The sequence below is a fragment of the Ochlerotatus camptorhynchus genome, unplaced genomic scaffold, assembly GCF_037179485.1.
Source record: "Ochlerotatus camptorhynchus isolate MF236.1 unplaced genomic scaffold, CSIRO-AGI_Acam_v1.1 ptg000101l, whole genome shotgun sequence".
NCBI classification, from domain to species: domain Eukaryota; kingdom Metazoa; phylum Arthropoda; class Insecta; order Diptera; family Culicidae; genus Ochlerotatus; species Ochlerotatus camptorhynchus.
Window position 1 is genome coordinate 1,256,276 of NW_027040591.1, and position 142,339 is coordinate 1,398,614.

Sequence of the window (142,339 nt, forward strand, 5' to 3'; positions counted from 1 at the left end):
TTGAACAACGAAATTGCCGACTTTGTCCGGTTATTTATTGATTCCCGAACGGGTGGCCACCCTGCACTATTGTATGGGAAAAATATAAATTTAAATAAATTCGCAATTTACTGCACATTTTTTGCCGAAATGTAGGGGAAATGGCTCTAATGTTGGCCTATGGATCTAAGATTGGGCACATCGCTAAAAATTTGCTATTTATCAATTGTATCTAGATGGCGTCATTGGACGGTAGTGTACTAATGGATATTTTTGGTTGCTATTGAAAATTTAGTCGATTGCTGAATTTATGTATGGACCCAAATTAGGGACACCTAGGCCGACATTACATACATTTCCCCTACTTCGCAGAATTATGGCTTTTTACGCAATGTTTTTACAGTAACAGTTTGTTTTTTTCAAAGACCGACCTCTTTGGTTCTAGTAAATAAGTATTGAGAATATGCAGATTTCTCATACAACCTAATTGATTACCCCTCTAATGTTGGGTGATGGCACCTCTTTGATAACTTTCCATTGAATAGGTACGATGCAAATGGTCAATGTGATACAACTCAGCAAAACAGTTTTCCATGTGACTATTGGTATGTGTTTAGTTGTTATTTTTTCATAATTGATATCCATCATTTTACTTCACATTTTACATTGTGAGTTTTGTTCTTTTTTTTTATAGATATTTCAATTGTTTAAGGTTAGCATTAAGTGTAACTTATGTACAGTGAAAGACGGCCTTATCTGCCTGTTTCTCATTACTTTTTTTCATGTAACTTACAATTTCCTACTGAATCAATCGCTTTAATTTTCCAAATATTTTACTTTATTTTACCAGCTGTTGGGTATTTGCTTTGTTCGATTAACATTTTTACTTGTATGTTTGTAAACTGCATCGCTTGCTACTTTAAATCTACCGTAAGAAATTAGTGTTGCTCGGTTCCGCCTTTCGACGGACCTCGCTCAAATTCAATATCTTTAATTTATCTAAAAACTTGTCTCCTCTTTTGTAGCAAATTTTGTTTGGATTTACTTTTCTACTCAAGAAAACAGCTACAATTACAAATTACATACGATTTCCGGTTTTGTTTTGCTAGAAGAATATGCTTTTATAGGTTTACTGCTACTTTTACAATGGTTTTCTGTAAGAATTCGAGTCATGAGAGCGCACCGAATAACAAAAGTCGTACAATAGTCGTAAGAAAAATTAATCAAAGGATTAGAGAATAAAACAAACAGTAGATAACATTGTGGGAGGGATCTTTTTTAACAGAAATGGGTATATTTTAAACGAGAAATTTGAAATGAAAATAAACTAAAGCTGAAACAAACAAAAAAGAAAGCGAATGCGGCTTGCTAATAGAGGTAGCAAAATAAGTGCAATTACGTCACAGAGAGTAAAACCTTCTACTATAATTAATTGGACACAGTTTCAACAATACTATTCTTGATAATTTCGCTTAAATTTTCGCTTGTTTCGATAATCGGTCCACTGCTAGCGGGGTTGGAGCTGCCTGGTGGTTCCTCTTTTTCCGAACTGTCCCCATTTGGCAGCTGCTGTTGGCTTGTTTCGTCTTGAGTATCATCTTCGGTGGAACATGGTTCCGAGCTGTCGACCACACTGGACAGGGGCATTACCGGAGGATCCCGGAAGTCACTCAGTTCATCGTCTTCTTCGGCGATGATGGACCTCCGGGCTAAGGTCAACTGGTGACGGCTGCTCGCGAGGAGATCATTGATGGCCTCCAACCGGTCGCTATTCGAGGCAAGGGGGGTGTTGAGGTCGATGAAGTCAGCACTTGGCGGGCTGTGGTTCGGCGGAGCGGGATCCAGTGGATCTTCTGTCGGCTGAGGGACCGGATCGCTGGAGGAACATGAAGTTTGTGAATCCTGCTGCAGGTCCACGTGTGTCCTGGAGGTACTGGGTTGAGTTTCGGCCGAAGAACTATGTTCGTCGCAGCCAAAGTTAGGATTGATGGGGGTATTAAGCGTAGCGTCTTCGTCCAGGATTGCCGAACTGCTGCTGGGGGTGCTTTCCATCTGACTATGATAGGGGGAATGTGGGTCAGGTTGCCTTTGATCTAGGACCAGGTTCGAGTGGTGAGGTTGATGGTACTGTTGTTGGTCCATGCTCGTTGGGTAATTTCCGTAGTACGGGGCCATAAGCGAACTGGACATAGATAGCTGATCGTTGGCCTGCTGGGTAGTTCCGTAATAATCCCGGAAAGCGTAGTGCAGATCTAACGATTCAGTGCCTGCGGGGACTGCGGGGGAAACCGAATGATTGGCTAAATAGTTATGACTTACTGCATATGGATGCGGCTGGTGGGTAGTTGGAAGGTGGTGATGATGGTGGTGGTAACTGTCGACGGCATCGATACCATTGACTCCCACCATACCATACAGCCCGGGTAATCGCACTGGTCCACTGGACCAGTCCTTACTATTACCATAACCGCCCGCCGAATGCATTCCCATGCCAGCGTGTTCCTCGCTGTTCGCTTTGTTATCTAAATTTATCCTCATGATCGTATGAATGAAATGTGTCCGCACCCGGGCCGGATTGAACTCAACCCTTCCGACCACATTGGCGCACCCATCCTGCGTACAACCGCAGGGGAAGCTTGGCCTGTCCACCTGACATTTGATACCCGCCTGACTGCAGGAGCACGTATCCGGATCGCAGTACCCTCGACAGGTACAGCCGCACACTTCCCGCGAGGTTCGTATCACTCGGCATTCGTCCTTCTCCGTGGAATCGATTTTTCTCACACCGGCCGCTTTGAGCAGAGCTCGCCTCTGCCGGGTGGTGACCGGTTGCAGGAAGCCATAGGATTCACTTTCCGCCTCGGATCCACTTTCGCTGGGTTCCTCCTCGCTGTCGGTTTCCTCGCTCGAACTCGAACGGGGGTTCAGTTCCTGCAGCTGGGCCCGGTGCATCTTGCGCTGTTCGGCCGCATGCTCGGCCAGAGTGAAGCGTCTGAAAAAGGGTGTAAAAGGTTAGCTTAGCTTATGCCTAGCGCTTTATAAGTCATACTTACTTCGAGTGTACGTGCTGGAACTCCATTCCGAGCGTGCAACCGCCCTGTGACGGTACACACCCAAAGCCTTGCATCCGCGTGAAATAGTACACCGTGACGCCGTCGAACGTAATGCCCTTCTTTGGTCGCTTTTCCGCGCTCGCACCGGTGGTTTCCTCCGCCGAACGCCGCTTGAGATTACTTTTCACCGGTGGAAGCTCGGTCATTTCCTTCTCCAATGTCGATAGATTCCTCGATGGTTCCGAACCCAAGCCGGAATCAGACCCATCACTTGCTTCCTCTTCTTCGTTTTCCTGAGTTACCACAACGACGGCACTACCGTCGGTCACTTCCGTTGCCGATTCCGTCACCCCTACCACTCCCCCATTCACATGCCTTACATCGGCAAACGCTTCCGATTCTCCATCCACCATTTCAGCACTCTGACCAATGATCGACACATTCGGAGTGTCGCCACAGGAAGCCGTCGTGAAGCTTTCGTCCTCCAGGCTAGTAGACTTGGTCTCATCGTGATCCCCATTTTCCAGCGATAACGCACTCTCATCGTGTCCATTAACACTAGAATTCACAGGTTCAAGCCCTTCAGCACTGCATATTACATCACCAGCGCCACCGCCATCATCTTCATCGTCCTGCCGGGCGGCGGGGCTCTTTAGATTTGTCATATCAACCAGGATGATCTGACCGGTCGAACTGTCCAGCTCGCTGTTGGCCGTTCCAGTCGTCACAGCACTGGCATTGCTCACATTCAGCACGTCGTTATCACATTCGTCCAGGGCGAGCGGATCGTACAGGGGATCCTCGCAGTTTAGCTCCTCCGAAGTCATCATGTCGTGCGTTGCTTCCATCGTCGGTGGTTCCTCGTTAGGACCCATAGGAGCCATTCCGTTGGTTGTTAACCTGGGGGGAGGGAGATGGAGAAAGCGAGGGCCTGGTTAGCGATTTCGAAATATGTGCATGGCATGACTATTTAATGAAAGTTTATATCTTCTTAAAAAAGTTTTTTTTCCGTGCTGAGCACCAATGCTACGGACGCCAGGGAGGCAGCTCGCACACCTGGACCCTACCTATCGACCCATCAACTCATGAACCGGGGACCAACGGCTTTACTTCCCTTCTGAAGGAAGGCATGAGCAGAGATGTTATGCCTCAGAACATCCCGGCGGCGCCGACTGGGATTGATCCCAGGCCTGCTGGGGTGAGAGGTTATCACGGTTATCACTACACCACCGGCGCCACTAGTTAAAAAAAAGTTAACACGTTTGTTTTGAAATATTGTTTATTGCACCACCTATTATATAGTGAGCCAATTTAAAATCGTTAGTTGGTTGTACAGTGCTGATAAAAATCATTCCTACTACACTCAACTTAGATAATGGAGACAACCTTAACAGATAGACCAACTACCTGCATGAATTTGAATTTTGACATAAACACATTCTCTTGATCAAGGCAACCTCTGAGTATCGAAGTCAACATTTGTTTTTATTCATTCGTGGCTGGATGTTTATTATCGCCTGTGTTCTTGTCAATATCAATATTCATCTTCATCTTGGTGGGGATGATTTTGATGATCATGTAAAATTATTGCCTCATGCTGAATTGAGGTTTTAGGCTCTGGAGTCGACATTATTCTAAATAATTATTTTGCCCAAAATTAATTTGATTATTTTGCTTTTGAGGGTCGCTTCTGATTTTGACAATTTTGGGTTGGATAATCAAGCAGTGGTGAATATCAACAAACGCGTATTCGTTGATGTATAATGATCTCATTATACATAATTTGGAGAAATCAGTATGTGACTGCGAAAGACAAGTTCGATGTTTCAGAATCCATCAGGAAACAGCAAGTGTCGAAGTTCCCCTAGAAATTCATGATTTGGCAGGCGATTGGATCGTGCGGAAAACGGAGCAAGCCTTTTGTAACAACCTACAACCGCAAATAGCCTAGTCTACATGAACGAGTGCCTGAAGTAACAACTGCTTCCGTTTCTCAAATCACACAATGTTCCTACAATTTTTTTTGGACAGATCTAGCCTCTTATCACTACTCCAAGGACGTTCTGGAATGGTGCAAGACGAATGGGGTCAATTTCGTGCCGAAGGATCTAAATCCCCAAAACACACCGGAGTTGTGGCCGATCGAAAGATACTGGGGTATAATGAAGCACGAACTCCGTAAGCATCCTAAAGTTGTCACTACGGAGCAGGAGATTATGAAATCATGGTTGAAAGCAGAAAATAAAGTCGATTCAACCCTTTTTACCAGTGGCGTCCCGTAACCTCACTTTCACCAACTTTCAAAACCAGATTTAATTGCATATTCATACTCGAATCGGTTGAAAAATAAACTTAATCTCCTAGTTTACTCGATATCTATCAATTGCAAGCAATATTTTGATAATTGTTTATGTTTTGAGAGTTGGTGCACAGGTAGATTGAGGTTAAGGAAACGCCACTGCCTTTTACAAAACCTTATGGGTGGAATTAAGAGGAAAGTTAGGGCATTTGGATTTGGTGAAGAAATAGAGTGAGAAAAAGATACGTAACCCAAGCTTATATAGTATTATATTCTCAGAAAATGTCATAACAATCGGTTGAGAGACTTATTTTTGGCGAGTACTTCTAAGTAATGCAATTCAACTGTGGACACCCTTTAGAGAACAGCGAACACACTTTTTCCTTGTGTCAAGATCATCCTCGGTGGACAAAGCTTAGTCTACTATCAACAAGGCATACAAAGTGAAAAGACTGACATGTGTTCCTTTGATTAAAAAAAATCCTGTTCGCCTAGTTTGAAGCTGGGACGGGACTTGACAATCGAGCTTCTTACTTTTCTTAATGTGTTTGATGAATGCCCTTCGAAAATTTGTGCGTGGTGTTTAACGAAATTGACCAATATTTTAATTTGGAATCATCTCTGCTCAACACAATCAAAACAACAATAAACATACAGCAGCACTTTAAATACGCAGTGTTCTCAATTCGTCAACTTTACTATCACAAATATAAGCTACTAGCAACTCCATTGAAGTCAACATGGCTTCCGGCATCACTGTCAGTAAGATTGCTGTGATCCCTCTGTTCTTTTTATTGCACGATTGCTACTGTCAAATCGACCAATCAGCAACTGGCTTGGATTTGACATAGCTACCCGATTGTCAAGTCCCGTCCCAGGTTTGAAGTACACTCATAAATAATTCAAAACATTGTTAGATTAAAAAGTATTATTTTTTCGATAAATGCGATTTAAACATCGCTTAGTATAAAAAAAAAATCTATCTTAGATTTTAAATTAATCATAACATTGAGTCTGAAACGAAGATTCCTTAGTAGTATAAAAAGATAGGTGAAACGCGTACCATTCTGGATTATTTTTTTTTAAGTGGTAGCAATCATTCCATTCGACAAGGTCAGTAAGTTATTATAAATTAATTAAAACGTTCAGCTGGAGGCGAACCAGCCCAAGGTTGAATGCCTCCTTAAAGAAAACCTAACCTAACCTTAAACGATCTTCGACTTAATAAAATATTCCACACAAGAGTGCAAACAGCCTTGATTGGATCTTTCTTTACATCAGGAAGAAATTTATTTATTTATTTGTTTAATTAATCATCTGACTGTTGTCTACATAAAAAATCTTAAAAACTATACCATTCATGCGTTTCTAATACGAGTCAAAAAGCGAGCAGAAGGTTCCCCAAATTCAAACAATTCTTCAACAGCCGTGAACGTACGCATCATAGTTGTTAGTGGTTCGTTGTAACCGAATGCTGTTCGATGGTATCGTGGTTGGAGTAGGGTACCACTTCGTAATGTTCTCGGCGGCACTCGGATATCTAACAGCGAAAGAAGACTCACGCAGTCGACATCCCCATTCAATAACTTGGCAACTAATGCTGCCTGTTGATTCTTCCGTCGACGTTCCAGGGTTTCCAAACTCAGCAAATTGCAGCGATCAGAATACGGCGGGAGATTTTGCGGATCGCGCCACGGTAGGTTACGCAATGCCATTCTCATAAACTTTCGCTTAACACCTTTGATCCCCAAGTTCCAGGTCAACTGATGAGGAAACCAGACCAAGGAGGCGTTTTCCAGGATAGGTCGAACAAGGGAGTAATAAAGAGCTTTCAAGCAGTGTGGGTCAGAGAAGTCTTTTGATATTTTCGACACGAATTCTAACTGACGGTTAGCCTTGGTGATCACAGCAGTACGGTGGAGGTTAAACGATAATTTATTATCTAGTAGAACGCCTAGATCGCTGAACTGGTCGGTTCTTTGCAGTATAACACCGTTGATGGCATAATCGAAAAATAATCGGCTGCTTGATGCGGTAAAACGACATTACCATGCCTTTTGGTATGCTCACGGTAAGCCTATTCCGATTGCACCAACTAACGAATAGATCCAATAGCGATTGAAGACGAATACAATCCTCAGTACATCGCACCACGAAATACAGCTTTATGTCATCGGCATACGCAAGCCTGCAACCATCTCCAAGTACAAGCAATACGTCGTTGAAGAATAAAAGAAACAACAACGGGCCAAGATTGCTACCCTGTGGTACGCCCGACGAGTTCGTAAAATACTAGGAAGTACTGGAATCAAGTTTAACCCACAAAGACCTGCAAGTCAGATACGAGCAAAACCACGATGTCAACCGATTTGATGTGCCGAGTTTGGATAGCTTAGCCAACAGAGTATCATGGTTGATCGTATCAAACGCTGCTTTTAGGTCCGTATAGATGACGTCTACTTGCGCCCCAGTTGTTCGAAACACGTCGTGGTAAAAACCAGGAGATTTGTAGTAACCGAACGTCCTGGCATGAAGCCATGTTGGTCGCAGGAGATGTAACATTTGGTACGTTCAAGAATTACCCCACTCACAATTATCTCAAACAGTTTTGAGGCAGCTGAAAGGTTGGTGATACCTCTGTAGTTTTTAACATCACGTTTGTCTCCTTTCTTGTGTACTGGAACCATAAATGACTCCTTCCCGACAGCAGGAAATTTTGACTCCACAAACGATGCATTAAAGATTCTGCAAAGTGGCTCAACCAGAATATTGGAGTTCACGGCAATACACTACAGGAGGAATGCCGTCTGGTCCAGGCGTGACAAGACTCGCAGGAACATCCGAAATAGCAGAGGCAAGTTCAGCCGATTCGACAGATTCTGTGACAAATACTGACGAAAAATGAGCAGCAAAGAGCTCACATTTCTCGTCGCTTATCGATGTTTCACAACATCATTGAGAAAAATGGTTGCGGGTTTAGTAGAATTTTTCCTCTTCGAGTTTACGTACATCCAAAAGCTCTTGGGGTTTCGTCTTAGGTTAGTTTGCACACGCAAAACGTACGATTTGTAGAACGAAGAGTTAAGCTTACGGTACTCGTTGCACGCCAAGTGAAAGCTACGTTTATTAGCCAGAGAACGAAATCGCCGTAATCTACGTTGCGAAGCATTACGTTTGCGTTTTAGTTTTCGTAGCAATGCAGTGCTCCAGGCAGGAAAAACAGCAGGTCGACGAATCGGTACATTTGCATCCATCCAATCATTTAGCATAACGCACAACGTTTCACCCATTTCATCAGCATTCATTCCATCAAAAAGAATATCCCAGTCGATACTCGACAGGAAATCCAATAGAGCACCGAAATCAATCTTGTTGTAGTCTAACGAAATTCCATCACTGTCATTCTCATCATGCAGCTGTACACCATTGACAATTAGAGATGGTAAGTAGACAACAAGCGGTGGATGATGAAGGTCGACAGGCAAAAGTGGTGACACAGATCTTGAGATATGCATAATCCGTAGGGCAAAAGAGCAAATCGAGAATGCGTCCCAAGTGGTTGCGCTCGAGATTCATCTGATGCAAATTGAGGAAATCCATGCCATCAATCAGTAGGGAGCTAGCAATTGGTAATGGCACAGAGTTCACAGGTCGAATTTCGCCGTCAGACCAGTTCCAAAACACTCCAGGTTGATTATAGTCACCGCAGACCAGCATGCATTCGTTGTCAGAACCTCTGTTATGCAGCTCATGGATCGACTGAACACAACATCAAATTTAGATTTCAATTTGATCTCAGACTTTGCTCTGGAGTTTACCTACAACGCACGGTACCAAATATGGTCTTGGATACTCTACTAACCCTAACATCGAGAAAATCCTACTAAGGCACCACTAAAGCCCTACAGTAAAAGTATGGACGACTGTCACCACAAAACTGAAAAAAGCTGTTCCAATCGAGCAAAGCGGTGCATTTTGACGGTTCGGTTGGAACAACTTTTGACAGACGTCCATACTTTTACTGTAGGGCTTTAGGCACCACGACACAGTAGTTAATCCCCAGTTCAGAAGACTCCCAGCTTTATATTTGCAAGATTCTAAACTCTACTGGAAGGCACTGGTACCTGATGTCGGTTCAACGTTCAATTCAATAAAATCATAATTTCAGTCCGCATCGTGCTCTCTTGTCGTGTGGATCTATTTGCTTTTTGCTGAAGGAAGTGTTACTACTACCTAAAGCTACAACAAATTTAAACACCACTTTTCAGTGCTCAACCTGTAAAATTTCTACCTTTTTCAACTCTTATTCCTTTTCGATCCATGTTTGGACCCTACCCGAGATAATCCTTCTTGGATATCGAATTGGAAAATTCCTCTTCGATCCTTCAGATTCTTATAGTAATCTGCTTGGAAGTAGATTTTGATAAAAATTTACTGCCGCCGTGGCGCCTGAGCGCAAAAGAAAGGGGCAAACTCTTGATCCCCCTTCTGATGAAATAAATTTGAATGATCCATCATCCAGGAAAAAATCTAGTAAACTTTCCCGGCTTAATGCCAAGAAGGAAAAGATTCCCCCTATTGTGATAACCACTACCATGCTCTTGGCATGGAACTTTTGAACAAGTTTTCACTACAAATTGGACGTCGGGGTGAATGCCGTGTATTAGCTGTAACCTTGGACGGATTTAAATGCCTTCTCAAGTATCTTACTGAGAAGCAGCGCAATTTTTTTACTTACGACACCAAAACTGAACGTGTGTTCAAGGTTGTCATGAAAGGACTGCCCAGTGGTGAATCCCTGGATCAGATCAAAGATGAACTGGCAAAATTACTTGGAGTTGTGCCACTACAAGTAATCAAAATGAAAATGAAATCCCGTCCTGGCGATTCACGCAACGAGATTTCTAATGATTTTTATTTAGTTCACTTCAAATCTAGCGAACTAAACAACCTAAAGGCCTTGGAAAAAGCTATCCTCATGCTCCATGTCCGAACACTTCCGGAAGACTGGAGGAAATTTCCAAAACCACACCCAGTGCCGCAAGTGCCAGGGATGGGGTCACGGAACTAAAAATTGCTACATGCCAGCTAAATGCATGAATTGTGGTGATTCCTCTCACGACTGTCCTGTGAAGGAAAATTATATGTTCAAATTGTGGTGAAAGCCATAAATCCATTTTTTGGGAATGTAAGACTCGCAAAGCGATCCTACAATCTCGTTCTAAGCTCCCCTAGCTGGTAACTATGTTCAGCAAGTAAATGGAGCTACCTATGCTGCTATTGCAGTGGGTAGAAATCAAAATACTAACCAACGTAATTCTAACGGAAATTTTGACTTAGGGAGCATAACTGCTCCTAGTTAAAATGGAATTTTCACAGAAATCATTAATTGACATGATTACTGATATGCTTAAAACTAACTCCATGTTTGATGCTATTCAAACTGGAGTAAAATTTGCAAACAATATTGTCATGACTTTGAAATTCAGTAATGGATTTTAAAGCATGAAATATTTTAATGCTCGATCTCTTAAAGATAATGAGAGCTCATAACGTGCATATTGCGGTTAAAACCAAATCCTTGAACCTGGCAATAAGGTTAAAAGGGACGCAAATTATTTCATTTATTGAAATGATCGTCTTGATGGACCCTGTGGTGGCGTTGCCATCATTGTTCATAGACGAATCAAACATAAAATTTTTCCTTCATTTGAAACCAAAGTTTTTGAAACTTTGGAAGTTTCTGTTGAAACAAAATTTGGACAACTTACGTTTATAGCTGCCTATTTGCCATTCCAATGCGCAGGCCAGCAAAAGAATTTTCTCAAGGGCGACCTTCTGAAACTTACCCGTCATAGGTCTATTTGTGATTTTAATGCAAAACACCGCTCATGGAATAATGCTCAAAGCAATACCAATGTAATATTCTGTTTGATGATTGTTCTGCAGGTTATTACACTATTCAATATCCAAACAACCCAACATGCTTTTCTTCAGCAAGAAATTTCTCAACTATTGAATTGGTCTTAACTGATTCATGTCAACTTTGTAGCCAATTGGTTACTCATGCTGACTTCGGTTCTGATCACCTTCCAGTAACTTTTGAAATATCCCATGAAAGAATCTTTAATCCCTACAGCTCTATTTTCAATTACCATAGAGCTGATTGGGAGCAATATAGAACATTTATGGAATATAACTTCGATCCAAACATTCCTTTGCAAACCAAAGATGAAATTGATTATGCTCTTGAATCTCTGACTACTTCTATAGTTGAAGCAAGAGCTACCTCAGTACCAAAAATGCGAGGTTAAATTCGATTCAATTATAATAGACGACGATCTTCAGCTCTTGATCCGTCGGAAAAATGTCCGTAGGAGGCAATATCAAAGAAAAAGGGATCCTGCCATGAAATTTATCTGGCGAGGGTTGCAAAAACAAATTGAAAACTTTTGAAAATAATGTTTCCCAAGTTCCAAACCCTTTTGGAAACCCACAAAATTTTTGAAAAAAACTCAAAAGCCTATTCCAGCGGTAAAATTTTGATCACCAATTCGGTAAAAGCTCAGAAACTTGCTCAGCTATTCGGGGTTTGGGTCTTACTATTCCTATTGAGAATCAGGTTACTCGGGATTACCTGAATATTTTCTTTCGGGGAAATATTTTTGATGATTCCTGGGGGACTGATTTGGACGAAGTGAGATCTATAACTAAAAAGTTTCAAAATATGAAAGCTCCAGGTGATGATGGAATTTTCTATATCCTCATCAAAAAACAATCACTGTTACTTTGACTACCCCTATATTCATCAACTTTCCTTACTATGTATCGAAATTTTAGAGCAGGATTCATTTGACCACTGTGGTTTTTATCCTGTGATGACAAATCTATATCTCTACCCTGGTGCATTATGGACAGTGATTGTTCACTGGAGACCTGGTCCTACGACCCCCTTCTGTGCTTGAAAACGAAAAATGAAGTTGAGATCACACGATCAAAAATACGATTGTAGTTACTATTATTCGTATGGCCTGAAACTATATCTAACATCAGTCAAATTATATGGGTAAAAATGTGTGTCAGTTAAAAGGATTGGAAGGAAACGTTTAACAATTCAAAAGACTTACCCAAAAATTGTCGAACTATTAGCATTCTTCTGCAAATAGGTCAGGAGAGTTTTGATTGGCTTCAGCATAGTTTGAACGATGCCGTCCTGGAAGGTCGTGCTGTGCAGATCTTCGCTCACTGCAACTATCACTGCCGTTAGTTAATGTTTGATTCTGTCCCACAAAGTTTAAGCACTTCTGATCTATTCCAACAACACTCGATTTATCTTCATACACTACGGGATTTGTCCACAGGGTGAGATCGTCGAAGCTTTGTCTCAAGACCATGGTGTAGCACCACCACCGTCAGGGGGATGAATATCCGCTTAGGTGCCCGATTTAAAGGCCATTTCGCCGAATTCCACGGCAGAATCTGTGCGGAAAAAGAGAAAGAGAGGGGACATCGTGAGGACGGGAAACTAGATCGATAGTCACTCGCTAGGTGTTGATATGCTATTTCAATGATGGTCCATAAACCATCATCCCGCACCGGGGTCCGGCCGTACGCGACGGATCGATCGTTGCTAAAATTATTGTTTTCTACCGTGTCTCTATGTATGCTTATCACCTTTAACGAAATGCTTTCGGTGGGATTTTTGTTCGCCTTTCGCCAAAGCAATTTTTTGTTCTCTCGAATTTGAGTGCTGATTTACCGTGCTGTGATGTCGGTATGTTCGAGCGAACGGATTCCGATCCGAAAGAGAAGACACACACTCGATGGACAAAACCGGAGATTATCGCTCGGAAGACTCGGCTGTTATCAGAGGGGCCTCTGAGTGGAGTTGTCGCGACGCAGCAGCTGGCACGGGAAAATTGAAATGAAACCTTCACACCGACCACGACTTGCGAAGCAGCGCGCGAGTTTTCGAACCTCGGTCGATGTCGAGATTTACGTAGGTACCCCTATGTGTGCTGTGTGTCTTTCTTGTGTGTGGCGGAGCAGTTATAATGAACCATTCGCCGTAATGACGAAAGCGCGTTTTGTACATCTACCACCACCGAGAGGCACCGAAAGTCTCTACTGCTGTTGCTGTTGTTGTTTTTTGCTGTTGCTGCAGGAGAGCGAGAAGATCAAAGTTTTTTCCTTCCCCAATGTGCTGCTTTTGAATTTTTCAAACTGCCTGGGCCAAGTATTGTACTCTCGGAACAAAACAGATCTCGTTTGTGCGAAGTAGGTATATCTCGCAGTGCACACCCTACCCCATCATCATCGTCGTCGTCGTCGCCGTCGTTGGGCACCGTTGTTCGAACTTGCTTGACTGTGTGCGAGGGGAGCACCAATACACACCCGTTACAAGGGGAACGAAAACCTCGAACAGTTTCCAACTCGACGCAGTATGCCGCCGCCTATCTCGTGTGTCCGTCGTTCTCTAGCAGTGGAGCAGTACTACTAATCCACAGCAGCGAGCTTGGCCCGACTTCATGCATCTGTTGTCGTTTGGTTTCGCTATACGCTCCACGGCAGTGGTCTTCAACCTTTTTTTCCCGCTTGCAATCCCCCCTTCAATTAACCATTTAGTAAAGCTTATATGCATCACTGCTGTTGTTTGCATTGACATCTATAGGAAATTACGCATAATCTGTGTTCCGTTAGTTGTTCACAGAGGGCAGTGTAGTAAAAAAAGTTAAGGATTGTGTCCTAAGCACTGTTGACGTAGGACTATGAGATTGTTTTTTTTTGCTTAATAATTTAACTAATTAGCGGAAATGGATCTAATGTTACCCTGTGGATCTAAGATTGGGCCCATCGCTAAAAATCTGCTATTTAACAATTTTACCTAGATGAAAGCGTCATTGGGACGGTACTAATGGATATTTTTGGTCGCTATTCAAAATTTAGCCGATTGCTGAATTTATGTATGGGCCCAAATTAGGGGAATTTAGGCCGACATTACATCCATTTCCCCTATTACAAAATTATTTATTTATAAATTTTAATCTAAAATTAACAAACATTTAATCCAAAGTTTTGAAATTGGGTTGTTTAAGGGTATTGAGGTAAATGCATATTCATTCGTAATCTGCATTAAATATGAAACCCAAACCCAAAATTTCATCAATTTTGGTACACTGCACATTGGGCAAAAGTTGATAATACCGCGACTAAATTGAATATCTCGGCTGCCAAACGCTTTCAGTTAACATGTTATACATATTCTCAAAGGAAAAACTCTGTTGAATCGATTGGTGGTGGTCTCATTGGCCGGAGATTTTTGCGTACCAAGATAGAGGGCCAAGATCAACCCGAGTTCCCGGTAAAGTAGGAAATGCCACTATCTATCGACATAATTTTACACTTTACTTAACGTATATTACTGGAAATTGATAGCACTAAGTATATATGGTGTAAAGACATCATAAACGCCCTCAAAGAAACTCCACTGGCCTAAAGGAGGATCCGGAACGACCGATAAAGTGGCCACATTATAAAAAATGTCCTAGAACCTTGTGATTTAGTCTATGTTGTTCAGAATCAAGAGATCAAAGCGTATGTAATATGGAAACTATATTTTGAGGTAAAGTGGCCATATTCTGGTTCTCCGCATAATCTGGACTGACCGATAAAGTGGCCACATTATAAAAAGTTTCCTAGAACCTTGCGATTTTTTCTATGTTGTTCAGAATTATGAGATCAAAGCGAATTTAATAAAGAATTTAAATGTTGGTGTAAAGTGGCCATATCCTGGTTTTCCGGATAAACTAGATTGATCGATGAAGTAGCCAACGGCATGAGACTGGCACATACGAGCGTCAATTTCGACATAAAATTGAGTCAAAGTAAACGCAAAATTCAGCTCAATCAAACGTACTTTCGAGTTTGAGTCTTGGAGCACTTAATTTTACATAACATGTTTGTTTACGTCTCATCCTTTATGTCAAAGATGAATTCCGTCACGCGTAAGATTAGGTATTGATGAGAGTGTGTGGGTTCGAAAAAAATATCGCTGTGCTCAGAAAACGAAGCTCTTTCAGATGATATATAAAAATCGATATATTTTTTCAAATAAAGAACCAAATTAGGGGACATTCAATATCCTTAATTTTCATATTTCAAAATTCAGTTCCTATCCCATTCAAAATTAAGTTCCAAACATGTGCAACCAATTTTAGGGTACCTACTGAATAATGTTTATTTACAGTAACCGTAATGCATTTCATATAACAGCAAGTCAGTTCGTACACTGGTGAATAAATTTTTAACTAAACTGGCCACCATACAACAGGTCTTATAAGTCAAAAACAGCAACCATCTAGTTGAGCTTTCAAGTTAAAACAAGTAATTATAAGTCAAATCGTATACTCGCCGGGCCTGGTGTGAAAATTTAGAACTGAGCTGTCCACTATACAATATAGGTCGTGTTGACAGCAACCTTCTATCTAGTCGAAATGTCGACCTAAGCAAGCCATTAGTCATCAAATGGCACCAGTGGTTAGTGATTTTTTCGAGTGAAATACGATAGGTCTTGTCATTCAGAACTGAAGACAGCAAACTGCTATCTAGTCGCAAAGACCACCAAAAAGATCAGTAATTCGTGATTAAATAAGTTTAAAAAGTCCATTAACGGTTGCTTTACCGTACTTTTATTAGAACTTTAAAGTTACAGCATAAGATGGTTACATTTCTCCAGTTCGTACAGAATCTCGAACCATCCTCTTGATGGAGCCCATCAGCGCCCGCACAGTGGAAACGGACACGGAATCAGCGCATTTCTTCAATTTTACCCGCATTTGCTGGATGTCCTTGACTGCCCGCCGCTTCGTCAAAGTCGCTGCTTTGAAACTGCCCACTATTTTTCGATTGGTCGAAGTTCCGGGCAATTCGGAGAATTCATTAACTGGAGAAATGTAACCATCTTATGCTGTAACTCAGGTTTTATCCCCAAGCTAATGAGTTTGGGGATAAAACCTATCTTGTTGGCAGCATACCACTCCAGAACCACCTTGGAGTAGTAACAGCTGGCCAAATCGGGCCAAAAAGATGACTTTGCCCCTATGCCTGCGGATGAACGGCAATACACGCTATTTCAGGCATTCTTCGATAGCCAAATCATGACCTTCTTCGTGAGCTTGTAGGCCAACACCAACTCGAATCTTCCCGGCACATTCCCACGTCCAGTCGCACTACAAAACTTTTGAACGGGAAGCTGCTTAAAATCGAGTTTGTCGTATGTTTCATCATCGATCAAAGTGCAGCCCTTGTGTTTCGTCAAAACACAGTTTTACAAGAGCCTTGCACACTTTTTGGTCATGGAATTCTGCTTCGTGTGCTGGTTTGGATGTTTACTGGCTTTGTACGACTTGTATTCTTCCCTGGTAAGGATGTTCCGCACCGTTTGAAAGTTGACGTTGTACCTTCTGGCCACATCTCGGATCAAAAGACCGGGGTTGGCTTTAACGCACCTCAACACCTTACTGCGCAGCTGACGATCCCTGGTTCCAGTTTTTCGTAGATCCGCTGATTCTTTTCCACACTCAGGGTTTCCTTGTTGGTTTTGAGCACTCGACAAACTGTTGGTTTCGGCATCTTCAGCACTTTAGCCAGCTTCACCATCCAATAGGTCTTACTCATCAGAACAACTTTGTCCAAGACGGCTACCTTCTATATAGTTGAAGTCGCAAGTTGAAGCAATAAGAAGTGAAATGGTATAGGGAAATGATGGCTTCGGCATGACAGACTTTTTTCGTCAACCCAAATTGAAACGGTTATTTCACTGGATTTTCTTACCAAAACACTTCGCTGAATGAATTAAAACGATTATTCAGTCTTTCAACTACAATTTCATTACATTTTTACCACTGAGAAAAAGCAATCTAGCAGGGATTTCTTGAACTGAAACACACGCACTATAAAATGCTGCAGTTTTCGAGTTGCTGATGAAAGCATAGCTGTTTAACACGTAGCTCAAATAGAAAGGTTGCCGAATAAAAGGATGTTGCCCACAATAGTCACTCTCACTAGAGAAGATTGGAGCTTTTTAAAAGAGTTTCAAAACAGTTTTTGACAATTCTTTTGACTGAAATTGTTAGAGCAGCTGGCAGCAAAAGATCCTTTAAATTTGTCGAACCTCTTAATGGAATCCCTTTATGAAGAGCTTTGAGTGGGTTGGTTTACTTCCTTTAAATTCCGTTATAATTGCTTATCTTTTGACAGATACGCGTATTTCGCCTACTACTTGCAGACTACATCAGTGCCAAGTACTTAACACCACTGATGTAAATGAATGTGAATGATTTTCCATGCTTGGTCATAGCAAGCGAACACGTGATTGATTGATTGCGACCTAAAAGTTTGATCAATTTTCAATAGTGTACTAATTAAAAATTACTATAATCTTTATACCAAACAAGTCTTACATCAATTCTGAATCAAAAGGTGTGAAAAGAATTTAAATCCATCAATAAATGGCCATGTTATTAGCGTTCAAAACCTGACACTAGTTCGTCACACAATTTCAATATAGTCCAGAAAAGCGTAGTCCTACGTAAAAAGCTAGGAAATTTATTTCACAGAATACAAAATAGAGTACCAGACACTTCAAAACATCTCTTATCCAGGCATGGAAAATCATTTACATTCATTTGCCTCTAACTTTTTCCATCAACAGAATTCCGTTATAAAATGTATAAAGCTTTTGTAGGTTTTAATATTAGCTACAACATTTGTCAATAATTCAAATCTGTACTTCTTAGACATGACGAACTAGAACGGGTAGAACTTGTTTTTATTTTTCAGTGAATCTAATTTACATTCATTGAAAAAACAATGGTGGGTTTTGTTCGCTCTGGTTCATCATGCATATAAGATACAGATTTGAGTTATTCACAATAGTTGTAGTTAATGTTAAAACCTACAAAAGCTTTATACGTCGTTCCACTCAAATCTGTTTATGAAAAAAGTTAAAGGCAGATGATTGTAAATAAATGTAAATGATTTGCCATGCCTGCTGGTACCTCTATATATGCTTTTAGATTTGCATCCGTAGTCCCTCCCGCCTCTAACAGAATTTTCCGCCGTTGTTTATGGCTTAGATAAAAGTAGTAAAATTACGTTTTATTTTCCATTGATTATGATTTTACATTCTTCGTACATTGCAATTGATAAGCCCAAAAGGCTCGTCATCTTTGTTTAATTTGTAATTCTAATTTACGTGTTTCAAATAGTTGGAGAGCGTTTTGATTGAATTAAAAAAAAAATAAACTAACTAAAACTAGCAAGATCACGTATGATCTCAGACAGGCGTCTCTGAACCCAGTTGAGGATGAACGTACTCCGCTCCTCTAGTATCTGAAGACCAGCCAGGCAGGCGGTGGATCTCAGAATTTCGAGTCCACGGGGGACTCTTGAGGATCATCCTAAGGATCTTGTTCTGGATCCTTTGGAGTTTGAGGTGATGGCACTTAGCACAGCTTTCCCAGATTTGCGTTCCGTACTTAATGGCGGGGCGGATGATTTGCTTGTGGACGGCAAGCTTGTTTTTAATGGAAAGGGTGGACTATCTGAAGATAAGTGAATAGAGCGAGCTTATCAAGATGTTACACTTGGTGGATGTTTTGTCCACATGGGAACGGAACAGTAACTTGCTATCAAGGGTAGAAGACATCACTCGATCATTCAATGGGAGTATTAACAAGGTGGATTTTCAAGTTACCAGGCGTGACAAGCCGAGGTGAATTGGAGGGCGGAAATATTATGGTCTGTGATTTAGCTGCATTGATACAAATCTTCCACGCCCGAATCACTCGACCCTTGACGGCAGTGTCATCCGCAAATATTGACAAAATACCACCACCCGGAAGGGGAGGAACATATGACGTGAAGATGTTGATGAGGATAGGACCAAGGAGGCTACCCTGGGGAACCCCAGCATCAACGTTGAACGTATCAGAAGCCGAATTGTTTAAGAAGACCTGGAATGATCTGCCCGACATGTAGCTTTTGATAATCTTGACAAGGAAGATCGGGAAGTTGTATCGATGCAGTTTATATCATACCAGACATTGTCGAACGCCTTCTCAACGTCCAACAATGCCATGGCAGTTGTCTTGGAAACGGACTTGTTCCGCTTGATGATGTTAGTAGCCCGTGCGAGTTGGTGGATGATAGAGCGGCCTTTCCTAAACGCGCATTGCTCTTTGAGAAAGATGTTATTATCATTTGAAAACACCAGCAGACGGCTGAGTATCATCTCTACGAATAGTTTCGAGACGGAGGACAAGAGGCTGATGGGGCGATAGCTTTTGAGAATGGTTGGGTCTTTGCCAGGCTAGTGGATTGGAATGACTTAGGCTAACTTGCAGTATACAGGGAAGTAGCCAAACACCAAACACTTATTGAAGACCGCTGCAAGGTGCTCGAAGAAGTCAACACCCAAGTTTTTCAACTCAACGTTGATCGACACTAGCGGCCTTGGTTGATTTAATGGCTACTAACACCTCATCAGCCTCTATTCTACTTTCGTCAGTGACAACTATAAGCGACTCTAGACATTTCCTCCGATACTGCAGTTCCGCGGGGACTCGCCATGGCTTGGGCAAGGTTATGTGAATTCACAAAGTTTTGACCAAGAGCATTGGCCTTTTCAACTGGGGTTCGAATTCTGAGGGCCTCGGCTTATTTTTTAAAACGGCTTAGCACAATCTGGGAGAAAGTGAATCTTGTTTGCAAAATCGTTATTTCTGAGATCCACCATTCTGGCTTGGATGATTTTGTTTAAACGGCTGCAATTGGTTTTCAGGTGAGGCAGACCAGGACGCTGGTACTGCCTACGAATGGTGTTTGTGGAGTGAAATGTGGGCCCGTCAAGGTTCAAAGTATTGCTCACCTGTCTGGTCACCTTTCCGACTGTACGTTATAGTCGATGCTTGTTGTCAACGCATCGTTGAAACTGATAGTTGCGACGGGAAGCTTCGAATCGGTTCATGGAGGAACCCACTTCAGCCACCACCCGATAGTGGTCCGACCTGAGTGCTTGGTAAACCAAACGTTGCGAGATGTTATTGGCCAAGTTGGTAGCGTGGGCACCGGACCTACTCAACCAAGTGGGAGTGTCCGGACTGCACTTCCTGTAGATCGTTGTACAGGATGGTGCCATGTTGATTGCGCCGACTGTTGCCTCAAGCTTGATGTTTGGCGTTCAGGTCGCCAGCGATGATGAAGTTTTCCCGCTGCCGTGTTCGCTTTACAATATCTCTTCGCAGGTCTGCTGCCGATCCGTCCCTGATGTTGACTTTTTTGGGGCAGTAAGTCGCAACGATGGTGATGGGGCTGACAGGAGTAGACACGTCCACCCCTACGGCTTCGATTATCTTTAGCTGGAAGCTCGACAGCAGCCGACAGTAGAAGTTCCTCCTTAGAGCGATGGCCCCTCCCCTTCCCGCGGAGCTAGTTCGAGCTAGCCTCACAAACCGGAAATCGAGAAGGAAGGCGATATCGACGATTCGTTGGCTGAGGAATTCAACGAGCTCGATGCTCTTGTTCTTGAGCGAGCAAATGATCCAATCGGCAATTTTGATGGCTTCACGGTCCATACTTATTGATGAGGGATACGGCAGCATGAAGCTGTTCTGTTCGGGTTCTGCAGGTGCACGAGTGTAACAAGTTCCGCCGTTGAAAGCAGAGTGTCTGCGTCCTTGATCGTTGGTGAAGGGAGAGCACCTTCATACTGCCACAATAGCCCTGAAGGTGGAGAGGTGCTTCGAGATGCAGCGGTTGCCGCATATGACTGACGATTTAAGTTTGCCGGAGTGTTAGGTACCGGCATTTGGCACCATTGGGGGATGGCAGGAATCTGGGATTCCATGAGTTTCCATGTAAGAAATGGAAATCCCTGAGATTCTATGATTTTCCAGGTTCTTTTTAGGTAGTCGGCACCCTGTTATAAGGCTAAATAATCCTCCTCCTTATCAAGATCTTAGATCAAATATTTATATGTTCTGGGACCTCCCTTAGCTCAGTCGGTAAAGGCGCAGCTACAAAGCAAGACCATGCTGGAGGTGGCTGGGTTCGATTCCCGGTCCGGTCTAGGAATTTTTCGGGTTGGAAATTTTCTCGACTTCCCTGGGCATAGAAGTATGATTGGACTTGCCACACAATTATACCAATGCAAAAATGGTACAGGCATCGAAAGCTCTCAATTAATAACTGTGGAAGTGCATCTAGAACACTAAGTTGAGAGCACGCAATAAGCTAATATGCGATATGCATTAAGCTTGAAATGCGAAAAAGAAGAAGAAGCATTTGATCCAACCATGCTTACGTAATATATTGCTGGGACCCCCTTCTTCTCATGTGAGAAAACGTAAGCGAAATGGAATGTGGACAGGATTATTCAATTTAAATAAATCGAAGAAATGTTTTTGCAAAACGTTATGTCCATACCGAACAAGTTTGACACATGTTATATCAGTTTAGGTTGTCCCATAGATTTTCTAAATTCTAACTGCTTCGGGTTCCCCGAGTTGGAAACCACTGCTCAACCACGACCGAAGATGACGACATTGAGTATACCTACTCTACTGGTGTTGTGTTGGGAGCTTCGGGAGCTTGTGCAGTGCGCTCTTCTATTTCCAAGTTTTGGATCACGCTCTCGCACCGTCCGACTATGACAAGTGGGGCAACGAGTTGTGGGGAGGGAATGTGCTTGGGGGAGCTTCCGAGTCTATTATTATATGCTCTCCAAGAGAAGGTCTGTCTCTCTGGCTTTGGATGCTCTCGAAGTGAGTGAGAGACAATCGATCAGGGTTGTCGCTGAATGGGAGGAAAAGTTGGAAAAGATGTTTTGCATGAAATCTGGATGAACAATTCAAAATTCCTGCCTGATGTGATTGAATTTCACTTTCGTTATAAATGAGTTGCAAAAACCTCTGTGTGACGAAATAGCACGAAATATGTTTGCATAGCCGTGGTTGTCCAAAGAGAAAGTCGATGAAGAGAATCGATCAATGCATATAGCATCTTTTGAAGAATTCATCTAGAAATTTGACAATTTATAAACCAAGACCGCAAATATAATTCAAGAATTCAACTTAGCTTTTGGTATTTAATATGTATGTATGTATGTATGTAAGGTAGCCACCATCCCTTCAAGACTTGTCTTGTATGCAGCTCCACTTAATAGCAAGATCAATTTGAGCTACCGATCTGAATTCACAATATCGCTGTATGAAGGGCCAAAAACGGAAGGGCGGACCCGTAAGCAGAGACACTTACGCGAAATCCACGGGAATTTAAGAATCTCCTTCCAACGATACGATCCAACAAATCGAATAACACAATTCGCAATACTTATTAAGCTTCCTACTGGATGGTTTGTTAAGAAGGGCGCGTCAATCGCCCTGAAACTGTTGGAGTAGAATTCACACCACCACAATCGAATCGGTAGGATAAAGAAAATGATAGTGTTTATTCCCTCCTAGACTCCGGCTGTCAATCATACCATCGTCCAGTTTCAGTTTGAATGATACCCTGATGCTCCCTCCCAACCCAGTATTTATTTATATAATGAAAATATTTGCAATGGAGAAATGAAATATATCAGAACATTAAAATGTGACATAATGAAATACATTTATATGGATAATATAGTTGCTACTGCAATGAAGAAGTATTTTACATATAATAAGATGCTGCTCTATACCTCCTCAGCTCACAATGGCAGGTGGATGCAACACTGAAATGTATAGGATATATTAAGCAATTAAATATACTTTGCTCGAATGATACTAACAATAATGTTCAAAATTGTGATGAATAACTAACATGACGAGAAATAACCTGCTTAATAATTAAATACATATAATACACGCGAACCAAGGTACGCTCACGCAAACCAATACCACTTTCGGAAAGGTGCCGTTATCAAATGTTATGCCAGATATGTAGTGAAATATAAAATATAAAAAAATAAACAAGTTTTGCTATTTATAAATCATTGGTCATTGGTAGCATCTAGTCTAAAAAGGGTACCTGTATAAAAATTATATGCATATAATGTTAAGTATTGTTGTGCTTCCTCTGCTTCATCTGCTTAATTTTAATTTCGATGAGTAATACAATACAATAGAATTACAATACAATGAACAATAAAATGGTGCCTTCCTTCTCTCATCCTGCAAATGCATTGTTATCAAGCAACATTTAGGTAAATCAACGCTTAGCGCGCCATTACAGGTTGTAAAACAATATAACGAAGAAGAGCTCTTACGCAAAATCCACGGGAATTTAAGAATCTTCTTCCAACGATACGATCCAACAAATCCAATACCGCAATTCGCAATACTTATTAAGCTTCCTACAGGAAGGTTTGTTAAGAAAGGTGCGTCAATTTCACTGAAACTGTTGGAATAGAATTCACACCACCACAATCGAATCGGTAGGATAAAGAAAATGATAGTGTTTATTCCCTCCTAGACTCCGGTTGTCATACCACTCCATCGTCCAGTTCCAGGTCAAATGATACCCTGATGCTCCCTTCCAACCCAGTATTTATTTGTATAATGTAATTATATGTAATGGAGAAAATTAAATACATCAATAAATATGAAACTTTGAAAATACATTTTATGGATAAAATAGTTGATAATCTGCAATGAAAATAATAATTATTGTACATATGATAAGATGCAGTTATCTGTCTCGTCAGCTCACAATGGCAGATGGATGTAACTTTTAAATATTAAGCAATTAGTAAAAGAATAAGTAATTTCCCGAAGAGTGCGATTGATGGCTCAGCCTTCTCTAAAAGCCGAATCTTTGAAACTTAGCTTTTGGTATTTAATATTATTATTTAATATTTGACGAAGGAGGTTAAACGAATTTTCATTTTGAAATTCCTTATTTTCGTCGGTTTATTAATTTCAGGGCTGGTAGCGATCAATGCTGTTAAAAATAGTGATTTTAGTGACCATGTTGAAAAAATAAGTGACCAAATAGTGACTAAAAAGTGACCTAAGGGAAGAAAATTAGTCGTTCTGATGACAAACCAAATAAATGTTTGATGTTTTAGACTTACTCAATTAGATTCTCAAAAACACTTAAATATGTACGACAGGAAGCTTTAAAGCGAAAGATTCAATAGAAAGTTTACGACTAAACCTCCAAGCTTCTACTAACTGGAAAAAAACATGAAAAAGCGGGAATTCACAGGGAATCTTATCATTTCTCAGGAAATTTAATAATTTTCTTACTAAGAATGCATTTCATATTCCTAGTTATTTTCATTCACACATTGAACTTTATAGATCCAGAACGGATTAATCTTCAGTAACAAATAAATTTTTAAAATTCACAGGCTTCAAAGATTTCTTTTTGGTTCTAGAATATGCATATTTCCCACAAATTTTTTAAATTCTCAGCTGAAATGACTTCAAGAAATTTTCAAGAATCTGGATTCAAATTCTTTGCACAGTTCTAAGGCTCATAGAATTTTATTATAATTTCTAAGGACCTCATTCTACGGGAGATCCGGGGAAAAAAAATCTATGAGAAAAACATCAACTGCAATCTACTTTCATGGTAGTTCTGAGGAATTTTAGACTTCATGTGAAGCCTAAGCCTAAAATAGTAAGCTCCAAGCGAATTTTCATGAAAAATCTCCGTTGTATATGGAATGGACTATTCTGAGGTCTTCATAACTACTTGAAAGTTCCCAAAATATGCCTTGAAGTTCTTTTGTAGTTTGAGAAACTAACCTGATGCTCGCGATACTTCTCATGATTTTTTTTAACTTCTCTAAACTTTTTCGGATTTCTTAAAGTTTCCATAATTTTCCTAACGATCATGAATCTTCTCTAAAGTATTAACAATTCACTGAATTTTTATGTAATTTCCCTGCTCCGGTATATCTCTGCTCTGAGGATATCTGTTCTTTCTGTTCTGTTCTACCATGAATTTAATTGAACTGTTCTAAAAATGTTTAAACTTGCGTGAACTTCTGGACTTATGTGAAAAACTCAATAATTTTCTAAAAATCTCTAAAGTTCTCTGAAAATCTGCGAACTTCTTTAAATTTCCCGCTAATTTAGTGAAACTAATGGAACTGGACTCTCCTGAAATTCCCTTTGTTTTTGCAGCTCTACTAAACTTATTTGAGATGCTCCCGAAATGTTCATAAAAGTTCCTGAAGTTCTCGAATCTTCCCTTAAGTTCCATAGATTTTTATGAAGTTCTCGAAATGTTTCTGAAGACCTCTGTACTTCTGTGAAGTTTTCGGAGTTATTTTGAAATTTCAGGAACTTCTTTAGGCTTCCGCTCCGCAGCGAAATAATTAATATAGTTCTATGATTTTCACTGAAGTTCTCAAGATTTGTCTGAAGTTCAAATTATCGAAACTAATTCATAACTTTTTCAATAGTCTAGAGTTTCCTGATGTTTTTAAAACTGCCTAATATTTTTCTCAATTTCCTTAACATTCTGTAGACTGCCCTGCCTTAGTATTTTTTTTAAAAGAACCCACAATGTTACTGTACTTGATGTAACTGCCTCTTAGTTCTACAATTTTCCTTAAGTTTTATAAAGTTTATAAACGCTCACTGAACTTTACCTTAAATCACTTATTTTATCTTAATTTCTCTAAATTGATCAAATTTTCCGGTAAATTTTCTGATATATATTTATAATTCCCTGAAGCTTTTAAAGTTTTCGGATCAATCATAGAATTCTCGGAATATCCCACAATTCCAAGGAACTCCTTGTAAGTCGCTGCAAATTTCCTTAAGTTAATGGGATTTTTCTGATGTTATCCAATAGTCCTCGAAGTACTCGGAACTTCACTGAACATAATGAAAAAATCAAAAATATCTAAATTTCGTAGAAGTTCTCTGGAATTTCTTGAAAATATCGGTGCTTGCTAAAACTTCTCGCCTTTTTTTTAATTAATGGAACTTCGTTCTTTAATCAACTTAGCTAAATTTTCGAATTTTCTATAGTTCTTGAAATTTCCATGATATAACACCCTTGAAATTCCCTCACATATTCCGGATGTTCATATAATTTGTATTGCGTTCCAGAAATTTTCTCTGAGCAAACAGAAGTTTTCGGAAATTCCGGTTTCTGCCATTTCCTTGAAATTGATTGTATTGCCCTTTAATTCTTTGATCTGTCTTCATGTTCTCGGAGCTTCCCTAAAACTCTCAACTCTAATGAAGATTTCGGTTCGGTTTTAAAATAAATGGAATTCTCGTAAACACTTTTAAAAATCCCTGGAATTCTCTGGATTTCTGTGAAGTTCCTGAAATACTTCTGAAGATTTCATAAATTTTCTGAAGGTCTCTGTAATGAATCTTTCGGAACATCTTATGGGTTCACGATTTATTTTAGCACCTCATGGAACTATCCTGAACTTGTCTAAACTCACGCTTATAGATTTTTAAACCAATTCAATAGTCTGAGCTATAGTTTCGGGTATTTCCCCTTAAAATCTCTGGAATTTCCCAAAGATCTCTAGATCTAGCTTTTCTGAGATCAATAGAACTTCATTAAAAAAGAAAAGAGTGAAAAAAGTGACCAAGTCACTAAAAAGTGACGCGCTACCAGCCCTGTAATTTATGTTTTCAGCTGAAAATTCATCATCTATTATTTTCCTTCCGGATCATTTCAAAATTTATTAAAATTTCGGAAAATGACCGAAACGGAAACTTTTTGTGACCTACGATATTAATAAACTGGATGCGTCTGCGTAGAAATAAAAACGCGTAAAAAGGTGTAAAATTAGGCCTCGAAAGTTGACTTGTACGATCTCTCAAGGTAACCTGTATGGTTTGAAGCAAATAGACTGAAATTACATGTTTTCTGAAATAGGATATGTGTATTCCGTAAGGTCTCCGGTGTTAATTCTTGAGGCATTATAGGTTGATCCATAAGATCTTCACAGTTAAAGCATAGGCCCTTTGAAGATGACTCATACTACCTTGAGAGTAGAAACATAATATCTCCAACGTTGACCCATAAGTAATGTGATTTTAATATATAGATTTGTATCAATATGATTTGTAAATATAATCTACAGCGAGTTAGATTTAGTTTTCCAAAAAATATCTGAAGTTGACCCAAGAGACTTCTGAAGTTGATTCATAGCATTAAACTGTGTAGAATCTCCATACAAGGAGGTGACCAAATATATTTCCTTGCTTTTTCTGAGTAGTTTGACAAGTTTTGTATTAGTATGTGTCTACATTCATCATTAAACTTCTTTCTGAGATCATTAGGTTCTCCAAAATGTACTCGAGTTAAGATCTTTATTTTCTTTAGACGGTCAAAAATTGGTCGACTCAAGATAGACGTATTTTTTTAAATCGTGCATTTAAAAAACTTGAACACCCCTCATTTTGTAGGTGTGTGCGTACGGAATGTTGCCATTTTCCATTCAGTTGTCAAAATGGCGTCGAAGTAAGAGGAATGTCGTGCAAAATCAAGATTATTCCCACGCAGACTTGGCAAAATCGAGGAAACCCAAACCAGGCTGCAGCAGCGACCGGAAGAAGAGTGGCCAGCGTTTTCAAAAGTAAGCCTAACCTTTCGATCAGAGATGTCGTGAACAAATTGGGAATATCACACACAACAGCGCAAAGAGTCAAGAAACGAGACGGATTGTTAACAAACAAGGTTACAGTGACACCCAATTGAGATGATAAGCAAAACACCACGGCCAAAGCTCGCTCCTCGGGAAAATGGTAAAGGAATTATATACCGCCAACAACGTGCAAGTCGTACCCAATGACAAAAACCCTCCAACTCAAAACTCGTCGGAGCTGCGCCCAATTGAAAAATATTGTGCAATCTCTAAGTGGAACTCCAAGAAAACGCAGAAAACAGTTGGAAATAAGAAACAGTTCAAAGCTAATTGGCATTCAGCATCAAATAAGGTGGATATAACAGCGAAATAAAATCTGTTGGTAGGTACGTTTCACACCTACCAACAGATTTTGTACCGCTGTTGTATCCACCTTATTTGATGCTGAACGCCAATTTGCTTTGATCCCCGACAGTTCGTATTTGGAAAATCGGAAGCCTAATCAAATAATTTTCCTTTATTTTGTAGTCATTGAACTACAAAAGGAAATAAAGATTGATCATTTCTATAATGTGCACCTAATCATGTTTGACCTAATTCCGACTGTTCCACCCTTTATTCAACACATCATCAGGGCATTGTAAAGCTTTATGCGCATCATTTTATTTTTGACTGATTTACGTCCCCACTGGGAATTTACGCCGGCTTTTAATTTAGTGTTCTTTGAGCACTTCCACAGTTGATAATTGAGAGCCTACCATTTTTGCATTAGTATAATTGAATGGCATGGTAAGTGTAATCATACTAATCATACTCTATGCCCAGGGTAGTCGAGAAATATTTCAAATTTCTAAACCGGACCGGGAATCGAACCGAGCCGCCTCCAGCATGGTCTTGCTTTATATAGCTGGACCCAGTGTTGGGAAAATATCAAAAATTCAAATCTCACCAATGCCCAAGATTCGTACACAAAAATCAACAAGCAAGCAATTGCGGATGATACTAATATCAAGCTAACAAAGTCACTAGCTACAATTCTAACCAAACCGTGCTGAGTTTGAGTTTCATGATTTTTACGTCCGACCGCGACCCGAAGCAACCGTCACTGCTGGCGGCAGTAGCTTAGTGTCTGCCATCAATGAAGAGTAAAAAGAGATAGCAAACTATTACTTTCTCTTTCACAGGAAACGATGCACAATGGAATCATTTTTATGTCGAGTCAACTCTCAGCTTGAATTTTACACGTTGTAGTTCCAATATCACGCGTGATATTGAGAGCTTATGAGAGCGGAAAAATATCATTTGATTGATGATTTTGCCAACACTGGCTGCGCCTGAGCTAAGGGAGGCTCCTTGCTTGAGGCATGCACATCATAGAATGATAACAGTAAGATTATGCTCTTCAAACTATTCTGGAGCAGAGATATTGAAGTTCCACAAGTTCAATAAACAGAACACTGTACTGAAAATCTGTATGAGCCCATGAAGCTCAAGAGAGTCTCTTAAAAACATGCACAGCATGGCATGGTTTCATTAAGATAAGAGCAAAAAAAAGCTTATTAAAAAGTGGTCCACTTAGAATCCCGACACTTTATTTATTTAATAGCAGCGCCTCTAGTGGCCTACGCCTAAGTACGGATTTCCGGATAAACTGACGCGATGGATCGAGTGATGTGCGTTGTTCGAGTATCGGGGACACTCTCGAGTCCCGTTGAATCTCGAAGGGGGTTACGGCAAGGTGATGGACTTTCGTGTCTGCTATTCAACATCGCATTAGAAGGTGTGATCAGAAGAGCTGGGAAAAGACACGAGTGGCACGATCTTCAGGAAGTCCATCCAGCATCTTGGCTTCGCCGATGACATTGACATTATGGCACGGAACTTTGAGACGATGGCGGAAACGTACATCAGACTGAAGGCTGAAGCTAGGCGGATTGGACTTGCCATCAACGCATCAAAGACAAAATACATGAAAGGAAGAGGTTCTAGGGAAGACAATGTTAGCCTCCCACCCCGAGTTCAGATTGACGGTGACGAAATCGAGGTGGTCGATGAGTTCGTGTATTTGGGCTCACTGGTGACCGCCGAAAATGATACCAGCAGAGAAATTCAAAGACGCATCATGGCAGGGAATCGTGCCTACTTTGGACTCCGGAAGACGCTCCTGTCGATTAAAATTCGCCGCCGCACGAAGGTGACTGTCTACAAGAGGCTGATTAGACCGGTGGTCCTCTACGGCCACGAGACCTGGATTATGCTTGTGGAGGACCTCGTGGCCTTGGTGTTTTCGAACGGACGTACCATCTACGGTGGAGTGCAGATGGATGACGGAACGTGGAGGAGGCGAATGAACCACGAATTACACCAGCTGCTGGGAGAACCATCCATCGTCCACATTGCAGAAATTGGGCGATTACGATGGGCTGGGCACGTCGTAAGAATGCCGCACGACGACCCAGTGAAAATGGTTTTAGAAAGCTACCCAACAGGAACAAGAAGAAGAGGCGCGCAGCGGGCAAGGTGGATCGACCAAGTAGAAGGCGACCTGCGGACCCATCCAGAAGTGTGGCCATGGATCGAGTAGAGTGGAGACGACTTCTTCGGACAGCAGAGGACAACAAGGCGTTAGCCTGATTGGTAAGGTAAGTAAGCCTCTAGTGGCCTTTTCGCATAGTACGCCCATGCAAACCAAGAACACTATCGGGAACAGGAAAATTTCATAACTTGACTTGAATGTATTCTCTTCTATTACAAGACTAACTCTTTCGACTGAAGTGTAGTAAAGAATATCCGTCAAACATTTCCGAAAACATCTTTTGATAGAAGACAGTGTCAAAATCTAGAGAAAATTCCTGAAGTCCCCTGGGTAGCAAGTTTGAATTAATCAAGACTTCATTAATCAGAACAACACCATCTCAAAGCTGACAGTTTTGACAGGCGCAACCGACGCAACCATCAGTAATTGAGAGATACTAGCTTTCTCTGCTACTCCGTTTGCCTACAATCCGATATTCAAGTGCACAGCATTCTTCATCGACTTTATCTTTTGATAGCCACAGCTTTATAAACAGATTTTGCGCTATTTCTGCCACATAGTTTGATAAAGAAGGTTCTCATCTAGCATTCAGAATGACACACGAATCAAGGAATGTGTTTGCAGCTGAATTATCAACGAAAGAAAAAGTCGATGAAGAGAATCGATCAAAGTCACTTACACCCCTTTCCTTCTAACCCCCTCAATTAAGACTAGTGGCGCAAACCGCCATGTATGAACAGTCTTGTAAGCGGTCATGGTACTGCCTTTGCCTTCGTCACTGTCGCCGAAGAACGTCACAAATGTATGTATTTTAGTTTTTCTAATAATAAAAGCTGCTGATATTGTGCTTGTGTGAATTCTGAAAATAGCAAGCAACGATGTCCTAGCAATAACATTTCGTATCAGAAATGGTTTAATTTAAACCAAATTGAGGAATTATAACGAAATCACACATGTCATATGATAGTTATTTGATCATTTTAATTTTGATCGAATGTTATTCTACCGGTTGTGGTGTGTGAGAGAGACGACGGTAGAGCATGAGTGTACGAATACAAACAGACTGTCGCGCACGACAACGAAGCAAATGTAGTAAAAAACGTCAACTGTTTCAACCCGTGATTGTGAACAATTGATTTACTTTTATCTACAGGTGATAGAAGGTCTGACAATTACTTAGCTTACATAAGGCATTTCAAGCTGAACAACCAGTCCTAAGTACCATTTACAGATTCTCTTCGTCGACTTTCTCTTTGTATCCCCACGGCCATGTAAATACATTCCCAGGCACTTTCCTAGCACACAGATCGATAAAAGAAGCTTTTAGCTTGCATCTAATACGACAAACACAACAAGCAGATTATGTGCTCAAGTTATTTACGAAAGAGAAAGTCGAGGAAGAGAAGCTATCAATGTTATTTACGACCTAATGCAATGTTCAACTTGATATGACTTTTCACGAACTTTTTTTTTTTTAATTTTTATTTTAGAGATTTTTAGCCTTAGGCTAGTTCATCTTTTCTTTTCACGAACTTGCCGATACTACCCATCACCAAAAAAGCTCGTAGTAAAGTAAAATTACTACGAGCTTCTTTTTTTTGTGACGGGTAGTATCGGCAAGTTTGTGAATAGTCAAATCAAGCTGAACATTTCATTAGGTCGTAAATAACATTGATCCATTCTCTTCGTCGGCTTTCTCTTTCGTAAATAACTTGAGCACCAAAAAACGCTCGCTTAAATGTGCACTATTTAACGAACTTTGCCATGGTAGTGATATCAACATGTTTAGAGATCAATGCAGTACAGACCAGCCGAACTGAATTTGATCTTTCTTGAAGCAAGCCAAGGTCGGAGATTTAATTGAGCCACACTGTGGTCTGGAGTATAGAAGTATGTATAGCTATTATTTGACCAACAAGTCTATAAATATCTGAATGCATAATTTTATATTATTTGCACATGTTCCACACGAGGACGCGAAACCACTAGTCAAATGAAAAACATTGTGAATCTGCTTTTGAGCAAATGCTTTTAATTTGAGCAGAAATGTTAATGATTGCCCATAACAAACAATTCGACGGTGAACATGCATAAGGGCATATACGCGATGATCGATTCTCTTCATCGATTTTCTCTTTGCATTGCTACAGCTAAGAGAAACAGTTTTCTAGAATTTGTTCAATGTAATTGGCTATCAAAAGCAACAGCAAACACACAGAGAAACGTTAATTCTAGCAAGTTATTAACAATAGAGAAAATCAACGAAGAGAGTCGATCATCGCGTTTACGCCCTTATGCATGCTCACTGTCGAATTGTGCAAAGTATCATGCAAATCGGAGAAGGTCGCGTGGCCTAGAACTGCTTTCGTGGGAAAATTTAATGAAAATTTAATGAAAATTTTGAATATTCCACATCATGTAAGGTCACCTAAAATTAACAATGTTCGTATTATTATTATTGTTCGAAAGATTGTTATTAAAATGTTCAATTAAACAAACAAAACAAACTTATTTGAAGTTCAACCCTGCCACCAAAATCGATTCACACAGCAGACACTTATTGAACACCACAACGTTACCATAGTTAGCTTTCGTTCTGTTTCACCACATCAACAGTGCTGGCTACCTACTACAGGCGTCTGTCATTCTACACTATAAACATTGAACGAAGCCCCTCTGTATTGTAGTTAGGTGGGTAGATAGGATGGTATGTAGCTAGATAATGTTGCTTATAAAACACACGAATGAATCGCCTCACTGTGGTGTTCGTCGCTGAGTCAAGCCGACAACGATTAACCGACCTACAATGGATGAGAAATAAATCAAAATTAGAGCCCTGAACCGATTGTGGCCTCGACTAGTCGCAAATATCGTGGGGCAATCAAAGGGGGTGAACAAGCAATTATTAAATATACAGAAGGCGCGTGATAAGTTTGATGACGACATATTTTGTTGCAGCTGCGGCATTGGTAGATGGTGCGGTATGAATGTATTTATTGATAACGATGTTCTCTGTGCGGTACTCTAGCTGTAATGGATTGGACAGATAACACCCTGCTCATGATTGGTGTGATGATGATGATGATCATCATCATCATCATCATGGCAATCATCAAAAGCACTGCTCACAGGCGCGCGTGTTGAATTCCAATCTCACCTCGCTCAGCAGAAATTTTCCATGTTCCATCCATCCCACCGCACTAACACCAACACTGCACCTACGCCATACAACATCGGAACATCGTCATCAGGCAGCATGAGGCATAGATTTTGCATGGCTTGTTCATTCGATGCGATACGATATGTGCGATGTTGAATATAGGTATCGAAGCGAGAGTTTTTGCTGCTTTGCTACAACCAACCTAACAACCCACTGACTTGGGGTACTGGCAGGAGGCTGATCTACTGCGGTTGCTGGATGGTGAATGTGAATCACTGTTCGATGCTTGCATTTGGTGACTACTGTTCGGATGGGTAGGACCTGATATGAGCATCAGCATTTAGTATGAATCAGGTTTGAAATAGAGCGTTCAGAATCATACACAGCAAAAAAATAATTTTGATATCACATCAAAGTGGATGCACTACAATCATGTCGAACATTTCATGTAATTTTTATGACCACATAAATAAACAAATGCAGTAAAAGCAGCGTAATGTCAGTTCATGCATTGTATTAATGATAATTTTGTCCTTTTTGGCAAGTAATATTACACCATATTTTCAACATGGTGTAATCCACTTTGACGTGATATCAAAATTATTTTTTTGCTGTGTAAGAGCCGAACGGCAATGATCAATTCTCGTCATCGATTATTTTTTTCAGTAACTAATTCTTAACAGAATTCAAAGCAAGCTCTGATCGATCCGAATCAGTGAAATTGCACAATAAATCAACTCAATGTGGCAAGGAATCAATGACATTTATATAAGGTCTGGGCCAACAGGCAGCTTTGCTGGTGTTAGAAGCAAAAATGTTGTAAACATTGCTGAACATCTGTGAACAGATAGAAATACGTCACTGCCAACAGCTGTTTCGTGTAAAAAGATAAACATTGCAATATAATACGAACACCACTAACCATTTGCACATTTCACTAACACCAATAAGCCCTTTGGCCCAGACCTTATATAAACGTCATTGGCAGGGAATGACTATTATGGTGGGTCAAAATATCTATTTTGCTCCACGCCAAGCTCAATCGATTTCAAATCAGGTGCTGATAATTCTCCCAAAATTTGAGCTCATTTGGATGCGAATTGCCTAATTACCTTTAATTCTGGGCAATTTCACATACGAGGAGCAGATAACAAACTATACCGTAGATCACTTCAGCAAAAAGCTAGAACAATGAGAACAAAAAGTTTACTTTTCCCGTAGTAATTTCATATAATTTTTAAAGAGCCAGTACAGTATGAGTTCGCTTCCAAAAGAACTAAAATATTGAGATATTTATCAGAACCTGATTTGGAATCGATTGAGCTTGGTGGAGTAAAATCAATACTTTGAACCACCCTAATGAGCATCCATTCGTATGTCCATGATTTAGTGACTCCATACATTGATGATCAATAACAGAAGGTCACAGAAGGTGAGATTTTGTAAGTACATAGATAGGGTTCGTCGGATCAGGATTCACCCTGATAAGTGATGAGATCAATGAGACAATTAGATAGCGTTCGATGCGAATGTGATGGAGCCTGGGTGAAACCAAGATGTTCTGCTCAGTGAGCAAAAACGGTCATCACTAGGCCACCAAACCCCTAATTCTCTGACTAGGGCTCTGACTTTGAAATTCAATAACTGAATCCCCCTAATTTTCTATTATTGTTTTATTAAGCACCTACTTATTGGAAATCAAACGTTTGATTTGAGAATAGTTACAGTATTCTATTTTGCATGATTCTACGAACACGCTGTAAAGTAAATAATGATGATGCATGATGAATTTATATTAGGGTTGTCCTACACAACCCTGTAAGATCGTTATACCCCTTCCTCCCATATTTCGTTGACTTATGAACCAACATTATGTTCAATATTGAAAGTACCGTCTTCTGATAAGGAAAACACAACTGCCTGTTTCGTTGTCATAAAATCAGAGACCTAATTTAAAACTAATGATGGAGCTACTGAAACAAATTAACGTATTTTTTGGGAATTGTTTTATCCCCCAACATTAATGGCGTCTTTGTGGACTATACTGGGTTGCAAATTAAAAAAAAAATGTGTCACGAAATAGTGTCAGGTTTTGAACGTTTATAACATGCTCATTTATGAATGAATTAAAAATTTTATCACACCATTTTATTCAGATTGAATGTAAGACTTGTTTGGTATAAATAAGATAGTAGTTTATCAATGGTTAACTGTTCGAGATACAATGTGACAGCTCGAATGTTTTATGGAAAAATGAAAAGCGACCGAACTCCTGTCTACTTCGATTTGTCTCCACACGCAATGACAGGGGCACTACCAACCTTTGCGTACCAATCGACGTGTGGAGAGCAGGGCTCTACAATTTCGAAGCTCTAAAATGAACTCGTGTTTTGTTTCTCTCATACATACGTGTTCGACGCTTCATTTCTATAACGCCTAGCTAGACTATCAGCAAGAAACGAAAATAAAAAAGAAGGACGCTTAGAAGGAAAGGCTGGCTGTGGAACTTCTCGTCGTTGCTTTGCTCATAGCTTTCAATGTAACTAACGTCGATTTTCTAGTTAAACGAACTTCATTATGGCTTTCAATCCCCTTTCACGAACACTCTATCACCGCTCTTTCAATTTGTTTAAAATGCGTTAGGTCCCGTTTTCGATCATTTTTTTTAGATAAATATATGGATGGAAGATAAATTAGAAATATGACGTGTAATCTTCAAGTGTTTTGACGTGAGAAATGCTTTAAATGTGTTATTTCATTTTCCGTCATATACGTCATGAAACCTCTGTTGATGTGTTTCATGAAAGAGAAAACTATCAAACTCGAGCGTTCTTTCGCTCATCCATTTCGACGAAGCTTGAAAGGAAGACCAATGGAGCGACGGGAGAAAGAGAGGCAAGCGATTGAACATTTGTTTGTGCACGCCGACTGAGGTTCTAGAATGCTGCGAAGCTGTTCGACTTTAACAGAAAAAGAAAGCCAGCAGTCTCTTCGTCGCATCTATTTGGTCGATTGAAGCTGATATTGTGACGCCCTGGTGGAGAGTGGAGGAGAAAAGAGGACGACGACGAATAGTGCAGAGCAGCAGCAAGCTGTCGATCGATCGTCCGCCATTCGGGTTTCAACCGCCGACGCGAACGAAAGTGTTTTATTAAAATTAATTAAAATTAAATAGAAGTAGTGAAGAGAAACTGTTGGGAAACTGTTCCGCCGGTCAAGACGTCCAACGTCAAATACAACCAACAGTTAACTATTGAAAAATAATCAAAGTTTTTAGCCGCAATCAACCAATCACGGGCTCACTCGCTATGACTATCGAGAGAATAGAGAGACGATCCTATCCCAAGTAACAAATCTAGAGCTGCTTGGCTAAATTTATAAAGGTTTTATTGCAGCTGCAACCATTACCTACAGCTTTATAACGGTCATATACAATGCAAGTCATGAAACATTCTTATAGCTATCTACAAAACCCCTATAAAGCTAATTAAAAAACCAACTGATGCTTATGCTATTTTCACTTATGAAAGTGAAGTAATGAAATTGGGTTGTTAGCGGAATGCTTTAATAAAACAGCAAAAAAGGTTATCTTCCATTTAAGACTGCACATTGTAGTCGAAATACGTATCTGTCATGGATACCAAAATTAATTAAGTGGAATTAAATGGAAGATAACCTTTTTTGCTGTTTTTTTTACTTATGAAAGGTTTTATGATTGCTTTGAAGTATACAAAAAAGTAATATGAATTGCCCTATAAAACCAAAAAAATAAATCCTTTCGTTGCTTTATAAGTAAGCGCAATAAAACTAGTTGACCATGAAACAGTTATTTAAAAACAATTATAAGCATTCAGTTGCGACTTGTCAGAAATGTAAATAGGTGGTTTATTTTTACAACATCAAAACTTTCCGGTACTTCCAAGCGGAGCGCAAAGAAAATCAACAAAATTGTTAGCATGAGCATGAAAATATTTCGTGTATACGTATACGCGACGTAGTGTGCGTAAAAAAACGTCAGCAATCTCCATGATTCTTCCGTTCTCGCTCGCATATACATGGGGTGACACGGTCGAATCTTGGTCGAAATGGTGACAGTCCTAGGACAAAAAGGTTGAAATCACGCATAACTTTTCATAAAGGTTAATGTACCATTCAAAACTTTTCTAAGTGTTTGTAAAATTCATAGGTTGCACCCGTAGAATAGGAATATACATTTGCCCTCAAATAAAAAAATGAATTCAAGCTGAACATTGCATTAGGTCCTAAGTAATATTGACAGATTCGCTTCGTCAACTTTCTCTTTGCATCCCACGGTCATGTAAAGACATTCCCAGGTATTTTCAGCACATAAATCGATAAAAGAAGCTTTTATCTAGCATCCAATACGACAAACACATCAAGAAACGGTTCTGTGAATAAGTTATTAACGAAAGAGAAAGTCGACGAAGAGAATCGATCAATGTTACTTAGGACCTAATGCAAAGTTCAGCTTGAATTGCTCTTGTAAAAAGAAAATAGTTCTCGTAATAAAATCATGCATTATGCTTTTCTGTTCTGCTTTCATCCTATTCACACTGGGCTAGGAATGCAACCTAGCGGAGCAAAATTAATAACTCCGAAACGGACTTGGTGTCTTCGGCAAAATTTCTCGTCATAATAAGGACCATCTATTGACATAAACAAATAGTTCAAAACTCTTCCACAAAGATGGTGTCACAATCTAACTTCTTTTTCTGACGTTTTGGAAACTTGATGTCTTCGACAAAGTTGTTTATCTTGACAAAAGGAACAGCTCTTTCAAAGACGTAAAATTTCCACAGTCTACTAGTTACAAGTTATATGGAGTTCCCAGAAAAAAATAATGCTCCATTAAAATGAAGAAATCTACAAAACACCAAAAAGATACCTCTCCCAAATTTTTATATTTTGTTTATAGAGTATTGCTTAATTTTTGCTGAAAATGTCAGGTTGCGATTTTTTGCGCTTTGGGAGATATTAATGTTCAAAAAATGTGTTTTTTTTTCTCGTTTTTCAACAATATCTTTGAAATTTGAAGCTTAATCCAGTATGTTTCTTCACAAAAGCTATTTATTTAATGTATTTGCATAAGAGAAAAATAAAACATTATAAGCTGTAAGTAAAAAAACCGAAACAGAAAAAAAAACATATTTTCGACATTTTTTTCTTTAACTTCATATAACTTGGAACCAGTACGCTGTGGAAATTTAACGTCTTTAAAAGAGCTATTCATTTTGTCAAGATAAACAACTTTGCCCAAGACATCAAGTCTCCAAAACGTCAGAGAAAGAAGTTAGATTGTGGCACCATCTTTGCGGAAGAGTTTTGAACAATTTGTTTATGTCAATAGATGGTCCTTATTATGACGAGAAATTTTGCAGAAGACACCAAGTCGCGGAAATGCTTCGTTTCGGAGTTATTAATTTTGCTCCGCTAGGTTGCATTCCTGACCCACTGTGCAATGTAAGCATTAGACATTTTAAGAAATTGCGCTTGGTGTTTTTCTTGCCTGCTGTCCTCTGTCGCCATATTGTCATTATGAAAATGCCATAAGCCTTGGAATAAAATTCAAGAAATTTCAATAAAATAATGGCTAAATAAGAGATCCGAAATGATTTCCAGTGTGCATTGGTTTGAATTTATGTATTGAGATCTATTTTCTGTAAAATTAAGGTGATTCCATCAAATTCATTTGATTTCTGAAACAATCTTTTTTCTTAACTTGAATTATTTTGGAGGCGCATTTATTTAACGCTCATATTATCCCAATATACACGATAACATTTCAAGCGCATATGTCTTGGAACTTCTTAAAAGTAATATATTTCCTTTAAGATTTTCACTAATGTCGCCATGAAACAAAATTGATTGCATGGTGATCTTGACACCAACACTCAAACCTATTTTTACCGCTAAAGATTTCCATTTGGAAAAAAAGTTTCAGCAGAACAGAACAACAACAAGCTAATTTATGGCGGTTGCTTTGAAGCCAATAAAAATTAAATTGGCTTTATAACTGATTTTCACCAAAGCGTAATAAAACTGCTTGGATACAATATTACTCTTATAGAGGCTATGAGAACCTTTTGTAGAGTATGAGGCTTCCTGACAAAAGGTTTTAAGACAGCTTTATTGTGATTCTCAAACATGCTTTATAAACCTTATCAAGAGTGGTCCACTAAGCTGTATGACGATCTTATAGCGGTTATCAAAAGGTTGTGCTGGAGCTATTAATTTATGTTTATGAAATTGATCTCAATAACCACTAATAGAGTGCAATAAAACAAGAAATGCTACTTGGGATTACACTAGGTAATAAAATAGCGTATCAGTGGTTTGTTTCAGTTCGTCTGTGGATGTGACGAAGTACACTCGACATACCGTTAGACGCTATCGAATGTCGACTTGAATGACTCGTTCCAATGTCGGAATTGCCACCAAACGGATTCCAACAAAGATGTTCAGATGGACAAGGCCTATTATATGATGGAGGACAGTACAGTTGAGCGACACAAAAGTACCATTTGGCTTCCTATTGTTTGCTATAAATTAACATCTCCATTAGATAATTCTCGATGAACATTTCAAATGGTCCTATCTGCTTTGATTGATTCTCTTCATCGACTTTCTCTTTTGATAACCACTGCTATGCAAACAGATTTGGCGCTAATTTTACCACATAGTTTGAGAAAGGAGCTTCTTATCTAGCGTCCAAAACGTCAAATACATCAGATAATGGTTTTGCAGCTGAGTTATTAATGAAAGAGAAAGTCGATGAAGAGAATCGATCAATGCAGATAGGACCCACAACCGGTTACGGCAGGGCCCCAAAAATGACACTTACAAAACATCACGTACTGGTACCGTTCCACGGCTCAAAATTTATGATTTTTAATCCAGAAGATGGATCTGGACACTCGGAACCGGTGCCAGCGCGATCCCTAAAATCTATAATTCCCTTAAATTTATAATTTGTCATCCAGAAGTAAATAGACATCATGCCATGGACCAACATGTGGATCTAGCCACATCCGGATACCCAGAACTAGTTTCGAAAAATATTTATAAATATCAATTGAGATACATGAGCATGATTGACCGCCCACGGTTCCTACTCTGTTATTGCCAAATCAGCTGTAATTACACAGAGAGCCAATAGACGATGCTTGAGACTAGAAATCACCCTCAATGTGTAAAAACATGGTGATCTAAAACTAGGCAATACAATCGCTGGCCGCGATCGAGCACAGGTAAAGAAAGGAATGGGTAGGAATATGTGGACGTGACACTCGCTTTGATGGAAGCCGAGAACACCTCTGCACTTCCACTAGGAATTACTGGGATATTGGGTAAGAGGGTTGGGATTGCAGCAGGTTTCATTTTGGTAAACGATAAGCTGAATTGATTTCCTAACGATCATATAACGCGAAAGAGCTTGCGATTGAACCTATGATATTCTGCTCAGTAAGCAAAAACGTTTGCCACTAGGCAAACGAGCTCCTTTTATTACAACACACCAATGATCGATTTGATGTTATTCCAATGTATTCACATTACCTTTAATGTGGAGGGGCTTGAGATTAAACTCATGATGTTCTACTCAGTAAGCAAAAATGGTCGCTCTGAGGCCCCCAAGCTCCTCATATCACATCATACAAGCTACGATCGCGTTGTTATTGCAACCATTCAAAACCGGCAAACCCGACACCCGATGTTACTATAAGTCTCCGCAATATGATAGGATCTGGGATTTATTCAAACTCAAACTCGACGGTGCCCTTTACACAAGAATCTACGACCGATGATCTTTTAAACCTGGAGACAAAAAAAGCTACGAAAAAGCGCTTATGCCTTCATTAAATTCTACTTTTACACGACGTTCGTTGTTTCGGTTACGTAAGACGGGAATAAAATCCATAAAACTTTCACATTTTGTTTTTTGGGCTACCGTGCCCCTTACTCTACAAAGTAAACTACGACAAAATAAATATTGCACATCTGTTAAGCTATATCAAATGAACTCTATTGCGCTTCAAAACGACTGTCGTCTTTTACTTTGCTCCATTCCTCCCTCCCAAGAATAGAATCTTATGTAACACATAGAAAAAGAATCATAACTCTGAGACAACTTTTCTAGATCGCAGTTAAGGAAATTTTCCCAGATGGAATGATCACGAACATAAAACAAAATTGAATGCGTCTTAAAATTAAAATTTCGATCGCGATAAATTAGAGATTTAGGAATACATTTTAGAGTTTAAAAAAATCTAAGACCTGGAGTTTGAATTTTTGTTTTTGTTTTACCGGAAATTAGTATGGAAAAAATACAATACAATTTAATGGACTTAAAAAGGAACTCAAAGATCTGTGACATGATTTTTTTTTCGATGTTTGGACGGATACTAAAGCTACCGGGCGTCAAAGATTATTCAAATTTCTGGCCTTTGAACAAATCCGGAGAACTTTGAGATTTGGGCGTAATTGATTTTGTAAACAAACACGTCAATCGCCGATTTCTCGCGAATCAAAGCTTAATCTCGAAAATTACCAACACAAACAGGTAGAGGAATGATTTGTCTATCGTTTGGTATAGTGTGTTCGCGAGATTGAGCGTTAATTCGTGAGAAATCGGCGTTTGACTTGTTTGTTTACAAAAGCAATTACGCCCAAATCTCAAAGTTCCCCGGAAATGTTGAGAGCTTGAAAATTTTCCTAGATCATTTTTTGACATTATACATTGAACCAACGAGAAAGGCAATTTTTACCTGAAAATTCAAGTAACCTCTTCAAAATAGGACTTCAATGACATGGTAATGAATTCCACTGGATTCATGAGTACAGTCCACATGTCATGCTAGTAAAGGTTAAGTGAAATTCACTTCAGTTTTTCGTGATTTCATGGTATGAAAATTTTCTCGTCGTATTTGTAATTCAAAAATGGCGATGGAACTTTCGTGCGCATTCATCGTTGTTGGAAGAGTTGGAATTCCCAGGCTTCTTCTGGTTTTCAAGCGTAAGTTTTATAATTTTTATAGATCAACACTAAATTGCAGAATATGAGTGAATTTGTGAGTGAATGCAATCATTTAATGACTCAAATTAATCGGATTATATATTTATAGTCTATCACCAATTCACTTTATCATTACTACAAAATCCAGTAACATCTTCTTGTAAATTCCCGTAACTTTTAAGTGATGCCAATTTGAAGATTATCGGAAAATCCGATAAAATTTTCGTGAAAATCCATTCTATGTGAATCACTCAAATGTAATCTCTACCCCAAAACACGTAATATTCACCTAAAAGGTATGATGGAAGATGTGTACGTGCCTATTCAGGTAAATTTTGCGAAACTTTTTGTTGCAGTGTAGGCTTGGATAACTTTCAAGATCTCAATGTAAAACAGCCAGAATATTGGGTCTAGAGCTTTTTTAGAAATCTCTGAAAATTTATGATAGGTCTATGACCATTTCAAGATAAAAATAAATAAAATATTAGATTTCGTGAACAGTAAACGTTTCCTTATGTTCGCAACTCTTCTTGTCAGATTTTACTCTGCGTTTTTAAAGTCGAATTATTTACTCTCAACATTGGTCGTAAAAAAGTGACTTCAGTGACTTTTTGATGAAAAAAGTGACTTTTTAGTGACTGACTTGAAAATAGTAACCAAGTCACTAAAAAGTGACCTGCTACCAGCCCTGTGACTACCGGATGACTAGTGTAAAACTGAAATATTACAAAGCAAATCGATAACAAATGGATGTGCCGTATGTTAAGAACGGTTATGACCAGATCCATCTGTTGATTCATGGTATGATATTTATTTATTTCTGGATGAAAAATCATAATTTTTGAGCCGTCGAACGATACCAGTACATGAGTTTTTGCAAGTGTCGTTTTTGAGCCCTACAGGAACCGGTTTTGGGTATCTAGATGTAGCCAGATCCACCTGTTAGCCTAAAGCATGATGTCTATTTACGTCTGGATGAAAAATCATAAATTTTGAACCGTCGATCGGTACAAGTACATGAGGATTTGGAAGTGTATTTTTTTGGGATCTTTCCGGAACCGGTTCCGGGTATCCAGATGTGACCGGATCCACTTTTCGGTCCATGGTATTATATCTGTTTACTTCTGTATGAAAAATCACAAATCTTGAGCCGTCGGTACATGTACATGAGGTTTTGGAAGTGTCCTTTTGTGCTCTAACGGAAATCGGAACCGGTGTCAGGTAGTCTAAATGGGCAAATTGGAGGAATCCTGGGGAGGGTGCCATTCTAGGAATCTTTATCTTTCATTTGAGGCCAATAGATCAAGAATCGGTTCAACAATAGATTTTTGGGAGCGAGTTGTAGTCCTAATGCTTAAAAAGGTTAAAATATATTGTTCGATGTGTACAAAAAGTGCGAAAAACCTGTTTTGTCACACTGTCCAAAATTTATAAAAATACCAAATCCAAAGATCATAAACGTAGGGTTTTTGATCTAATTTCCGTCTTACTAAGGACAACCCGTGCTTTACCTCTCTTTTCTGAACGAATTTAAACCAAAAATGGAATATTTCTGTTTAAGATGACTACTAAATTTATCCACCTTTCCATACGTACCGTTGGATTTGATAAAGGGTCACAAATTGTTGAGATATTGTTCAAAATCTAATACTGCTTCTTGATTCTAAATTCGTTCTACGAGTTTCAATTCCGTCCTAACGCATTAAAACGCCATTTGATTTTCTTCTTCCTACGGATAAACGTAGAAAAAGGGGATTCGCTAGGAACGCTTCTTTTGTTTTGAGAACAATGAGCGTAAATATTCATACAATGCGCTCGAACAGGATTTATGTTGTAGCTAATGAATTAACGCATCGGAACCTATTATTGATTTGTGCACGGTGAAATCATTGATATAATTGATCTTTTCTGATCGATAGAACGGAAATGGCCGATTACGACGAAGTAGCGCTCTACCCTACCTAAAAGAATTATTTTTTATTTGTTTTTGTGTAGTTTACTTCTTAAGAAGGGCACGACATAAATAATTGAAGAACGTTTTTTGATTTTATAATATATTTTATGGATTTGCGTTTGCGTTAGCGTTGTTATGATATACTTCGTAGATTGGATACTAGCGACGCTCAAGTCTCTTCTGAAATTCTCAGTTAGACATTTTTTATGGATTTGGAACGAAAAGTAAAATATAATAAGCTTACAACTTATTTTCGATACAGTCGTTATATGCGGTTTGATCCATTCTATTGTGAGTTTTATATGCTACAATGACATTCCATTTATTCATTAACAACGTTTGCGATTTATAAATTTTTAATTTAGTACAGGCAGCAGATAAAATGAATTTGAGTCAACTTAAATAAACAGTTGAAAACTACTTGTCTGTCATAGTTCTGCAGCAAAAAGATTTGTGATGTCAGGTGCACTTAGGGTTCTAAAGTTGTTTTGCCATGACTAACATTAGCAAGTTTATGAAAGTTGGGTGGACCTGTCTGAAACCTAATTTTGAATAACAATGGAACTGATTTTGAAATTTCAAAAATTGAATCTTAATTTTAGAATTTATTCAAAAACTGCCCAATGTCAAAAATTTGAGTAATGAATTATTCATTTTGGAGTTAAGTTTCTAAACCATTTATTTTGTTTTTACCTTTAAGTGAATGGAGCAGCAAAATAATCTACGTCAACAATGCAGTCGTGCTTCGGACACAACCCTTAACTTTTTTTTAAACATGGAATTAGTAGAACAGGTAGAACTGTTAGTCATTTGTTTGTTGAATCAAGTGGTCGTGCTTCGAAAAAGGATAGGAAGCACCTCGTTGATGTGAAGGAATTTGGAATTGACCCCATTATCTTAGGCTCAGTAAGTAAAACGGTCGTGACTCCACTTTTCATTGGTAAACACTAGTGCACCCAGCGGTAGAAGGCATCTTTTGTCTGCAGTTAAGATAGGCATCATGCTATGATAGTATGAGTACGCATAGAAAGCCCGTGTGGAACGCTACCACAACCCGAGCAGGAGAAAATAACTAATGAATACCTAATTCTGATCTAATACTAAAATTTCGTGTTGAGCAGCATAACATAAGAGGTAAAATACCAAAGAATAATTTCATTTTCATTTTCATTTTGCAGCGTTTGGTGGGGCAATGAGAGCGCAAGTCAATCCAAAGCCGAGGATAAAGGAAGGGTAATGGCTGAATAGTCTATGCGGACCACTTGAACGCCATGGGAAAAGGAAGGTATTGAAGAGGTCGGTTATTGGGGGGTTTTGAGGAAATGACACATAGTACTAAATTTGTGTGGCAAAATGTAAAGAAACCGAAAATTCATCTCCCACCGATTCATCCTTTCACATATATACCAAATTGACACTTTAAAGCAACCATCAAAATAAAAAGACAATATATGAAAAAGCTAGTTGCCAGTTGCTTTAAAGGCTAGTTGTCTCCCTAAGCGGACCCCCCGCATCCTAACTCTTTTGATAATCTACTTAATGTTTTTAGGCTGTCTAAATTTTCTTATTTAAGTTCGTTTGATGATTATGATATCTCATTATTCTAATTTAATAAATTAATTTATTTAGTACCTAAACTGCTATGTAATCTAAAATTTAACGTGTTTCAAGTAATTTTGACTTTGATCCATATTTATTATATCTTAGATCGACACACCTTCAAGTGACTAAAATGCTTCACATTGAAACCAGTTTCCTAGCTGATCTTTAAATTATATAAGGTATATGCTCCAACTACACTCACACGTTTCCACTATGTCGTCCCACAAAATTAAGTATGGATATGTCACAATAGAAGCACGCCACAGTGGAAATCCCGAGCCATAGTTCAAACACTTATCCCAAACCAAAATGAAGCATATATAAGATTAGTTACAATACCATGGTGGTGTTTAATATTGTTCCCTGAGTAATGCTTCAATGAAAACAACAATGAAAGCTTGTCACGCAAATAGAAGGAGTACCGTTGGACACTTTCTGAAATATTTCAATACTATAATTCCCTTACAAACCCAAATAAATCTATCTGCTTAAAAATAAATAAAATAAGAGTGATTTGCGGCAAAACCCGCCAGTATCGCACCCAACGTCAGTGCCTATACGTAAGCGTACTACAACGCGGCTTTCAAATAAAGGAGTAACAAGTGTGATACTATCACTTCAGGCTAGAACTTTGGTTCTCTTATGCAATGGTTCATCAGAGAGGGGAAGCTCAGTAATCCTCATCGCATGCTCATGACGCTATTCTGTCACGGCATGAGCCAACGACGCCGGACCTAAACCAACCGTCTCCAACGCTCCACTATGAAGCATAAGATTAGGCCCGCCCACCAACGTCCAGGTTAAAAACTAGCCAAGGGGAGGGAGGTAAAATACCAAAGAATAATACCACAAAATTACATGCAAAATACTTCGTAAATAACAAAAATTGATTTTTGGAAAAGAATACCTGTGTGATGTTCTTTTAGTATTGCATTTGCAAAATTTGGTATTGGAATGGATTGTTGGAACATTTTTTTTGGTATTTTACCTCTTAGGTCAGGCTCATCAATACCAATTTAAGGTATCGAGATATTCGTTCCTGCTCGGGAACGCATCGCTTGTTGAGCAGAAAAACGTACCACTTTTCGATTCACCGATTTGTTTGTACTTCTCCTTCTGTTCTGTGCTCCCATATCACTATAGACTACTACAACCGCTACAAACATTTCACCGAGGGAAGGGGGCGACCCCAGCATAGTGGTTAACATTCGCACTTCTCACGCCAAAGTCACGAGTTCAAATCTCATCCCCGGACAAGCCACGAATGACCGAAAACTGTTAAAGTGACTATAATAACGAAGGAACACGCCGATCTCTCCACATCACCTAGGTTATGCATACTTTTGCAACCGCCAATTAGGGAAAGAAGCTTTTGTTCTGGTGTGAATCTCGCCTATTTGTGCAACATTTATGTTTCTCTCCAAGAAAACAAACAAGCGCACTCTGCTCGAAGCTTTCCGATGGTATCATATTCGGACTGGAAGTATCATCAAGTGTATTGAAAATGCAAAATGTCAGATAACGTTTGTTGTTTCGTGTGATACTAATTCCAGATCGCGTGTACCTGAAGTTATTATAACCAACGTATCATTGCTATATTTTGAAAGGCATCCATTCGTAAACACTTGAGTTTCTGTACATCTGTCACATTTTACACTAATTTTACTTATTATTTAGAATAACATTAATAGGGGAAATGCAGGTAATGTCGGCCTAAGTGTCCCTAATTTGGGCCCATACATAAATTCAGCAATCGACTAAATTTTCAATAGCAACCAAAAATATCCATTAGTAACGTCCAATAACGCGGTCATCTAGATAAAATTGATAAATAGCAGATTGTTAGCGATGGGCCCAATCTTAGATCCATAGGCGACCATTAGTGACATTTCCCATACATATGATTATGCTGAAAAGTAAAGAAATAATACACGTAGTTTATGGACAGCTGCTAGTAGATTTTATCATTGAACAGCCTTGCAACAGTCATTATTCCTCATCCTAACAAAAACAAGCGCACACGCATCCATCGCCATCATCTCATTCGAGGGGTTCCTACCGCACTGTGACACACACGCCACCCCAAAGGAGCCGCATGGTGAATCACTCTTTCCTCGTCGTTCGTTGCATCACTGTCGACTGTCGAAGCGTATGCCTACCAATGCACAAGAAAATCGCACCCCGACGCGATGATGGAACAATTTCCTGCCTTCCATCGCCAAATAATAAGCACTGCTGCAGCTCAACAACTCGAAAACAAAACGTGCACCACCAAGACCAAACAACAACCATCAGGCAGGCGGCACCAAGCGATCGCTGTCGCATTGGAGTCAGTCTGTGTTCGTTGAATCAAACATCCCATCGTCGTCTTCGTCGGCGTCAGTGGCCTGTCTTTTGTTTTGTTTCGAAAGTTTACAGCTTTTGCTTGCTTGGTATGGCCTGTTTTGTTTGTCTCATTGCTTTTCTTCAATTTTGTTTTTGGCAGCACTGCATTTGTTTGCAGTGACTGTCCAATGTCAGATCGGTTGGCAACACGGTTGTGCTTCATCATGGTGTGATTGCTTACTGGGAAGCTTTCGGAGAGTTGCTGTATTTGTATTTGAGAGAAGCAGTGAATAATCATCTGATGTATACCCAAGCAACACCATTTGTTTCACAACGCGTAACAACAACCTTAGTGTGACTAAATGAAGGTCTAATTTATGGACAACGCATCGCATATAAAACTTCATTGTACCTTAAAAAGAGCAGAAGTCTCTTGGCATCTTATGTTTGTTGCAAATCAGTTGCATGTTATATAATATGTTGATGACATAAGTTGCAAATAAGGCTTTTATGTGATGTTTTTGAATACATGTCAACGATATTCTAGTTAACCACATTAATGTATTGGATATTTTTGTGTTTTGATGCGGAAAAATAATGGTGGTATTTTTTTTTTTCTTTGATTTGTTTTCCGTCGATCTTGTTTTCCGTGCTGAGCACCAATGCTACCGACGCCAGGGAGGCAGCTCCCACACCTGGACCCTACCTATTGACCCATCAACTCATGAACCGGGGACCAACGGCTTTACTTCCCATCCGAAGGCAGGCGTGATCAGAGAAGCTATGCCTCAGAACATCCCGGCGGCGCCAACTTGGATTGAACCCAGGCCTGCTGGGGTGAGAGGTAATCACGCTTACCACTACACCACCGACACCGCTAAATAATAGTGGTGATTTGATTAATTTGAATCAACATATAAAATTAATGACTTTAAAAAATTGATAGCTAGTCCGATTTTTCAAACGCATCAAGGTATATGGTTTTTTTTCTTCCTTTATTTAGGAGATTTTTAGCCGTAAGCTAGTTCATCTCCGTAACAAGGTTTATGGTGAAATGATACACTTTACTTAGGTTAAATGTACACGCCTTCTGAAAATTAGTAAATTGATGCCACAAATTTGCAGCTCAATAATGAGTCGAAATAACAAACTGATCTTCGCAAAAGAAAAAAAAAAATCAAACTATTGGAAAACATTATATTAGTAATAACTATTTCATGGTTTATGTTAATATGGTGTGAAACATGAATAACTTGAAAAATAAATTCATTACTTGGGGCAAGATAGCTTTTGATCATGAGTAAAATCGGAGTTAATTTTGAGTAACTCTGAGTAACTCGCGTTGCTCAATATCAAATACACATAGCAACCGATACTGTCAAGAAAAGCAAAGCAACAAAATTTTAAACGGTGCGCTTGCAATGCTTAACTGGGAAGATCTTTCAGCAATGAGAGGGCAATAACAGGGGGATTTTGTACAATTTCTACGAGGGTTCCAGTCAATCGCAAAGGGGATTTATGACAGTCTCAGTAGAGATTCCGAACAAGCCTAGGGGGAATTTCAGACAGTCCCAGTTCGGCTTCCCAACAATATCAAACTGGACTTTGGAAAATCCAAAGAAGGAATATGAACTATCCCAGGGGGATTCCGGATAATCACAGGAAGGATTTCACTCAATATTGGGGGGATTCATGACAGGATTCCAAATAATCCAGTCAATCCAAAGGGGGATTCTGGACAATCCCAGTATGAAGAAATGGTATGTTCTGGTTCCTACATCTCTTCGACGATCGCTCATTGACAAACTTCATATAAGTTTGACCTGGGATGAACAGTTAAATAAAGGACCGCAATCAACAATGCTGCCGAAGAATCTTCCAAAACGAAACCGGTAGACGCTTCTGACACAGTCTGTGAGAAATTCCCGGCCGAAGTTAGAAGAGACTTCCATGCAACTTTAGGCAGCCGGATGAAACTTTCAGAACAATTCAGAAAAGTTGTCCGTGGGAAGACCGGATGAAATGGGAAATAATTTCCACTTCCAGCGGTAGCCAGTAGGACTTCTGATTGTAATCTGAAGATACTGTTGGAATGAAAAGTTGACCGGAATGTTAGTTCCGGGATCATTTTAGTGTTAGTAGTTATGTTAGTTTTGATCCATATTCAGTCCTGCCGGCCCCTCCAGCACTATTTGCAGCAATTGTGATAAGATTATGCGACTACTGCTACTACTACAATTTTCGCAACGCAATGTTTTTCAATAAATCACTCAATCACTTTGATGTCTGAAAATTTGCTCAAAAGGGTTTTGTTGACACATCATACCTTACCTAAAGCACAACAATCCTAATGCTTATTTCAAACCTATCAACATATTTATCACATCTTTCCTAAAACTTTACTTGTTCGTAAGCGTCTTGTTGAAGATATGACTTTCGCTATTAACATTGCCTGTAATTAACAAATACACTAAATAGGAAGATCTATTATACAACTTCAAAGGCTAGTCGCCTCCCTAAGCGGACCCCCGCGTCCTATCTCTTATGTTAATTAACTTTCTGAACTCTCTAATTGAAGTTTATTTAATAAATAACTGAAATCTCTAATCTACCTACACAATCATAACTTCATAACCCATGCTTTTAAACTTAAATTTAACGTGTTTCAAGTACTTCTGGCTTTGACATATATTAATTATATCTTTGTTCGTCCCAGGTGACACCTTCAAGTGACTAAAATGCTTCACTTTGAAGTAAGTTTCCAAGCTAATTTTAAATTGTATATTGTATAGGGTAAATGTTCCAATTACGCTCTCACGTTTCCACTATGTCGCACCACAAAAATACATATGGGTATGTCACAATAGAAGCACACCACAGTGGAAATCCCGAGTCATAGTTCAAACACTTATCCCAAATCAAAATGAAGCACATATAAGATTAGTTACAATACCATGTACAAAAATGGTGTTTAACATTGTTCCCTGAGTAATACCTCAATGAAAACAACAATGAAAGCTTGTCACGCAAATAGAAGGAGCACCGATGGGCACTTTCTGAAATATTTCAATAGTATAATTCCCTTGCAAACCCAAACAAATCTATCTGCGTAAAAAGAAAAAAAATTAAGAGTGATTTGCAGCAAAACCCGCCAGTATCACACCCAACTTCAGTGCCTATACGTAAGCGTACTACGACGCGGCTCTCAATCGAAGGAGTAACAAGTGTGATACTATCACTGCTAGACTAGATCTTTGGTTCTCTCATGCAGTGGTTTATCAGCTTAGTAATCCCCATTGCCTGCCCATGGCGCCATTCTATCGCGGCATGAGCCAGCAACGCCGGCCATAAACCTACCGTCTCTAACACTCCACTAAAAAGCATGAAATTAAGCCCGCCCACCAGCATCAAGGTGCAAAAACTAGCCAAGGGGAGGGATATTTAGTTTTCACATATTATGAAATAAAATCCCCCAAGATGTGCACCAACAATGTGGTATCATTGCATTGAAGTATTGAGAACAGTAAAAAGATGTGAAATATATTTAATTTGCATCAAAATAATCTTAAATTTGATTTTTAACTTCTAGCTTACTTTCGGCATTAGTTGCTCGTTTAGTGGCCCTAGGTGTGCTCCAATTTTTGATTTGTGATTTCTGAACGGAGCATTCTTCGATTGTCAATAGGTGTAATGAAATCACGCTGGTTTGAAAACAAACAATGTTTTACAAACGGAAGAGTAAAAAAAAAATGGCGCGTATAAAGATCATCAAAATTTTCCCATTTTAGTTTAAATATCATGAAAAAAGTAAACAATACTTGGAGGTTTATTTTAAGCGCCTAAATTGAGGAATAATTTATTGGAATTTGGCTTACAACTCAATACATGTTGCGCTAGTGAAATACATTCGCCCAGAGCCCAAATCATCCAAATTATTTTATAATTAGCTACGAATCTCACTTGGGCCAAATACTGGACCTAAGGCCAATACTGGTGCACATACCCAATTTTAACCTAATATAATTTATTCCAAAATAAAAGAAATTTCATCAATTTATTTTCAATTAAAAAAAAAACTATCAATCAGTAAAGCAACAAACAAAATATATAAATGAAATAAATCTAGACCAACAATTGAAAAAAACCTCAACGCCTTTTTGTAAACAAACCTTGTAAGGCCATTTTCTCGCGAACCGAAACCTACATTCGCAAACCTAAAACACAATCGGGTAGAGGAGAATTTCCCCTACCTGTTCATTTTGTTGGTTTGCGTTGGCGGACTTCGGTTCGTGACAAAATGCCCTTACAAGATTTGTTTACAAAAAAGGAGTTGAGGTCTTTTTAATTGTTGGGCTTGAAATAAGAAAAAAAAATGTGAAAGAGCCCATTAGCCCGGTATGTTACTGAAAAATGCTTAAACTTTCATTATTCCTTCATTTTTGAACAGCTTTGTTTATCTATTTATTGCAAAAGAACCGAACTTTTCTCAAGTTCTGATGAGCATGGAAGGATTTAAAAATATTTTTTGATTCTGAAAATAATTTGAATTGAGATGGTGTAATTTTTTGACGTGTTTGACGGAAGTTTACAGGACCAACTTTTTGGTTTCGGCGCATTTTGATTTTTCTAAAAGAGGCCATCTAGAAATTACTTCAATACCTAATCAGCGTTTGTAGGGCAATTCCCATCACAACATTGTTTTTTTTTTTCAATTTGGCATCGAAGTTCACGAGTTTATCCCGATGACATCGAATTTCCGGTATTTTCCAGTTATCTCGATTTCCCGGTCACCCTGACAGTTGAAACTGGACCCCTCAAAGATGCGAAATCGCAAATAAAAGTGTGCTTTGATGATGTAGCGTCTTGGTTTCTTCTGTGTACTTTTTCGTTCGTTAGTTTAATGAACTTCCAACTAAGAACTAAGCATACTGTAGCACTGTAACAATTTATATTTTTTTTAAGCGAATTTTACATTGCAATTCAAGCGGAAATGGCGAAGAAAGTGACTTTTTGTCGAAAATAGGGACTTTTTAGTGAAAAAGTGACCCGTTATCAGCCCTGCATCACTGGGATGTTGGATTTTGCATCAAGATTCGTTTTGGTAAACGATATGCTGATACGATTCAATAGCGTGAAGGAGCTTGGGTTCGAACCCACGGTTTTCCGCCCAGTAAGCAAAATCGGTCGCCACTAGGTTACCGAGCTCCTTATATCACAAAACAATTACGTTAACGTTTAACTTGTTGTTACTAAGTTTTGATCCCGGCGGCGCTGCCGCAAAAAAAACCATACCCGAACGAAAATCCAAATTATAGAGCTATTCCACAAATGATTTGGATGATACCTAAGAACACGTTGTTAAGCAAAATAACTATTCATATTTTATTAGGGTGCTCTTGAGAAGGATTTGTTATAAATTTTTGATCAACACGCCTTTCCAAAAACTCGAATATTATTTATTTTACGTACTCGTTCCTCTGACTGACTTTCATTACGTTTTAACCTTCCAGCGCAATCTACTTCGATCCGGCATTGGGACTTAGCATTTTTGGTGTTCGAAACTTACTGAATTCGAAAGACCTTTAATTTGTGTAAGGTACTGTCGAGATGAGTCCACCGAACATCTATCACAATCTTCAAACGATTTCCACGACATTCACAACACCTTAATCGATTAACATCGCATTTTCCATATGCTCTTTATTTCTTAATTGATCCAGCTGCTGATCGATTTTTTTTAAACAAATCATCCAAAATGGCGCACTTTAATGGCCATTCTATCTACCTTCCGTTATGCCTCAGCCGTTTGAGCTTTCGGTGGGTGGGCGTGGGTGGTGAATACAAGCCAATAGCAACAGCGTAGCGTTGTGATAGAGTTAACAGTCACATCAACCACACAAGTTTAAACATTGCAAGCGATAAATGTAGGTTAAAAAAAAAAGAAGTTAGGTGCCATTTGAATGATGGAGAGCAAGAAAAAGCAAATTGACTGAGTCCAGTAGAATATGGTAGTTAAACAACGTTCAAGCCTGCAGTCGGAAAGATTGGATAATCGTTACAGATGAGGTTACGGCTGTAGCTGAGCTGAATGCATGCTTGCATGTTAGTCGGAAGGACGTTTACAGGAAATCCTTATTTATGCTATAATAATTATATCATTTCTAAAACTGCAACATTGTATTCTGCATTAATTGCAAAGTTAAAAATTAACATACGACACAATCTCCAAGCCTCTGGCTATCTCTCTGGGGTCTCAGGAAAGCCTAAGTTCAGAGTAGGCATAAGCTTCGACGAAGAAGAACAATCCCCAACCCTATCAGCATGAACACCTAAAACCTCCTCGGTCGAGAATGCATAGAGCATTGTTGTAAAATGTGCGTATGCGAACCTACATACGTGAGTCGCTTACTGCTATCCTTTACCTGTCGGAGTGCACATTTCAAACAAAACGGAACGACATCGGTTATATAGTACTGAGCAGGCTCACCACCCCTAGCATGTTCGAAATTCAACAAAGGTAGATCGTAAGAGATTCTATTACCACGCAGAAACAAGGATTTATGATGCTGGCTTTTTGGGCTTTCCTTTCTCGACTTCTTTAGAATCGTGAGAGAATTTGTAGACTAGCTCTCAATTTGCCTCTTTGCTGCAGAACCATCACCCAACCAGCCGTCAATTTCATTCCTCACAAATCGGTTGTTATTAAATATTGATAACATTCGCGTCACAGTACAATCTGATGATTGCACATTTATCATTGGGTCGGGTAATCAATCCCAAACGGTAGATAAACAAATCAACACGTGACAAGAGAAAAAAAATAAACTAAATCGATTTTGATTTTTCCGTTCGAGTCAGTTGACCCTGAAATGATCACACACACCCCCCTGATTTTTGGTGCTTAGTGGCATCAGAGCTTGCTTGTCATAACCAATGCACCGGGAATGATTTACTTGGAACTGCGACGACTACCTATGTCCATACTCTAGCAGTAGAGGTATAAGTAGTACAACTTGAGTGTGTATAGGAAGCTACTACTTGTACTACTGTGTGTATAGTGCCTCTGCCTGTCGGAAGCAAGCTTTGCATACACGTGCCAACCGAAAAACGAAGGACGTTTGCCGCTCGCATGAACACGAGATGGATGGACGGCGGCTGTTGGGGGGTCACTCATTTTTAATTTTCGGTCCTCCCGGTTGTCTACAATAGTGTATGCCTTTAGCTGTTCATGAAAGTGTGTCTTTTATTTGATTTATCTGATTTATTACAAAAGTGTAATTTTCACAGAAAAAGCAAACCGGGAATTTAAAAATGAAAATTCACTGACCACCCTGTTCAAGTGCCGTAACAGGGTGGCCAGTGAATTTTTATTTTGAAATTCCCGGTTCAAATCTCAAAATTTCCCGGTTTTCAATATTCAGCAAAAAAACGAAACTAGCCTGATGCTCACAATACTTCTCATCAAATTCTTAAACTTTCCTGTACTTTATAGGACTTCCTAAAGTTTCCTCAATTTTTCTAACGATCATCGATCTCTTCCAAAGGTTTAACAATTCACTGTAGTTCTCTAAACTTCTTTAAAATTTATGTGACTTCTCTAATGTTAACGGAACTGCTCTGAGGTTCTCTGTTCTTTTCTGAAATTCTCAAAACTTCTCTAAAGTTTTTGCAGTTCTCATGAAGCTTGTTGTACTGCGCTGAATTTAATTGAACCGTGCGAAGACTTCGCTTAACTTTTTAACGTCTCTGAAGTTATCTGAAAATCAGGGAACTGCTTTAAATTTTCCACTAATTTTCTGAAACTAATGGAACTGACTCTCCCCCTGAATTTCCTCCAATTTTAGGAGCTTACTAAACTTCCTTCAAATGCTCCCGCATTTTACTAATATTAATAACAATTCCTGAAGTTCGTCGATCTCCCTTTAAGCTCCACAGATTTATATGATATTCTCGAAATGTTTCTAAAGACCACTGTTCTTCTTTGAAGTTTTCGAAGTTTTTCTAAATTTCTGGAACTTTTGTGCTCCCGCAATATTCGTGGAATTAGAATAAAATAATATAGATCTATGATTTTCACTGAAATTCTCAAGATTTTTGTGAAGGGCAGTTCAAACAATTTTAAGGAAATTGTAGAAACCTTAAAGTTTCGAGAAACTCAGGAAATTCCGGAAACTTCAGCAAAGCTCCGAGAGAATTTCTGGAACGTGATAAAATTTATATGAACATCAACAAAGTTCTATTAATTAAAACAAAAATGCGAGAACTTTTAGCAAGCTTCAAAGAATTCCCGAGAAGTACTAATAAATTTAGATAGTTTCATGATATTCAGCTAAGTTCCGAGTACTTCGAGGACGATCAGATAGCTTCAGAATAATCCCATTAACTTAAGCAAATTTGCATCGACTTATAAGGAGTTGCGTTGAATTATGGGGTATTCCAAGAATTTGCTGGATTATTAAACAAATTTAGAGAACTTCATGCGTGATAATGTTTGCACCATCGTACAAATAAGGTTCCCGTTTCACCTGTGCATACAATGCCTTGGTTTTCTTTGCATGCACATAACCTATAGCTCATACCGTAGTAGGTTGTGTATAATGGAAAATGATTTACTTAGTTTGACAGTTGCACCATGACGAAGTGGCAGCGTATTCGTGATTTGTCCCACGCGCAAATGTCGCAAAAAGACATTTCAATCGCAGTGGGAGTGTCCCGGTGGACCGTGAAAAGTGTTTTAGACCGAGAAAAGAAAGGACAACTATCCGCGAAGGTGACCACAGGTCGTCCGAGGTCAGCTCGGGTTCCAACACGAAACGAAAATTAATTATTTTATTCATGTATTTTACTTATACATTTTTGCCAAAACCTCAGCCTTATACCTTCCATAAGACAAACCACTTAGATCATATAAAAATGCATAAACGGTATGTGTGACCATTTATACATTTCATTTGACACATGATCTTCATTAACTTTTTGCAAGGCGTCTGCCTATTAGTTGAATTATACATTTTATGAACAATCAGCAATAGAAATTTGCCAAAAGTTATAAGGGGATTTCTATCCGTGAAGGGTTATCGCTGCTATCAAAAGGAAGATTCGGGTGAATCCAGTGCGTCCAATAAGGAAAATGGCAAAGGAACACGGGATCAGTGACTTCACGCCACGGAAGATCGTAAAGGAAGATTGCGGGGCGAAGTCGAGGTCACGGAAAAAAAACTCACATGATTACCAACCGCATCCGGGAGCTACGAGTCGAACAATGCAAGAAAATCTTGAACTTTCTTAAGCGAAAAAAAAATCCGGTAATCCTGTTCACCGACGAGAGCATGTTTACCGTCGATCCCGTATCAAATTCCAGAACCGACCGGTATATTAGTTTTCTTCCGGTAAAAGACGTGGCCGACGAGCACAAGAACGAGTATCTGACCAAGCATCCTGCTAGCGTTATGGTGTTTGGATTGGTGGCTTCCGATGGCAAAAAAATGGACCCGGTGTTCATTCCAGAAGGCGACAAGGTCAACACGGAGGTCTACATAGGGATTTTAAGTAAGTATGTTTTTCCGTGGATCAAAGAACAGTACGGTCCGAAGCCAAATGTTGTATTTCAACAAGATGGGGCTCCGTGCCACACCTCGAACCGCACTCAGAAGTGGTTGTAGGAACATCTTCCGTTCTGGGCGAAGGATATGTGGCCGCCATCCAGCCCCGATCTTAATCCGCTGGATTACTCAATATGGCGCGTCATGAAGGCCAAGGCCTGTTCTGAACGCCACCCGAGTACAGCAAGCATTGACAGACAGCAGACAAACATTGACCCGTACCTGGAGAGAAATGGATCCAGACTACACTATTAGAACCTGCCGTGCATTCCGGAAGCGTGTGGAGGCCGTAATTGCAGCTAGTGGAAACTCGATCGATGATTAACATAGTTTAAGACTCTGAGAAACTTCCCCTCTTTGAATAAATAAAAAAAAAACTGGAAAACGAACTTTTTGAGATTTTTTTAAATTATCATTTTGTCAAGCTTCTGCATTCATGTTCCATCAGATGTCACTGCTGTTGTTTGCGGTGACATCTATCGGAAACTAGACACAATCTGTTTTCCTATAATTGTTCACAGAGGACACTGCAGTGCAAAACATGTCTGGTACCTCTATATTTACCTTTCCGTACGTACCGTAAGATTTGATAAAGAGAAATCAATCGTTGAGATATTGTCAAAAGTCCAACACTGCTTCTTGACGCCAAACTCGGCCTACGGATTCTAAACTCGGCCTAACGCATTGAAACGCCAATGAATTCACTTCAGCCTATCGGATGAAGATAAAAATGGCTTCGGTCGGAGCGCTTCTTTTGTTTTTAAGAATAATGGGTGCAAATCTTTGTATCACGCGTTCTCACTTACTTCGTTTCGTAGATTATTAACAAAAGTATCGTACCAAAAGCATAATTGACTTGTTAACTCTGAAATCATGGATTTATTTGAAGTTTTCTGCTCGATAGGCCCAAAATGGGCGATTAGGCCGAAGTAGTTCTCTACCCTACTTTCACATTTTAATTGAGAGCTTTCTATGCCTGTAGCATCCTGGGTAGGAAGTAGAGAAATTTGCTAACCCGAAAAATTAATTTGACCGGACGGGAATCGAACTCAGTCGCCTCCAGCATGGACTTGCTTTGTAGCTGCGCCTTTACCGACTGAGCCAGAGGAGTATCGTATGTCACCTTTGAAAAAAAAAATCAGTTATTTATGAATGTTTCTATAGAATAATACAGGCCTAGATTTGATGAAGCATTATTTAAAAAAATGCATTTTTATTTTAAATGCAAATTTTCTTGAAAGTTAACCTTTCCGTCTCTGACGTATTTTGCTGCCCTAAATGTTGTAGTTAATTTGGCTCTAGTTTTCTCAATTTTTGACCGATTCAAAGCAAACACTGCACATAATCGAGAAATTACCAGAGTTTCATAAGTCACGCTTGTTGGTCTCGTCACGGTTCTGTATTTACACGGATATACCATGGGGTCTGTCCAATGGTGAGACATTTTCATGATTTGTTTTTATTTCTAATATGAACCTTTTCGTTGTTAAATCATAACCGAATCATATATATGTGACTTTGTGGATCATGCACGACTTATTACTATGTGTACTGGAAATTATACGTTTTCCAAATTGTCTAGGACATCAGTTGATTTGTTCTACTAGATCAACCAAGACTGCAATAATGTCTGTAGTAACGAAAAATGTCCAATCAGATTCAAAGTGTCTATGTGGATCATGCACAGGGATCGGGTGCTACTCAATTTTTTGCGAGTAAAACACACGCTGTTGCGAGACTGCACTTTCTTTCCAAAGAGACGTGAAAGAGCATTTTAAATCGTGCAGTACATTTCATTCTTCTTGTGTTGGAGAGCTGCCGCTCCAACGGTGTTAATAGTACGTTCAGACTACAGAGTTATAACATGTTATAGCGCTATCTTGATGGTGGTTTCTGTGTTGTAATTATTTGATAACCGTTATAACATGTTATAACTCTCCAGTCTGTACAGCGTTTAAGTCTCTTTCTCTCTCTCTTTGTTTCTCCGACAGTGTACTTTCTCTATAACTGTTGCGTTGAAGGATAGCTAGCATCAGTGCTGTTAATTTTCATATCATTCGATTGACGATGAACCAATACAACTATTAAATCGATTCTGTGAAAAAAAGGTTATTGTCACTGTCAATTGAGTCACCCAATATCATTTGATATACGACAGTGGAGTGTGGAAGAAACCCAGCAAAATGGTCCCGAACAGACAAGTCGATCCGAAGTCGGATCAATGTAAGGCTAATTTAGGGTCGATGTCGACCCAATGTCGTGTTGTTGTCGGGTCAATTATGGGTTTATGTCGGGTCAATGTCGGGTCAACATCGGGTTGGGGTTTGATAGAAGTCATGTTGGTGTCGGGTTGGCTAACAACCAGAGCTAACCCCCTTGTGAAGAAAATTACACATCGATCTTATACCCCGTACAGACTATGGCTTATATCATGTAATATAGGCTGTCTTGCAATGAGCACTCATACATCTAGTTTTCACTGGAAATCCTATGTATGAGTGCTCATTGCAAGATAGCCTATATTACATGATATCAGCTATAGTCTGAACGTACTATTAAAAAAATTTCTTTAGGAAAAGCATCAAAATTTGCATTTTCCTACGCTTTTGAATAATTAATTAATTTAGCTTTATTTAGGCGCTTTTGAATACCATACAGTCACTGCAACATATATTATATGAGTGTAAACATATTCTGCACCCAGCCTAAAATATGCAACCATTCTTGTAAATCTCTAAGCCACGTCTCTCCCGATTGAAAAGTGCTACTCCCATCATAACACCGTGCACTACTCGATTGTGCTATACGCAAGTAGCACCTGAGCTGTCCAACTACTCTCTCCTAAATATGTAATCTCTCTCTCCTTAGTCTCTTTCTCCTTCCAAATATTAGGGACGCGCTCCCTTATTTTAGAGTAGCACCAGTGTTTTTTGCACCACTCTGAGTTTTTATTCGATCCCTGATCATGCATGATCTATTTCCGAGTAATCCAGATGTTGTAGGTGCTTCAAATCGTCCCGGAGTTCAGATAATTTGATCTACTAGATCAACCGAGATTGGGACAATGTCTTTAGTATCGTAATATTTCCAGAAAGATGCACAGTGGATCATGCATGAACTATTGCCATATGTACCAGATGTTTTAAGTTCTCCAAATCGTCCTGGAGTACAGATGTTTTTTTTTTCTACTAGATCGACCATGACTGGGATACAGTCCGTAGTATCGAAATATGTCCAAACAGATTCATAGTGGCTATATGGATAATGTTTAATTATTTTCACGTATACCAGATGACCTAGGTTCTCCAAATCGTCCTGCAGTTCAGATGATTTGTTTTACTAGATAAACAAAGGCTGAAAAAATATCTGTAGTATCGAAATATCGTAATGGAAATCCTTAGGAAATATTTGGTATACACGACACATTGAAAATCTTTGGACATATTTCGATCCTACAGACATGATTGCAGTCTTGGTTGATATAGTAGAACAAATCAACTGAACTCCAGGACGATTTGGAGAACCTAGAATATCCGGTATGGCAATAACCCGCATATATACGATTCGTTTATGATTTGACAACGAAAAATGTTATGTTCATATTGGAAATTTAAAAAAAAATGAAAATGTCTCACATTGGACAGACCTCACGGAATTTCCATGTAAATCCGGTGTGACTTAAGGAATTGAGATCACTTCTCGATTATTTGCAGGGTGTTTGAACAACAAAACTTATGACAGCAAAATAATCCGGGACGGAAAGGTTATAATGAATTCCACAATTTTTGTGACAGCACATCAGTCCCTTCGCGATTTTCGCGACATCATTTAATATTTCCGCGATTTTCGCAACTGAACAGCCCTGCAGTTTTTATAACACCAGGAAAGTCTAGACTATTGAATAAGTATTAAATTAGTGTCGATAATTTAAAGGCCTTTTGATTCTCTGATCGGTCTTGATGATTTCGAAGCTTCCCTAAAGGTCGTAATTCTATTGAGGATCTTGGTTCTGCTCGGAAATAAATGGAATTCCCGTACACACCTTTAAATTTCCCTGAAATTCTCTGGACTTCTGTTTCATGAATTCTCGAAAGGTTTCTGTACTTCCCTGAAATTCTCAGAACATCTTCTCGATTTTTTTTTTCAGTACGTCATGGAACTATCCCGATTTTTTTTCTAAATTTACGATTATAGGGGAAATGTATGTAATGTCTGCCTAAATGCCCCTATTTTGGGCCCATGCATTAAATCAGCAATTAACTAAATTTTCAATAGTAACCAAAAATATCCATTAGTACCGTCCCAATGACGCGTTCATCTAGATAAAACTGAAAAATAGCAGCTTTTTAGCGATGGGCCCAATCTTAGATCCATAGGCCAACATGAGAGCCATTTCCCCTATATCTTTAAACTGCTCCAAAAGTCTGGACTTAAGTTACGGGAACTGCTCTTAAGAACTGAAATTCCCCAAAGATCCCTAGATCTAGCTTTTCTGACGTGCTTAGAACTTCTTAAAAGTTGGCACAACACCTCTCAAGTTCGTTTGACACCTGTGAAGATCTCTGAAATTCTAGAAACTTCATAAAACTTCCTGGAAATTTTCGGATGCTAAAAGAACCGCTTTGAGGTTCTTAAAGCTTCCAGTAAGTTCCCCATATTTTCAGCGTGTTAACTTTCCTTATGTTCCCACAGTTTGTTTATGGAGCTTCACTGAAATTCTCAGCATTTCCTTTCATTCCTCAGAACTTCTCTAAAGTTCCTACAATTGTTGTGAAGTTAATGGGGCTGCAATGAAGATCTCTAATCTTTCATAAAGTTAATTACGAAACTGAAAAATAAAAAATAAAATCCCTTAATTCTGGCACTTTCATTTCATTTTCATTTTGCAGCGTTTGGTGGGGCAATGGGAGCGCAAGTCAATCCAAAGCCGAGGAAAAAGGAAGGGTATTTTTTGCCTCAATCTATTGTACATGCATAATAAATAAAAATACAACTCTCGCGTAACATTTGAAAAGGCCTATCCTCGTTGATCAATTCTCTTCATCGACTTTCTCTTTGATTTTTTTCCTTGATTTGTTTTCCGTCGATCTTGTTTTCTGTGCTGAGCCCCACTGCTACCGATATCAGGGAGGCAGCTCCCACACCTGGACTCTACCTATGGACCCATCAACTCATGAACCGGGGACCAACGGCTTTACTCCCCGTGATCAGAGATGTTCCCTTCGCTCAGTCGGTAAAGACGCAGCTACAAAGCAAGACCATGCTGGAGGTGGCTGGGTTCGATTCCCGGATTCGGGTTGGAAAATTTCTCGACTTCCCTGGGCATAGAAGTATGATTGGACTTGCCTCACAATTATACCAATGCAAAAATGGTAAAGGCATCGAAAGCTCTCAATTAATAACTGTGGAAGTGCATCTAGAACACTAAGTTGAGAGCACGCAATAAGCTAATATGCGATATACAATAAGCTTGAAATGCGAAGAAGAAGAAGAAGATCAGAGATGTTATGCCTCAGAACATCTCGGCGACGCCCACCGGGATTAAACCCAGGCCTTTTGGGGTGAGAGGTAATCACGCTTACCACTACACCACCTGCGCCGCTATCTCTCTCTCTTTGATTTACCACACCAACAAACGAATTTCTCGCTAAGCTCGCAGCACAGTTCGACAGAAAATGATGTTAGCTTGCGGCTGAAACAACACACTTAATTGGAAATTCATTTGCAGTCGGGTTATTCGCGAAAGAGAAAATCGATGAAGAGAAACGATCATCAATGATAGGCCCTTTTCTGGAGTTGCGCGACAGCTATATATTAGACTTTATCGATTTTTAACGGTTCTCCAGTCGAATTCCCAGGTTTTTCCCTGTTTTCTAGGTTACTTTTCTAATTCCCGATTATTTCCTAGCTTTGTAGGTTTTCCCGGTTTGCTGGCCACCCTGCTTGAAGTAAGTATTTGACAGTTTGTGTTTGAAGTTAAAACAATCAAGCTTATTCTGCTATTCGTGTGACCCTCTGTCACTAGGGAGGTGACCAAAGTCACGTCGTTTGAGGTGACTCCCCATGCAAATCAAATGAGGAGTCACCTCACACGACGTGACTTGTGTCACTTCCCTTGTGAGAGCGAGTCACACGACTCGCAGAATAGGCCGTTTGTCCGCTGATTGATCGAATTGGCTCAAGTAGTGCATAATTTCTGCTCCGTAGTTCCAAAAACAGAAATTCACGTTGACGAAGAGGTCTCTCGGGGGCGTACAGATTTAGCTGTGCCAGCAATGTTGCACAGTCGACGTCACCTATAAGCAGCTTTCCAGCGAACATAGCTTGAGCGACCGTCCGTCTATCCTCTGGTGGTTCGATGCTCAGCAGATGGCAACGCTCCTCGTGGTAGGTGGTAGGTTCGTTGGGTCATGCCAGCGGAGAAAACGAAGAGCGTATCTTACAAACTTCCGTTGAACGGGTTCAATTCTAGCGATCCAGTTGACATGAAAAGGACACCATACTACAGAACTTGATTCTAGTAAAGACCGCACAAGTGAGCAGTAAAGTGACCTGAGGCATAGTGGATCACGGAACTCGTCGGCAATTTTGAAAATAAAGATTAATGCATCCTAGTTTATTTAAATTATTGAACAAGATTTGACAATTTAATGAAATCATGAAGCCTTCCTTTTTAGCATATCAGTACCGCCATACCAACCGGTGGAAACTGATGATTTTAAATTGGCTCACTACTTGACTAGCCTATTGGTCCCAAGCAAATCGATTAACGTACTCCATTCTAGTCAAAATTTTAGTACTACACAATGTTTGTTTTGAATCGCTATGAAAGTTTGACAGATAAAATGAGGGGTTAGTGGATTTTCCTATGTTTCGAGGGGTGAATCGATTAGCTTGGGACCGAAGATAGAACCAGAGCTGAGCCAAAAAGTTGAGCTCGTTTCTTCGGGACCTACTAGTCTTAGAGTTACCTCTATGGCCAAACTGCCTATAATCGCATATCAGTCGCATATGGAAAAAGTAAGCATTGAGAAAATGGCCGTCGAAGTTACGAACTGGCATGTAGATATTTGAAAAATCATAGCAAATTTATTGCCATTTTTTTCATGTTAATATCAGTTGTAATGAAGATTGCATGTTTTGTTGTATCAGCGAAAAATATGGCAATTTTAAAAGCTGAACTTTAACTCAAACTATGGACGATTGAATTTCCGGATGGGACTGATATGTGATTATTTTGCTGGATGGCACAAACTGACTTGATGTTTTCACATTTTGACAAAAGTCCTCAGTTTTATCATATAATATGTAAGTAGAATAGAATTGATAGTGGATAGCGATAATCCATATGGGACTGATATGCGATTATAGGCAGTATAGGTGACTTTGCCCAGCGTTGCCAGATTGTTTTAAAGCTAATCGGTATCAAAGGTATTAAAAATCGGTATTTACTATTTAATTAATTATATATTTTTGCCGTTTTTGAAAGCGAAAATTTTAACGATGGTGACGACTGGGACTTGTGGAGAATTGCTAACGGCTTTCTCAGTCTTAAAACAGTCTTTATTTTTTTAATTTTTTTTTAAATTATCGTTGTCCTTAAGTGGTGGTCAAAATAGTGAGAAAATAGCTTTTTCAATAAAATATCATTAAATGAAACCAAAATATGGAAAATCAGCCACAACAACGACTAAACTATTGATAACGACATACAATATTTTCACTTGAAAAAGACCACAACCCATGGCCGAAATGTCCAGCAGATTACATCGTAGTTGTTGCAGTTTTTAAGACTGAGAAAGCCGTTAATCAAAGAAAAATTTTAGCTTTTGTACAATGATCGGAAAATTCCGGATGAAAAATGTTTGAATTAGCTTCTGAATGGAGTCGAAAAAACATCCAAAGAAAGACGAAAGAAGCTATCCTGGATGAAGCTCGATGAAAGTTCTAAGAAGAGTTGGAAAAACATCCGGGAAACTGCCAAGACACGAATTGAGAAACTTGTGGCAAAAAATTAAATAAACTATCGGAAAAAATCGCATGTCACATCTAAAGGAAGCCAGAAAAGTTTCGGAAAGCAGAAGTAAATTTTCTGAAGTAGCCATTTCCAGGGAAAGCCAGAAGAAGCTCGGAAAAATCTTCCAGTAGAAGTCGAACAAACTTATGGTCAAACTTCCAGAGGAAGACGAAAGAAATTTCTGGGAGAATTAATTGAACTTCCTGGAGAAGACGAAAGAAACTTCCTGGAGACGCTGGCAGAAACTTCCTAAGGTAGATTGGAAGAAAAACCTGAAGAAAGTCGGAAGCCAGAGCGCTTACGGAACAGTCAAAAGAAACAAGGACAAAATTTCGCAAGAAATAGATTTCTGGAGGATGTTCTAATGATCCAGAAAATTTTCCTGATGTTCATAAAACATCCCTGAAGACTCCTCAATTTCCCTGAAGTTTTCGGAACATTCCTGAAATGCACTTGGGAATATTCCATAATTCCTCGAAAATCCTTAACAGTTCTTTTAATTTTCCTGAATTAGGGGCTGTTTTGGAGTTCTCTGGTCATCCTCGAAGCGCTCGGAATTTCCCTGATTATAATAAGACTACCGGAATATCTTTAATCATCTTTGAAGGTCTCTGGACTTTCTTGCACATTACGAAATTTTTTAAGTGCTCTTACAATTTTCTTGAATTTTTGTGACATCAGCATTGAAGTTCTCTGATCTTAACGATTTTTTTTTTTAATTTTTTAAAGTTATCGACACTGCCATAAAAAGCATAGAACTTCCCATAAAATGTTACGTTTACTAAATTTGCATGAGCCCCTCAGGACATTGCTGAAGTTTTTGGAAATTGTCTGAGTTTCTCGGAACTCCTTTATAATTTCAGCAATTTAATTAATTAATCCTGATGTTGTCTGAGCTTCACTAAAGTTCCTGAAAACCATTGATTTTCCCTGAAGTTCTTTGGACTTGTGAACTTTCCAAAATATGTATGATGTTTCCTTAAGTTCACTGGAGTTCGCTGGCCTTTTCTGAAATTCCCGGGTTTTCGAAGCTTAACAGAAGTGAAATTGTCTTTAATTTATCGAAACTTACACAAAGGGCTGGACTTTTCTGAAGTTTCAGAACTTCTTAAATGTGCCTACAGCTAGTGTGGATACGCAAAAAAAAATCTGATAGCATCCTTGAAGTTCAGGGAAAGTTGAAAAAACTAGCGGGAGAAGATGAAAGAATGATACGAGCGAAGGGTGAAGAAGCTTCCAGGGTAAAGTGGAAGAAGTCTCTTGGGAAAGTTGGATGAAACTTCAGGAAGTTAATGTTTAAAAAAATATTTCTTGATTCCCTAGGAATTACCCGAAAGAGCCATCGATTATTTCTCTCCAAAAACAGGGAGCAAATGCAAACATTAGTCGAAAGAGTTTCAAGCATAAGGCATCTTTAGAGATGATTGTTTAGAATTTTGAAGGCTCACAAAAAATTTTTTCGAGCGCAGACAGGCCAAAATTATTATTATTATTATTATTATTAAAAAAAACGGTATAAATCGGTATAAAATCTTAAAAATTGGTATTCTGAGGAACCTTATCTGTATATCGGTATCTTGTTTGGAAATCGGTATAAATACCGATAAATCGGTATATCTGGCAACGCGTTTGCCTATCGATCCACCCGACCCGTTTTCGACCCTTCATACAGTGGCATGTTGAGGACAATCAGAGGATATTAAGCTTGATCAAATCAAATAGTGAGGAGGGCCCACTGCAATCCGTGCTACAATGAGTGGTATGGGTCCATGAGTCGAGCATCACTTCTGGTCACTGGTCTATTTTGGTATTACAGAAGTAATTCCAAAATACACCAGTGACCAGAAGTGATATTCAGCTCGAGTTACATAATAGGGCCCTATGAAATTGTCCTACAGAGACATATTTCGTAATATATTTGAAATAAGTTTATTCAATGTGTATGAAATTCTTTGAGATTAATATATTTATTGAACTCTTGTTTTGTTTTGTGCAATTTTTTCCTTTTTCCTGGTGAAAATTAAATCCGTGCGATGCCGTTATCGTTGCAGAGAAGGTTGGAAATCACTGAATGTCTTAAGAATCACTTTAAAGCCAAATCCTAATAATTTAAACCAAGCTATTGAGTCATATACTGCAACTATTCGTGTAACAATCCTATGTCTTCAGGGTTTCCTATCTACATAGGACTGTTATGCGAATAGCGGCCGCATCAAAATAGGGGAGCATAATTCCTTCGTTCTATCTAATCTTTGTAAGAAACGCATCATAATTTAGTTTTGCTTTATTTACAAGGTTTTCAGCCAGGGACTGGTTCACCTTGGGCATAAATTATATGTAAAGAAGACGTTTTAAAACCTTCCCAATGTTCGAGCCAAGTATGTGCTACTGTCTGCCGACATTGAAAAATGAGCGCTAAAAGACTTCATCTCCTCTGACGATAATAGGTAAAGAGCTGAACAAAGCCGTCATTTCCCCTACCAAGGAGTGTACGATAACAAGTTGTTATCGTGCGAAAAATTACGTATGGTTATAAGTTACCGTAGAACCCGACAATGTGGATTGATAAGACCTACTGCAATACTCTGAACCTACCTGAACAAGTTCGTGTTGGGCTGGATAGTTAATGTTACCACTGAAAGAAAAATTAGAAATGTCGATTAACAAAAGCATTCAACCCTGAAAATTATCTTAAGCAACTCACCTAGCACACTTCCGAGGGAAACAAGAAGCCGTTCAATTCGATGTGCGTATCCATGAAATTCGATCCGAGTCCTGCCAATTCTCTATAAACCAAAAACTTCGCTGACTTTGATCGATGAAAATTGCTGAGCTCCAATTTCTGTATCCCTCCCTCCCTCTGTACCCAGCACAAAAAATCCCTAGATCTCTGAACACTAAGCACTACCATCCATGAGCTTTCCGTGTCACATATCAACCTGAATTACAATTTCATCTTTCATCGGAAGACCTTCATTCCGGTACTACTCGCATTTGACACCAATTTTCCACCTCTAGGGAAAAAAAAACGCTTTCCATCGGTACTCTTCTCCCGTTCCGACCACCAGTATAGTAGGGCAGGGAAGTCTTGCTTTTCACTTCAGTGTACAACACCACTATTTTTTGCTGCACCAGTGTATTGCGCCAGGCGATAGATTAACTTTTTTTTTCTTCTACCGACGGACACCAAATTGAACGATCTTTCTGCGGATCGTCGCCAACTGCTGTGCCCACGAATTTTTCAAGGACCTTCAACGGAGGAGGTCCTCTTCCACAAGCAAGGGGCTTTCCAGCGCGGAAAAGATACCGCGAATGTCGGAATTAAAGTATGTATCACTGAATCGCGTTTCGACAATGACATTAGACCATTATAGCATAGTGCAGTACACTCTTTATTACGCGAGGAGATTCCGCCGCGACGACGACGATAGACTTCACTTCACCGACGAGCTCGAGTTGTACGTACGTACGCTCATTTTTCTGCTGCTCTTTACTGGCCAGTCGAAGTAGGCTCGCTGTATGAATTTCTACCGTCGTAAATAGTCGCTCCGATCACACTACACCAGCCACGACCGAGACGGCTAATACATAGGTGTAACAGTCGGAAGAAGTGTTAGTTTGTTTACTTAAATGAACCATGCCCATTTTGTTATGGCATGTTTGCTATACGAAATGCACCTCGTGTTTATTAGCGAATTTCACATCAAAGATTGATTAATTGAGTAGGAAATCAGTTTGGCACGGCATTTGTGACCAGCATACACCTTCCGGTAGTATGAAACAGGTCAAAAACTGTTCAAATCCGCAGATAAAATTTTTGTTTTGAATTTCTGTATAGCAAAATAGTGAACTTTTCGTGAACATTAACGGCAAAGAACTCACCAACACTGGGAGACTGTGAGTTCCTGCCCACCTGTTCATTTTCCATCGTGAGCCACGACCACGATGGAAAATGAACAGGTGGGCAGGAACTCACAGTCTCCCAGTGTTGGTGAGTTCTTTGCCGTTAATGTTCACGAAAAGTTCACTATTTTGCTATACAGAAATTCAAAACAAAAATTTTATCTGCGGATTTGAACAGTTTTTGACCTGTTTCATACTACCGGAAGGTGTATGCTGGTCACAAATGCCGTGCCAAACTGATTTCCTACTCAATTAATCAATCTTTGATGTGAAATTCGCTAATAAACACGAGGTGCATTTCGTATAGCAAACATGCCATAACAAAATGGGCATGGTTCATTTAAGTAAACAAACTAACACTTCTTCCGACTGTTACACCTATGTATTAGCCGTCTCGAGCCACGACCACCCTAATATTTTCGATGGATGTGTGTGATACGAATGGCATGAGTAAACCGAGTAAACGGCATGAGATCAATTCGACGTCAGAAAAGGCCTTTCTGATTCATTCATTACTGCCTGTGTTGGTAGGATTGAAGGTAGGTGTACATACTATGAACCATGCAATCATTCGATATAGTAAAGGGTTATGTTTAGCCGTTTGGAAGTATTTTTGAAATATTTCCATTCAGTTGACAAAACAAGGACTCAAACGAAATTTAGCTTCACAATATAAAATTATTTGCTCCAGAACGAAGGTCTTATTTCTGGCACTTTACCATAGTTGTCTGTTTGTGTGCGTGGGAAGTGTGCGAAAGTGTTGGTGACACTGTGTGCAATCGTCAGAATGACACATGCTGTTTATGCTGTCTTCGGGCCTTTTCAGGGCGGTTGATGCTGCTATAAAATTGCCATAAAATTTGAAGAGAAGCGTTGCCAAAATGCAGAGTTTGTTGACGTCACCCTCGTGTTCCGGAATAAAATTGCGCGTGGATAGTCGAGTTTCCATTCAAATAATACAAAATTCAGGAGTGAAGGGGGATATGTAAAACCCCTATTTCGTCCCCTTAGAGCGTGCACAGTGATTTAACAGTCCATTTTCACTCTCTTAATTAATCGCACCAGGAATAGTGGCTTTAGAGTGATGGCGTTTTGTACTAAGTTGAAGGGCATGACCAGTTCAATCTTTTGATGATTGAGTTTGGTGATTAATCCATAATAAGAGAGATGCAAAATTTTATTTTTTCACGTTGTCAGGCTGGTGGTTCCTTATAGTTACTCCATGAGTAACCAGCTCCGAAAACATTTTTTTATAATCAAAACTATGTGGGCGAAAAACTACAAGGAACAGCTCTATATGGGGTTGTACGCAATGGTGACGGAGGACTGCGCACACTAAGATTTTTTTACAGAACATTGTAATTTTTTACCGAATATGGAACAGCTGAACATTCGGTAATCGATTCGGTAATTTTTATGTTTTACAGTACATTCAGTAAATTTATATTCAGCTGAGTTGTCAAAATTTAACGATACCGCTCTGTAAATTTTTACCGAAAATGCTGTAAAATGTTTACCGGTCGATCTAAAATTTGTTCGGTAAAAATTACCGATTGTTTTGTTACTGCATTTTTTATGGATGCATGGATTATTCTTTCTTTTTTCAAATTTGAAGTTAACAATAAGATAAATAGGTTATTTGGTATTTTTTTTTCTACGAATGTTATTAGCTACAATGTTTTTAATATGCATGCATTTTCCGTCTGTTTCGGAAAGCTGTTAACAGCATTGTGATTTGGAACCCAGAGTTCATATTCCTTCATTCTCTGAATTCGGTGGATGCATTTTCCCGATGCATCTCTTCACTTCTGCAGGGAACACAAATGCTGATAGCGCATGGATGGTGATGGAGGTGGTGCCCGAGCTGACCGTAGGAAAAACACATGATGGGATCTTCATTCATCTCGAGAACCATCTAAAAAATATAATCGAAATTAATGATAAAAATAATAATAATAGTAATAATAGTTTTAATTTTACTTACTAATGAAAAAGATCTTCTGTTCCTCCATCGAGAGTTTACATTTGTTGGAGTATTTACTCATTTTTCAAACACTTTCCAATTGCGCACTTTATAACACCGGAGAAACGAGTCATAACCAACTTTAAAAAGGTGGACAAAAAATAAGTTTGACAGCACGTAATTTACAAATCGTTCGGTACTTTTTCAAAAATATCGTATTTAACGTACAGTTTGTTTTGTAAAACATTATTTTTACTGTACATACGTAATAGTTTTTTACAGTATTACGGAATTGCAGCCATTTACGGGTTCAATCCGTAATTTTATTTACATTTTACGGTAATTTTCTGTAAATTACAGAAATTCGTCACTTTTAAATGCTGAAAACCGGTAAAACACCGTATTTTACAGAACAATCGGTAAAAATTGTATTTTACAGACTAAGTTCAGCAAAAAAAAGTACCGAACATAATTTAAGAAGTTTGGTGTGCGTGGTCTCATATAATAAATGTTATTTGTTAACTGCAGCAGGAGCTTGTGTTTTGTGTAGAAATAGGAATTTGAGTGGGGTTCTGTCTGTTTATACTCTTTAGTATGATTATGATTGCCCTGAAAAGAACCTTTTGATATACATTTTAGTTGGGACATGTTCAGAAATTGAACTCTTTGGAAAATCTTCGTGGCCCTGAAAAGGGCCGATGGTAGTAAAGGCTCAAAGCCTTTGGAAGTCGGACCGGACAATCCCATATTCTTCGGTTCAATGATTGGGCACTCGCAAGAGTCTCGGCCCGTCTGCTGCTGGACAGGAGTTAAACTGGTGTCAGCGACAGGTTGGAAGTCCGCAGAATATCAGTGTCCCAGCTAAAGCTCCTCCCCTTTTTAGTTTTTCTCGTTAAACTCCTTCTCTCAACAAGTTGGTAAATCTTAATCTTTTTCAAAAAGATGCTTATCAGGCGCATACAATCATACGATCAGCACTCAGTGTGGTCGAACGCAAGTATTCTTTTCTCCCGTGTTTTCGCAAGTTTTTTCTCGCGCGTGGTCGAACGTTTTTTCGTTCAACCCAAGCATGGGTAAGCCGGGCCCAAGCGGTAGCCAGAAGCAAGGCGGCAAGCGGCCGGCGGATAACAATGTCGATGCCAGACATACGAAGCGGGTACTAACCCTCAACCAGTTCTCGCTGCTCCAGGAGGATGATGGCGAAAGGCGTGAAAGCGTTGAGAAAAAGGAGAAGTTGCCTCCTTTCTATGTCAAGGGACAGCCACGCGAGCTGCTTGACAATCTGAATGTGCTAGTCCGTAAAGGGCTACGGGCCGAATTCCGTCTCTGCGCTGATGGCGTGAAAATCACCGTCCCCTCGGCGGAACATTATAAATCCGTGGCGGAGACACTGCAACTCTGAAAGGTGGAATATTTCACCAACGACGTGCCGTCGACGAAGCCCTTCAAGGTTATTCTACGCGGGCTGCACGAGCTGGATGTTTCGGTTGTGGAAGAAGAGCTGAAACGCAGGTTTTCGTGATCAAACGCCACAACGAGGCGATCAAGTATCGCGACCAACTGTACCTGGTGCATTTGGTTGGCGGATCCACAAACATGAGGCAGCTTCAAAGCATCCGAACGCTGCTCAGTGTCGTTGTCGAGTGGGAGCGGTACAAGCCGGTCCACCGTGAAGTGACGCAGTGTACCAGCTGCTTGAATTTCGGACATGGCGCGCGCAACTGCCATATGAAGTCGCGTTGCTCCAAAAGCGGCCAACAACATGTCACTGCCCAATGCATCGTGGACATGAAGGACAAGCACCCAACCTGTGTCAACTGCGGGAATGCCCACACACCGGCTAGTCGATCGTGTCCCAAGCGGGCTGAATTCATCGCACTGCGGAAGAAAGCAAGCCAGCCGAGACAGCAGAAAAAGAAGCAACTACCCGGAATCGATCTGGAAAATGATTTTCCACCGCTTCCTCCAACCGAAGGACGCGCACCAAACCTTCCTCCCCTTCCGCTGCCCAGAAGGCAGTATAGGAATTCGACGCAAGCCGAACCAAGCAGCATTCCTCCAGGATTCTGAGGAACCCAGCCTGGTGCTGTACCGTTGCTTCCTCCAACCGATGGTCTGACGCAGGTAACGGTTGTCAGTGAAATGCAAAAAAATGATGGTGCAAATGATGCACTTCATGACGAACTTTCACGTTCACCATCAACGCCCTTAATTGGAACGCCCAGTCAGTGGCGAGAAAACAGCCGGAAATCGTAGATTTCCTGCGCCAACATAACATCGATGTCGCGTTTCTAACCGAGACGTATCTCAAGCCGGAGGTCAACTTTAGCCTGCCAAATCACACAATTGCTAGACTGGACCGAGTTCGAGCACAGAGGGGTGGTGGCGTTGCCATTGCCATCAGGAGAGCACTGGAGTACAGGATGCTGCCTGACTTTCGTCTATCGTTCGTGGAAGCCATTGGAGTCGAGCTGGCATCTTCGAATGGTCTCATCACACTCATTGCCATCTACTGTCCTGCCCAATGTAAGGAGTCGGATGGAACAATCGATCGTCTCAAGAATTACATCCAGAAGTTGACTCGTCGGAAGGGTAAGTTTATCCTCGCCGGTGATCTCAACGCACGCCACTCGCTGTGGGGCAATGCAAGAAGTAACAAAAACGGAGCAGTGCTGGCCACGGACCTGCAGGCGGGACACTACGTGGTCCTCCAACCGGACTCGCCTACATTCTACTCACCAGCCGGTGTCGGATCCACCCTCGACATCGTTCTCACCAACATGGCGGATGGTTGCTCTGAGCCCCGTGCCATTACCGATCTGTCATCCGACCACCTACCGGTGGTTTTCGAGATAAATCAAACCATCAACAAATGTCAGCAGCATCGTAGGCGAAACTATCATCGAGCGAACTGGCTTCAACTCCAGCGGTTTATGGAGGATCGAGTGGTCGAAAATCCTGCGTTAACGACGACGGAAGAAATCGACGGCGTGCTGCAAGCGCTCTCCGATGACATAGGCGAAGCGGAACAGGAACAACGGTTCATCCCGACAACCCCGGTGACATGTAAGTTTACCAATCTTGATGATGAGACCAAGCGTATAATATCTCTTAGGAATTGTGTTAGGAGGCAGTTCCAAAGAAGTTTTATATAACAAATTAAACAAAATTATTGCCATTAGGGTGGAAAAACTTAGGAACAGGCAGTTTGCAAAAGACCTTAGTAGTTTACCAAATTACTCTAGGCCCTTCTGGCGTTTAACAAAAGTGCTTAAAAACAAACCAAAGCCCATGCCACCTCTTAGAGTTGATAATGAGGTTCACATAACAGCCCTCGAAAAGGCGAACCCCATTTCTCAACATTTTATGGCTTCGCATAATCTGGGTCGAGATATTGTCAGCCCGATGGAGGGTCCGGTGCTTGAGAGCGTCTACCAACTAGCTACTGAGCCTAGCGAGCTTCCGGCGGACCGGAAAATCACACTTGATGAGCTGGTGAACACCATCAAGTCGACGAAGAACATGAAGGCACCGGGTTTCGACGAACTCTTCAACATTGTCCTGAAGAATTTGGGACCGAAAGCGCATACTCTTCTGGTGAACGTCTTCAATCGCTGTCTGGAGCTTCCCAGCTACCTGGAAACGGTCCAAGGTGGTACCGATACCGAAGCCGGGAAAGGATCCCACCAACCCGTCAAGCTACCGTCCGATCAGTTTGCTTTCCTCACTTAGCAAGTTGTTCGAAAAACTCATTTACGCCAGACTCCTCGAGCACACCGAGGCGAACGACATCCTACTGGACGAGCAATTTGGATTCCGACGAGGTCACTCCCCAACAAACAATTTTAGCTGCAGCTTAGCTTATACAGGCAAAAATTAGCTGCATAAGGCAAATTTTGGCTGTATAAGCTAATCTGCAGCTAAAATTGTTTGTTGGGTCGACGGTGGACCAACTCAAGCGGGTCTCAAACTTCATCAATCACGCGAAGTCGGTCTTGAAGACAACGGTCATGGCGATACTGGACATCGAAAAGGCATTCGATAACGTGTGGCACGATGGCTTGGTGCACAAGCTTCTGCAATTTCGTTTCCCCACCTACCTGGTGAAGATCATCTCGGACTACCTCGACGGCAGGACGTATCAAGTATGCGTAGGCAGTGCTCTCTCGGAACCGTATGATGTACCCGCTGGTGTGCCTCAAGGAAGCATCCTAGGACCCATATTGTACAATCTGTAAACATCGGACATACCGACACTGTCGCTGTTTGCTGATGATTTGGCAATCAGCTACAAGGGACGAGTAATGCGCACTCTCGTATCGAAGCTCCAAAACGGATTGGATGCCTACACCATATATCTCACCGACTGGAAGATATGTGTGAACGCGGCCAAAACGCAAACCATTGTGTTTCCACATAGCAACACCGACCGGCTCAAACCGTCATCAAAGATAAAGGTTCTGAACGCTGAAACTGAGTGGTCACCCATGGTACGCTACCTTGGCCTGATTCTCGACAGTAAGCTCCTCTTCCGGTCGCTCGTGGAAGACCGAGTCAAAAAAGGCACCATAATGCTGAAACGGCTCTATCCGATCATCAACCGTCGCTCGAAAGCATCCACCGTCAACAAGCTGGCTGTCTACAGGCAGATTGTTGCGCCTATGCTGGAGTATGGGTCTCCGGTATGGAAGGGTTGTGCTAAAACACATCGGAAGAAGCTCCAAGTCCTGCAGAACAAGTTCCTGAAGATGATTCTGAATCTGCCTCCGCGCACACGGACGTCAGCTCGTCGGCTGGCAAATCTAGATCAAATCGACCAGAGAATGACTACGCTCGCCAGTTGGCACCAAACTACCCAACAAACAATTGAGAGCTCTTATAAAACACCTGAGTTGATCAAACGTTGAATAATAGCTTCCAGAGTTGAACAAGAATGTAGTTGTATTGCCTTTTTGGTTAGAAACTTCAAAAGCTGCTTGGAGCACTCTTAAATGATTGTTTACGTTCGGTTAAACTGTTTGACAGGAGCCATACAGGATGTGGAATAAACGCATCAAAACAAACCATTGGGAGCTCTTATACGACACCTGAGTTGATCAAACGTTGAATAATAGCTTCCAGAGTTGAACAAGAATGTAGTTGTATTGCCTTTTTGGTTAGAAGCTTCAAAAGCTGCTTGGAGCACTCTTAAATGATTGTTTACGTTCGGTTAAACTGTTTGACAGGAGCCATATAGAACGTGGAATAAACGCATCAAAACAAACCATTGGGAGCTCTTATAAAACACCTGAGTTGATCAAACGTTGAATAATAGCTTCCAGAGTTGAACAAGAATGTAGTTGTATTGCCTTTTTGGTTAGAAACTTCAAAAGCTGCTTGGAGCACTCTTAAATGATTGTTTACGTTCGGTTAAACTGTTTGACAGGAGCCATACAGGATGTGGAATAAACGCATCAAAACAAACCATTGGGAGCTCTTATACAACACCTGAGTTGATCAAACGTTGAATAATAGCTTCCAGAGTTGAACAAGAATGTAGTTGTATTGTCATTTGGTTAAAAGCTTCAAAAGCTGCTTGGAGCACTCTTAAATGATTGTTTACGTTCGACCAACCACCAACCACAATTTTGTTGCTAAAAATAGCACAAGTGATAGGCACGTTTATATGACCATAAGGCAATGATTATTCGACTGCAAGAGAAGTCACTCAAGATGAGCTGCATATACTTCTCTCATATGATCAAAATATGTATTCAAGAATAGAGCAGATGGAAACAGAAGCGGCTGGCAATCCGGGATCATGAGTTAGAATCTGGCTTCGAGAAACCCTCGGTGAAGTAGAGGTAAATTATATATATAGGTGTTTATTAATAAATGCAAACATTAATTTAAGACATATATCATATAATCAACGATAACATTTCTAGATAAATTCTGTCAACTAATTATTAGAGAGATTAATTGAAAGAATATCAATCAAAGATTAAACCGATGCTAGTTACTACTTCCTCCATGATCACAGAATGTGAATTATGGCATAATTACAAATAAATTAAATTAATAAAAACTGTACAAGCAATCATTTTGGCGTACCACGACAATTGTTAAATTAATTTTAATCTGTGAATATTGTGAGTACTTACACAACGGTTATTAAGGAGTCATTAAAAAGTGCTGTAAACGCTTTTCACCGCTTGCTGTACAATGATTATTTAGGAGTCATAAAAGAGTGCAACAAACGCCTCTCAGGTTCACTCTCTACTAAATTTCAAAGCAGCTGTCAAGAAGTGTCTACAATCGTTGTATAGGAGCTTTCACCAAAATAATAAAGCTTGAGTTTAAATATGTATCTATAAACGTTGTATAAAAGTTGCTTCTACTCCTATACCGCGTATACATATAATGCTGTAGTTGAACAGGTTCTCCAAACCAGTGTAAACAAGAGTTTTACAGCAGTTGTAATAAACAAATTGTACAGTTATTATTCAGCATGCAGTTGAATAAAATCACAATGGAAGCGTTTCTTCAACAAGAAATTGATTTTGGGCAAACGTTTTACTGAATACGTTAGACAACACCTTTGTGTTGCAGTTGTATAGGTTCTCCAAACGAGTGTAAACAAGGGTTTTATAAAAGTTGTGGTGAACACATTGTGCAATTATTATTCAACATGCAGCTGAACAAAATCAAAACGAAAGCGTTTCTTCAACTGGAAATTGTTACTTGGGTAGGACTCTAAATTCATTCAGAGTACGAAAAACTTAGATATCTTTACCCATAATTTAGGTTTAGTTAGGATTTAATGTAGTTAGATAGGAAATTTAAAATTTAAAAATTTAAAATAGAACAAATGTTCACACTGTAAAACGATAAATTCCAATTAGCAAAAATTAGCCAATGGCTTTCAGTAATTTTAGTAAAAAATGAATAACAAATGTTGATCACTTACATTGTAAAACCACAGACAAACAGACAGAACTCTCGCAAGTTGTTCATCGAACAAGCATTTAACGGTAAATTTAAAAGTATCGTAGTTGGTAGTACCGCAACCTGTGGCGCGCATAGTCAATTCCCTTGCGTTTGACGTTCACCCACTACCACCATCTGTTCAGTGTACTACCCACCACAGGGTACTCAACAGATGGCGGTAATGTTTTAGCGACGATGTTTTGCAGTGAGAAATATTCAATATGTCATGTCTGTTTGTCTGTGGTAAAACTATGGTAAATCCTCGGGTAAATCAAAACAACTGAATAAAAATAAATTTAATGTATAAATAAAAAAAAGACGCTTAACACTTTTTTCGGCGAATATATGATCCTGTTTTACGCCATGGTTCTTCTCTCTGCCTGTTCAGATAAATTCAAGAGCAAATTTTCATTATGTCGTAAGTAACATTCGCACCAATCCGAGAAAAATAAAGTTTTGTTTTGATGACCGAAAAGTTATTCCTATTTCCAAGTAAACACATATAATCTCATAGTGATAGCAATGTTTAACATATTTAGCAGGGTTTTAATCATACAAATGCAAATCGCTAGTTTTCATGCTAAAAAATACTGGTTTTTGAGTCAAAAGTTATTATACGTCGTTTGGTGGCCCCTATTGTTACTTAAGTCAAAGTGTATTTACCAGGATATTCGGGAGAATTATCAATTACGTCTCCTTACGTGCAGCCCATTCATCATTTTAGGACCACCGAAATCATCTTAGCAACAAACAGTTCGATTTATTCACTTTAATAAAGAGAAAGCGAAACGACGAACGTACACTTTTCACGGGTTTCTCAGCGCTGTTACTTAAGTCAAACGGCATCTCCATAGAAATTGGGTGACTTAAGTAACATCGAAAACTATTTTGATCGGAAGGTGATTACGTCAAAAAGCAATTCGACTGGTAAATAAATTTAAAAATGGGATTTGATCCTATATTCGGACAGTATATAGTGTAATAGCAGGAGAATCGATTGACACTGATAGCTCGACTTTGTTTACCTTTGTTACATTCGACGTAATGAACATTTGCTCTTGAATTAGTTCTTTTATTTGTTTTCTCTACTGCGCTAAATCAAACGAGTAGAAATATGAAGATTCGATAAATATTTAATCGAATAGCTGGAAAAATCTTGTGGTTTTGAATATGGCGATGAGTGCGCAAAATGTTACGCAATTGCATCCTCCCTATTTGCATACACCCGAAGATCGGAGGCGAATTCCAGTCAGGCTTGCTTCCACTCACTTGCTATAAAAAAATATTTCCTGAATTTTGAAATCATTAGGTATTATAATGATAATTTGACATTGTCAGATACAAGAAGAGGCTGAAAGGCAAGTATTTGACACATAAAACCTGTCAAATTTGCTTTCAGATAGTCACAATCAGCGATTTTACGACTCGCGAGCGCTCACTCTGAGTGAACGCTCACGAATCATAAAATCGCCGATTGTAACACTCTGGAATCGAAATTGACAGGTAGTATGTGTCAAACACTTGCCTTTCAACCTCTTCCTGTATCTAACAAGGACAAAATATAATAAATTATAACATGTAATGACTACAAAATTCAGAAAATCATTTTTTTATAGCAAGTGAGTGGAAGCAACCCTGCTTCCAGTTCGATTTTTTCGTCAACTAAAGACTCTCTGATGACTGTGTTGGGGAAGCAGCATATGCATGTACGTAATTGGTGGATTTGTTAGTTATTTTGATGCTTTTGGACAATGCTTGTCATTTACCACTTTTCAATAGTTTTTCTTGTTTAAAATCAACAATCGGAACAATTGCTACCAATGCGTAGAAATATTTCTGATCGATTGGTGATAAAATTATTGAAATATCAATGACTTTTAAGATGTTCCGGGAACTTGAGGGAGCTTGAGTTTTAAGATTTTCCGATCATTTCCATTAATTTCAGAGCTACAGAGAACCACTTCAGAAAATTTGCTCCGAGATCATCAGGGAAGATCAGAGAACCTCAGGGCAGTTCAATTAACATCAATGAAATTACGGAACTTTCAAATAAGTGTTGAGCTACCAGGATTTTTTTCAAAAACTTTAGCAAGGTTCCTAGATTTAGGAAAATTGTGGTAGGGTCCATGAAGTCCAATTATTTACTTCGTGGCAGTTTCGATAACTTCAGAAAATTTCGGGAACTTCAGCAAAGATCAGAGAACTTTAAGGTAGTCACATTAATTTCAGATAGAAATATCGAGAAAAAGCTTTGAGAAGATCCTATATATTAAGAGAAGTCAAAAGAACTTCAGAGCAGGGTTGCTTCCATTCACTTGCTATAAAAAAGGATTTTCGGAATTTTGAAATCATTAGATGTTATAATGAAAATTTGTAATTGTTAAATACAGGAAGAATTTGAAAGGCAAATGTTTGCCGCATAAAACCTGTTAATTTCGCATTCAGAGTGTCACAATCAGCTATTTTATGATTCGTGAGCGTTCATTCAGGTTTTTTTTTCTTCGTTTATTATTCAGAGTGAGCGCTCACGAGTCGTAAAATTGCTGATTGTGACTATCAGCAAGCAAATTTGACCCGTAATATGTGGCAAACACTTGCAGTTCAACCTCTTCTTGCAACTAACGTGTACAAAATATCATTATAATATCTAATGATTTCAAAATTCCGAAAATCATTTTTTATTGCAAGTGAGTGGAAGCAAGCCTGCTTCAGAGATGTTAAGAGATTTTTAGACAGTTTCGTTTTCTTTAATATAGGTCTGAGTACTTCGAGCAAGATCGAAGAACTTCAGAGTGCTTCCATTAATTTCAGGAAATTGCAAAAATATCAACAAGTTTCAAGGAATTATGGTAAATTCCAAAGAATTTAAAGAATTTTGAGCAGTTCCAGGTGAAAAAATGAATTGTTGTATCAAACTTCTCCGATTTGTATGAAAGTTTGCGTAAAAACTCATACTCGTCCATTTTGGATCTTGTAAAGTTTTCGCAATGACGTCTTTGAAATTTGTCGAAAAAGGTAGCACGGAAACGGTATTCATGATCGTAATGACGTCTGAGGCAAAGTTGTAGAGAAACATAATTTATTTCTGGGAAAGATAAACAAACGATGTCAAAAACCAAGTATCTCAAAATGTTCTGAAGGGTGGCCACCAGCGTTGCCAGATTCCCTTGGTATCAAATGATTTAAAAATCGGTATTTATCGGTATTCACTATTTTAATTAATTTTATTTTTTTTTCAAACTTTTAGACTAAACTTGAAAGATGTACTTTCCATGTTAGCTGGAAGAAATTTCTGGGAAATATTTCTAAAAGATTTCGAAAAAAACATCCGATGGGGATCTTCTAAGACAAATATTGAGAACCTTCTGGCAAATATATTTTAGTAACTTTCGTAAAAAATCCAGAAGCCAACCAAGTTTGGAAATCGCAATCCAATCCCGGAGGTGCCATTTCCAAGGGAAGTCAGGAGAAGCTCGGAAAAACATTCCAATAAGTCGGAAAAAAATACTACGGAGAGCGAGGGGGACGACTCTATCTACGATGCAGGAAATATTGTGTTTTGCTGTGGCTAGCTGCGCGTACGCTGAGTAGACAGAAAGAAGATTTATCACGATTTTGAAGATTTCCTGCAAAAAGATGATGCGCGATGCAAGTAGATGCGAGAAATGAAAGAAGATTTTTCGAAGATTTATTCGCTAGAGTGAGATTTATTGAGCATCTAAATTTGAGATTTAGATGTGTCGCCCCCCTCGACGGAGAGTGACTTATGGAGAAACTTCCAGAGGAATACGAAAGAAACTTCTGGGAGAACTCGATAGATACATCCGGTAGAACTTTAATTGAACTTCCTGGAGAAGACGGAAGAAACTTCCAGGAGACACTGGAAGAAACTTCCTAAGGTAGATTGGAAGAAACTTTTGGAAAAAGTCGGACGCCAGAGGGCGTACGGTACAGTTGAAAGATACTTCAAGGAGAAGATGGGAAAATATCTGGAAGAAATAGATTTCTGGGGGATGTTAGCACGTTCCAGCAATTTTCCTGAGATTGATAAAACAGCCCTAAAAATCCCACAATGTTCCTGAGGTTTTCTAAACATTCCTGAATTGCACTTCGGAAGATCCCATAATTCCCCGGAACTCCTTGAAAGTTCTTGAAATTTTCCTAAAGTTAATGGGGCTGTTTTGAAGTTCTCTGATCATCTTCGAAGTACTCGGAACTTCCTTGATTATTATGAAACTACCGGAAAATCACTTATCTTCTTTAAAAGTCCGTGGATCTTCTTTAGTGCTTTCAATCATTTTTTTTTTAAATTAATGAATATCAGCATTAAAGTTCTCTGATCTTTCCGATTTCTTAATTTTTTTAAAGTTCTCGAAACTGCCGATAAAAACACTGAGCTTCCCTTAAAATGTTCTCACAATTTTCTAATGTTCATATAACTTCCCGTACGTGTCTAACATTTTCACGAACCTCTTGGAACTTAACTGAAGTTTTCGGAAATTCCCTGAGTTTCTCGGAACTCATTTAAAGGTTCAGAAATCTCCTTGAATTTATATGTTCTCAGAGCTTCCCTAAAGTTATCTCCATTCTCCTGAAACAAATGGAACTATCCTGAAAACCATTAAATTTCTTTATTTCAGTTTCCTTAAGTTCATTGAAGTTCTCTGGGCTTTCCTGAGATTCCCAAGTTCTCGAATTTAAACAGAAGTTAACGAAATTGTCCGAACTATTCTAAAGTTTTAGAACTTCTGAAAAGTTCCTAAAGTTTTCCTGAAACTAATGGAACCGCAATAATACTCTGGAAGCATTTCTGAAGTTCCGGGGTAGTTGAAAAAACTGACGGGAGGAAACGGAAGAACTTTTCGAGCGAAGCCAGAAGAAGCTTCCAAGGGAAGGAATCCGACAATAACATACATGGCAGGGTAAGGTGGACGGAAATTCCTAGGGAAAGTTGGAGGAAACTTCAAAGGGAAGATTAAAGAAATTTCAGGAAGTTCAAAAATTAACGTTTTTATGGGCCTATTTTTCCACTGAATAACAGTATTTCCCGATTTACAGAAATTATTGGAATGAACCATCAGCTGTTTCTCGGCTCCTTGGTTACCAAAAAACGCGAGGAAATGGAAGCATTAGTCGAAAGATTATCAAGCATAATACATTTTTGAAGATGACATTTGTTTAGCGCAGGCTCCAAAATTTTAATTTTCAAGAAGATAAAAGTCTATCATAAAAGTTTCCTCTGACAATTCAGTGCAGGCAGGCAGTTATCATTTTGATTATTAATAAAAAAATCGGTATAAATCGGTACTAAAACTCAAAAATCGGTTTTCTGAGAAACCTTATCTGTATATAGGTATCAAGTTTGAAAATCGGTATAAATACCGATAAATCGGTATATCTGGCAACGCTGGTGGCCACATCCATTGTAAATACTTCAAAATGATGCACCTACCAATTAATCATTTTGTTCGACCATTTTCCACAGAGATGGCGCTGTTCCGCTGGTAGTAAGTGATAAAAATCACCATATAGAAATTGAGAGAAGTGGGAATAATTCGCTTTCGGTGCATATTCAGAAACAAAAAAAGTGAACGACAACCTAAAGAAACTAGTCAGGGAATTTGTCGTTCAGTTTTTTCCCGGAAATTATTGTTTAACAAGCTACAATTAAATAAAAATAATTTTTCCCCATACAATTTTACCTGTTTTACTACCAGTCCCCAGAGAGCAAAAAAAAAATTCAAATTTGAGAGAGAAATTCTCTCTCACGAGCTCAATCTCTCAACATGCCATGTATTTTGTTGACACTCGATTTGTGATTTCGCTTTCACAGATTACAAAATAGAGTACCTGACACTACAAAACATGTCTGGTACCTCTATATATGCATTTGCTTTAACATTTGAAGTCCCTCCTTTTTTACATATTCTGCGCAAAAGATACTTTATGCCCCGCCCCATACACAACATTCGGCGGAAAATTCTGTGAGGGGTGAGCTATTTTGTGTGCAGAATGTGTAAAAAAGGAGGTCTAGTTTCCGATAGATGTCACCGCAAACAACAGCTGTGACATCTGATGGAACATGAATGCAGAAGCTTGACAAAATGATTAATTCAGATCGAGGTTTTTTAGTTTCTTCCCTAGACGTCTTATATCTACTGAGTAATAAAAACATCACCGTCAATTCAATCTCAGCTACACTTTATTGAATATTCAAAATTAGAAATATTTCCGTCACTTTGCTGACCTGCTTTGGCATCGGTGCCCGAATCGACTAGTATCGAAACTTATTGCTACTGTGAAATTCTATAAATTACTTCTTTTATTCACTAAATAATTCTACTGTTGCTATCTTGCTGTATGACTAGCATTGTAAACTGTTGCAATCGTAGGCAAACTTTGTTTTGTAATGTTTGGAAAAATTTAACTGTTGGCGTAGGTATAGGTAGAAGGGGACGTATTTAAATTCAAGGATTAGGATTGGCTGGCGGTTGTGCCCCTTGCTGCGCGTGCGATTGCTGTGCTGCTTGTTGCTGTTGCTGTTGATGCTGCTGCTGCAGTTGTTGAAGTTGTTGCTGTGCCTGTTGTTGCAATTCTTGCTGTGGCGTCTGTAGCAACTGTTGAAGCTTCAATGCCGAAGGCATTGTTCTCAGATCTACCGTAGGAGCACCGGCTCCGGCGGCACTTTGAATGTAGGCAAGCAATCTGTAAAGGATTAATTTTTAATCAGAGGTTTGAAACTCATTTCAGCAAAAGTTTACCTTCGAAGCTCATCCAGAGCGTTGGCCTGCATCAAAATGTAATTTTTGGCCAGCAGTAGGGTTGCTATCTTGGACAGTTTCCGCACTGACGGCGAGTGCGCATAAGGAATCACACTGCGCAGCTCGTCGAGAGCGTCGTTCAAATCGTGCATCCGGCGTCGCTCGCGGGCATTGATGTTCAGCCGGACCGATTTGCCCTGGCGATTCTTTTGCTTGCCACCAGCCCCCGGCGGCCCGGGCTGATGATGAGGTGGTGGACTGAAATGGCTTTGGTTTGATTAACATTACGGTTTCCGGAAAAAATACATACGGAGAGCCAGTTACCTGTCGGCGCTACCCGATGGACGGTTTTCATCAGTCAGTGAAGCGGATACTGAGGCATGTGGTTGAGCGTAGAATCCGCCAAGGCCAACCGTTCCCAGCGGTGTTCGTCTACCGGGAACGCTCTGGGGAGGACTTGGTGTGGGCTCCGGGTGATGAGTGTGAACTGAGCCGGCCGGTGGCCCCAGGTGGAAACTGAATGGGTTGTGTGGATCCATAGCTGAAAGAAGTGAACTACCTCCGTTAGATTGGATAACAAGCATTTCGTTGACCGTGTTTTGAGAATAGGGATTGATATGGATATATGAATCCATATATATGTCATATCCTATATCTAAAGAGCCTGAATTTATAAAGAGGCGATATCTTATACATTTGACAGGTCTTCTGCTGGATTGGAATGCCTTTTCCTATGACTTTGACAGACAATCGATTGTTCCAATTTTGACATGTCGTCTCTTTATAAATTCAGCCTCTTTACCTATATCCATATGGATTCGCTATGAAGTTTGACAGATAAAATGAGGGGTTCGTGGATTTTTATATGTTTCGAGGGGTGCATCGATTAGCTTGGGACCGAAGAGAGTACCCCGAGCTGAGCCAAAAAGTTGACCATTTTTCTTCGTGACCTTCTGGTCTTGGAGTTACCTCTATGGTAGTACCAAGTCTTCGATGTTTCACGCACAGTCTGACGTTTCCTTGCGGATTTTACCAGCTACAGAGTCGCCGTCAACGCCAATAGCATCCTTCTGCAACTTGAGATTTTCCGTTTGGTATTGTTCCTGATGTCATGTCATGTAACATGTCCGAAATACAACTTGACTAAAGGGTGTTACAGATTGCCTTAAACTTAAACTCGCTTCCAACAGTTTATTGGGTCTTCTTCAGGTTCCGCTTAACGATGGCCAAATATTTATCGATCTGGCAGAGCTCTTTTTTTGCAAACTGGGAGAGTTCCCTAACAAAATTTTTATGGTTATTTTGCTTAACGACATGTTTTGGGTATAATTCAAACCATTTGTGGAATAAATCATTTGGGTTATTGGTATTTATGGTATTTTTTTTATTAGGCATACCACTCCACGGCCTTTTTTGCATAATGGCAGGATGGCAGGATGCCAAATCCGGCCAAAACAGCAGATGCTTTTCCAGACACTCGTTCACGTAAATTTCCTGGTTGACGGTCCCGGTTGCAATGAAGTGTTGCTTTTCAAGCCACAGGTACAGATTGCTTAGGGCCCATGCATTAATTATGTCACGCTAAATCGAGCAAAAAATTACCCCCTCCTCCCTATCGTGACGTTTTTCCTATACCTAATGCATTGCTTGTCACAAAATCTTAGACCCCCTCTCCCCCCTAAGAGCATGACATAATATATGCATCAACCCATACCAAACCAGATATTTCTTAGCGAACTTCGACAGTTTCATTTGCTTGAAAATGTTTGACGTATGAAACTCCTGCCCAGGATGCTGTTTGAAGTCTGCCTTGATGTAGGTTTCGCGCGAGTCTTAGATCGGATTTTTGCGATGCACGTGCAAAATTTTGAGGCATCGCTCCTCTTGCTTGGACGCCATTTTCATAACTGACGAGCAAATGTCAAAATCAAAATAGAGGCATCATTCTGTACGCACACGAAGATGGAAAACTACCACTAGTATCACTAGTACTTTTCCCTCAATTCTAGGGTACAGCCCACTAACCAAAATTTGAGTAAATCGCATCTAGTTGTTTCCATTTAACACCATCAAAAAAACTTACTCTTAAGTATATTCTACCCAAAATAAAGTTTATTTCACGTAAATTTGAGAATCTGCAATTTACTCCAAAGTAACTTATTGGGCTGAACTATATCCTCGACTATATCGTTGGTTCGAATCTCTCGTTCCTTTTTTGACAAAAATAACGAGTTCAAGTGAGAGGCTCAACTCCAAATTAATCATTGTGTTCGACCATTTTCCACAGAGATGGCGCTGTTCCACTAGTAGGAAGTAATAAAAATCCCCATATAGAAATTGAGAGAAGTGGGAATAATTCGCTTTCGGTGCATATTCAGGTGAAAAAAAGTAAACGACAACCTAAAGAAATTTATTAGGGACTTTGTCGTTCAGTTTTTTCCCGGAAATAATAGTTAATCAAGCTACAATTAATTAAAAATGATTTTTCCCCATACAATTTTACCCGCTTTACTACCAGTCCCCAGAGAGCCGAAAAAAAAAATTCAAATTTGAGAGAGAAATTCTCTCTCACGAGCTCAATCTCTCAACATGCCATGTATTTTGTTGACACTCGATTTGTGATTTCTCTTTCACAGATTACAAAATAGAGTACCTGACACTACAAAACATGTCTGGTACCTCTATATATGCATTTAGTTTAACATTTGAAGTCCCTCCTTTTTTACATATTCTGCGCAAAAGATACTTTATGCCCCACAGAATGTGTAAAAAAGGAGGGACTTCGAATAATAATAATCTAAATGCATATATAGAGGTACCAGACATGTTTTGCACTGCAGTGTCCTCTGTGAACAATTATAGAAAAACAGATTGTGTGTAGTTTCTGATAGATGTCACCGCAAACAACAGCTGTGACATCTGATGGAACATGAATGCAGAAGCTTGACAAAATGATCAATTAAGTAAAAAGAACATACAAAATGAGGGGTGTTCAGATTTTTTTAAATGTTCGATTAAAAAAATGCGTCAAGTTTAAGTCAACCAAATTTTAATCGTAACACCCTTTAGTCAAAACGTTCCCCCCCCCCCCCCCCCAGTAGGTGACCTTTGGTGAAAGCATGTGGGCCAGAAAGTGAGGGTATATCGAGGTTCATTGTCTGGATTTTCAATTTTCCCATCAATGGCAACCGCCGGGCATTTTTCGGTCGGTGAGCCCCAGTTTCACCAGCTTATAATTTTCATAGCATTAACTTGCCTCAGCGTAGTCGAAACTTGTCAGATGTACAAACAATTTCCTTCTCAATTTCTTGATGATACGATATCAAACTTCTTCAAAATTTTCTCCGCAGCCGGCTTAATTTTGATTTGGGTCCCAACAATGATACGTACTGCGAACGTGCATAAACTGATGTTCAATGTCTCCAATGTCTGATTTTGATTGTCATGGTCGCGGGATCTAACTACTCTGCACCATATGAAGACTCAACGACTTCGCCGACCGCATTCCGAACTGTACTAACATATTGGGATGACCAGATCTTACAGGCTGGAGGTAACCCGTTTCTGCCGTCTTGACTGCCGTATTGACAAGACCCTCTCAACCGGCCACTTGATTAAACTTGATTGAAGTGAAGTCCGAATATAAGCTGTTCTGGATAAACTCGATCCGCTGGAGTTTTTGCTGGGGATCGGATGACTGAGTTTTACTAGATTACAGATTTACAGATTACTTACAGATTACAGATAAGATATTTTCGAATGATCCTCGAAACCGGTTTGCCGTCAATAATTTTTTTTTATTGAATCGTTGTTCTACCAGTTTTATGTATGACAAAAAATTCTCTCACTAGTCACTTTTGAGTAAACAAAGTCTTCAATCGAGTAGTCAACCTTAGCAACGATTGGCTGAACGCACAGGAGTGGAACTCCGGACAAATGATCGAGCGAGTTTTTCAAAGGGGAACACATTTTAATGTTTTTTTTTTCAAATATGAGTGTATCTGTTTGTTTGTTTACAACTGAGTTGTACCAGTTCAGTACAATCAAGTTGCACAAGGGGTGCAACCTTTCATTATTAATTTTCTATGGTTACAATTTCTATACTTTCTATTGTTACACCATAATTCCAAATCTATTTTGAATTATTTGGCGAATTCTACCACCATATAGTGCTAGTTTTCAATTAGTCTTCTAGTGGCTTGCTTTAAGTTGACTGCTCGAGTTAATAGAATACTGATGTCTGTGGCGAACTAGTTCAGGTGTACAAGGCATTTTTAATGCCGGTCTGATTATTTGGTCAATCTTTATTTGTTCTTCTTCAAGGCTTATTGAGATTTTCACGTCCGGTTGTATTGGTGCGATATGTGAGAGCGTGTTAGTGAATATCCGAGGAAAATACATAACAAATCGATGTCAAACTCATTTTGACAGGTCTACTTTCATACATTTTTTAGGTTAGCCAGAGGAAAATAATAAATAACTTTACACGGCGTTGCTTCCGCTAGTGTGCGTGCGTTTAACGTCACTAATCTCTATAGTCTCAAATGCAACTATGCGGTTACCTGAAACCTCGCCTACAACTTTAATTTCTCCCTTTTTATGGCACAGACCTGTTGGTCCATATTAAACTTTAATTTCGATAAGTATTTTGGGCCAGCTGTCACTTGTGATATAATATCAGGCATAATATTTGATAACGGCACAAAAACATTTGTAAACAAACTTTCTAAGGCCCTTTACACGCGAGCCAAAGTACGCCCACGCAAACCAACAACATCATCGAATAGGGGCAACTATCACCTTTCTGAAAGTGGTATTGGTTTGCGTGGGCGTACTTTGGTTCGCGTGTAAAAGGCCTTAGAATGTTTGTTTACAAATGCTTTTGTGCCGTTATCAAATGTTATGCCTGATATATGCCAATAGACTTCTCTGACGTTTGTGAAATGCACAAGTATTAGTGCAGTACTTTGGGTAAATTATAAGTATTAGTGCAAGAAAACCTTTGAATAGAGATCTCCAAGCGCAATCTCACGAACACTAAAATCCAACATCCATATATAAAAATGAAGAAGAAGAAGAAACAAAAAGGTATCGCGATATCACAACTACTTAAAAAGGTAGCGCGCGGTCTCACGCACACTTTTGTGCATCTGGAGAACTCTATTGACCCAAAGTTCTGCACTAATACTTGTACAATTCACAAACGTCAGAGAAGTCTATGTATAAAACATCTCTGAAAAGAAGTAATTTCCCTAATTGTGTTGTTCTCGATCCAACAATCCTTTTGTAAGCTACTACATAAAACTACAAACGCTACATTTCACACAGTGGGCCAACATTTTAAATATTTAAAGAGATAACATTATCGCAAAAACAATTGTACCTACTAGTCCTGGTCCTACGTCAAGCATCCTTTCGTTCCTCTATGAACAGACTCTTTTTTCACCGCAAAAATAAAGATTTGACGAGTAATTTAGCAATTTGTCGAGTTTTTCCATATTGCAAATCTAAATTGTCCACCACTGCCCAATAGCACAAACGAAGTGACAGACGACTTACTGGCGAAGAAATCCATTTAAATAATGTGGTTCACTGTAATAGAATTTTCTTGGAAGCTTGTGCCATCATCCACCAGATGGGTTAGTTTTTTTGTTTTGATTTGAACAAAGTTGATTTTGTGTACAATGATTCTTTGACAGTGTGCAAAGAGTGCGTATCATTTTGTCATTTTTTTATGCATTTCAGTTTTGAGTAGAGTGAAAGAGATAGAACCAAAACATTCTAATGCAGTTGGTGAAAATGCTAGTACAATCCAGTAGTAGTGTTACCATGTGGTACAATCCAGTAGTAGTGGTGTTGCCATGTGGTACACTGAAAAATTGAAATAGCAGGTTAGTCACCAAAGTTTTCGAGCCGCTCCGTCTGTCACTTCGTTTGTGATATTACTGAATATTTCGCTTATTGGTATTGCCGATTTGTTGTTGTGATAATATCGATATGCGGAAATAAGTTCTGGCAACTCTGTTTAAAACTTTCAGCATAAATTATACGAGTGGGTTTGTCTCAAACTAACAAACACTATACATGTTTTCCGGGTAAAAAGCTTGCCCGCTACCGCCAGGTGTCGCTACTGTTCGTGAAAGTAGGAAGAACTGGTTTTCTACACGACATCTACTTCTTTTCTTTGCTGAACGTCAACACTCAACAGTGATGCCGTTTTATACATATTATATTGTTTATGTCCTTCTTGTCAAAGTGTACCCCATCGTGCCAAACAGAGTGCCATGCTGTGTTTCGGCACAGTGTGCAGATGAAGAGCTTTGAGTGGGTTGGTTTATTTCCTTTAAATTCCGTTATAATTGCTTATCTTTTTACAGATGCGCGTATTTCGTCTACTACTTGCAGACTTCATCAGTGCCAAGTACTCAACATCAGTACTTATTGAGTACTTGGCACTGATGAAGTCTGCAAGTAGTAGACGAAATACGCGTATCTGTCAAAAGATAAGCAATTATAACGGAATTTAAAGGAAATAAACCAACCCACTCAAAGCTCTTCATAAAGGGATTCTGTTAAGAGGTTCGACAAATTTAAAGGATTAACAGTGTGTAGAGTTGATTACCCCTTGTCGCTAGTATATAATGGACTATATGGCCGATTCTCTTTCATTCTTACGTTATCTCCACAGTAAAACCAACAATCAATACGAAACTAACGATTTTAAATTGGCTCACCACTTTAGTAGCCTATTGGTCCCAAGCAAACGATTAACGTAGCCTATTCTAGTTGAAATTCTATTACTACACTATGTTTGTTTTGATTCGCTATGAAAGTTTGACAGATAAAATGAGGGGCTCGTGGATTTTCCCGAGGGGGACGACTCTATCTACGATGCAGAAAAGATTGTGGTTTGCTGTTGGTAGCTGCGCGTACGCTGAGTAGATAGAAAGAAGATTTTCACGATTTTGAAGATTTCCTGCAAAAAGATGATGCGCGATGCAAGAGCATCTAAATTTGAGATTTAGATGTGTCGCCCCCCTCGGATTTTCCTATGTTTCGAGGGGTGCATTGATTAGCTTGGGACCGAAGAGAGTACCAGAGCTGAGCCAAAAAGTTGAGCACATTTCTTCGGGACCTACTAGCCAGTAGGCAGTAAAACCAACAATCAATACGAAACTAACGATTTTAAATTGGCTCACCACTTTAGTAGCCTATTGGTCCCAAGCAAACGATTAACGTACCCTATTCTAGTTGAAATTCTATTACTACACTATGCTTGTTTTGATTCGCTATGAAAGTTTGACAGATAACATCAGGGGTGTGTGGATTCATGCAGAACATGCAGGGGTGAGTGAAATAGCTTGGGACTGCTTGGGACCGTTGTTCTGGTACTGAGTGAGCCAAAAATAATAATGATTTTCTTCGGGACCCAGTGGTCTTAGAGTTACCTCTATGGTAAAACCACCGGATGGAAACTAACGATTTAAAATTGGCTCACTACTTGACTAGCCTATTGGTCCCAAGCAAATCGATTAACGTACCCCATTCTAGTCGAAATTCTAGTACTACACTATGTTTGTTTTAATTCGCTATGAAAGTTTGACAGATAAAATGAGGGGCTCGTGGATTTTCCCGAGGGGGACGACTCTATCTACGATGCAGAAAAGATTGTGGCTTGCTGTTGGTAACTGCGCGTACGCTGAGTAGATAGAAAGAAGATTTTTCACGATTTTGAAGATTTCCTGCAAAAAGATGATGCGCGATGCAAGAGCATCTAAATTTGAGATTTAGATGTGTCGCCCCCCTCGGATTTTCCTATGTTTCGAGGGGTGCATCGATTAGCTTGGGACTGAAGAGAGTACCAGAGCTGAGCCAAAAAGTTGAGCACATTTCTTCGGGACCTACTAGTCAGTAGGTAGTAAAACCATAGAGGTAGCTCCATAGAGGTAACTCTAAGACCACTGGGTCCCGAAGAAAAACATTATTATTTTTGGCTCACTCAGTACCAGAACAACGGTCCCAAGCAGTCCCAAGCTATTTCACTCACCCCTGCATGTTCTGCATGAATCCACACACCCCTGATGTTATCTGTCAAACTTTCATAGCGAATCAAAACAAACATAGTGTAGTAATAGAATTTCAACTAGAATAGGGTACGTTAATCGTTTGCTTGGGACCAATAGGCTACTAAAGTGGTGAGCCAATTTAAAATCGTTAGTTTCGTATTGATTGTTGGTAGCTCTAAGACCAGAAGGTCCCGAAGAAAAGTGCTCAACTTTTTGGCTCAGCTCTGGTACTATCTTCGGTCCCAAGCTAATCGATGCACCCCTCGAAACATAGGAAAATCCACGAGCCCCTCATTTGATTTGTCAAACTTTCATAGTGAATCAAAACAAACATAGTGTAGTACTAGAATTTCGACTAGAATGGGGTACGTTTATCTATTTCGACAATCTCGGCATTTTTTTTTCATATCAACCTATCACAACTGGTGCTTTGTGGAATGTGGATACAGCGAAGTTGATCATTAGCGGTTGGTTTTGGTCTGCCTTGTTCAGGGCTGATCTTTTTCAAATCTTTTTACCCGTTACTATGGTTTGTTTACTCCAAAGGAAAATATCCATCATTAAATTTTGACCTTTCTGATGTTTATAACACGCACACTTGCGTTATCCCATTTTCAAGTGCAAAGTTTGTTATTCTCACAGCAGCAAAAAAAAAAATCGGTTTGTTGTTGTTATCCTCACTTTTGGACCATCAATACTCCCTCGTTTAGGTGTACTTTAATAATCATAGAATCCATAAATGAACCTTAAATAGATAGAGATTCTATCAACCCGGCTCATTGAACGCTCTCAAATGAAGTTGACGTCAGGGATCACTTAATTTCATCTTGTAGAATTTTATAGACAATTACACCGGAATTAAGACGAGATTATAAAAGGAATTCTTTAAAAATTCTAGGCAATTTCAGGGGAGAGTTCCTAATGAAGCATGAGTTTATGGATTTTTTTTAGGACACTCCGAAGGTAATTATGTGAAAAGGTCTAGGTGCATTCAAAGGATATTTCTGAACATAATTTCCAAACGAATCTATGGACAAATCCACGGGGATTGTGATGAAATTGGTGAAGAAAATATCAAGAGATTTCCGAAGACAATTAAAGACATTTTATGGACATTTTCAATTGAATTCTGAGGAGAGTCCCTAGAGAATTCTGGCAAGAATATTTCTATGGACATTTTGTGAATTCCAAGAAAAACGTCTTTTAAGGATGGGATCAGAAGAATTCTGAGGAAATTCTCAAGAAATTCGAGTTCCGAGGGCATTTCCAAGACATTTAAAGTAATTGCAAGATAATAGACTTCTGATGACAGTTTCAAAAGAACATGGAGGAGAATTCCTAGGGAACACCGAGGACAGTTTCAAAGGAATTCAAAGGATTTCCGAGTACAATAGCAATTTATTTTGCTAAGATTCAGTAAAACAATTGCCGAGACTCAGCTAACAAATAAGATTTTGCTGAGATATCAGACACCAAATAGATATTTTGCAGAGTAAATGCCGAGGTAATCGGCTGTTGGAGATTTTACCGAGCTAGATCAAGTGTGTAGGCCGACATTGGGGTCAAGAAGTAGTGTTAGATTTTTTAACAATATCTCAACAATTTGTTACTCTTTATCAAATCTTGCGGTACGTATGGAAAGGTAAATTGATTTAAAAGTCATCTGCAGTAAAAACCTTCATTTTGTGAAAAAAAATCCACTCGAAAAATAAAGGCAAAGGGCGGGTTGTGCTTAGTAGGCCCAAAATTATATCTAAGCCCTATGTATAATCAGCAGAATCGGAGTCGAACCAGCCTCAGGCTGAAAACCTCCCTAATAAAGAAAACTTAACTTTACTTAATCAGCAGAATCGTGGGGATCATACTAAGCAAAACACTTAGGTTAATATCAATAGAATTCTGATCGACATTCATGGTTGACATTTTGATAAATATAAATAATGTAATAAGCCCATTAAGATTGGAAATGAGCTTTTCTAAATGAGTGCATCAATTACTAAAGGGCGAACACGAAATTATTGCGACACATTCAACAGGGCATAACTTTTTTACCATTGGGTAAAAATCAACCAAATTTTGCACACTTTCTCATTGATGTGTATTGTGTACATGCTGTCAAACCCGAAGTCGTGTTTTTCGATTCAACGAAAATGGAGGTGAACCAACGCGAGTTGAGAGAACAAATTCTTTCCAAACCCCTGGAATTTCCTGACCTGTCGCACCGGCAGTTGGGAAAAATGTTGAACATTCACCATTCAACCGTCTCCAGAGTGTTGAAGCGGTTCCAGGAGCGGTTGACGTTGGACCACGGCAAAAGAGTTGGAAGAAAACCGGGACCGGAGAACAAAAAGACGGAGGGAAAGGTGAAGCGGATGATTAAAACAAATCCCAACGTCTCAAGCCAAAAGATCGGCATGTCGCAGAGCTACGTCCAGAATGCAAAGAAGAGAGCTGGACTACATACATACAAGGTACAGAACTTCCCAAACCGCGATGAGCGGCAACAATCGACGGCTAAAACACGGGCACGGAAGCTCTACGAGAAGATGCTGACAAAATATGGCTGCTGTGTGATGGACGACGAAACGTATATAAAAGCCGATTTTAAGCAAATCCCGGGGTTGGAGTTTTTCACCGGCAAGAGCAAGTTCGATGTGGACGACAAATTTAAGAAGAAGAAAATGTCGAAGTTCGCCTCCAAATATCTCATTTGGCAGGCCATCTGCTCTTGCGGACTGAGGAGTGAGCCTTTCGTGACAAAGGGCACAGTAAATGGCGAGATCTACCAATCTGAGTGCCTCGAGAAGCGCCTTTTGCCGTTCTTGCAGCAGCACGACGAAGCTCCGCTATTTTGGCCAGATTTGGCATCATGCCACTATTCTAAAAGTGTCCTGGAGTGGTATGAGGCCAATTCTGTCCATTTTGTTCCAAAGGACATGAATCCGCCAAACTGTCCGGAGCTGCGCCCGGTGGAGCAGTACTGGGCAATAATGAAGCGGGAACTTCGGAAGAGCAAGAAGACAGTCAAAGACGAGAAGGACATGTTAAGAAAATGGGAAAAAAAACTGAGAAACTGGTACCGGATGACACTGTAAAGACTTTGATGGAGGGCATCAAGCGAAAATGCGTTCAATTTTACACTCAAGGCTTCATCGATTAACTTTTCTATTGATTTTTGAATGTATAAAACTACCCTAAAATTTTGGTTTGATTCTAAACATTATAAGAAAATTGGCATGACATTTTCGGTGTCGCAATAATTTCGTGTTCGCCTTTTAACAGCATCTCCCTGCTACATAAACATTTTCTTAATTTTCTACCACCAATCAAGTCATTGTCCCTATAATTCCTGTAAGAATATTTGAAAGCTTCTAAAAGCTCAGTCTGTTTCCATCCAGGTGGAAGCACTTTTCGTTGCAGTTCCAAAAACTGACCGATAGAGGCGCCTAAAAAGCATCATTCCAGTATGGACCATTCTATCACACAGCATCACATCGATTATGCTCTACCTCCTGCGAGAGGGATAGTGAAAGAGAGAACCATACCATCTGCATGGGAAACAATCAGATGGTTTCAAAAATAAAATTGTAAGGTTCGTCCTTTCTGCACATCGAGTTGAGCTCAATACGAACAAGCGCACATGTGTCCAAATAAAAGAGAGAGAGAGAGCGGTACGTACCTTTCAGCGTTGGCGTTTGATTAAATCCCACTCGTCAACTCGTTGTCCCTCTACGACTTCAACAACGCACAACAGATCAAGTGTGATGAAGAGAGAATTTCCATAGAAATCAATTTTCCAGCGTCATCTCCCCACACCGGTGCTCCTCACGATCGATGACGGTGTCTCTTGGGGGGTGGTTCGGGTCTGGGGGGTGGCACTCCTACCTGTGTCGAGAGTAGAAAGGGAACTGAAATCACTCAACAATTCTGGGGAAGGTCTCTCCGGCCGCAAAGCACTCGAAAACTTTTCAAACAACCACCGACGTACCAATGTTTGTACTTTTCCAGGAATGACAGCCTCAAATTTCCCCCGACGACGACGACGAATTACTTTGTTCTGCTCTTAACCGTAGCGGGTTAAGCAGAAAAGTTTCCCGATTCGCGTTAAAAAACAACAACCTCTATCGACGACGACGGTGATTCTGCGGTTTGCGCTCGAACCCCGGTAATTGTCGTTGGTCTCGTAATTTCACTCCGATTCCCGATGATGGCGTTGTTGTCAGTCTCTTACCAGGATCTGCTTGTATTATTTTTTTTTGTTATTTGTTCATTCGTTTGTTCGAGGGTATTTAAACACGACGAAAGCTCCTGGGAGAGTTCACACAAACAAAAGCATACACACACACATGTAGACTCTCAAACAGTAATGAGGGTTGTTTACCTTTGTCTGAAGTTTTGTTTGGTTTTCGTTCGCGCTTTTCCGAATCACCGCGAATGGTTGTTTGCTCCTAGTGGGTTGGGGCTCTGGAGGAGAATGCTGCAATTAATTAGTTTGCTATTTGTTTTAATTAATTAATCCTTGATCAAATACCTCAGCATAAATTTGCAATGTTGAGCAGCACAATCGCACGCTCACACACCTCCGCTGTTGCGCTGTAATACACGTGTCCCTGATGTCGTTGTCGTCGGGAGAGACTTAATCACTGAGGTAACGGTGAATCCCCGGGACCACCGAGAGCCGCATCTAATATTTATAAAGAACGATAACAACGGCAACTGAATTGAATAAAAACTAGCAGCATCGCATCCTGCATGTACCTAACTAGAAGAGTATCGACGAGAGGGAGCCGAGATTTTTAGGGGCCATCCTTTTTGGTCGTCCTTTCGTTCGCTATGGGTTGAGTTGTGAGTGTGTGCTGTTTGTCGAGTTTTGCTTGCGGTCTGTGTAGTGTTTGTGACTAGGGCGAGTAAAGAACGCGTGGCGTGGATGCATTGAAGTTGTAGTTGTCGAATTTATTATGTGGAATCTGAACAGTTGGCTGATGATGCCATGGGTTATGGTTTTAAAGGGAAAACTACTCACGGGGGAATCGACGTGGTTGGGAGGATTGAGTTGCTACAGGAAGCTGAGTTGGGAAAAGCGATACCATTGCATTACTGTTCGATTGTAAGAGTAGCATGCTGCAGTAAGAGTATGATTGTTGCCATGGCATATGAGAGGTTTTATTTTTCACCCTTTATTTGGTCGCGTATTGAAATGACTTATCATTGCAATATTAAAACAGCGATGATTACCTTGAAACAAATCAAGAGTACCGTCAGATGGGTGACATTGGGACAAAATTGAAAAATGTTTTTGACGCATATACGGTACAGGACCAAATAAATAATACACTGACACTAAAAATGCAGTTTAGATGATATTTTTGTTATTTTTCAAATAATTGCAATGGTATATTCGGAAAAGTTCAAGTGTTTTCCTTGGTGTATCCAGTTATTAAGAAGAAAATGAAGAAAACAAAATCTACTTCAGTTGATTTTGATTCTTGCACAAATTAAATCATACACGTCAAATATCACATTTCATGACAATGACAATGAGAGCATCTGTGGAAATCTGGCATCAATGCATCACCTTTGACAGTTCTCACGAGGAGTTTGTGCCTGGGGGGGCGGGGATGTGCTGTCAAATCAGCCTACTGATCATCTTGTATGAAACTGGTTCCAAACGTAAACAAACGCTGTAGATTTCTTATGGCTTGTTTACTTTTGGAACCAGTTATGCGAGGTAGGCGACGATTGTTCGTATTTGACAGCCACCTCCCCCCCTTGGTTTGTGCATCTTACCATTGTTTTTTGTATACGTCATTTGAAAAGTCGAAACAGGTTTCGCTCGATGTAAGAAATTTGGTGATTCGCGATCGTGAAAAGGGAATTCCTTCTTTCCTTTATTTAACGTTCCGCATTCTAGTGCCAATCACCGCCGAACATCGATTGCCATCCATTGACGGCAATCGAATATGTAGAAAGGCAGCTTCAACACCTGCGTAGGATATCGGACACATTCAACACACATGGGCCGGGACCTAGGCGAGTAAGAGAGGTGACACAGTCGGAAGAAGTGTTAGTTTGTTTACTAAAATGAACCATGCCCATTTTGTTATGGCAAGTTTGCTATAAGAAATGCTCCTCGTGTTTATTAGCGAAATTCACATCAAAGATTGATTAATTGCGTAGGAAATCAGTTTGGCACGGCATTTGTGACCAGCATACACCTTCCAGTCGTATGAAACAGGTCAAAAACTGTCCAAATCCGCAGATAAATTTTTTTGTTTTGAATTTCTGTATGGCAAAATAGTGAACTTTTCCTCAATATTAACGGCAAAGAACTCACCAACACTGGGAGACCGTGAGTTCCTGCCCACCTGTCATTTTCCATCTCGGGCCGGGACCAGCGGCTTTACCATAAAGGTAACTCTAAGACCAGAAGGTCCCGAAAAAACGAGCTCAACTTTTGGCTCAGCTCTGGTACTATATTCGGTCCCCTACGCTTCGGTCAGAGAGCGTATAGGGCGTCGTTGTGCCAATTTCGTCGTGGCACATTTCGAGTATGAGAGAGTAATTGCAGTTAGATCAAAAGTGCCTGAGAAAAATGCAAATACTTTCGCAGATTACCCGAAGTTGCGATATTGAAGGTATGATCACAGACAAGCAGACATAACACTCTTAAAACCCTCATAGAAATCGTTTTTAACGGTCAATTTAAATGTTTCTTAGTTGGTAGTACCGCCACTTGTGGTGCACATAATCAATTCCCTAGCGTTTGACGTTTACATACTACAACCATCTGTTGAGTGTATTGTACATGGAAGTATATACGACAGATGGCGGTAGGGTTTACAATTATAAATGTTCAATGGGTTGTGTCTGATTGTCTGTGAAATAACCTGGAGGTAACGTTAGAATAAAATCAAAACATTGAGAAATATAACGCATCACTTTCAGAAACATTTCACTTCGCAACCGATGAACCATTCTGACGGCCATATGAGTACCCAAGTAACCATATAGTCGCAATATAGCTTGTATATTCTTACTTTGCTTGACTATGGTTAGTTGGGGAATCTGATGAAACTGTCACTTCTTGAAAATGATCCCTTTCGTATTTTTTTCATTCTCTTTTCGCACACGGAGCGCTCGGTGCAACAGCGACTTTGGACGTGAGCCTCGTCCCAGATCACCATGGCAATTCATTTCAATTCAATGAAACCGACCAAAAAAGGTGGAATCATATTAGAACCAACCAAGGACGATCTACGGAAGGAAATTGCCGGTGAAGCACGGAATGAAATACGAAGCGTTAGAGAAAAAGTCCAAGGGATTTCAAAAGAAGTAATCAACGATGGTGGAAAAGCAGAATATGGTGAGAGCTTTCCAATTATTAAAAAAAAATATAAATCAAAATTAAACTAAATACATGCCAGGTTTGAACAATTATATTTTCGAACCTGGAAGCGTGTATGTAATACCAATATCCATTTGATAACGGTGATGCATACATGCGGGGCTTATTGTAACCTCGGAATGGGCGTTACTCTCCAGACATTCTGAAATGGGTTGCTGGATCTGCAATAGAGCTATCACCTTCTAACTCCCGGACTAAAGCTGTCTAAAATGGCCATAAATGCGACATTGTAGAGAGAGTTCTTCCATAATTCACTCGAGGTTGCTCGAAAAGAGCCTCAGCTGAAATTGACGAACACCAAGTTGCATACTACGTGACACCTTTCGCACCAGATCAAACCGAAGTAGCTATTCGGGATCACATCTGTGATATTACCAACGTCGACCCCTCCATGGTGAAAGTAGTAAAGCTAATTCCCAGGGGTAAGGATCAGCGTGACCTAACATTTGTGTCCTTCAAAGCCACTGTACCAAGGAACGCTCAAACCGTCGTTGAGGATACATGGTACTGGCCAGAAGGAGTCGAAATCCGAATCCCTTGAAAAAAACTACTCGAGCTCGCGATCATCAGGAAACACTTGATTGACAAGCAACGTGTTATCGCTGCACACACCTGTACCAATACTTACAAGCTGCTCACATCGGACGTCGTCGTACTCAATGTTCCTGTCAATCCAGAACGCACTGCCTGTCACCTTATGGAAGCCCCTAAGCCTATCGACCCAGTCGCGCTTGCTGGTTCCTGTCATCTAAGCCGTTCTGGACCTGCGGTCGAAAATGGTGATGGGGGCTTCCAACCTCCTTTTTCAGGCAAGTATGTGTTCGATAGAATCATTCCTTTGCCTGATGACTTTTCGTGTTCCAGCACAGCATTTCGCCTCTCCGATTTCATCAAAGCTTATCATCACACGAATAAACTCTCCAAACCAGAATGCACGGCCTGTTGCCTAATGGAAGCCCCTGATCCACTCGACTCAGTCGCGCTTGCTGGTTGCTGCCATCGTAGACGTTCTCTGGCCCTGCAGTTGAGCTTGGTGACGGGGTCTTCCAACCTTCCACTTCAGAAGGATTGCAAGAACACTGCCTTCGCCTGACGATATTGGATGCAGACACGGCGAACCTAGTGAATGTTCTACTCCATGCATCGATGACATCTCTAATGGCCTATCACCGATACCAGAACGCACTGCCTATTGCGTTACGGAAGCCCTTAGCCCTCTTGACCCAGTCGTGCTTGCTGGTTCCAGTCGCCTCAGTCGTTCTGGCCCTGTGGTTGAGAGTGGTGACGGGGTCTTCCAACCTCCTGACACTGGCAAGTATGCGTTTAATAGAACTGTTCCATTGCCTGATGTGCCTGCATGTTCCAGCTCAGCAACTCGTCACTCTGATGATCTCCACCAAAACTTGCGAATCTACTACCAGAACGTGCGTGGACTAAGGACAAAAATTGACGACTTCTACCTGGCTGTTGGCGAAAAAGAATACGATGTCATTGTTTTGACGGAAACGTGGCTTGACGAGTGCATCTTTTCATCGCAGCTATTCGGGAATAATTTTTCTGTCTTTAGAACTGACCGCCAACCACTCAACAGTAAAAAAAATCGAGGAGGTGGAGTTCTCATAGCTGTTGCTACACATCTTAGTAGCTGTTTAGATTCATAAACCATTTGCAAATCACTAGAGCAAATTTGGGTGAGAATTGATATGAATGGTTGCATCATCAGCGTCGGAGTTATTTATATTCCACCCGATCGGAAAAACGATCTCAACGATATTCAACTGCACATAGACTCAATTGGTGCGGTCGCCGCTGGTCTAGGAGCTAACGACATGGCTCTTCAGTTTGGCGCTTACAATCATTCAGACGTATTTTGGATATCAAATGAAAACGGTTACTCTTCTGTGGACATGGATCGTTCCCGTCTTTCAACCGCCAGCTGCGCATTGGTGGACGGATTCAACTTGCATGGATTATCGCAGCTCAACCAGATTGCAAATTCAAAAGGCCGCATCCTCGATCTAATACTTGCAAATGACATCGCTTTGCCTAATTGTACGGTTTCAGAAGCCATCGAACCACTGACTTCTATTGATATTCATCATCCAGCCATAGAGGTTGCATTATCCCATACGGTCCCATTTTCATACGAAGCGGTGCATGATAACACCAGTTTCAATTTCCGAAAGGCTGATTTTGCTGCGATGAATCAAGATCTACTTGCTATCGATTGGAGTTACCTTAATTCATTCCAGAACTTGGATGATGCTGTGGATTTTTTCACGAACGCTGTAAGCAGTATTATCGCTGAACATGTACCTCTTACTGGAGCTGCACAGAAACCACCCTGGTCAACCAATCGCTTGCGAATGCTTAAACGCCACCGTTCTTCGGCCCGTCGAAAATATTGCAGCAGTCGTTCGTTGCACTTAAAACTACAGTTCAATCGTGCAAGCCGAGCATACAGGAACCACAACCGTTTCTTGTACGCTCGGTACATAATTCGGATGCAGCGCAACCTACGTACCAACCCGAAGCAATTTTGGTCGTTTGTCAAATCTAAACGTAACGAAGAGGGTCTTCCTTCGTCAATGTATCTAGGAAATCTCTCTGCTGACTCAACTGCTGAAAAATGTGAACTCTTTGCATCCCAATTCAAAGTGTCCTTCAATAATTTCGCTGCGCAACCTGCTCAAGTTGAAGAGGCAGTTCGAGATACTCCACAGGACGTCTTGGACTTCGACAATTTCTACATCGATGAAAATGAGGTTGCGAGGGCAATAAGTAAACTGAAATTCTCGCTATCTGTTGGACCTGACGGAATTCCTTCAGCGATGCTGAAAAGATGTACTTCTGCGCTATGTCAACCTTTGATGAAACTCTTCAACCTTTCGTTTCAACAAGGAGTGTTTCCCTCGAATTGGAAATCATCATTCTTGTTTCCAGTTTTCAAAAAGGGGGATAAACGAGATGTCAGCAATTACCGTGGCATAACCTCTTTGTGTGCATGTTCAAAGGTAGGGGAAATGTCTCTAATGTTGGCCTATGGATCTAATATTGGGCCCATCGCTAAAAATCTGCTGTTTATCAATTTTATCTAGATGAACGCGTTATTGGAACGTTACTAATGGATATTTTTGGTTGCTATTGAAAATTTAGTCGATTGTTGAATTTATGTATGGGCCCAAATTAGGGACACTTAGGCCGACATTACCTGCATTTCCCCTATTTGAAATCATCGTGAACGACGTTCTTTTTGCCCGCTCTAAACATTACATTTCGGTTGATCAGCATGGATTCTATCCAAAAAGGTCGGTTGCTACAAACCTTGCTGAATTTACCTCTCTGTGCATTCAAGCAGTCGATTCTGGGAAGCAGGTGGACGCTGTCTACATGGACCTGAAGGCTGCTTTCGATCGGGTTGATCATAACATCCTTCTGAAGAAGCTGGACAAGATTGGTGTAACGTCTGCTTCAGTGGATTGGTTCAGGTCGTACCTAACCAACAGATCCTTTTGTGTAAAAATTGGTTCAAGTCAATCGGAGATGTTCGTTAATCAATCTGCCGTACCACAAGGGAGCAACCTGGGACCACTGTTGTTCTCCTTGTTTATCAACGATGTGTCATTGATTCTGCCACCGGGAGTGCGACTTTTCTATGCTGATGATGCTAAAGCCTACGTCATTGTAAACAGCTTTGAAGACTGTCTCCAACTGCAGAATATCTTGAATTCCTTCGAAAACTGGTGCACAAGGAACTGTATGACTCTCAGCATCGAGAAATGTCAGGTAATCACGTTCAGCAGAAAGTTCAAGCCAATCGTATATCCATATTCGTTATCCGGGCAACCTCTAGCGCGGGTACAACGTATTCGAGACTTGGGAGTTAGTCTCGATCAAGAACTCACTTTCCGGTTCCACTATGATGACATCATCTCTAGAGCAAACAGGCAGCTTGGATTCATTGTGAAAATTGCTAGTGAATTTCGTGATGTTTTCTGTTTGAGGTCATTGTACTGTGCTCTAGTACGGTCAATTCTGGAATTTGGAGCAATCGTTTGGTGTCCTTATCACGATAGTTGGATTACACGAACCGAATCTGTACAGAGGAAGTTTGTACGTTATACTTTCAGGAACCTTCCATGGCGTCATCCTCAGCATCTGACACCATACCAGGATCGTTGTCAACTACTCGGAATAGAAACGCTGAAAAATAGACGTCAAGTTGCTCAAGCGATGTTCGTCGTTAAAATCCTCAGGAATGACATTGATTCACCATCCTTACTAGCAAGAATGAATATCTACGCCCCCGAACGTTTACTACGACGACGAAATTTCCTACAGTTTGAACCCCGCAATACCCTATATGGACAGCATGATCCGGTTAGATTTATGTCAGCTACCTTTGATGAAGTTTTTCATTTATTCGACTTCAACGTACCGGTGTCCACGCTGCAACGACGGTTTACTGACCATTTTCGTAATACTTGACTAAATTTGTGTAATTTTATTTATGTATATTTGTATGAACCCTACATTATGTTATTCATTAAGACAAAAAAGTGTCAGATGAATTATATCGAATAATAATAATAATAATAATAATAATAATAATAATAATAATAATAATAATAATAATAATAATAATAATAATAACACTGCCGGCCAGTGGGGGTTAGATTGAATACACACACACACACACACACACACACACACACACACACACACACACACACACACAGCTCTGGTACTATATTCGGTCCCAAGCTAATCGATGCACCCCTAGAAACATAGGAAAATCCACGAGCCCCTCATTTTATCTGTCAAACTTTCATAGCGAATCAAAGCAAACATAGCGCTAAAATATGCTTTTTTGGAATTCAGTGCTGGAAAGTGTAAATTTTCAATACTGTTTTGAATATCATAATGGCCTACTTTCCTAACTAAAATAACGGTTCCGGGTCATTTGACCAAATGCCGTTTGGCCGAATGGCGTTTGGGCGAATGCCGAACAACACAACTGCAATGAACTGCTTCCCATTACTTAGGGGATGAGTATTTAAGGGGTTGGATTTTGATAAGTTCTTTAGTGGGAATGACACTGGGAACCGGTTTTGTAGTGCTGGGTAAGATTCGCCAACGCGTGATTGGTTGGCAGCCAAGTTGAGCATTAGGGGCCGTTTCTTCAACTACAGCATCATCAACGTACACTGCCCACACGAAGGGTGACCCGACGACGAGAAAGAAGCGTTCTATTCGCAGCTGGAGTCAAAATCATCATCGGCGACATGAACGCTCAGGTAGGACGGGAGGCAAACAGCCTGCATGCCGTATCGAACGACAACGGCCAACGATGCGTGAATTTTGCAGCCTCTCGCTCGGCCTCTCGGGGTATGATAGTTCGAAGTACCTTTTTCCCCCGCAAGGATACCTACAAAGCCACCTGGAGATTGTAACCGTTCGCGAAGAATGCTCGAGATTCAAGTGAAACTCGGTGGCTTAAGCGCCACTCCCTTTACGAGAGACCACCGGTCGTGTTTTCTTTGCCCGACTTAGAGACTGATCCTCAGAGGACCACTCGAACGGTATGATAAAAAACCCTTCCTTAATGAAATTCAAAACTTTAACGGAAACTAATCTTTATCGAAAGAACACCTTTATCCGATCCATTTATCTCAAAGAAGTCCACAAATAATAGTCCCAATTTTCATTAAACCTAACGAACCAAGCTAAACCGAATGTGTCTGATGCGAATCCAAGCCGAGCCCAAGAACTCAATGGCGAGCGAGTCAGCAAAAAAAACCGTGTCAGAAAAATAAGTAACTAAACGAAAAAACTTCAAATTTCAATCTATATTCACATCATTCCTTAACATTCATTCGGGTTGGACTATACTCGGTTCAAAAAGCAAACTATTCATGGCCACGAAAAAGAAAGTACGGACATACCTGCGCAGGTTTTTTTGATGCGATGCGATGCGATGATGGCGACGGACGAATCAGTGATGGCGACGGATAGAGTGGTAATGGCGGCTGGTGACCTTACCAAGGTCATGGCGATGACGACTGCCGACCTTCCGACGACCTGTGATGATGGCGGCGGTCTCGGAATGGCGCCGATCAAGCTGCGGAAATGGCGTGCAGCGACGAAAAGTGACTCGTGTGCGGTATGGCCGAAATTAGAAGTGCGGAGGTAGTGGTGGTTGGACGGAAGACTTCCGATTTGCTTTCTAGAGAGCTGAGCATCGACGGAGTCGAGCATTTCCCGGGAGATTCGCACCGCGGAAGAGAGAGACCAACGTACCGTCGCACGGCTTCGCGTACTATGTTTCCGCTATGACCGCCCGAGATGAAATGTAATCTTCTCCTCTTTGGTTAAAATCCGAACCGAGGTACGCAATTGGCTTCGTACTTCTGCGGTCCGAGCTCTCGAATGACACGGTCCCCGGGGTTGTAACGTAACGGGGACTCTACCAACAGATTTTGGCAACCATTGGGGAAAGTTTCGCTTAGCAAACTAGCGACTTCACGACACTCCGTTTATCTACCTACAAGAGACGGGCCTTCGCAATGCACCCGGGTCTTGTCCGAATCCAATGGACGGAAATGGCGGCCAAGCTGACGCCACGACAAACCAGACGGTTCGGCGACGATGCAAGCCGAACTCGCCGAAAATTCCAGCCCGTACAAAAAAGCCCGTTGAACGAGCTGTCCAACGCGAAATCACAAAATTACTCATCTAATATTTAAATTTTCAAAATTAACAATTAACTTTTTGTATTTAGACACACTATCTACACATCGGTTTGAAACGCGAACTACTTGCTACAGGCAAGAAATATCTAAATGCACAAAAAGAGCTAGGGTAGATGTACCAGTTATGGCTATAGGTTCCTATTATGGTGTGTTCCAATTATGGCCTATGGGAATTCCATAGGCCATAACTGGAACACACCATAATAGGAACGTATGGCCATAACTGGTACACCTACCCTATCGATTTTTTTTTCGAATTAACTGGCTCGAACACTTCTTTTTAAATTAATCACCTTTATCTTTTTGATCGAATTTCACTGAGTTCACACTTGACTGACGAACTTGAAAACCGCGTCAAACACCACTGCTTTCCAGCCGATTAGTTAGCGAAATGGCAGAGACTAGAGTTTTTTTTTCCCCAAGAAACCACGGAATTTCTTAAAGATATAAAGATCGGATAGGGCGCGAAAAATCAATGTTCGGCTTAGCCATTCTACTCAGGTGTTCATTTTTTTTATAATTACTTTATTTGTACAGGCTCAATCGAATAAACTTTACAGAGCCGAGTTATCCTTTGCGTTATACATTATTACTGTCTTATATTTAAAGTTAAAGGAACTGGACTGAGTACTCGCGGTTGTCTCGAGGTTAGTGGAAATTTACATTTTTTTGGATGGGAAAAGGGAAGAAGGAGATTTGAAATGTGGTTTACGATACAATTATTTAATTAATCCTAAAGCAGGTGTTCATTTGAATCCTATCTCTTTCTCGTATTTTCCAATCTATAAACAAAAGCTACATCTGCTAGGTTGCTATAAAAGCTTCATATATACAAGCTCACTTTTATCTTGCCATAAAAATCCCGACAAATGTACGTATCACGAAGCTTTTTACTACATTGTATTGGAAACATCACTCTTGCATTGAAATTCTTAATTAATTTCAAGGTTCAAATACTAGCCATCGTTATTCTAAACTAAACTAAAAATTGAAACAAAATAAACGCACGACGTCACAAGATCACCTGACCAACACACAGAAAACCAAATCGATCACGTTCTAATCGACGGGAAATGCTTCTCCGACATTATCAACGTCCACACGTACCGCAGTGTGAACAAAGATTCGGACCACTACCTTGTTGCAGTATGCATGCGCTCAAAACTCTCGACGGTGCATAACACCCGTCGAAGTCGAACGCCGCGACCCAACATGGAGCCGGGACGCCGGAGTTGCCAAGGACTACGCTCAGCAGCTGGAAGTTGCACTACCCACGGAAGAGCAGCTTGGCGCAGCTTCTCTTGAAGATGGCTGGAGGGACATCCGTTCCGCCATAGGTAGTACTACTGCAGCGGTACTAGGTACTGTTGGTGATTGCCAACTGTTAGTAGGGGAGAAGAATGCAGCACGGGCGAGAATGCTGCAACACCGCACGAGATTGAATGTGGAGCGATACAGACAAGCGCGGAACAGACAAAACTCGGTTTTCCGAAGGAAGAAGCGTCAGCAGGAAGACCGAGATCGCGAGGTGATGGAAAATCTGTACCGCGTACGCGACACACGGAAGTTCTACGAGAAGCTAAATAGTTCGCGCAAAGGCTACGTGCCGCAAGCCGATATGTGCAAGGGCTTGGACGGTAGCCTTCTCACGAACGAGTGTGAGGTGATTGAGAGGTGGAAGCAGTACTATGACGAGCACCTCAACGGTGATGCAGCAGAAAACGAAGGTGACACGGCAACAGACCTTGGAGCACGCGCAGAAGACGACAGGCTACCAACCCCTGATCTTCAAGAAGTTGAGGACGAGATCGGTCGACTGAAGAACAACAAAGCAACTGGTGTAGATCAACTACCAAGTGAGCTATTAAAATACGGTGGTGAAGCACTGGCTAGAGCGCTGCACTGGATAATTGCCGAGATTTGGGAGGAAGGGATATTACCGGAGGAGTGGATGGAAGGTGTCGTATGCCCAATCTACAAAAAGGGCGACAAGTTGGATTGCTGCAACTACCGCGCGATCACACTGCTGAGCTGAGGTACTCTCCCAAATTCTATGCCGCCGCCTGTCACCATTTGCAAGAGAGGGGCAAACCAGGTGGGATTCATGGATGCCCGCGCTACTACGGAACAAATTTTCGCGATTCGGCAGGTTCTGCAGAAATGCCGCGAATACAACGTGTCCACACATCATTTATTCGTCGATTTCAAATCCACATACGACACAATCGATCGAGATCAGCTATGGCAGATTATGCGCGAGTACGGATTTCCGAATAAACTAACCCGATTGGTCAAAGCGACGATGGATCGAATGATGTGCGTTATTCGAGTATCGGTAACACTCGAGTCCCTTTGAATCTCGAAGGGGGTTACGGCAAGGTGATGGACTTTCGTGTCTGCTATTCAACATCGCGTTAGAAGGTGTGATCAGAAGAGCTGGGAAAAGACACGAGTGGCACGATCTTCAGGAAGTCCATCCAGCTTCTTGGCTTCGCCGATGACATTGACATCATGGCACGGAACTTTGAGATGATGGCGGAAACGTACATCAGACTGAAGGCTGAAGCTAGGTGGATTGGACTTGCCATCAACGCATCAAATACAAAAGACATGAAAGGAAGAGTTTCTAGGGAAGACAATGTTAGTCTCCCATCCCGAGTTCAGATTGACGGTGACGAAATCGAGGTGGTCGATGAGTTCGTGTATTTGGGCTCACTACTGGTGACCGCCGAAAATGATACCAGCAGAGAAATTCAAAGACGCATTATGGCAGGGAATCGTGCCTACTTTTTACTCCGGAGGACGCTCCGGTCGCCGCCGCACGAAGTTGACTGTCTACAAGACGCTGATTAGACCGGTGGTCCTCTACGGCCACGAGACTTGAACTATGCGCGTGGATGACCAACGGTGTTTCCGAACGGAAGGTGTTGCGTACCATCTACGGTGGAGTGCAGATGGATCACGGAACGTGGAGGAGGCGAATGAACCACGAATTGCACCAGCTGCTGGGAGAACCATCCATCGTCCACATTGCAAAAAATTGGCGACTACGGTGGGCTGGGCACGTCGTAAGAATGCCGTACGACGACCCAGTGAAAATGGTTCTAGAAAGCGGCCCAACAGGAACAAGAAGAAGAGGCGCGCAGCGGGCAAGGTAGATCGACCAAGTAGAAGGCGAACTGCGGCTGGCGAAGTGTGGCCATGGATCGACTAGAGTGGAGACGACTTCTTCGGACAGCAGAGGACAACAAGGCCTTAGCCTGATTGGTAAGGCAAGGTAAGGTAAGTACCATCGATCTTTTATCATTCGACCTTTTTGTCTTTTTGTCCTTCGACATTTTGTTCTTCGACCTTTTGTCCTTCGACGTTTTGTCATACATTCCTCCTCGAGCATTAGGTCAGTTCCCGTACCATGTTGGAACCAATTAAGCCAAATCCCATATGATACGTGCACTCCATTTACGCACTTCCCCGCGCAAATATGGAATCGCTGAAGACCGAAACCGCGCTCTTCGGGAGATTGCTGTGTTACATTACGCAAACCTACGCATCCATCTCAGCCTACAATCACCGACTGTACCTTCCGTTCCGCACAAGCACGCAAAGACAATCGAAGAAAATAAAAATTCAATTTGTATGGATGCTGTTGGAGCTTCTTTCTCGTCGTAATGGCATTTCCGGCACCCTTATCGTTTCTCTCTTACATCTTACTGCTTAGTTGCCACCTAGAAGCTCGTTAAATCCATATTTGCCCCAGGGTTGCCTATCTTCATTTTCCATGCCGAAGCGAACACGAATCGATCGCATCCGCCGCAACCACCCCAGTCGAACACTGTATTGCCTTTATATACAGAACAATCCCGGCCCCTCGGTTGGCATGCATGTGCGGTTTTTCCGTTTCGTTCGCTTCAGGGCATCTCAATTCGCATTGGGATTCGGTGGGGTAGAACGGAGATTTCCCATCAACAATGCCCCTCCCTCTCCCGCTTCCCACTCCTCCTCGTCCTCCTCCACCCAGGCACGTTTATATCTCCTGTACCAACCATTCGATATACATGATTATTATGATCGTGTGCAATGGTTCGATGATAACAAACGTTCGAACGGAACCGAGACAGCATTAACACCATCCGCTGCCCCCGCCGCCCCCGCCGCATCTGCTATCCTCCGGGAGGATGTAGGTTGTCGAATATGATACAGTTTGCTTTCTTCCAAAAAACTCCGATCGGTGTGGTGTACATGTACAATTGGAAGACTACTGCTGATGTGAGTGGAATTTGTAATTTTAATGGAAGCAAGTATGATGGTCTATTTTTTCGGTTGTGATTGCTTGTGGAGGACGACTAGCTTGGCAACCCGAGTGTTTAGGGAATGCACAATTACAACAGGAAACGAGGTTGATTTATTTAGTTTGATTGAGCATTTCTAAAATTTGCTCTATTTTAATGATTAACTTAAAACCTGAAAGAATTTTGAACAACATGGGTCTAGACTAGGGTCCTTCATTTAAAAAAAATAAAGGGTTGTGTCCTAGACACGACCGCAGTATGACGTAGAACTACACACTTAGAAAAAATCATGTAAATTTAGGTGCTCTGAGAGTGACATATACGAGCTTCAATTTTGACATAAATTTGAGTAATAACAGAAGCGAAATATAGCTCCATCAAACGTAATTTTCGTCGAGCAACCAACTTTTCTCGGAGCACTTAATATTACATGATATGTTTGTTTACGTCTCATCTTTTATGTCAATGACGGATTCCGTCACGTGTAAATTTAGTTATTTCTAAGTGTGTAGTGAAAATTGATATATGTCATGCATTTTTGACTATTATACCTTATCTTAAATTTTTCAAGTATTTCAATGTTTCGGTTATGGTTCAAAACTCGCGATAATAGTGACCACCCCCCCCCTCCTCTCCCTCTAAACTGTCTGCGTAGTTAATGAACAGTCACCCCATCGCTGGTTGTCTCAAGGCCTGAACACAATGACGGCGGCATAGCGGTACAGCGGCAAACGCGCAATCTACTAAAATCACCGACGAACCGACATGACACTGGAGCATTTCTTTTGTCCGCAATTCGATTTGTCAAATGACCGATTTGATCTGTCCAACGGGCGATCAGATACAGTCACTATTATGGGCCAGCTAGTCACTATTATGGGTCAGTCAGTTCTGCATGTTAATCACATGGAAGTGGCCCATAATACTGGAGGGACTGTATGTCAAACGAGGTGAGACGCAAACCAAGTCAATATAAATTTAACTTGTGTTCGTGTCCTTGCTCATGATATGTCGCGATCGGATGAGTAGATGGCGTTAGTGTTTAACGTATTTTAAATATGGCATCTTGGGCAAGATTTTTAAAGTAGCTTCTATGATCTGTCACGTCGGTTTGTCGGTGTTAAAATAACCGACGAACCGACATGCCAGCCGTGTTCCAGCTTTGCCCGAATTAGTTTAACGACACATTCAAATCAGGGTGATCACATTTGTCAAAATTTAATATGTCCGCCATGTTTGTTGCGTATGTTTATTTATTTATTTATTTATTTATTATAATCTTAATTCATCTGACTTTTGGTTGTCTTAATGAATAATCTAAGTTCAAAAGGATGCTTAGTCAATCTATACATTCAGGACATTCTTCTGATAAAAACAGTTAACGGTACATTAAAATCGAAGCAAGCATAAGCATCATTAAACGCATTAGCCACGGCGCGGATAGGCTCATTCATCCCATACTGTCGGTTACGAGTCGCAAGATGAACGAAGTTACGTTGTCTCATTACTCTCTCAGGTGCGTAGAAGTAGAGCTGCCGAAGTAGTTGTGGGGAGTCAATTTCACCGATAATAATCTTAGCGGCAAAGACAGCTTGAGCATTACGTCGTCTTGTTTTCAGGGTATCAATCCCAAGCAGGCGGCAGCGGTCCCCGTATGAAGGCAAGTTAGATGCATCACGCCAGGGTAGATGACGTAGCGCGTAACGAACAAACTTCCTTTGTACACTCTCAAACCTTGCAATCCAGCAGGCCTGATAAGGGCACCAAACGACAGCACTGAACTCCAAAATAGAGCGGACCAATGAACAATACAATGCCCGCAGGCACAGCGGGTCACGAAAGTCTTCGGAGATTTTGAATATAAAACCAAGCTGTCTGTTGGCTTTGTTCAGGACGTCATTGTAATGGGGCTTGAACGTCAATGCACAGTCAAGAGTAACTCCTAAGTCTCTGACTTGACTAACTCTCTCCAAAATCTGGCCGGAGATGGAATAATCAAATCTGATCGGTTTCTTCTTACGGTAGAAGGATATCACATTGCACTTATTGATGCTAAGCGTCAAGTAGTTACGGGAGCACCAGCTTTGCATATGATCCACAATCTGTTGCAAATCCTCACAATCAGCGATGCTATTGATGATCATGTACATTTTAACGTCGTCGGCGTAGAATAGTCGGCATCCAGGTGGCAGTAGACGAGAAAGCTCATTGATAAACAACGAAAACAAAAGCGGTCCCAGATTACTTCCTTGTGGAACACCGGAGATGTTCGTGAATACTTCAGATTGCGAGGCGCCAATCTTAACGCAGAGCGAGCGGTCTGTGAGATAAGACGTGAACCATGAAATCATGGAGTCAGAAACGCCAAGTTTTTCAAGTTTGCCCAGTAATATGCAGTGGTCAACTCGATCAAATGCAGCCTTCAGATTAGTGTAAACGGCGTCGACTTGTCCACCAGAATCCATGGTCCGAACGCAAAGTGACACGAATTCAGTCAAGTTTGTCGTAACTGACCGCTTTGGATAGAATCCATGCTGAGCCGTGGAAATGTAGTTTTTGCAGGAACTGAAAAGTGCCTCGTAAATGATAATCTCGAACACTTTGGAACAGCAGCATAACGATGTGATCCCTCTGTAGTTCTGGACATTCCTTTTGTCACCTTTTTTGTGCACTGGGAACATGTACGAAAATTTCCATGCCTCAGGAAATTTGCACTCCTGCAAAGACAAGTTGAACAACTTTGCCAAGGGAGTGACTAGCGATTCAGAGCACAGCTTTAGGACGGACGAGGGAATCCCATCCGGACCAACAGCATACGAGAGTTTCAACCTTTGAATAGCCAATTCAACAGTATGCTCATCGATTTGGAATGAACGAAAATCAAACGCATCTCTTGGAGTATCGCGGGTTGCTATTCCAACTTGGTTAGGTGATGCCGACATATCATTAAAAGAACTCATGAAATGTTGAGCGAAGAGACGACACTTTTCTGTTTCAGAGCTGGCGGATTGTTCACCGAGATGAACTGATAAAGGCAAACCGACTTCGTTCTTTTTTGAGTTAACAAACGACCAGAAACGCTTTGGGTTCCTGCGAAGGGATGCCTGTGTACGGAGCACATATCGGCGGTACAAGTATCGGTTGTATTTCCTATAATTATTACTGCTACGGTTGAACTCTTGCTTCGTGATGTATGAACGATTTCGGCAGTATCTTCGTAACGCTTTGGCCCTGTACCGTTTCAATCGACGCAGGTGACCATTAGACCATGCGGGCTTCGGCGCAGGTCGTGAAAGAGGAACAAATTCAGCCATGATATCGCAAATAGTTTGCCTGAAGTAATTGACGGCATCGTCAACACAGTCAGCTAATTCTATTGGTCGCCAGTCGACCCTGGAGATAGCAGCGCTAAGTTCAGCATAATCAGCTCGTCTAAAATCGAAGGTACGAGAATCGTCGGTGCGCGCCTCAAAAACGACCTGCGGCGGAAGTTGCATCATTACATCCAGAGCAGGGTGGTCAGGATCTAGTGTGGTCAGAGGTTCAACAGCCTCCGAAACAACACATGCTGGAGTTGCAGCTTCGTTCGACAGAACAAGGTCTAGGAAGCGAGCATTTCTGTTCGATATACCATTGAGCTGTTTTGGCAAAGATGTCCCCGAATAGTTGCGCACTGTATATACGGTCGTCGAGCCAGGTCTCGGTCAGCACTATGACGTCATAATCGCACTCGCTTGCGACAAGAAAGAAGGAATCCACCTTGGTTCGTAGTCCTCGCACGTTTTGGTAGTAGAACCGCATACCATTAACTGCTTCTTCATTGCCAACTAGAGCAGACTCGATGACAGGAGAGAGAGCCAAGGTGGGAGATGGAACGTTGCAACTAGGGCCGCTGGAATTGGAAGACACTCCAGGAAGAGGAAATTCCACATTCGCATGGTACTTGCCTGAAGAAGCAGGCTGGAAGACCCTCTCTCTACATCCAACCACGGGTCCGGGACGACTATGATGAGCGATAGGCAGGACCGGGCTGGAGAGATCGAGGGCTTCCACAGTGCTTTCCATGATGCGTCCCGGTTCGGTGTTTGTTGAGTCAGCAGCTTCGGTGTCTGGAGTCAGTGGGAGACTGGAGTCACGAGAGGTGGGGAAACGCTGCAACGCAAAACGATTGAGTGCTGGTATACGAGAAGCAGAATGACAATACTCGCCTGTGATGGGAACCCGAGGGTTCCCACCGTCCACGGAAAAACGTCCGAATTCTATACCGTTGGTGACTCGGGATCTGCGTCTAAATCGCTTTCCTCGTCCGCATTCGACTTCTTCCGGTTTTTTGGCTCGTCGATGAACTCCCTGAACAGCAAACCAGATGGCCAAGTCGTGGCAAGCAGAGATTGCTGCTTTAAGGAAGGATCTAGTCCAATCTTGAAGGATATGAACGACATATTTTTGATATCCATTCCTCTCGGCACTAGACGAACAACATCGCAAGAGTTAGTCACATTCAGGCATCGCGCGACGATTTTTCGAACGTCGTCCGTTGTGACTAACGGCTGAAAGCCAGACAAATAGAGCCAAAACTTTGGGGGAGCTGTTGCCTAACCTTAAAAAAAAAAGAAAATAACCAAACCAAAACATGGGAAGAAAATGTGAAGCTAATTTTTGTTATAATGACGTAAAAACATCGGAAATTAACTGTTGTTTGTAAACTTTTCAGTTGTCGAAAATGGATAAAATATTGCCAATCCGTGGAGCTAGTTGATGAGTTTAATTCTGGCGGACCAGAAACCATAAGGAAGAAAAGATTATGTTCGGATCATTTAACTTTTGAAGCGTTGAAAGACTGAAACAGGAGTGATAAAGGGTAAATTATCAATAGATTATTACCTTAGTGTTTAATCTTAAAGAAAGCGTTTTTCCAGCCTCAAGGTAGGAGCTGTTCCATCCGTTGAATTCATGTGGATTGAGCATGAGGCTAAGCAGTTAGCAACAAAATCGCCCAGTATAACCACAAACGAAGTGACAGACGGAGCGGCTCGAAAACTTTGGTGACTAACCTGCTATTGCAATTTTTCAGTGTACCACATGACAACACCACTACTACTGAATTTTACCACATGGCAACACTACTACTGGATTGTACTAGCATTTTCACCAAATGTATTAGAATGTTTTGTTTCTATCTCTTTCACTCTACTCAAAACTGAAATGCATAAAAAGATGACAAAATGATACGCACTCTTTGCACACTGTCAAAGAATCATTGTACACAAAATCAACTTTGTTCAAATCAAAACAAAAATTCTAACCCATCTGGTGGATGATGGCACAAGCTTCTAAGAAAATTCTATTGCAGCGAACCACATTACTTTAATTGATTTCTTCGCCAGTAAGTCGTCTGTCACTTCGTTTGTGGTATAACCCCTAGTGTAGACCTTAACAAGACAGATAATAATTGTAACGAATGTCTGTATCAAAACCATGAAGTTTTCCATGATGTTGAGTACCTAGATGAGATAGAAACTATTGAGAACAAAGATAACGTCTTCGACGATCAAAATATCAGCATTACTGCTAATGATGTTGCAGTACCGATGGTTACAGGTTTCAATTCACCCGAAGGAAGTGGTTGCAACATAATCACTGATACGGGATTGATCCTTCCAATCGATCAGAACGCAAAGAAGCTTTTGGATGCACATCACCGGATTATTTTGAATAAACAATTGATATTTCGAGACACAGTGAATACACTTCAAAACAAACTAAGGAACAGTGAAAGGACCAGCAGAAGAAGATGTTGGTCCAGGAAACAGGATGCTCATAAACTCAAGGATCAAAATGATGAGCTTGAGTTAATCCGAAAATTACATGCAAAAGATAAAAAAAAAACTACTTGATGATCTGGCCAAGAATCCAGTCCTATATAACAGCCTGCGAAACTCCACGAGAGCAGCAAAGGCCAGACGATATAACCAGGAAATGAAGAAGTTTGCCGTATAACGCTTTACCTTTGTGGCCCACGTGTGTACCGGATGGTTCGAAGGTCAATGGTGCCAGCGAAACAGACAATTAAACGGTGGACCAATGACGTCCGATATGAACCAGGTTTGAACAGTGCTATCCTCAAAAGGATTAAAACATTAACTCGGAAGTTCAGTGACCTAGACCAAGTAGTGGTACTGGCTACACACTTAGAAATAACTAACTTTACACGTGACGGAATCCATCTTTGACATAAAGGATCAGACGTAAATAAAGATTTCATGTAAAATTAAATGCTCCGAGACTGAAAAGTTCGTTACTCGACGAAAAGTACGTTTGATTGAGTTGAATTACGCGTCTGGTATGACTCTATTTTATGTCAAAATTGACGCTCGTATATGTCAGTCTCACAGCACCTAAATTTACATGATTTTTTCTTAGGGTGTATAGATGGCATGAAAATTAAATCCAATCTGACTTACTCAGCGAAAGCAGATGTCAAGAGCAAATTTTCATTATGTCGTAAGTAACATTCGCACCGATCCGAGAAAAATAAAGTTTTGTTTTGATGACCATTCCTATTTCCAATTTAACACATATAATCTCATTGTGATAGCAATGTTTAACATATTTAGCCGGGTTTTAACCATACAAAAGCAAATCGCTAGCTTACATGCTAAGAAATACTGGTTTTTGAGTCAAAAGTTATTATACGTCGTTTGGTGGCCCCTATTGTTACTTAAGTCAAAGTGTATTTACCAGGATATTCGGGAGAATTATCAATTACGTCTCCTTACGTGCATCCCATTCATCATTTTAGGACCACCGAAATCATCTTAGCAACAAACAGTTCGATTTATTCACTTTAATAATGAGAAAGCGAAACGACGAAAGTACACTTTTCACGGGTTTCTCAGTGCTGTTACTTAAGGCAAACGGCATCTCCATAGAAATCGGGTGACTTAAGTAACATCGAAAACTATTTTGATCGGAAGGTGATTACGTCAAAAAGCAATTCGACTGGTAAATAAATTTAAAAATGAGATGTGATCCTATATTCGGACAGTATATAGTGTAATAGCAGGAGCATCGATTGACACTGATAGCTCGACTTTGTTTACCTTTGTTACATTCGACGTAATGAAAATTTGCTTTTGATGTATTCCACGGCTTTCCGGACGACGGGTCAAAAAAGAATGTAATGGTGCGAGGCGTTTACAAACCTTTTAAGCAGGTAAAGGGTGAGGTCAAAATTTGGTCAATATCAACTTGACGTATTTCTTTCAATTTTGCATTTAAAAAACCTGAACATCCCTCATTTTGAAGGTATGTGTGTGTAGAATGTTGCTCCTATTTTGATTTTGGAATTCACTCTTGAGTTGTCAAAATGCCGTCCAAGCAAGAAGAGCAGCGTATCAAAATTTTGCTCGCGCATCGCGAAAATCCGAGCTACTCGCACGCAAAGTTGGCAAAATCGCTAAAAGTTGCCAAATCAACCGTTACAAATGTAATTAAAGTGTTTGGGGAACGTTTGTCGACAGTCAGGAAGTCTGGATCGGGGGGAAATCGAAAACCGGAAGCCGCTGAGACGACAAAGAGAGTTGCCGGTAGTTTCAAGCGAAACCCTAACCTCTCTCTCCGAGATGCCGCAAATAAGCTGGGTGTATCGTCTACAACCGTGCATCGATCCAAAAAAACGAGCCGGACTATCGACTTACAAGAAGGTAGTGACTCCAAATCGCGATGATAAACAAAATACGACGGCCAAAGCGCGATCCCGGAGGCTGTACACGACGATGCTGACGAAGTTTGACTGCGTGGTAATGAACGACGAAACCTACGTCAAAGCCGACTACAAGCAGCTTCCGGGACAGGAGTTTTATACGGCAAAAGGAAGGGGAAAGGTAATAGATGTTTTCAAGCACATGAAACTGTCAAAGTTCGCAAAGAAATATCTGGTTTGGCAAGCCATCTGTACCTGTGGCTTGAAAAGCAGCATTTTCATAGCTTCCGGGACTGTCAACCAAGAAATTTACGTGAAAGAGTGTTTGAATAAACGTCTGCTGCCTTTCCTGAAGAAACACGGTTGTTCCGTACTGTTTTGGCCGGATTTGGCATCTTGCCATTACGGTAAAAAGGCCATGGAGTGGTACGCCGCCAACAACGTGCAGGTGGTTCCCAAGGACAAGAACCCTCCCAACACGCCAGAGCTCCGCCCAATTGAGAAATACTGGGCTATTGTCAAGCGGAACCTAAAGAAGACCAAAAAAACTGCTAAGGGTGAGCAGCAGTTCAAGGCAAACTGGCTTTCTGCGGCGAAGAAGGTGGACAAGGTGGCTGTACAAAATCTGATGGCAGGGGTCAAGCGTAAGGCCTGGCAATTCGGATTTGGAAAAGCGGAAGCCTAACTGAATATTTTTCCTGAATTTTATACTAATTGAACTTGAAAAAGAAATTTAATTTGATTTTTTAAATAAACGATTTCACCGATTTACACGCGTTTTCCCTTGACCAAATTTTGACCGTATCACCCTTTACATGGTCTTTGCTTTTGAATTTCTGTCACATGCATACATAATATGGCATTGGGTTACTTTCTAACACACAATAGAGATTGCTAAAGTATGATTGTGTCAGTGATTTGTTTTCATCGGGAAAATTTTCTGCCATGAAGTTTTTTTTCCCGATGAAAACATTTTGCGTATACGTATACGTGACGTAGTGTGCGTACGATAAACGTCAGCAATCTCTATACTCTCGGAAGCGAAGATTGAAACTGGTGAAAAGTACCATTCGTGCTGTCAGAGATATTGGATTTAATCCACTGTTATTAAGGTGATACTCTAAGGAAGCCTTAGCGTGAAACTTTAAAGGCACAAATGTCAGCTTCCACAAAACATACAAATTTGAAATTGCTACTCCTTGTTTTCTGTGCTACTACAAACAGAGAGTAGCAATTTCAAATTTGTATGTTTTGTGGAAGCTGACATTTGTGCCTTTAAAGTTTTACGCTAAGGCTTCCTTAGAGTATCACCTTAACAATGGATCAGTATGCTACGAGCACCAAAATGGCAAAAGAAGCTGGTGCCACTACTGAGAATCCCTACTTCTTAGTAGATGGGAAACCTGTGTATATTCTGTGGGATCCACCCCATTTACCGAAAAGTGCAAGAAACATGTTGAAGAAGCACAATGCTGCATTTAACCAGCTTGTTGCCAGTTTCGACGACATTGAGCAGCTCAACAACATTAATTAACTATCAAATCCTCGACTTGTTCCAAAACTATCTGAAAAACACGTGAGAGTTCCTCCGTTCTCACCCATGAACGTCTCATTAGCAACAAGGACACTGAGCCAGTCTGTAGGATCTGGAATAAGATACTGCGTCGAAACAGGGGAACTTCCAGAGCGTGCAGTGCAGACGGCCTCTTTTATAGAAATGCACGATAAGTTTTTTGATTTATTTAATGGCAAAAGGCGAATCTGCCCTGCGAAGGTAAAACAAACGAATTAATCAATAGTGTTAAAATCAAACTCATGCTATTTATGTCTTTAACCTTTGAAAGCAGCGTTAAAGCAACATTCATGTCCCTGGAAATTTTTGGTGGAGATTCGAACGGTACTGAGTGCTTGGAGTTTTCGCAGGTATTTATTATTTAATCGCTGTGAAATTGGAATTGTAACTCAACCATATTTTTAATTTAATAGGCAGCAAGTGAATCAAAAGATCTGACCATAACACAACGTCATCCTAACTACATTCGTGGTTTTATCAGTAATATAAATGCTTACAGACAGTTGTGGGCAGATCTCCAAAACGAGTATAACGCTGACCATTTGTGCACAAACCATATCTGTGTCAAGATTTTCTGGAAAATTTGTTTGCCGAAGTTAGACGACGATGTGGAAGCAATGACGCCCCTGATTCCCTACAATTTGGAACAGCTTTCAAATATGCAGCCATTGAAGCTAACCTTAAGGCATTTAATGGTGAAAACTGTGAAGCTGATGACGCACGACCGCTTATCACGAATAAGGGGCTGTTCATAAACTACGTAGACAATTGGGGGGGTTGGTAATTATCCACGGACCATACTAAATTTAAATTTTTTGTATGGACCCCTGTCTACGCAGGGGGGGGGGTCAAGAAACCCAAAAAAAACTGTCTACGTAGTTTATGAAAAGCCCCTAAGGACTTGGGAGATTTTATGATTGGAAATTCCAACAGAAACAAACACAACATCTTAACTGCTTCATTGAAATTGCCACCGTTGGATACCTCCAAACCATTAGAAATCACTATGAGGGATCTCAATGGTTTGATATATATTGTTGAAGCAGCTGTTAGAAAATGGCCTCACAAAAAATGTGTTAAAAATTTAGCACAAGGGAGGCAAGATGACGTGATGGACGAAGCCTACAATTTCATCAAACTGAAGCAACTTTCAACATCCAATGTTCTTTGTTTTGCAATGTAGTTTGATGTGTCACATGTGGATGTAGGTCCAAGTTTCACTTCTCTGGGGGTATCCGGAACATGTCCGAACCTGGCCAACGTGGTCTTCAGCACTTAATATGGACAAAAATTAACATTTTTTTTAATTCTCATGTAATTTGATGTGTCGCTAAGGGTGTTGGTTCAAGAATAATCTAACCACTACCCCGGGGGTACCCAGAACATGTCCGGATGCGGCCAACATATTTCTGACTACTTACTTGCTACCTTGGATGTTTGTTTGGTTCACGTCTTGCAGTTTCTGGTTAATTCAAAATTACAAAAAATACATCTGGAAACATTGGCCACTTCTCAAATCAGAACAGCTGACCGTTCGGTAAAACTTTGTCCTGCATTTTAAAGTCCATTGAATTAAAAAAATAATTTCAAACATGTTCAACCTTGTTTAAACGATCAAATCTTGTCATTTTAGTGTAGATTTAGTTTCAAAGTAACTGAAAAGCAATTGAATTAAATTGCATAAATTTTACCGAACAGTTCAGCTGTTCAGATTTCGGAAAAAATTACCGAAGTCGGCGATAATTTCTAATTCTTTTAAGAATCAGTTGAAAAGGACGAGAAGATCAATTCAATCAAACGCACTTTTCGTCGAGTTGCATATGTTTCAGTTTCAGGACACTTAATTTTATATGCCATGTTTGTTTACGTTCCATGATTTACGTCAAAGCTGGTTTACGTCTCGGGTAAAAATAGTAATTTCTAAGTGCGTAGATAAAATTTATAAATAGTAGATTTTTAACGATGGGCTTTAATCTTAGATCCATAGGCCAATTTTAGAGCCATTTCCCCTACGAGCGTCAATTTTGACATAAAATTGAATCATAAAAGACGCGCAATTCAGCTCAATCAAACGTACTTTTCGTCGAGTACCGAACTTTTCAGTCTCCGAGTACTTAATTTTACATGACATGTTTGTTTACGTCTCATCCTTTATGTCAAAGATGGATTCCGTCACGTGTAAAATTAGGTATTCCTATGTGTTGCATTGTACATTAAGAAGATCGCCAGACGCTAATGGTGGTGCAAGGTGGTAAAGAAAATTTAATGGAAAGCAGGATTCGGTCAATCGTGTCCTTAAAGATTTCTGGGCGGTAAATTGATTTACTTATCAAATTAAAATTCTAAACGAACATTTCAACAGATCTCACCTGCATTGGTTGATTATCTAACATTTTTGATTGAAGGTGCTATTTTCTAGCTCCCCAAACGTCAAATGCAATGTTTTTGCAGCTGGAATATTGATGGGTGGGAAAGTTCGATTCTCTTGATCTGTGCAGATAGAACCAATTGAATTGTTCATCTAGAACTTCTCGTATCATTCGCATTGAATACGAATCCATCGAACCCCCGAGAAAGCTCCAATTTTCCTCACTTTGCGTCACAAAGCATGTCTCGTTTGTGTTTCGTGAGTGGAAAATGTTACCAGGACATACGACGGTGTGCGTCCTAATGGATGTTCCGGAAAACTAAACTCTCTGTTCATTCCAATTTTCACACTTTCCTTTCCAGAAGCCATGCAGGCCAGACTCTGCTGGTGTCCTTTCGTGAGTGTCAAAATCATTTCCAATTCCGTTTCAGCAAGCAGCCATCGGAATCGTTCCACTTCACACAATGATGTGTTGTCGTCGGCACCGGCACCAACATAGGCTTTACGTAGGACGACGACAACGACGGCGCACAGTGGGGTATTTTTTTATTCAAGCTGGCCAAAAATATTAAAGTACTTGTCAAAAACACTCTTTTATTATAGAATTATGATGATTTTAGGTTAAACAGAGACGGGGCCATGTTTTGCGAGGGAGGGTTTATTTGTGAAGGACTTTTTTCTATCGAAAATTTGTACACTGAAAAATATTTTTCGGATTTAATTGCCGTTTAAGGACGAAGTGTTGAGTGTATTAGGGAAAAAAACATCAATCACAGAATCTGAGCCTACCGGACGGTACCTACACACTTAAAAATAACTAATTTTACATGAGACGTAATTCATCTTTGACGTAAATTATGGAACGTAAACAAACATGTCATGTAAAATTAAGTGTTCTCAAACCGAAACATACGCAACTCGACGAAAAGTACGATTGATTGAATTTATTTTCTCGTTTCTTTCAACTGATTCTTATGTCATTTGGGCCGCTTGCATGTGTCGGTCTCAGGGCACGGAAATTTACATTACTTTTTGGTAGTGTGTACGTTTATGCTTTTTGATGCAAATTTCAAGAGATATTCGCGATCAATCTTGTAAATTCTTGAATTTTTCGCTTTTTCTAGTGTCCTGGAGAAAACCTTTTGGTTAATTGACATGGTCATGTGGTATTCGGTTATTGCGAGAATTTTTATGTAGCACTTCATTTTTTCACGCATTTGACCACAAACGTTTGGTTGGTGGGTACATTATCTAAAAGCTTCAGGGGTAATGTGGCTGGCAGCAAGGCGAGCGAACGTTCAATGAAAATTAACTCTTAAGCAACAATAATTTATGGTGATCCTGGAAAGGGCCGTTTTGTCGTGATGGTTGTGTAATGCTGAGCTGTATGTTGTTTGGAACGAGGGTGACGCGCTTGACATAGATCCCGACCAACCATTTCGTTAATTTTCTTTAATTTTCTATACATCGATCTTCAAAGCCATTCATAAGAAAAATCGATAGCGATCGTCACCATTTCATGAATAATTGTAAAGATGCTAAAAGTCTAATCGTGAATCGTTTATAAAGATCTTTCTCAAAATATTGCTACCAATCGTTACCAATATTAAAATATCGATTGTGTTGCCAGATCAAAATATCGATTTTGTTGTAAAATCAAAATATCGATACACAACTGGTGATTTTATTTGTGATTTTTTATCTGCATATTGTCTAGTTTCGATCCCATGCCATCTGGGGTGTACTGATTTCGTTGTTGGTTGCTAATCCTCGGGTCCACGGCTGCTGTTGATGAGCTTTTCAACGACAGGCAAATACTCTCTAGTATGTGGTGTGTTGGAATTTCTGTAAATCTTTTCATACATGAATTCAATATTTATTTGTCATAACCATCAACCAGTCAGCCATGTAGGTGTAATAGAGGTCAAAAAGGTATCAATTTTTCTCATTGGGTTCCAAATGCCGAGAATCCCACCACGCATGCTATCACGGGTTATTAAATATATAGACGTACACTTGAAGAACTACAATGGTAAACATTTGCTGTGTCACGGCCATCGGTCTTCTCATTCATTTACGCGCAGATTGCTTCTTCCGATGAAATTCCGAATACGTCGATAAATAATATAAACATTGCCATCTGTCACCTAGTGTGTCTCGAACTCTCTTTAACCAGCGATGCAAATCGATAATAATGAGATTATAAATGTGCATCGATGGCAATCTTTGTTGTTCTTTGTCAAAGTTCAAAGTTACGATGAAATCAGTATTTAAATATTTATTGATGAATATTTGTAAAGAATACTAAAGTCCATATGACATATCGAAATTATAGAAATTTAGTATGGCACCTTTATAGATTACTATCATATGACCGATGAAGAAATAATCTTAAATGTAAGTATCGATCAATAAAGATTTATAAATGTGTACATCGAAATCATAGAAAATTTAAAGTAAAGAATTGCCGACATAAATCTTTATTTATGTATAAAGAACTTTGAAGAAGTTTCACGAACGGTTGGTCGGTATAGCCCACAGCGGCTCACAACGAGCAACTGAATCCGATCAGCGGTTGAGGGCAGCCTTGATAGCTAGTTGCTTGCGGGGAGTCTTTTGTTGTGTACTGGAGAACACCACAACTTACCACACGCGGTGATTGAATGAGCAGCGTTCAGTGAGACCGGATGGAATTCAATTTTAAAATCTGTATTAGGGAAAGCGCTTTTCGCAGGCAATAGGTGACAATTTTATCGATCACAGCAACAGTTGCACATTCGTGCAATTTTCAATAGTGACGTTTTGAATAATGATTAATCCTTAATTTTAGCAGATTCGTAGAAAAATTTCCTATCGATTTGCGTATTAAGAATTTAAATCCATCATCTCTAAATCAAAATCAGACCACATTCATGCCGCGACCGATTTTGGGTTTTGAAATTGCTTCTTAAATATACATGGTATGATCGATTTAAACATATGGGAACTGGGAACATCCGATTGATGACCTTGACAAATGTCCAAAAAATACTCTTTATTAAACTTATGGTGGTCCTGAAAAGGACCGTTTTTTCGTGATGGTTGAGTTATGCAGAGCTATTAGGGTGTTCAACATGGATGACGCTGGCGAACTGTATGTTGTTTGCGAGTCACGAAGATGAATCCCGATCAGTAGCGGTAAGACTTTTTCCTCCTTCTTCGATGAATAGAAGCTCATGTGGGCTGTAGCTTGCTGCTTGCGGGCAGCCTTTCGTTGCACTGCTGCTGCTGACGACCGACCGGACACCACCACACATGTTGATTGAATAAGCGCTGTTCAGGGAGACCGGATGGAATTCGATTTTGAAATCTGTGTTTGGGAAAGCTCTGTTTGCAATCTGTGTTAGGGAAAGCACAGTTGGACATTTGTGTAATTTTCAGTAGTGACCTATTGAAAATAAATAAAATGTTCAATTTAGAATTTTTCTAGCAAAATTTCTAATCAATTGATATGTTTAGATTTAAAATCCATCCGCTATTGACAGAGTTATATGTGGTCCAAACCTGACCACTTTTCGTAATGCGGTTTATTTTGGTTTTTTTGAAATTGCACCCCCAATATGTTACTGAAAGACGTAATCCTACGTAAAAAAAAACTGACTTCTTTAGGCATCGCTGAACGTTTCGAAACATTTTGAAGGTTTCGACTATCTTCCTAAAAATAATGCAACTGACCCAATCTTTTCGAAATTTTCTTGATGTTTATCGAACTTCCTTAAAGATCTCTGAGCTTCCTGAAGTTATTGGAACTGCCCTCCTACGGCACCTCCTTATTGTTACGGGATGGCTTGACGGTTTTTAGTCGAAACGATGCGTTTGGTAACCGTTATTGGCAATTTATCAAAGTTGCAATTTTCCAAGTGGGCGGGCCCTGAGATTGAACTCATTACCTTTTGTTCGCTGGATGAGCATTTATGAATACAATCAAGCTGTGTGTAGGTGTCTGATGTGAGCAGGGTTACTTCCACTCACTTGCTATAAAAAAATGTTTTTCGGAATTATGAAATCATGAAATAGTATAATGATAATTAGTACTTGTAAGTTACAAGAAGAGGTCATGAAGTATATGTCTGACACATAAAATCTGTCAATATTGCTTTCAGTGCGTCACAATCAGCGATTTTACGACTCGTGAGCGCTCACTCTGAGTGAACGCTCACGAATCATAAAATCGCTGATTGTGACGCTCTGAAAGTGAAATTGACAGGTTTTATAAATCAAACACATACTTTACACCCTCTTCTTGTTACTCACAAGTACAACATATCATTATAACATCTAGTTCCGAAAAATATCTTTTTAAATTTGGTGAATGGAAGCAACCCTGGATGTGAGAAAAATATTTTTCATTTGCTGATGAAATTTTCAGAGTTGGTTGGGAGTGCTGTACTATTGAGTCTACCAGAAAGTATAAGCACACTTTCAACTTGGCGCCACTCCTTCCCCGATGAAGTTTATCAGTGTTGTTCATCGATGTATGTTGTTATTTATTTATTGCTCAACAAGTTTGTGTGCGCAAAGTGCATTTTTTTTTTTTTACAAAATCATCAAAATGTGAGGCATCTTCCCGGAAAAGCGGAAACAGATCGTGCACAAATGGTGCACTATTCCCAACCTATCAGTAAGGAAGTTGGCGAAAATGGAGGAAGTAAGTATCGGAGCAGTTCAAACCGCCATCCGGAAGTTCGGTGAAGAAGTTACCTTCGAGGACGCATCAAATTCTGACCGTAAACCGAGACCGGTGGACCAGAAGATCATCAAGCTTTCGTCAATAAGAAACGTGCCTCTGTTTGAGATTTGTAGAGTAACGTCCAACGTGCCAAGGCAAGAAACGGGCTGAAAACGTCACAGGACTGCAACGCCTGTCATCTGCGAACAACTCGAGTGAAACATAGTGGTTCTCTGGTGCTAATTTGACAGCTCCTCCTTTTCCTCTATGATTAAGCTTGGAACATGTTGCGCCGCGTTGCGGAAAATAGATAGAGTTTTCTAGATAACGTGATAGTAAAGCGTGATTCACGCAAATTGTGCTCGTCAATTCGAAAACAACTAAATTATTTTTTTTTCGGCAGAATAAGCCGAAACGAAGTTAGAAACAAGCCGCATCCGTCAAACCTAGGACTCGGAAGCTATATGATAGTCTGCTGTACGTCAAATTTGACTGTAAGACGCCTCTGGGAGACCAATACTATACAGTCCGTGAATAGGCGTCTGCGGACTCGTCAACTTGATGGCCCAGTGCTATTTTTGTCCGATTTGGTGTCAATGCACTGCTAGAAAGACACGGCAGCTTGGTACAAAGCAAACAAAGTGCAATACGTGCCAAAAGAGGTGAATCCTCCAGCTCTTTCCAGGGGATATCTACGAAAACACAGGCAGGCATAGACAGCTGTAGTAGATAGAGTTAGCGTTGAATAAATAATGAGTCTGATAGTCCGTATGTAAACGGAGTCTCATTGGCTAGATTCTTGTGCCGAATTTTGGAGGTGACGGATTAACAGCAGCAGATACAGCAGCCGCACCCGTAGGAGCTGCATCTCTAAATCGTGGCCGAGGCTAGAAACCACGGTCAGGTCATGACAATGGCGCAGCCGGTAGCAGCATATAGTGTAAAGGTGAATATAGAAAAAACAGGAATTTTTCGCAGCATAATTACCATGACCTGATGGATGGTAAATAAGAATTACCATGACCTGATGGATGGTTAATAAGAAATACCGTGACCTGATTGATGGTAAATAAGAAATACCATGACCTGATGGATGGTAAATAAGAATTACCATGACCTGATGGATGGTAAATAAGAATTACCATGACCTGATGGATGGTACATAAGAATTACCATGACCTGATGGATGGTTAATAAGAAATACCATGACCTGATGGATGGTAAACAAGAAATACCATGACCTGATGGATGGTAAATAAGAAATACCGTGACCTGATGGATGGTAAATAAGAAATACCATGACCTGATGGATGGTAAATGAGAATTACCATGACCTGATGGATGGTACATAAGAATTACCATGACCTGATGGATGGTACATAAGAATTACCATGACCTGATGGATGGTAAATAAGAAATACCATGACCTGATGGATGGTAAACAAGAAATACCATGACCTGATGGATGGTAAATAAGAAATACCATGACTTGATGGATGGTAAATAAGAAATACCATGACCTGATGAATGGTATTTAAGAATTACCGTGACCTGATGGATGGTAAATAAGAAATACCATGACCTGTTGGATGGTAAATAAGAATTACCATGACCTGATAGATGGTAAATAAGAATTGATACGACATGATGGATGGAAATATAAACTGAAGAAATTTACCATGACATGAAAGATGGTTAACTATGCTCAAAAAAAAAAAATAATAATAATAAGGACTCTTGGAAATCTCCGGAGTGAAAGGTCTCCGAGGCAAAATATGTATTATTTTACGAAGTGAGAAAACTACAAGGCAAAATACATAGTATAGTGGATGGTAAATAAGAATTACTATGACCTGATTGATGGTACATAAGAATTGATACGACATGATGGATGGAAAAGTAAACTGAAGAAATTTACCATGACCTAATGGATGGTTGCTTTAGCTCATTGCAAACTTGAATAGAACAGTAATATTCATGTACGCGGTTGAAATTGATGACACTGATTTCAATGGTTATATTGAAATAGGTAGTCATTTTGATGAATAATGATGACAGATAATGATAAATTTGAAACAAATGTCAGTGTGGCAAGTTCGAAGACAATTATGTGCTAATGGATGAAATTTCCCTGAGAGGGTAGATGAAAGTCCTCCGAGAGGGTAGATGAAATTCCCCCAAATGGATATAATGCCCCCCTTCCTCAATTAAGGAGAGCAGAAGAGAGGAAGAATTTAGTAGATAGAGTTAGCGTTGAATAAATAATGAGTAGAATCGAGTGATAGTCTGATAGTCCGTAATGTAAACGGAATCTCATTGGTTAGATTCTTGTGACGAATTTTGGAGGTGACGGACCACCAGCAGCAGCAGAAACAGCAGCAGCAATAGAAGCAGCCGCAACCGTGGGAGCTGCATCGCTATTTCGTGTAGCCGTGGCCGAGGCTGGAAACATCGGTCAGGTAAGTAGCCAAAATTATCGCCTAGGAATCTGCGCTGAAGCTCATGAGCAGCGTCAGATCAAAAGTTTGCTCCTTGGCATACGATTAAAGGAACTACGGATTATGTTCACCCAATACTATAGAGAACATATTGCATGTGAAATAGAAATTGGAGTTCATTAACATAACGTTGTTTTACTCCAATAATAAACTGTGCTTTTACTTTCTAGGACACCCTGTAATAGCAACATGAAGTATAAGTGTGATCATTTATTAACTAGAGAAAATTCTGAAGATGATAGGTTGATAGTTCTGCTAGAGTACGGCAGTGTACGGCTGCTCGCTTTTGCCTTGACCTGGGCCCAGGTCAGATTCCTATCGACTTGCTTAATTTCCTTATTGAGGCTCCGCAGCCATGAGCCCCTGGGTCTGCCTCTGCTGCGATGTCCTGCCGGATTCCAATCCAGCGCTTGCTTGCAGATTTCGTTCCCCGTCGAAGTGTGTGGCCGACCCACCTCCACTTTTGCTCTCGAATTTCTGTTGCTATCGGCTTCTGATGACATTGACGATGGAGCTCGGCATTCGAGATCCAGTTGTGAGGCACGAATTATATACTGCAGGCATCGGTTGATGAAGACCTGCAGCTTTTGAATGTTCTCCGCTGATACACACCACGTCTTGCTGTCGTATAACAAGACAGATTTCACGTTCGAGTTGAAAATTCAGATTTTGGTGCGTTGACTTATCTGGTTGGATCTCCATACGTTTCGTAAACTCGCAAAGGCAGCCCTAGCCTTCTTGATTCGTGCACCTATGTCGCTCTTGGTCCCGCTGTCCGACGCTATTTGGCTGCCAAGATATTGGAAACTTTCGACCTTCTCCACTGCTTGCTCCCCTACCGTAAAGTTGGAAGTGTTGCTCGTGTTGATATCCAACGATTTGGTCTTGTTGACGTTGATGATGAGACCCGCTGCAGAGGAGCGTTCGGCTAGGTCATTGAGCTTACTCTGCATATCAGAGCGCCGTTGTGCTAGTAGAGCAACATCATCAGCCAAATCGAAGTCGTTGAGATGCTCCATGGTGATAGGCTGCCAAAGCAGCCCACGGTTCGGTACACGGTCAATTGCACCTACCATGATCTCGTCGATTACGATGAGAAATAGTAGCGGTGATAGTATACATCCTTGTCTCACACCAGCGACTACCCGGATAGGGTCGGACAAGGCTCCGTTATGCAAAACTCTGCACGTGAAAGCCTCATACTGCGCTTCGATGAGGTTGATGATTTTAACCGGGACTCCCTTGCGTCTCAGGGCGCCCCACAGATTCTCGTGATTGAGACGGTCGAAGGGACTCTTGGAATTCATAGACCTGCTCCAGGATGATGCGGAGCGTGACAGTATGGTCCACACAAGATCTGCCTGCTGCCATCGGAGAGTCGCGTTGATTTGCTCCTGTATCCGATTCAGGATAACTTTGCACATAACTTTGAGAACAATACACAGAGTCTTCCTGTGGAAGTCCTAATAAATATCCTAAGAAAACTAGAACTAGCTTCCGCAGAAACGTTTTCCAGGATAATTGGAAGAGCCTACTCGAAATAATCCAAAAAACTTCAGAGCCCACTCGGAACAATCCGAAAAACTTAAAACAAATTATATTGGTCAAATAATTCCGAAGGTAGTTGCAAGAAGCTTCTGATGGCATCCAGAAGAACTGAGAATTTGAAAACAAAGACCTCCTCGTGCATTTTGAGGCAATTTTATTCCAATTTTGGCCATCATAGATTGAAGAAATACCCCTCTGTGCGACGTCATATGTGTTTGTCTTCGATTGACCATTTTCAATGGAATTCAAACGAACGGACCAGGCCGCCAGAAATTGGACGGACTCATTGTTCAGGGGAATCGTTCGTGAAATGGCTTAGGCTTATGTGGGTTCGTTCATGTGTGACTGATTCAAAGGAAAAGTGAAATTTTCTTCGACAAAGATGAATGGTTTTCGGGCGGAGGTTTTCCCAGGAAAACGATAGCAATGGAAAAATGGGTCCAGATTCCGTTGGCTAGGCTACACACCCTCATGAAGGATCAACTTGAATGGATTTCGTGCTGCTTGCTACAGACCATATCGTGATTGAGTAAGGCAAATGCAAAAGACTGACTGGCACTCGACGTGGGGAGCCGTACACAACAGCAACGCCACATCAGTTGGGAGTTGGGACAGATTAGAAAGTCTGCCTTCGCAGCCGCATTTGGTCGAGATCCTTCATTTAAATGAAACACACTTGCAGCAGCAGCAGCAGCCGCACCAGCAGTTTGTCGTTTTTATACGGCTCCAAATGGAAATGCTGTTCTCGTGTTTGGAATAATTTAATTTCAACAAGAACCGGTGGAGTAGAAGCTCTTCCTCTATCTCGCTCTTATGTATGCATCCTTCGCACATGAACACACAGACACACGGTGATGGGAACGGATCTCCGGACTCGAAACCAAAACGACTCAAGAAGTGGAGTGGAAGTGCGCTTTCCGGAACAACCAAAAGCTTTCAGCGAAGTAGATACAGCTGGTACCACTTGTATGACAACAATGCTTTTTTATCTTTTATTTCTGGAGGTTGGGAGTTGAGAAAAAGTGGAATTCTAATGCTGCATGTCATTCCGAATTCAAACAAATCTACAATGCAGACGTGCAGCTGGTCCCACCTAGATTATGTGGCATGAATTTTTAGCATATCATTTGAAAAGAGATATTCATCTCGAAATCAAAGTAATCAAATTTTAATTTTGTTACGGAGAAATTCCCAACATTTTCCTAATTATTCGAGGAACTGTAAAACGAATTCCCCCTAAATCACCTTTCGCCTTGTGAGTGACAAGGGACAGAAATCAAAAATGTAAATTTCCTTCCCACCCTATGATCGTTCAGTTTCTATTCATGGAAAGCAGTTGTTCAAAAGCTACAATTTGTCTTCTGTAGATTTTCCGTTTCCTCTGCTGCTGATTGCAGCTTGCTTCTACGGTTTTCCCCTCACCGACCAAGGCGGGTTCCGTTCTCAGAGCAGCATATAACAAAAGACTTCCTCAATCGCATTTCCCATTCCCTGGAGCAGGAGCGCTCAAATCCCCAGTGATTAGATTGTTTAAATCATTCCACCACTAGCACCGACCGTCGGTGTCGTCGCATCTGAATAAAGTCAAGAATTCTGACAGATCTACGACCCCAACGAAATGCCCGGAATGCTTCATCTTTTATGTATGTGAATCAAAACTCAGAAACTCGGTTGATCCTGAGCTTCCTGAATGTGTGAGGCATGTACAAATAGTTCTCCTCAATCATCTCACGTGCATCCGGCAGAAAGCAGCAGAGGTGGCCCTTTTCCTCCTTGAGGGTTTTACTTAAAAGGGTTCCACTGTAATCCCTCCTCTCCTATGAATTCCTTCATAGGAGAGGAGGGATTACAGTGGAACTATTAAATATGGAAATATTACTCTGCTGTTGACAACACACCTTCATCTGCCAGTGAGAAATGTAGATTTGGAATACTGTAGTAAATGCATTTTGTATCCTTTTTACTATCCTATACTCCCAGATGTAATTGAATATTTCCGTGATTGCATTTTCATTGCTGCCAGTTGAGGGAAAAAGGGGAAGACTACCATCATAATCACTGGGTTCGATTCCAGATATACATGTCGAAAGGTGCTTTCTTTTTTGATAACCATAGCTTCTTCTTACATGAACTGAGGCCTGCTTTCAACTTAGTATTCTTTGATGCACTCCCACAGTTTATAGTTGAGAGCAGAGGTGGCAACAGTACATTTTTGAAAAACCATCGTCCAGAGCGAAACAAAACAGCCAGCACACGGGCGGCCGTTTATAACTACATTCCAAGCGAACAGCGGAGATAGAGAATAAATAAAATCTCGCAGCCTGATTTTTCCAAACAGTTTATTGTAATGAAATTTTAGCTGCAGGCTTGCGTGTGACAGTAAATTACCAACTCCCTTATTTACGCATAATTTTAACATCAATGCTTATGAGTGGTCAGTCTTCATTCTTATCTTTTAATTCCATGCAATAAACATCAAATAAATGCAGTAATTAGCCAGAAATCAGCAAAATTCTACACGACATAAATTTATGTCGCGCGCGCCGCCGGTCTTGTCTGCTTCTTTGTGCGAAAATGTTCTGTCGCTGACAGAAAACAGTTTAGAAATGTCATGACATTTTTGCCGCTTGCCAGTTTGTTTTTGTGTGTCGTCACAATGGTTATCGCAAAAAGTATCAAATGTTTAGGAAAAAATGTTAAACTCCAGGACTCGTGCCACCACTGGTTGAGAGTTTTCTAAGACTGTGTCATTTTCGTCTTTCTCGTGTATCGAGGTGTACCGAAAGGCAATAAAGGGTGTAACGATCAAAATTTGGTCAAACAAGAATGTGTGTAAATCGATAAAAAAAATCTTTTTTAAGATCAACTATTATAAAAGTAGTCAGCTATGCTTCGGGTTGACCTAATCCAAATGCAGTTTAAAATGACGTATTTCGACGTATTTTTTTGCATCCACCCTATAATATCTACCGAGACGGAAAGACGCTGCTTGTTGGTTTGTCATCCCGACCGACATTCCTGGAGCTGGAACTGGTAGAATCACGAAGACAGACGCCATCCTAATTCCATTTGATTGAGGAGCATCACGGCCATCTTCGAGGAAACGATTTGGAGCGTGGCAAGAAGAGGAGGCATCGATTCATTTTCTCTGTGGTGAGTGACAAGAATGTATATGTCTCCGAAACGGGACCTCAGATAATATACGCTTTTTAAATGAATTTCGAATCCTCTTCAAATCATTTACAACGCAATCCCTGAGCAAAAACTGTTCGTTATCAGAACAATTGACTCATTCTGCTGTGAATTTTGGACGCTTTTGGACGTTTTTTCTGGTCGTTTTTGGATTGGATTGGTGCCGTTACTGGTTCCACGGGTTAGTTTGAACAGTATATGTTCTGCCGAAGCATTACTTTGGATACTACATGCATTCCTTCCTCTTCTTTGGTTCCCAATCTAAACTGTTTTGCTGATAAGTTGAACGTGTGGACTTTCACTTTGGAAATCGGACACATCGAGCTGTTTGGAATCGAGTTAGCAGTTGCTGTTTGTTCTCAGCTACAACAGTATATGTCCGCCGAAGCCAGGTTTTGGATACTACAGTTGGTTCTTTCCTCCTCTTTCCTCATCAATCGAACGATTACGAACTAAGCTGCAACAGTCCGTGTGACGTCACTGTAATCAACGACGCTACAATTTATTGGATTAGGTGTAGCAGGTCGCAGTATATCGTTCTGTTCTCTCAGGTAGGCTTCAACAGCCAGCCGAAGCCTTGGACTATCGGATCTCTACACCACCCAATTCTTCTATTTACCGGTTTGAGTGACGCATATCAACAATGCCGACCCGCGACAAGAAGCCACCAGCCTTCAAGCTGTTGATGGTCCAGCTTAAGAACATCCAGACATCTTTGGTCGACATCGCAGGCGGAGGTAATTCGGTTCCCCAACAGGGACTTTTGGCGGCTTCCAGATTCTTCGAAATCTCCAGATGTTCCAATTCCATAGCTAGGACAACATACATCCATGTTCACGTTTTCTGGAATTGTGGATGTGGAATTATTGAATGTGTTTGACTCCATGAGGAACATTATTGGATTGATGATTCCGATGTTGAACACTCTTTTGAAGCAACGAACTTCTAAATGGCCATTGCTTTCGTCGATCATCAACTTTGAGGTTTAAAATTACTAACGTTTGAAAGTGTTGTAGTGGTTTGTCTGTTCGGGTATCAATTTTAGTTTCTGTTCTCTCATCGTTGTCCCTTTCCAAGCCCTTCTTTTTATGTTTCGTTGCAGTTGTAAACAATCATCAGTCATCTCGAGAGAGATCAAGAGCACTTTCCCGTCACCGCACTGCATCTCCCATGGTCAATAGTCGAAAATAGCCATTCAACGGCGATGGAGATAAATATATCAAGTGCATCATTGCGTACATTTCTTTGATCCCTTTCCTACCGTCTGTTAATAGATAGTAGCCCTAACCTCGAGTAAGCCACGAGTATTCGGACACCTCTTGTACTAACTCTATTGTAAAGAAACATTGTAAAAAGTAAAATGAATTTCGGCTCCGTAAAGCTTCCACATTTGAGCCTTGATAAACAAATGAATTTACAAAAAAAAAAATTCTAGTGGTATGGGAATTTACGTATTCTCGTCAATCTAAGCAGTTTCCGCACTTCTAATCGCATTTTATCAGCGTCAAGCATACATGCGGCGTGTTTGTTTGTTTACATTTATCTGCTGCTTGCTGCTCTATCCATTCCAATCGACAGAATTGTTCAAAACTTATGGAAAACGTTAATACATCGCTCCAAACTGCTCAGTTGAGTGTTTGAACTGCGTGTTAACCAGCGGTTCTATTTTAGGCAACTAGAAATCAGCCGCATTTTGTACACTCAAAAAATATTGAAATCTAAATAGTATAAAAGTTACGCTAAATCGCAACTCTCCGTACCAGTGCTGCAAAATCTCGACAGTACACGGTGATATTGACAATTCTGCTTTGGTCACTCACGCAAAGGTCGGTATAAAGGAAGAGAATGCAAACTTAGTATAAAAATGGTTTATGCGTGCCATAGTATAAAATCGAAATATACCTACAATGCATAGATACGGTTTATTCGAGAGAATTTATATTTCGCTTCTTTATTTTATTTATGGCAAATATTATTGTTTTCAAATAAAAATTAAAATTGTCTAAGGAAGGTTTTTTAATTATTTTATTTTTTATCAATATTATTTACAAAATACTTACAATTTCGATGTTCATGAGGATGAACTCGTGCTCACGCAGTCTAGCTGCCCAGGCGCAGTAGAAATCAGCCGGGACGAAGCTCTTCACCATCACGAAGCTCCGAAGAGAATCCAGATGTTCTTTTTCCTGTCATTTTAGTAAACACTGATCGAATTCCACTCCGTTATTCGGACTTAGTATAATTTTGACGAAAATTTTAATCGAACCAATGTATAAATTTTGAAAAACCATAAAATGCATAAAATCTAATCTATATTCGTTTTGTAATATTTTTGAGTGTACTGCGTATATTTCAAGCTGAACATTGCATTAGGTCCTAAGTAACATTGCCAGATTTTCTTTGTCGACTTTCTCTTTGCATCCCCACTGCCATGTACAGACATTCCCAGGTATTTTCAGAACACAGATCGATAAAAAAGCTTTTATCTAGCATCAAATACGACAAAAACAACAAGAAACAGTTATGTGCTCAAGTTATTACCGAAAGTTAACATCGACGAAGAGAATCGATCAATGTTACTTAGAATTTAATGCAATGTTCAGCTTGATATCATGTAAAGAAAAATCTATTGATGAATCTACGTTAAGGTCGACAAGCAGATGGAAATGATGAGAAAATGAAAATGACGTCTTGCTACCTGTCAAATCGTATGGAATATTGTTTAGTACATCATCACTTTTGTGGTTTTGGATTTCAAATCTAAGTGTCGCATGCACTGGTGCAGTTTTGCGTAGATTCATCAATACCGAAAATAATTTTCATATAGCTTCCATTGGAAATGCAAATGATTTTCATCCATAAACAAAATAGGTGGAATTCATCTGAATTCCACATAATATTTATGCGATCACGTTAATTTTATATGATTTTTCATATGAATTTTATCGGTCTCATAATATCAATGTGATTTTGTGGTGGGATTTTTAGCTATGTGATCACATGAAAGTTATGTGAAATTCACATGGTTTTCATCCATTAGACATGTGATATTTTTTTTTTGAGTGTAGCATATCAGGATTGCTCAGTCGTAAAAATGCAATCAGAAGCTGAAAGACTACACTGAACCAAAACATCCGCAATACTTCGAATGATTATTGCTTTGCTCGAGCCCTTTAACAATAAGCATTCGAATTTCGGATGATTTTCTTATGGTTGAATTCGTCTTCAGATGATGAACATCCATATGACTGTCATCCAAATACAGGATGATTTTCGTTTGAAAATTAGCAATAAACATACTGCACTCAGAGGACAAACATTTAAGAATAGTGTGACATGCAAGTGCTTTTAATTAGATTTATAATTTGATTATGTACAATTCCATACTGAACAGCCATAATAAGCCATTCCATCATGGATACAAAAAAATTTCGTGGTGGAGAAAACCTCCTCCACCACGAATTAGCCAAAAAATTGGTTTTCATCCTTTACCATTGTTCGTAACAGCTCTGATAGCGATGCATATGCTTCCACCTCGTTTGTCAGCTAAGATCAGCAAATGACGTTCGATAGAATTATTTACATCATCGTTTTGAATGATTTGCGTTATGGGGCTGAACCAATACCATATGCATTTCCATTTAGTATGACAGTCATTCTGCAGAGAGCATTACGCATTTCAACTGAAGGCCCTTTCCCTTCTCGTAACAAGTTTCATCCAGTATTCGAGAGGAAAATCATCTGATTTCAAAACAACCGCCATCCGGTTGCAGCTATCATTCGAAAAAGCGATCTCGTTTTTTTTTTTTTGAATGGTCTGAGGTTTCATTCGATCAGAAGATGATGTTTGTGGACAGTGTAAAGGCCCAAACCGAAGACATCATAGCAAGAAGACTGGCAACTTTGCCAGAATCCAGCGAAAGATATAATAGCGCTACGCTTGAGTGAAGGTGGAAGCAACGCATAGAAAAATGAGCAAATACACAAACCTTTCTTCTGAGGATATAATCTTTGCTATCAAATTCGTTCGAAGCATTTACCTTTGAGCGGCAGATAACGCGATTGTACCTGTCTCATAGCGTTCATATGAGAAAATGGAAGAGTTGCCATTCTTCTTGATTTGTTGTTTTTGCCCAAACGCAATGTGGGCGGAACGGAAACAGAAAGTTTGACAGTTGTCACAAATGACATCAAGATGTCTAACCGAAGTCGATGTGGTTCTAACTAGTTTTCAACCCGACAAGTAGGCTTACTCAGATCGGGCTTTTCCGCTGCCGTCCCGCTTCCGCTGTCATTGCGCTTGGGCTTTAAGGAATCATTTGAATACATTCTACGAAGTGTTTTGATGGGGAAATACAGCGGAATTAACGTTTAAAGTTTGGTTTTATTTATTTTGGATTTACATCTGGTGAGGCTGCCAGGAAAGGATTTGTAGACGAAATAAACATTCCTGAATCCGACATGACAAGGCCTTGGTGATCCTTCAGTAACGTTTCCAGCTTGCGCCTTGCATTCACTTCAGGTGGCTCAATCATTGATAAGTACGGGTGGCATATCTTTTTGATCAACGTTTTTTTAGGGGGAGGTGCAACGTTGGAAGTATTGACTGCTTCCTTCAGAACTGAGGCAGTAATTCTCCCAATTCTTAACCAGCGCCATAGATCCGACTCCCTCTGGTGACGAGTGCGTATTTCTATGTCCGTTACAACATCATCCGATAGTTTTAGAACTATTTGCCTTCCAATTTGTCGTGGTTCGTCAAGTGTCCTTCTTTCATGGCGTACATCAAAGTTGGTTTGTAGAAAAATAGAAGAGTTGGTGAAAAAATGATGAAGAACTTCGTTCTCCTCACAACGTTTCCATGTGATATTAACACCATCACATATGCGGTTCAAAACTACAGATTCAGTATTTTCCTCTTTCAGTGGGCATATCATAAAATCTAGTGATTGATGTTCCGTAGTCCGTTTCTTTTACTGATTTAAACAAGTCTTCGCGAACTTTCTTAGGATGCTGTTTCCAGTAAGCGGGTTCATCTGTAACGGTTATCTAGAAAAGAAATAAATGTGAATGCATATTTATTAGCATATGCTAATGCTTCTACATCTGTATTTAAAGTCTTAAGCGTCAATCTGATTTTGAGTTTAAAACTAAACGATTTTACCATTACTGCTAAACTACTACCAAGATACCTTGCGATTGTTTAATAACGCGTGATGATTTGCTAAATAGTAAAGCAGTGCGCTCACGTGGGAACAAGTTACCGTCTTTGTCCACGATGACCCAAGGACTTAACATAGCATCGTTGAGTCGCATTGAATGGAATACCTGAAAAATTTAACGTTATTATGGTTTGTAGTGAAACAGCTTTCACAATCATAACCCCACTACGACGTGGAAATTTCCAACAACCTACCCGCATACCGAGTGGATGAATCCTTCTTCAAATTTTTTAATACCTTCAAGACTGCGGCTGTTTTTCATGTATTCACCTGTGTAAGGTGATCGGAAATTAATCAGGTAGTCAATTACGCTACCCATCCGCACAGTTGTTGAAAGTTTGCTGGTTCGAAATTTTATCGTATACGGATCTTGGAATCCGATCACTTTAATTTTGTCCAGGTAGCGTTGGCAAACGTCTGGGTATCTTCGAGGAAGATTCTTGGCGTATTCCGAGAGCTTGGATACCGGCTTGAGGTCAGATAATCATAGCATCTGAGTGAAGAAATGATTAAAATTTAAAGAAATTTTATCATGAAGCGTAATCCGATTCAAATTTTTACCGCACTCTGGAAGCCAATTTTAACAAACACTGAAATGTATGTATGCCCACAGCGGATGTCAAATTTTGTGAGGTTGTGTCAACCGTGCAAGCCTTTATGCACGGAATGAACTCACGAAAAAAATTGACTTTTGAGCGGTGCCGTCTTTACTTAAAATGAACGCACGATGTAATGCTAGCGTAACTTTAGAAAAGGTCTTATCAACTTTTATAAACAACTGGTTGGGCCCTTTTCTCACGAGCCGAATAACACCCACGCAAACCAAACCACTATCGGAAAGGGGAGAATTCACCCTACTCGATGGTGTTGTTGGTTTGCATGGGCGTACTTCAGTTCGCGCGAAAAATTTCTAACAAGTTTTGTGTACATAAGTTGATAGGCCATTTTTAAATGTTACGCGAGTATTATTCATGTGTTAATTCTTAGTAAACACGGCACCGCTCAAACGTCAAATTTGTTCATGCAGTTCATTCCGTGCATTGGTCAATTAAGAAAGAAAATGTGACTCAATTGACAGCAGCGATAATCCCTTTGAAACAGTATGGAGATGAAACCATACTTTGAACAGAATTGATTTAATCGGTTTTCAACCAACTTTGGCAAACTTTTTATTACAATTTTTTTTGCTATCTCATCCACTTGAGAGCTAAATGTATAGATAGATAGATATATAGACTGGATCC

General features: G+C 40.3%; 2 protein-coding genes across 8 annotated transcripts; both read right to left on the reverse strand.

The window, feature by feature from the left end:
• Positions 1–682: 682 nt before the first annotated feature.
• Positions 683–69,656, reverse strand: Axud1 (AXIN1 up-regulated 1). Of its 4 annotated transcripts, XM_065219185.1 has the most exons (5): positions 68,878–69,656; positions 68,769–68,808; positions 12,459–12,810; positions 3,033–3,932; positions 683–2,971 (listed from the first exon to the last, which is right to left on the reverse strand). In XM_065219185.1, the coding sequence occupies exons 3-5, from the start codon at positions 12,524–12,526 to the stop codon at positions 1,408–1,410; spliced, it is 2,532 nt and encodes an 843-aa protein (XP_065075257.1). In that variant the 5' UTR covers positions 12,527–12,810; positions 68,769–68,808; positions 68,878–69,656; the 3' UTR covers positions 683–1,407. The 4 variants fall into 4 exon arrangements, with proteins under 4 accessions (XP_065075257.1, XP_065075260.1, XP_065075259.1 ...); XM_065219188.1 differs by lacking the exons at positions 68,769–68,808; positions 68,878–69,656 and adding an exon at positions 13,726–13,740; XM_065219187.1 differs by lacking the exons at positions 68,769–68,808; positions 68,878–69,656 and adding an exon at positions 13,091–13,698.
• A 15,603-nt stretch (positions 69,657–85,259) lies between these two features.
• On the reverse strand, positions 85,260–98,579 carry LOC135699019 (class E basic helix-loop-helix protein 23-like). Of its 4 annotated transcripts, none has more exons than XM_065219204.1 (6): positions 98,367–98,579; positions 98,217–98,299; positions 97,515–97,720; positions 86,094–86,324; positions 85,770–86,036; positions 85,260–85,713 (listed from the first exon to the last, which is right to left on the reverse strand). In XM_065219204.1, the coding sequence occupies exons 4-6, from the start codon at positions 86,306–86,308 to the stop codon at positions 85,476–85,478; spliced, it is 720 nt and encodes a 239-aa protein (XP_065075276.1). In that variant the 5' UTR covers positions 86,309–86,324; positions 97,515–97,720; positions 98,217–98,299; positions 98,367–98,579; the 3' UTR covers positions 85,260–85,475. The 4 variants fall into 4 exon arrangements, with proteins under 4 accessions (XP_065075276.1, XP_065075273.1, XP_065075275.1 ...); XM_065219201.1 differs by having other exon boundaries at positions 86,094–86,310; positions 98,367–98,383; XM_065219203.1 differs by lacking the exons at positions 98,217–98,299; positions 98,367–98,579 and adding an exon at positions 97,824–98,164 and having other exon boundaries at positions 86,094–86,310.
• Positions 98,580–142,339: the final 43,760 nt, after the last annotated feature.

Coding starts and splice junctions, on each gene's coding strand:
- LOC135699019 (XM_065219204.1), bottom strand. CDS start 86,308: ATGGATCCACACAACCCATTCAGTTTCCACCTGGGGCCACCGGCCGGC. Junction 86,037..86,093: donor CCATCGGGTAGCGCCGACAG/GTAACTGGCTCT, acceptor ATCAAACCAAAG/CCATTTCAGTCCACCACCTC. Junction 85,714..85,769: donor GCTCTGGATGAGCTTCGAAG/GTAAACTTTTGC, acceptor AATCCTTTACAG/ATTGCTTGCCTACATTCAAA.
- Axud1 (XM_065219185.1), bottom strand. CDS start 12,526: ATGCTGAAGCCAATCAAAACTCTCCTGACCTATTTGCAGAAGAATGCT. Junction 3,933..12,458: donor AATAGTTCGACAATTTTTGG/GTAAGTCTTTTG, acceptor CCCTCCCCCCAG/GTTAACAACCAACGGAATGG. Junction 2,972..3,032: donor TTCCAGCACGTACACTCGAA/GTAAGTATGACT, acceptor ACCCTTTTTCAG/ACGCTTCACTCTGGCCGAGC.